The sequence below is a fragment of the Astatotilapia calliptera genome, chromosome 12 (genome assembly GCF_964374335.1).
Source record: "Astatotilapia calliptera chromosome 12, fAstCal68.1, whole genome shotgun sequence".
NCBI lineage: Eukaryota > Metazoa > Chordata > Actinopteri > Cichliformes > Cichlidae > Astatotilapia > Astatotilapia calliptera.
The window spans coordinates 12996894-13118789 of NC_137433.1; the positions used below are offsets into that span (position 1 = coordinate 12996894).

At 41.0% G+C, this 121896-nt stretch overlaps 3 protein-coding genes across 5 annotated transcripts; 2 read left to right on the forward strand and 1 right to left on the reverse strand.

Moving 5' to 3' along the window:
• Nucleotides 1-18624: 18624 nt before the first annotated feature.
• Nucleotides 18625-53094, forward strand: LOC113034160 (transmembrane protein 132D). Its single transcript, XM_026188526.2, has 9 exons — nt 18625-19164; nt 24010-24886; nt 32816-32953; nt 38906-39098; nt 40968-41111; nt 44233-44438; nt 44706-44970; nt 45143-45334; nt 45422-53094. Exons 1-9 carry the CDS (start codon nt 19092-19094, stop codon nt 46733-46735), a joined length of 3402 nt encoding a protein of 1133 aa, XP_026044311.1. The 5' UTR covers nt 18625-19091; the 3' UTR covers nt 46736-53094.
• Nucleotides 47942-90567, reverse strand: glt1d1 (glycosyltransferase 1 domain containing 1). 2 transcript variants are annotated; one of them, XM_026188531.2, is made up of 12 exons: nt 90353-90567; nt 89515-89666; nt 89264-89369; nt 86025-86076; nt 84954-84990; nt 84463-84519; nt 54071-54169; nt 53403-53452; nt 51249-51292; nt 50686-50806; nt 50088-50186; nt 47942-48366 (listed from the first exon to the last, which is right to left on the reverse strand). In XM_026188531.2, the coding sequence occupies exons 1-12, from the start codon at nt 90517-90519 to the stop codon at nt 48220-48222; spliced, it is 1131 nt and encodes a 376-aa protein (XP_026044316.1). In that variant the 5' UTR covers nt 90520-90567; the 3' UTR covers nt 47942-48219. The 2 variants fall into 2 exon arrangements, with proteins under 2 accessions (XP_026044316.1, XP_026044317.1); XM_026188532.2 differs by having other exon boundaries at nt 90087-90395.
• slc15a4 (solute carrier family 15 member 4) lies at nt 89768-121092 on the forward strand. 2 transcript variants are annotated; one of them, XM_026188529.2, is made up of 9 exons: nt 89768-89915; nt 91092-91723; nt 94565-94857; nt 95460-95598; nt 95818-95898; nt 100917-101097; nt 104049-104207; nt 108307-108465; nt 119288-121092. In XM_026188529.2, the coding sequence occupies exons 2-9, from the start codon at nt 91145-91147 to the stop codon at nt 119437-119439; spliced, it is 1743 nt and encodes a 580-aa protein (XP_026044314.2). In that variant the 5' UTR covers nt 89768-89915; nt 91092-91144; the 3' UTR covers nt 119440-121092. The 2 variants fall into 2 exon arrangements, with proteins under 2 accessions (XP_026044314.2, XP_026044312.2); XM_026188527.2 differs by lacking the exon at nt 89768-89915 and adding an exon at nt 90704-90900.
• Nucleotides 121093-121896: the final 804 nt, after the last annotated feature.

Genomic DNA, 121896 nt, shown 5'->3' on the forward strand with positions numbered 1-121896 from the left:
AGAATAATAATCGTGAAAAAAAGGGGAAGACATGTTAGATTATCAATCCACCTGTCCAAATGTATTATGCTATGATTTGGGATTAATGGTGGATGGATGTGAATGCAGCTGTTGTGCAGTTTCCTCTAGGGAGCAGAAACCAGTTCTTGTTTTTTTTGGCTGTGCTGCGACATGTTGCTGCTTTATGTATTTAGATCCAGAGCCCCAGGTTTCCCTCCTGGAAGCATGCGGGGCTCTTTCAGGTTACTAAACCTTTGGTTAAGTACCTTTGGCTCTAGCTTAGCAGTCACATGAGAGGTGCAGTTTTGATTTCAATTGCAGAACTTCTGTTTCTTTATTGGATCTTGTCTACTGCCCAGTGGAGAAGGGTAATACACAGGATATAGCTGAGGGAGAATGAGGCTGGCGTGTTCCAATACTGTGAGCACGCCCCTACCATCTTAGTTTCTGCTAATCCACCGATAATGGCCTTCATCGCCTCCAAAAAATACCGGAGAGTCAGTCACAAGGCAGGGTGATAGGGTGCACATGTGCATAAAACTGTTTTACAGGTCACCAGTGCCGCCTATCCTAAAAGGCTTTGCGAACACTGAGTTATCAGTTGATGTTTTAGTCTGCAGACCTTCCTCTGGACGCAGATGAAACAATCTTGAGGAAGCTGGAGTGGGAAGGGCCACACCAAAGCATCTCTCCTCTGCTTTTGTGTCAGGCGCGTCCTTGTGTGCGCGACTCTGGCTGTTGACCTAAGGAACTCAGTGATCTATGATGCGGCACTCAGCAGCTGGGGTCTAAAAGGTGGAAGGCTCTCTGTACCATTCGGTCAGCTCCTCACACACAGGCTGCAGTGTCAACACACGATACAAGAAGACAGAGAATGTCACACTTCACACATAGTTGAAAGGAGCAGTGCGTCTCATTATGCCACCTAGAGCTGCTTTTGTCAGCTGGGGTTTGATGTGTGGAGAGGAAGGGCTGAAGGAGTCACCATGGCCTGGTATGGGGCCCGCTGCTGCCACGTTTGAAGTCACTGTCAGGACAAGGTCTTTCATATTTACAGAAAAGAGGAAAACTCAAGGGATAGCTGTGATTGGCAAACTGTATTGTAAGAGATGTTAGAAATGGCTTGAGCTAATCACCGTTTGCACCCGGCTCATTCATCAAACCCCTTGCAGCCCCAGGAGTTTTAAAAACACTGCTTTGCAGGCACTTTTTTTTGGCTCCTCAAACATGAAACTTCCTTTAATCTATTCTTACTCAAAAAGCCATTCAAACATCTTACATAAATTATGCTCTTAGCATTAGAATCAAAGGCGAGCACCATCTCTCCTCATGCTGTCAGTGAACTTTTTGATGGACAGATATATTAAGACTTGTTCTATGGATAGCATATGTATTATAATTTTGAAGGCGACTGAGAAACTTGACCACATCAGTCAGTTTTGGTGAGAATGAGCTATTTGACGATAATCGCAGTTTTCCATCATATATTCCTTGTAAGAATAATACAGTGAAGACATTATGTGACAAAAATAGACAATATCTACTGCTCAGTGTGTTAAACTTACCTTTACCTTAACATAAGACTGTGTCTGTCTGATACAGTTGCAGTCTGTTAATTGTCTTCTACATGTGTATTTCCTCCTTGATGCTCAGGATTTTGTAACTACTAGGGGGAAATGGATGATAAACACATATATAACACTAAAGGAATATGAAACAAGACCATTGTTTTTTAAATTTATAACTACTTAAATTGTTTCTGTGTTTCTAAATCATCATGTAGCATTCCCACAAGAATAATGTTAATTAGTAAAACATCCATATAATCAGTTTCTTTCATTCCAACTTCACCACCATGGGCAGGACCAAAGAGCTGTCAAAGAACATCAAGATAAAGATTGTAGACCTGCACAATGCTAGAACAGGCTCCAAGACATCAACAAGAAGCTTGGTGAGAAGGTGACAACTGATCGTGCAATTGTAGAAGAAATATAAAAGGATAATCAACTGCTCTCAGTCAGGTGGTGGCCCCAATTTCTCCTTTCCCTTATAGGCCCGTCTTCATTTTACCAGTGAACATCTAAATGAGAATGTGAAGTGGTCAGATAAAACTAAATGTTTTGGTATCAACTTGACCCGTTTGTTTAGAGGAAGAGAAAAGCTTAGTTTGCCCTGAGATCACCAACCCAACAGTCAAACACAGGAGAGAAAACATTATGCTTTGGGGCTGTGTTTCTGCTAACGGTACAGGACAACTTGACTATATTAAGGGTCCAGTGGACGGGGCCATGTACTGTAAAATCTTGGATGAGAACCTTCTTCTCTCAGCCAGAACGCTGAAGAGATGTCGTGGATTGGTCTTACAGAACAACAATGATCCTAAACCTATCTGCAAGGCAACGAAAGAAAAGATAAAGAAGAAGCACATTAAGGTCATGGAGTGGCCTCTGGACCTTATTCCTATAGAAAATCTGTGGTGGGAGCTGAATCTTCGAGTCGCCCAGTGGAAGCCAAGAAACCTGAAGGATTTAGAGAGTTTCTGTAAAGAGGAATGGCCCAAAATCTCTGTTGAGATGCAAACCTGGTGAACAACTACAAGAAACATCTTCCTGCTGTACAACTACAGTACTAAGAAATAAGTCACGTTTGCTCGGGAATCAAATACTTATTTCACTCATTGAAACGGAAAACAGTTTTTAACTTTTATGAAATTTGTTTTTGGGTTTTTGTTGGTTGATACTCTGTCTCTCTCCATTAAAATTAAACTATCCCCCCCCTTTGAGAACAACAACTACAGTAGTGCTATCCTCTGATTCAACTCTTAGAAAGAAAATGGTTAAGTCTATTTTCAAAGATGTCATAACAGCTTCATACTGACACAGATGAAGTAAGCCAACCACTGGCTGAATCACATCTTAGCCGACTGTTGTTGTGATATAAGTAAAACTGAATCAGATTATGGTTACAGGTTACAATGTTACTAACCGAAAAGTCCACATAAATGCTATATCATTTAGGTGAATCTTGGTTTATTCCAGCTGTCTTATATTGACTATTGGACACTGGTAAAGTATAGTGGATTTGAATTAAGGTTAACAGCAGTAAACACTTGTTGCTGGAGTTTCCTTTGTAGTTTTGCACAATACTGACATTTTGTGAGGACACAGGGACATTGAAAGCTTTGATGACGAAGCTGGGGCTGTTACTGTCCCCTGCAAATTATATTTTTCTTATTATTTAGGCTTCATCTTGCACATAAATGTCAAGATTAATGGCCTAAATCTTCTTCCTCTTCCTTCCTTCCTTTATAGCCCAAGTTAATTCACTCTGTGAAGTTTGTGTGTTGTGTGTTTAACATTTAACAGGAAGAGCGCCCATATACAGTATTTAATACTCTTTGTACTTCACATAAAAAGTTTGATCTTCTCTTCTTCCTCTGCATTGCAAATGAGAGGAAAAAGACTTAGTGGTGCTGAATGGTAACCTCAAACTACCACAGAAGGTCATGGTCAGTGCCTCTCTTTGAAATATCACAAGGCTTCTTTCATAAACAAAACGTGTCTGGGTGTATATTGGAGCGGTTATTGAGCTAGTAAATAGACTCTGCTCTTATCTTTGTTCAAATAGTGCGGAAAGGGAAAGACAGTGAGCACACAAAAGGGAGAAATGAGAGTGGAAACAAAGCCAGGTACAAGATAATGACAAGGTCAAGTGTGCACTCAATGGCTTAGTTCAGTCAGAGAGAGATAAGGCCCAGCCCGCTGACAAGGTGTGTGCAGGAGAGAGGAAGGGGAGGTCAGGTAAAGGTCTGGGGATGTGTCTTACAGTCTAAAACTTCGCCTGAGCTTCTTTCAGTAGGATTGCCAGCTCTGCAGCACCACCTGCTGGAGAAATGGGCACACACAGCTGACAAGTGAAGGATTTTAGTGACTACAGTTCCAGCTAAGATGACTTACATTTACCTAAAGAAATGTATCAGTACCAGACACAGGTATATAATTCTTTATGTCAATAGAAAAGAAAAAAGGTGATCACTGCCTGTTATATATTATGATTTGTCTGATTCCAGTTTTGTATAATGATGACACTTAAAATTTTCCAACCAAAGACAATGTGGGCTTTGAAGGGCACGCAGCCAACACATCATCAGCTATTTTCCTGGAGCAGCTCCAACAATAACCAACAGTTGGACTGGAAGAATTCTTGTTTCGCTTTGATGTTTAAGTTTCCCCTGTTTCTGAGCGGTGCATCACAGACTGAGTGAAATTTAAAAAGGCACAGAGCTCCCCATCTGAAACTGAGCATGACATTAAGCATGATTTCAAATGACAACAAATAAAGTGTGAAAGGGCTACATGCTCGCAACTTCCTTTCACAGAGCATAAAGGATAGGATTAGTTGAAGGCTATCTCTGATGTGTCACTCATCTCCAGGAGAGAGGAGAACACAAGATAAAACATCTTTTGGTGGACGAGCAAAGCCAGAGAGGAGAAAGAGAGATGCTTCAGTAGATATATGATACAACTGATCCCGATGCTGACCCTAATCCTGATCTGGAATTCTGATCTCATGCCTGGATAAAGGGATAAAAAGCGGGCAGGTTGGGGGGAGTCACACAAAAAGAGAGACCTTGGACAGATACTCAGAGGTGGGCTGGGTCAGTGGGACATCAGGCAGCACTTTGACCATACTGCGCCTTGAAGTTGTGAGGGGCGTAGGGTCTGTTAAGTCTCATCCAACACACCCAGGCTTAGGGTGTGCACTGAGAGGAGGCACAAGAGAGAGGGATTGAAGTGAACTACAGGGAGCAGCCTGGCTATGCTGTTTTGACTGATAAAGAGGAGAGTCAGCGGCTCTTCGCTCTCCTTCGTTTGCCTGTGTTTGAGACTACAGAGTAGTCTGGTGGGGAAAAAAGGAAATGATTTTGTTTTATTGATTGCATATATGAAAGCCACATGTAAATGGAAATGTAAACAAACAAGGGTAGGCCATACGGTGCTTCTTACAGGGAAAAGATGGTGGAGTGCACTTTAAGAACATATCTATATAAGCTGGCTAAAATATGACTGAAGATCATGTTTTGACAATACACAAGTGAAAAGCTTTAAAGTGAGCCGAGAGGCACTCAATAAAGGTATTAAAAACAAGAAGGAATTTGTATGAATATGTAAGAAAACTTTTAAAGAGGCTAATAGCTAAAAGCTATTGCTGGTTATCAGCAATAGCTAGCTAAAACGGTTTAACGGCAATGCTAAACTCTTTGATAAAAGCAACGGGCAATGCTTAAAAAGAAGAGGTAAAGGTAATGGATAAATGCTGGAAATAGCTAGAAAAAGACATAAAAATGTAAAAAATTGTTACCTTAATGTTGGTGAAACTGCTAAGATAGTAGTTCATGGTGTTAGCTGCTAAAGGTTAATGGAAGGGTAGCGATTTTAAACAATAAAGGTGGTTTCCATATAGAAGTAGCCTATATGAATTAAGGCACATGTCGGTTTCTTGAAAGAGTTGGGCAACAACGATTTGATGGGAAATTAGACATTTAAAATACATAAGTCTTCAAGAGAAATGTTGGTTTATGTTTAATTATTGGTTAGGACTTTCTGACATACCAAATAACTCATTAAGATAATATTGGTTTAACTCATCTGTTTTACAGTAATAGAAAAACAATTTTAATTAAGCAGATGTTGCCATCTAGTGGCGACACCATTTCTGCAACTAATGCAGGTAATGTAAATACCAGAAATATTTGTCTATAAAAGTCCAGTTCCAAAAACGACCATGAAACAGTTTAATTCCAGGAAAAGCCAGTGTTAGGTTGGAGATGGAAGCTCACACAAATGCACACAAAATCCCTGCCTGAGCCTCTACTCTGTGTGTTTAGGATTAATCGGCCATAGCAGGGGCCCTGATGGAGGGGGAGCCAAGCGTAGAGAACATGGCTGGCCCTCTCTCTATCAATCAGAGAACTCTTCTTCTACCCAAACCAAATTGACCTGCCGATGCACTGGCCACGTCCGGGCTCTATGTGGAAATAAATCACACTGAATCAGAGGTAGGTACCTGTCAGCTCCACTGAATGTACCATTTCTCCCTGTGCTCTCCCTGGATGTAAAGATGTGTCTCTCTGTGTGGCTCGCTGCCTCACAAACAGCAGACTGAACAGCTGACTGAACCGCACACGCAGACAATTATGGAAAGAGCTCGTATTTTATGTACGAATGCTGTAGCTGAGTTTTTCTTGTTTGATCAGATGTACATTTATTTTGTGGCAAATAGATTTAATCCCCTGGCATGGTCATCCATCGATGCACTCACAGCTTTAATAATCTTACACTGTGGAACAGAAGAGGTTGAGGATAAGGGTGAAGGGAACGTTTATGATCAAACTGTAATCTCCTTTCCTTGAGAATAAATGTTCTGACATTTGTCAAGCTGGCAGCGGTGCACAGCTGTCGATATGCCCTTGCGTCAGTGCTGACACACCAATTCTGAGCAAACTTATTGAGCTTGACAAATATGCAAAGCGGGAGTCTAATTTTAATTAGAAATACCGATAACAGCACGGACCCGATGGTGTTACACGGCTCTCCTCATCCTTCAGCTGCCCCATTATCCCCCAGTTGTAAAGTCTCTTCCAGTGGCTCTTAGCTCCAGGAAATGTAGCATCATGAGCAATGGTGTGAGGGAGATAATATGAGGAAGGGCTGGCACTAAATCTTAGTTCCGCTCATCTCCTCATCCTCTGGTTCACCTAGGCAGCTGGCAGACAGATGACTCAGTGCGTGGTCCGGGCTGCATCTCTGTTCCCGGGTCATCCATTGCTCCCGGAGTGATAAGTGGCTCTGTCCTGGTGCTGCTCGTCTGGTGCATACACAGTCAATCACTGAGTGGAGCCACAGTACAACGGCCGCCCATGGAGGACAGCAGAGCAATAACAAAACTCAAGGTGACATCTGTATCACCTGAAGTGATGAAAGAAATTCCGACTCTAGGTCCAAAAGGATTGCTTCCACTTTTGGCACTGTAACTGAGCATGTGTAGTTTTCTTTGGTAGCTTGTTAAGTGACCTAAAGAGATTCAAATTGTGTGATTCTCAGAGAGTACACACTGTTCAGTTATGGAAAGTTGTTACCTTAAGGCAAAGTTAGGGGCTAATGATGACTTTTATCATATGCAGGCTCCTGCTGATGTCTGAAGCCTACAGCAGCAGTGAATGTGGTTTGTGGCGGTCATATTTACTGACAAATTAACAGGTGAAATATGATTTCAAATTCTTTTCACATTTGAGGTGTCTTAAGTTAATTGCAGCCATTCAAGTTTTATTTGTAGATAGCTCTAGTAGATGAAGATGAAGGCCTCTGTCTGGGCACAAGAAGGAGATTTTGTGCTTCATGACTGAAATTTTAACCCGAGGCGCCCTGAGGGTTTCCCAGAGCTGAACTGTTTTATCTGTGCAAAGCACACTTACTCTCGCCTCACAGTAACTACAAGACCTTAGAACATGACTTTTCTGAACAACTGCACATCCATTATTATTTTGATCTCCTGTTGTTTGATTTATTTAGATTTTTTTGCTATATTTCTAGTCAGCTTTAGACAGAACCAGGATATCTATTTCCCCAGTCTGAAGTCTTAAGTTAAGCTATGCTAACTCGGGGTAGCATCAGTCACTGCAAGAAAGTCAAAAAGACCATTTCTCATCTTATTTATCTTTTTCGTCAGTGAACATGGCCCCTTTCTATATGATCAGTATTTTTATTGAACTTTGTGTGGATTCTCTCTGGGATTCCCCTTGCTAGAGACATGTGCAGCTCCTTAACACTAGAAGATGCTTTGAGTAAAAAAAGCACATATCTGCCCAATCCTCAGTGACAGGCGCACACACACACACACACACATTCATAATAAGAGATAAAGGACTGCAGTCCAGCTTTATGTCCCTGCTGCAAGCCCACCCAGCACCAAGCAGCGAGTTGCAGCATCCAAGCACTAGATGGCAGCACAGCTGCACCGCTGCAGCTTTTCTGATTGAATATTTAGTCATTCACGCATTTCACCTGATCATTTGTATGACACAGCATGATTAAATATCCCAAAATGTCATATCTCCTCGTTCACTTCCTGTTGACATGTTGCCTGTTCTAGAACTTCTTATGTGCACACCATCGTCTCCAGGAAGAAGAAGAAAAAAAAATCTAATAACATGGCTGACTAACTGCTCAGACTGCATGTCATGCTGTTGTGAGTTAGCTTGAAAAGAAATATACATAAATTAAAGTTGAGCTCTGACATCCACTCGTTGGCCTTTTCCTAAACCACCCTCTGGAAATGAAAAAAGTTCTCCGACTTCTGGAAGAGAATATTCTTGCTAATCCTCTGGACCTGATCACGCTTTGCCAGGTAATGCCTAGAACCTGGCACTCTATCAGTGAAAGGAAATTGGGCTTAAGATGTGCAGCCCCCTCTGGTCTTTCAGAGTGTCTTTAAGAATGTTGAAGGGAAGACTTGTAAGTTCAATATTTACAGTCTGCTGTACTTGTACTGATTTTAGACAGCTATGCCCGTTTACGTCAGTGAATTAAATCTAAACCGAAACAAATACATGTGTACGTCTCAGATCTAATTAAGGGGTATTGTTCAGAAAAGGAAAGCAAACTGCATCTGTACTTTAATCACACATCATTTCTGAGGATTTTCTTGCTTCCAGTACTCCAAGAACCCAATGAGCGTGTCTGACCATATTGTGGTTGTAAAACATACTTTCCTACTCAGAGACTCCTGCCCATCATGATTCATTCCATCATGACTGACTGTGCTCCCCAGAGCATGAGAGAGAAGCTTATCATCTGTCTCCTCCTCATTTCATGCCCTGTAGCAGGCAGCCTTCACTATGGAACCAACCCAGGATGTAGCCATCACTGACACACCTTAATTGCTACACAGGAAACTTTCAGGAGAAGCAGTGAGCGCACATCTAATCATGATATTCAAAAAAGAAAAAAAAAGTTTGGGGTGTGATATTGCCACAAAAATGTAACCTTTCCACTGCTGCAGTTTCAGGATAAGGTGAGCCGGCTGCAACCCTAAAATGTGCTGGAAGCTGAGATAACCTATCCAATATCAGCAACTAATGAGGCAGAAAGAGGAGCTGGAGCAGACAGACACTATGATTCCACCTCCATACGTTTTCATGTGCAAGATAAGCTTTGTCAGAGGTCAGATACTGTGTGGTAGTTTGACCAATTTCCAGCACTATTTCTGCCAATGGCTGTCGATTTGATGGCAGCGTGGATTGCCAGCCGTGGTGAACGAGCAGCTGCAGTGCTTTTGGCCCACAGGGGAAATCTGTTTGGGCTGGCCGGAGTTGAACAGCTGAGTACTTTTACTCGTGGTGAGAAGATTGCTCTCATGTTTTATTGAATGTTGCCTCCGGCACTTCTCATCCTTGACAATCTGATTCTCTGAAGGTCCACCTCATGACCTTAATGTTCAACCAATGGGGTGTTGCAGTTCAGTCACGTTGACCCCTCCATCAACCTCATCAGCCTCATCGGTCCTTTGGGTGGCATTTATGGGCCACTCTCCAGCTGGATTAATATCTTTGCAGCACACCTGCGTTGTACTTAATTGTCCTTGCACCTATATAACCTGTCATGTTTGCCCTTTCGTTCACTCTTACCATTACAGGCATCACTTTATCATCAAGTCTTGCTTCTCTGTTACTGTTAAAGTGCACAGCCAACAATCTCCTCATACTGAGTATGTACATGTGCTTTTGGCAAACATTAAATTTAGGTCAAGGCCCTCTCATCCTGCCAGCATCAGATAGAAGAGTCTGTCTAGTCCCCTTGTCTGACCTCTACAGCTGTCACACGAACTGTATTGTAGTGACTATTTAATCCACTATAGCTGTCATGGAGCCAGTGATGCTGCCATAAAGAACAACCTTGTTCCTTTATAATCCATTATATTATTCTTGGAAGTTTTCCTTTACATCGGAAAACACTGAAAAGGTCCTTCCAGGCATTTCTGTATTATAAATGTGTCAGTGCTGTTTGTGTTTTTGGCACAACAGGCACAGAGGAACCAAGAAGAATGTGCAAGAGGAGAGGATAAAATACCAGACCACTTGAAAATTGGCTTAATTCAGCTTGCTATAAACATAAACAATGCAACGGCAGATGTTGCTGCCCCGGTAACAATGTGGTGGCTGCATTGAAGCACATGATTCAACTGGGAGATAATGGTGCTGACAAAATGCAATCTGGTTACAACCATAAATAAGTTTTATTATGTAAGTGGTAGAAGTTAAAATCAAACAAAGAAAAAGAAAACAATGTCCCACACGTGCTTTGCTTTACATTCCTCTCTGCAGAGTTGGCAAAGTAAGGTTAAGAAATGGACCAAACCACTTTGAGGCGTATGAGGGTGAGCTCATTTTTCTAAATATAAAAATCTATTGTTTTGCATCTACAAATGCACAAGAGCATTCAGCTTAATTTTAAATTATTTAACATTCTACAGTTAAATTTACAATGACGCACCAAGGACAACAACTCTGTTCCCCCCCCAGAAAAATCAATCAAACAAAAAATTGTATATTTAATGATGCTGGCATAAATGTCTGTGTTCAACATTAAAGTTTAACTTATTGAGTTTGTGTGCTAATATTTAGCAGCGACTCAGACATCAAAGTACTGCCACCTTTGAATTGCCCCTGTGAGACTGCTGGAGGAGAAATGACAGTAGGACAGTAGTTCAGTCTAAACAGCAACACATTCAAAAGCAAATATCAATTTCATTGTTTCACAAAATATCCAGGATTGTCCAAAGAAAACTTCCCATACAGTTAGTTTTGGAAACATGAACTGTACTAGAAAATGACCTGGCACAGTTTATGGAGCCATGCTGCAAAAAATGACAATAAATGATAGATGAATGAGACAAAAGAGTGGATGGTGATGTATCTTTTATGAGGTAGGCAGCTTAATTAAAGGCCCGATTATTGCATCAGTGATTCTTATTTACTCAACAACCTCCTTGCTTACTCCATTACTAAACAGGAAACAAATGATCCCATTACTAAAAGACAAATAGTTTCCAACTAATGAACTTTGTAGCTGTGTGATATTTGCTTAAAATGTGTCTTCTTTTGACTTTAACAGGGAAGCAAACCTTTAGAAGTCAAGACTTTATGGTTGCTTTATGTTGTTATCGCTAAGATATCTCTCTGACTGCTAAGATGGCCTCCAGCAAAGATATCAAAGTCCCCTCATTAGCGAAGGAGCAAAGCAAATATAACAAGGAAGAAATGTTTGCATCGCAGTGAGAAGCAGCCAAACATCTGGGTTCTGTGCTATTTTAGACAGCTGTGAGATGGCACAGGAAAGTGACATCAGTTTTTTTCCCTTTTTTCTTTTTGTCTCGGTTGAGTGATCCTCGTGATCCTCTGCTTTCACAGAACCACCGCCACGAGCTTGAAAACAAAATGAAAACTGAAAAAGACGGTTTGATCGTTCAGAGTGTTTGTGCTTGAATCATTTCCGATGATTGTGACGGGATTCCTCCCTTTGGATCACTTCAGGAGGTCAGGAAACAATATGGCAGTGTAGAAATGTGCCACAGACCTCATTCATACAGTTGAGTCATTTTTTTTCCTATCAGGGATGTGAGTCTGTTTCAGTCAAACAGCAAACAGTCCTTAGCCGCTTCATACATTTCTTTTTGTTTGTTTGTTATTAGCTGAAACCTGAAAACATTGATCCAATCGTCAAGCGTGACAGCCAATTTTTATGTAAAGCGCCTGCTGTCACTGTGTTAACACTGTTTGCATATGTGCACATTGTGTGTATGAGTGCTAAAGCATGCACTGGCTGTTTGGAATATTGCAGTGCCCTGTCCTGCCTGCCTGCCTTGGTGTGCTTGATTTCTCTGTTGTGGTGGGATTACTCTGGGGATTAGCAGGATACTGGCAGCACCCATCGATGGGGCAGAGATGACAGTTCCCATCATGTAGTCTTCCCGCTTCAACCCGTTGCTACTCCCCGGACTTAAAGCGGCACAAACAGCAGATTACATGAGTACGACAGCAGGGGAAGAAGTCACACATCACACAGCGGAGATTAGGCTGAACAAACCCGTCTTCGGCTGCTTGGAGGTATTCAACCCAAACATGGAGAGCTGTCTCTCATGGCCCAGTTTGGGCTAGATTAGGAAGCTGCAGACAGCATTTTCCCTGCAAAAGACTTTGAGAAAAAACCCAACCTGCACTGATGTGTACTGTTCAAATAAAGCAGTGGTCCAAATATAAAATTGCAAATCACAAATCTATTCAAGACCATTGACTATAGGCCATTCATATTTGTGTTGCTGTCATTAAAGCTGAATAATCATTTGCATAGCCATGTTTTTCCAGCTACCTCTGGGTGACACTGCAGAGCTAAACTGTGTGCCTCTAGGACCCTGGGGGTTGATGAACAATCAGGCTTCTGGGCATATTTGAGCACATCTGAGCTTGTGTTTGCTCAGGTCTCTGCGTTGTACCTCATAACTTTTACACATTTGTCATTAATGTTTGGAGAGACGCAGCTTGTGTGGGAGTGCAGCGGAAACTATACATGCATGTCACAGCAACAAAAGCCTCCAGTCATCTCCCGTCTGTTAAGGACATGCAGATGCCATTTTTGTTGTCATTTAACAGGACAAATCCTCCGGCAAATTAAGGATTTGCCTGTGGGTTTTTATAAAAAATAAAATGCATTGTCGAATATAATGGGAACATGTGCTTTAGTGGTTGTTAGTCACTGAAAGGTTTTGAAGGTTTGCTGTATGGGATGAAAAAGTGTGGCTTTACAGAACCCACTCTGTGTGGGAGTATCCCTAACTGTAGTCACGTGACGAGATGACGTGAGTGACACAGTTTTAAGAAGACTGAAGCATAGGTGGGTGTAGTTTGACTTGTCAGATTTTCATTCCTGCTCTTATTCAAATTACACTGACATTTTAGAGAACGGCTTGTTCCTGTGTTCAGTTATAGCCACAGCCACCTGCAAAAAGCCCAAGGTCTCTGCTGAACAGCCCCCAATCTGCTTCCTGCTGAGTAGGAAAATGATCTCTTTTCTGCATCTAAAAAAAAAGAAATAAATAATGAGTTATTAAAAATCAACATGTTGCCAGTTTTCTTTGGACTAATTAAACACCTCAGCAGATTGAATAACGAGCTCTGTCTGCAAAGGTGTTGATTTATCTGATGAGAAATGTGAGAAATGTCAACACTTGTTAACTCAAAATAACTGTCAATTAGTCAAAACTTATCAACACCGCAGAGCTTGCATGAAAGCCAACTTTGAAGCTAGTTGTGGCCAAGATAACTTCAGGATAAATATGGAGATCAGTCCCAGTCCCCAGCACGAGGGAACACTGGCACAGTGTTAGTACTCAGCTCTCTCAGAGTTATAACTTCTTCTCTGGATGAAATTTCTTTACAAAGGTGTTAAAGTCTCTCAATTGCAGAGAAGCTTTAACAAGTTTCTCACAAGGCCAATATTATGAAGTGTTTACAAATCCTTTATTGAAAGCAGCAAACCAATTTGTGGATGTTTTATAGAGCTGTCATCTGTAAAACATGTCTGAGTTCTCATTTTAACACTTGGCTTGTTTTTTTTTTGCTACTTTTGTGTTTCTGGAAGAAAATAACCTATACATATTGTTTGATAATGCACCTGTTGAATACAATATATTAATTTTTTTTTTAAATCATTATTCTTGATTTATTTTTGTTCACGTGTATGGAAGCTAAAACTGGGCCACAGTTGTTCACATTTGAAGCTTGTTAACAGATATGCAAGTGGTGTCAATAAATCCTCTTCACAGTGGCCTTTTTCACTCGAATTATGTCAACTGAGGTGTTACTAATCACATTAACTATGGCTTTACACCTTAAAGGACAGGATGTCATTAGGAACACCTGTGGTTGCCAAGTTTTTCCGCTGCATCACAATGACTGCATTTAAATCGGTCAATGTTAACCGTTATTCACTAACAAGGAAAATATTCACTCACCAGCCACTTTATTAGCTACAACCTTGCCAGTACCCAAGTGGACCTTTCAGAAGGTCCTTAATTTTGGCACAGATTCAACAAAGTGCAAAGAAACACTCCTCACAAATTTGGTCCATGCTGACATGACAGCATCACACAGCTGCTGCAGATTTGTCGCCTGCACATCCACGATGAAAATTCCTGTTCTGCTACATCCCAAAGGTGCTTCGTTGCACTGAGATGTGCTGAATGTAGTAAATGGTAAATGGACTGGTACGCATATACAGTAGTACCTTTCTGCTCAATTTGAGCAATCAAAGCTCTTTCTAGTACTCAATCACACACATAATCATTCAGTGGTTTTATCTATTACTCACACACTCGCACAAGACATCGAACCCCCCTCAACTCATGGTTCAATATCTTGCCCAATGATTTTTCAACACATGGACAGGAGGAGCCGGGGATCGATCCACCTTCCGATTGGTAGGCGACCAGCTCTACCACCTGAGCCACAGCCACCCTTTAATGGGCCTGTGGAAGCCATTTGAGAAATCATCACTGAACCCAAAATTGTCATGTTTAAGAAACCAGTTTGAGATGATTTGAGCTTCGTGACACGGCGCACTATCCTGCTGGAAGCAACCCTCAGCAGATGGATGCACTGAGGTCATAAAGGACAGACATGGTCAGCAACAATACTCAGGTAGGTGTGTTCTTTCAGCAATGGTCAGTTGATACTAAGGGGCCCCATGTGTGTCTCTAATATATATGCTCCACACCATTACACTATAACCAGCAGCCTGAACTCTTGATACAAGGCAGGATGGATTTGTGCTTTTGTGTTGTTTACACCAAAATGTGATCCTACCATCTGAATGCTGCTGAAGAAATTGAGACTTGTCAGACTAGGCGATGTTTTTCCAGCCTCTTGCTGTCCAGTTTTGGTGAGCCTTTGAATTGCAGCCTCAGTTTCCTGTTCTGAGCTGGTGCGAGTGGCATCTGGTGTGGTCTTCTGCTGCTGTAGGTTATCTCCTTCAAGGTTCAAGGTGTGCATTCAGAGATGCTCTTCTGCATACTTTTGTTGTAACAAGTGGTATTTGAGTAACTGTTGCTTTGCTATCAGCTTGAATAAAGTATTTTTTCCCAGAGAACTGATGCTCACTGTATATTTTTTTCCCTTTTTGGATCATTCTCTGTAAAACCTAGAGATGGTTGTGCAGGAAAATCCCAGTGGATCAGCAGTTTCTGAAATACTACAGATGGTAAAAGGCCTGTATATATATATATATATATATATATATATATATATATATATATATATATATATAGCACTTTACTCAGTCCCTAAGGACCCCAAAGCGCTTTACACTACATTCAGTCATTCACACACTGGCAAGCTACATTGTAGCCACAGCTGCCCTGGGGCACACTGACAGAGGAGAGGCTGCCGGACACTGGCGCCACCGGGCCCTCTGACCACCACCAGTAGGCAAACATGGGGTTAGTATCATGCCCAAGGATATTTGGCATGCAGCCAGGAGGCAGCCTGGGATCGAACCACCGACCTTCTGATTAGTGGCTGACCTGCTCTGCCACCTGAGCTACAGCCACCCCCCCAGATCTGACCCAAAAAACTATGCCACGTTTCAAAGTCGCTTTTTTCCCATTCTAATAATTAGTTTGAACTTCAACGGATTGTTTGGTCCATGCTTGCAAGCTTAAATGCATTAAGTTGCTGCCATGTAATTGCCTGATTAGATAGTTTCCTTAACAAACAATTAAATAGCTGCAATAATGAAGTGGCCAGTGGCGGTATGAATTACCGAAAATTGTGCAAAACCCCTTTAACCACAACCCCAGTAAAACTGTTAAAAAGCCAGTCATACATGAATATTTATTGAAAGATTATCAACTTCCACAAATATATTATTATCAAAAAAATGACAAAGTATAAGCTATTAACTCATTCACTGCCAGCCATTTTCAAATGGCTGGCAGTGAAACACAACAAGACTTGCACCACATTTTTGTCTCACTGCGCAATCCCTTACGTGCGCAAACCCTGCACCTCCTTGCAGGTCTACTTTTACTGCTGGTGGGCTTCAGTTCAACTTACGTTGACTGCCATTGGCGTCTATAGACGTCAATGGCAGTGAATGAGTTAATGCCCCCCACCCAATTCTTGTGTAGTAATACAGTCCAGCAGAAAGGTCTACAGTCCACAGACACAGAAAAGTTCCATGTGACTGCACATGTTCAACCTTTAATGTTTTGCAAAAAATGTTATTGTAAAGATATGTAAATTCTAGCGCACACTCTGTGTTCACAGTGAAAATGAGAATGGGAACATTAGAGCGTTATGTGTGGCTAAATGCACCTCGGCAGACGTTACCTCTATCTGTCAAGCAGAAGGATGATGTACATTGAAAACACATTCCCTTCCTTGTGGCACTCACATCTATCATAAGCTTATGGCCACTCTCCCCACTCTAGCATATTTCTTCCGCAACATCCATCTATGTCAATCTCATAACTTGCATATCCGGAGGCCTGTGATGTTTCTCTGTCCTGTAAGTGTTCATACCATATTCCTGACAGGTTTCACCATATGTTCTTTCTGCATCTTAAAGCACCCCTTGGAGGCTTCCTAAAATCGCTTGCGGAAGTCCACAAGGTCACAGTTTTTATTTATTTATTTATTGTTTCGCAGCTTAATGTCATGTGAAATGACGGGCGAGTGTGTGACACGCGTGTGTGTCAAGTGATTGGCCTTACGCGCAACATCAGGTGACAAAGATGCCTGTTTCCTTTATAACAGCAAGCGTCTGCTATTTTAATTAAAATTTGCCTGGGAAATTACTCAACCATTTAGCTGCCAGTACCTCGAATCAAAATATCTAATTTACATAGCAGGCAAAATTCTGTTTACTTGCAGCTATTAGGGCCTGTTCAACGTGATGAAGCATTTGCATGGATTTATGACAGTTATTCATTTTCATACAGTTTCCAGTCCTGCATTTGTGTGTGTTTGAAAGTGCACCGCCCTTGGGGGTGGCATACTTCTTCTCAGTCTTTCTCAATACAAAACATAGTGTAGCTGCTATGTCTCTGTGTGGGGAGCAGGTAAATGGGAAAGGATCTAAATTATCCTCTGGCAGCGCTACAGCGTACTGGAGCAACCCCAACATACAGATGCTGCTGCTGCTGTTGCTGCTTATCACAGTGCTGCAGTGCTAGGGAGGAGCTCAAATATGCTCGCAGCAGTAGCTCGTGGCAACTTCCTCCTGTCTCCAGATACCGTGAGCTTTGGTCACACACTCTGTGTGTTGATATGTTGGTTAATCCTCTTTATTAGTCAATAAAGCCCTATTACACTTAGAGCCTACAGACTTGTTTACCTAACTACAAGACACAAACAAGTAACTTTTTTTCTTAAAATAAGTCAGTGTGCTCCGAGTTCTACTGCAGCGGTATTAATGTATGTTCATGCTTTTGTTTCTGAAAGATGACTAACAGCTATTGTAATCTTGGTTTGTGCAAAAACAAGAGGCCTACACAACTGTTAATGTCACTCTGGTGCAGCATTTGCATTTAAAGTCACTGGATACATACATTCTGGTCTTCTGTTCATCAGGTCACCCTATGAATAAATGAAGTAAAATAAGTGGGAAACCTGCTCATTTCTGATGCAACTGGGCTGCAAGCTATAGCTAGTGCCTCACCTTTGATTACTTACAGAGAAGCTCATCTTTACCATAAGAGGGCACTAAAAATCCACCTGATGAGGTTGATGACTATTGGAATTTATTATGCTCTTGATGGACAATATTTTTTTTTAAAAAGCAGTGAAAGTTTCCAAGTTTCACACTGAGAATCAGAGAACTTTCTTCTCTACACTTTAAAAGAACAATAATAATGACATAAGTGTGATGATGTCAGGTCCTAATGAGCCGGCTACATCCTGGCAGAGTTTAAACTGATTGTAACCTGCACTCAACCAGCCGATGTCTGAAAAGGTTGCGATGCCTGCAGACACTGTATAGAAAATCATCCTTGATTTGGAGAGTAAAGAAGAAACAAGTTTGCTGATTTCAGTACGTTTGTAACACAAAGCAGACAATTGAGTGAAATTGCGCTGTGGATATATATATATTTTTAAATCGCGATTGAGGCCAAGGTTACTTTTCTACTTCAGCATTTATATTTTATAATAATTAACAATGAATATTTAATTTAAGAAAAAAACACAAATATAAATAATCACTTCCATCCAATTATTAAAGAAAAGAAAAAACCGAATTCAAATCAAATACTGGTCCACGTGAATTCCCATTTATCCCTTGTGTTTGTTATTTTCACTAATGAGATCTGGACAGTTAGCTTCCAAAACACAAACAGACTATAGTAGCTTTACTGAATGTTGAGCGTGGGTCATCATGGACTGAAGCAGATTAAGTGATCAGAAATCCGGCATCTATGATCATTTCTGACATTACAATCAAACGCAAGGCAGGGTTAATCCTACTCGCTGCGTACTGGACGTGGCTTCCTTAGCGAGTGAACAGTGACAGATGATGAGTTTAGTACCCTGAGGATTGCGCACAAGACAGTCAGTGATCTGCTTTCAACCGTTTAACACCGCAGAGTCCCAACCGCGACGGCAGACTGGGAGACCGGCTCAATCTGAGCAACTTGTCGAGATAATTCGTTTAGAACGGCATTAATGATCCAAACGTAGCTTTCTCAGTCACACGGTTTCACCTCAAGAGCCTCACGTCTTGTGATCGGACACTAAGAGTCCCGCAAGGATCGTTACGCACAACTTTTACGCACAGCCGGGACTTGAACAGACCTCGATGCGCTTTCCATCTTTCCAGCAATACGGATTACACTACCACTTATACTCGCACAGGTGTGATTATGGAAAGCGTCCGAACTGCAGGAATGGATGAAAGGACCCTCTTCTTAACCTACTGAAGCAAAACCCAACCGCACGGACGCAGGGAACTTGCCTGGAATAGCGTGCAGAGCCGGGTGCCAAAATGAGCACGCACTGGCAGAGCTGGAGGATCTTACAGATAGTCTTTGCAACAATTACAGCAGTCATTACACAAGGTAGGTGAAAACAAAGTGGTTAGTTTGCTTGTTTTTAAATTTAAAAAAAGAAGAAAGGTGAAAAATGAGTTCAAGATTAGCGCATGTCAAAGTGCAATGAATTAACATAAAGATTGGCTTTCACTTAAACAGCTGAAAACAAATTATTAGACTGAACTCTCCATCATGTGTACATATTACTGAATGGAGGTGGGCCTATTCTCAGCAATGCCGTTAAAGATTAACGCATCTTCTAAAAACATAAATAATACATAAATGTCCTCATTTGTGACTTACATCTTATTCCACTGTGTTACAGCGATCCAGTGAGGGTAACACGAGCACATGTGTCTTACTTGCAGGAGAGAGTGTCACAGCAGTGAGTAAAATAGCCTATTAAACATTTAGGATTAAATCAGTGAGGGGTAAAGAACTTGATGGGTTTATATTACAACGTGAGCAGTGCTTTAATGCTCAGTGCCTTTCTTGTCATGGTGGAAGTATTACTTTCTCTTTTGGCTTTCTGCTAAAAAAAAAAATTGGGGGACCCAATTTTCATGTACAGTGAGGCAAACAAGAAGCAGGCAATCTAGATTTCCAACTTGATAATGAAGAAGAAAAAGCACATCTCAAAGGCATTTGTGTAAAGCCTATAACTGCCTTAGATGACCATTTCCAGGGAATGAAGGCAGGCTGATTTGTGGGGATAAAACGATAAAAATTGAGAAATTGTGATAAAACAGATTTTTAAAGCCGCTTTAAGAGTCTCATTGGACATTGCAATCCCTACCAATCACTGCATAAGCTTAAGCCTCCCTAGATCTCTCTCTCTTGCTCTCTCTCTCTTCCCCCTCCCTCTTCTTCTTTATTTTCTCCCGTCTTTCCAACAGCAAGTCAGAGCATTACATGCCATATGATCACTAGTGCATTTATTGGAGTATTTTCGCACATCATAAAGCCCCTCATAATGCATTTAAAATGAGGGTATGATGCTTTAACTGGACTATGCAGGCTGGTAACTTTTCTACTTAAAAGTGTGTACAACCATGCTTGGTTTTGTAGCTTTGCGGTTATTAGATTACAGTTTCAATGTTTGCAATCCAATCTTTATTGTTAATTAGAAACTACCCATGAAAGGTTTTAAACATGATTTCTTTTCAATTCTAGTTTTGTTTAAACTGAATACACACTCTAACGCCCTAAAGGGTTATGGGCAGATGTAGGCAAACTTCGATCTTTGTAAATTTGCATTTCATTAGCACCCTGTTAGCACCCTGCTCCAGCAGACACCACATTGCAGTGCTTGTGCTCCTGCACGTCTTCCACCTCTTACTGGACCAAACTTTTGCCCTTTTTCCCACTTTCTATTTGTGCTTTGTTGATTAACTTCTTTGCTGAAAGGTACTTTAACTTTGCACAACTTTTTAAAAAATTCATGGATGTACTAACAGCTTTTCTTCCCTCTGTTGCACGCTGCTGTTTATCTCCCAAGTGGACTCCTAAGTGTCCCTGTCAGATCCTAATGAGAACCTATAATGTTCTATTAAACTTAGATGCATTGGAGAGGTTAGCCAGTCAGAGGATAAACAGTCACAGTGCTAACATTAGATTAAGAAAATGCAGGTGCATAATTAGTGCGGTTAGCATCTGATCCACTGCCAACACTTTCTATTTATAAACAGCACATTTCTGTATATGCAATATCTGATAAAAAAATGAAAAAAGGGGAAAGAAACCTTTCACGGCGGCGTGAAAGAGAAACTTTTGAGCCACAAATGAACACATCTTTCATTCTCTCAATTACTAATTCCAGCGCAGACATCCGTTTGTCTTCCATGATGCTACTGGGAATCGACTCACTTCTGCAAGCTGTTTTGCACATATGGTACAAGCCATTAGTGCGCATTAGAATTCACAATGGATGCTAGGGCTTTTTGCATTTTATTAGAATAATACAAAGATTGATTACAAGTGAAGAAATAGCGCTAAAAGACAAGCACACTGAAAATCAGTTAGCTGATGTGCAAATGAAAAACCTTTAATACAAAGCCACGAGACAAACTGCAGGGCAAAATGCAGCTCATTAGACACAAGTGTTTTTATTAAAGCTGGCGATGGGGAAACATTATTTTGAAATCAACATCTCTTCGATAAATGAAGTCTCGAAGCTGTTAAATAAGCAGACTGTTGTTTCTTACACGCACAACAGAGCAAACCAACTTCTTAGGTTAAAGTACTGCAAGAAGTGAACATGTCCATATTGATGCATAGCAGTAAAGCTCTTATTAGGTATCTTTGAACAAATGATTCAAATAAAAGAAAGAAAGAAAGAAAGAAAGAAAGAAAGAAAGAAAGAAAGAAAGAAAGAAAGAAAGAAAGAAAGAAAGAAAGAAAGCGGTATGACACACAGAAAGCTCCGTTTTTGTATCGTCTCATTTTCATTTCGGTAAGAAATCCTACCTGAAGTAAATTTTCTGCTAACATTCAGTGGTAGTGCTTGTAAATCTAATTTCATGCAGGGAGCATTTTCATTTGGACACAGAGAGGGATGAACAAAGATTTGATTATCAACAAAACGTTGGCACAAAAAATGAGCTTTTTTTTCTTCCCCCGCACACAGAAAGCACTTAACCTACATACTGTACACCACTAAGGTGGAAGCCACTGAATATGTTCCCTGCTGCAGTTTTTACAACAGTTTTTGGTGGCATGAACATCTGCATGGTAACACGTGCGCTCCCTGATTCAGCCAAGGAGGACGGGAAGCTCAGTGTCTTCAAAGTGAGTGATTTGAGAGGCTGGAACAGCTGGTGTGCCAGATTTGCTCTCGTGTTCAGGGCTGGACTCTCATCATCGGAGAAGTTTTGCTTGCACTGGCTACTTGATAAATATCTTAAATATTGGCAAAGCAGAAGGACGAACCTTCTAGCCAGTAAGCAAAACAGCTTCTGGAGTCTACTATCAAGAAAAAAAAGATGTGAAATAACAAGAAGTGTACATTAAACTCAAACATAAAGATGTGAGCTTGCATGTGGCGTACTTTACAGCGGCGATGAATGCTCCCGCCTGGAACACAGCGAGCCAGTTTATATTCACTCCAACTGGAGGTGCTGCCAGCTCTGGTATTAAATAGCACATCTGTCAGTGCCCACTGGAAGGCTAAGCCAGGATAGCCTAGATTCTAGGTCCAGATTCTGCCTCATGCAGTGTGTCACCCACTCAGTGAACATGACTGACACTATTGTCTGTGTGTGGAAGGGGAGGAAATAAACGCTGTTGTCGTCCTCTGAGGGCTGCTGGGCTGACATGATAGTGACATGTGCAGTACAGTCGCTGCCGTGCGAAGTGTCAGGCCAGCTCGACAGGCTCAATGAGGGAGGATGAAAAGCAGAAGCGGTCGTGATAGACGGACCCATCAAGAGCCGGCAGCCATGAGGGACACGCGGAACAAATTTGACACAGAAAAACGTCAAACCTTTTTCATTTGATAAATACTGATCAATAATTCAATGGCAGATAGCATTCAATGCGGCATTCACTCTCTCATGAATATACATAAGTCAGTAGTTGTAGATCTGATCTTTTTTTTAAGACACTGAGTTTGGGTTTGCTGCCATGTTCACAACAGCCTCATCCAGGTTGTTATAGTAAACATGAGTGTTTCTGTTTTTATGCGTTCATGATTCACCAAGTAGGGCAATTAGCCACCAGATCAAAAGTGCACACCCGGGTCAGCAGCTATAATCTTCATAATTCTGTCAAAATGGACACTTAATGAGGACACATGACGCATGAGTGACCTCTGCTGATTTCCAGCGCGGTAAACACTCACCATGAAATCAGATCAGGGGACATTTATGCTGTTCGATTGATTTGTCACAGCGATTGCAAAAAGGTCATTCTTTACACTTGGGATTAGTATTTACAGTACTCCTGTAACTCTCCTGTTATCACTGTACAAAACACACCGACACAGACCAGCTGGTGTACAAATGCGTACCTTAACCAGTAACCATGTTTTCAGGTGCATGCTGGTCTTTTACATCAAATCTACTTTCTTTCATTTGATATAATGATGCACAGCCCTGTTTGTCACTACTTATTCCCCCTGCCTAGAGACAATCTGAAAAGCCATTTTAATCCCAGTGTTTGATGGCTTATTTCCACTTTGTGCCAGATGTATCAGATTGTACCTTCTCATGCTATGGAGGGAAAACAGAGACACTTTTGAACATGACAACACGGCAGGCGACATTTTTTAAAGAGCATTTCGAAAAATTATTTCCATAGAAACCTATTTACTACCAGGATTAACTACCTGGAAACAATTACATACTGTGCAGAGAAAAAGGCTTTAGTCAACAAATCGATGTTGGATTGTTACAACTCGGCTAGTAACGGGCTGATCTGACTTTTGGGGAAAGGACCATCTTTTATTTGGTCTCATCCTGACTTCATGTTTTATTTCAGATTTTCTCTGTTAATGTATTTTAAGGCCACATCAAAGCAATCTGATGTGACACCAGGACACTGGGAATGTTGTCTTTTTTTCATAAAACAAATACAGTTCGTAACCTTTTACAATTCCAATAATTTGGTGACAAAGCCAAAGAGTTTAACATCTGCTCCACCTGTGCTATAGGACTTTTAAGATTAAGGCCAGAGGCCTTTTAGTCTAATATTTTAAAGTCCCACTCAGTTGATCAGTTGGCCTTGTATGACTTTGATATTCGTGTGGTTCGGGGACACTGCCTGTCTTCAAATGTGACAAAAAAGTGAAATCCTTCAGTTTTGAAGATTTATTCAGAAGTAGCATAAACGTTTTGTCCTGCAACAGTAGTGTAATTTTCAATTTTCCTCTTTCAGATTTGAGCAGTAAAGAACTGACCGACAACAAGAGCCCAGTGCCTTTCCCTGTCTTCTTGCCGGTCAGCTACGAAGTTAAGGATGCCGACTACCTCTTCCTAAAAGAGGTAGGGCAGGACTTCATGAGGAACTCCAGCATGCAGAGCCACATCCAGCCCTTTGTTATTTTACGAGCCAGCCGCCAGCCGGTGGTCAACGCCAGCTATCGCACCATGTCCGCAGAGAAACCCGTGCCTCTAGATATGGTCCAGTCTGTGAAGCTCTTCAATGCACCAGAGGTCTTTACCTTTAACTGGAAAATCCAGGCCTTTGTCCTGACGCCTCGGGTTTTCTCCTCCAAGCCCAAAGTCAGGGTGCTCTTCTATGTTGCAGGCAGGGATTGGAACAGAGGGGAAGGCGCACTGGATGAGCTACCATGTGTGACCGTGTATGCGTTCTGGCAAACCCAGGAGGTGAGGGGTTCCTGTGCCATAGGAGGTGAGAGGGGGACCTGCATGGCCGAGCTGGTTCCTACACCTGGCTGGTTTGCTCCAGGGTCAGAGGGCACCAGTAGAGAGAGGCAGGATCCATCTGCTGGGAACCCTGTGGAGCTGTACTACCAGGCTCAGCCAAAAGTCAGAGGGAAGTGCAATTCTGTGGATGGAAGTCGGTGGGGGGGTTCACAGCAGCAGGCAGAGTTTATTCCTGTCACTCCTATGCAGAGGATTGGAAGTGTGCGTCTTCTGCAGGTGCCTAAGGGGATGGCAACGCTTTCGCGCCTCAAGCTCGGCAATGCCATCGTCATACGGACATCCTCCAAACCTCTAAAGAAGACTGACATCGCCACCTTCTACATACTCATGGCCAGCTCTGCTCAGCTGACTAACTTCACTCTCAGGTAAAATGGAATTTTTTGCCTCCCTGAAATTTGCAGTGGTCAGCAATGTCACGGCTGACCACATGCTTGCAGTATTATAAGAGAAACTCTGTCCCCGATTTACATGGGCCTGTTATTTCAGCAAAGTTGAAATCATCTGGTCAGCAAAACCTCAGAATGGGGAACCGCTCACTAATAGTATTAGTCATCTTCCCTAATTCTTACCCAAATCCTTTGCCATCAAATATAAGCGAATATTGAACGAAATGAGATTTAGTATGGATTATGACATTTGCCTGGAAATATCATAGCTGTTAACCATCTTTCCTGGAAACGGGATGGATTATTTGAGCAGCAAAGCCTGAAGACATTAAGAGCAGTTTTAACAGCAGGAGTCATCAAGGTTAACACGGAGCAAATAATATGTGTGCCATATACCTCATTATTTCCTTTATTTAAAGGGTATGCTCAGGATCAGTGCACAGTGCTGTAGAGTGTATGCAGATCGCGGAGATTAGTAGCATGGCTTCATCTCACTTTGCAATGCAGAATGCTTTTGAATAGAGATGAGAGCACTTGTAGAACCATCTTAAAAAGACTGTAATTCCTCTGGAGACCTCTGACATACTTGGTAATGAAGGCTAAATTTATACAGACATGTTTCAAAAAACAGCCTTCCATATTTCCCAAGAACCAATGCCTCAACCAGCTGACTAATTATCCTTAGCCTAATATCACGGCTGTCTCTCAAGACGTCAGTCTGTTACTTCCCTTTTACAGGTGAAATGATGCAACGCGGCGAGATTGGCACCTCAAAACTGGATTTAAATTAAATGCTTCCAACCCGCACTCACCGTTTCATTGATGGCTTTCACGGTCATCTGCAGCCTTTTGTTATCATCATCCAGGCGAAGATCAAACAGAAGCACGCGGCGGCAAAGCTACATTTGTCGAGGTTGGCTGTCAGCGCAGACAAGCAGAGATTTACGTTGACCCGATTAGAGGCAGGTTTTACAAATTGTTATTCAAGACACTATCAGCTTTATTCCAAGTCAGTGAATTATTGTCTGACAGGAGGCGTCAAATGCATTTTCCATACAAGACTCACTTATTAATTGACTTTGTTTGAGAGTGTCGTAAATCTGTGGAAGGTGTCCTGACTTAAGAACCGGCCTTAAAGGCAGCACCGAAGTGCAGAAGTGCCGGTTCCTGGACAGTCTGCACTCACAGAATCAAATCAATACCTCAAACACTTTAGAAGTGACTTCCGCCTCGACTTGCTCATGCGTGCTTCACTGAAGGTGAGTGGGTGAGCAGACAGTCATGGATTATTAATTCCCCTTTTTTAATTCAATTGTGAATGCTGGAAAAGGACCATATTATCTGAGCTGACAGCTGTGCATGGGTGCACTTGTCCTCCTTGTCAGGAAGCAACATTTCTCTCAGGTACTCGGCTCTTTTGCAAAAGGAAACATGCAAACTTGAGTCTGAAGGTGGTTTATCAAATATTTCAGCTGTCGCTGGATTTCCAGAAGTATTATGAAATAGTTTCACATTTGTTTGTTGTTGTTGCTTTTTAAGATTAGACCATGTACTTAATTTCATTATTTGGTTTCCTGTTTGTTTTGGGTTTTTTTTAGCTTAGGCAACGGAGCCAAAAACCAATCCCTGCTTCCTCTTTTTATTGTGTCACTTTTAATCATTTCTGCTTTAATTCATTTACCCAATCATACACAAATGAACCAAAAGGAAAGCATTAATGCTGCCTCACTTCTTTCCTTTCTTCTCCTACTCTTCTGTTCTCTGGCAACATCGTTAGAAAGGAAAATGAAGTCCCTTCTGTACGTGTTGGTGACTACATCCATGTTTTTTTTAGACCATTAACTTAAAAATATTGACTGTATCTTTAAGTTCCATACTCAGTTCCACAGTGCAGCCCTCAGCCAGCTTATCAGCACATTAAGAAGCGCTGTGCATCCAGTCCTCAACAGCTGTCTGTGTGCTTTATCACTGTCTGAATGTTCCATTAAGCTTTACTTAATACTCTCTCATCAGCATGATAAACCTGTGTTTGATGGCTATAGCTCCAGTCAAGGGAAATACAAATTCGAGGTTGATTGAGAAAAGACAAGCCACACCTGTCCGTCCGTCATGGCAAAAACGAACCTGTCACTCTCAGTGAGGCTTTTGTAAAGGTCACAGATAAAGTGTTGTACTACCGTCATCGCGCTACCCACAGGAAGGGCAATTAGATTATCCTTTTTCCCAGTTGAGTGGAATGAAGTATGAGCAAGTATGAGTGTATTTTTCCGTTTTCGTCTCAACATCTATTTAAATTCAGTAATCAGACTCAGTAGTACCCCCAGCTCCCCCATTCTAATGGCTTTATTTAAAAGTAGCATTGAGGCAATAAATTAACAGTGAGTTTCTGTATCAACAGGACACCGCGTCAGTGAGCTTTTCAACCACGGGTCTAATCATTCAACTCGGTGACAAATAGGGCTTTTACATCCATTTTAGTGCTGCGGTGCCTGCCATCTGGCAGGAGTGTTGGCATGAACATCTCCCCAACTCCCTAAACTGCTCCATAAGTACGATAAGCACGTTGCCGATGGCTGGCCATCAGACTGGCTAAACGGTGGACATTTGCCTGCATAATTAACGATTGCATCTGTTTCCGATTGCACTGGGGTTCACTGTGGTGCTGTGGCCCCGCAGTGATGCACTCACAAAGCTAAAGATGGGAACACAAATTATATCAGCAAAGTAATTACAAACCCTATGTAGCATCTCGATAGCAGCCTTGATGATGGAATGCATCTGGGTGAGCTGGAGGATATCTTCTAGGTCTTTGATCAAACTCAGCCTCTGTGCTCTTTGCGTTGCATGTGCGCTGTTTTGATTGTTGCTCTGTTGGCCATGTGTCTGTGATCAATCAATATAAGTCTAAAGAACACTGCATTACAAACAGTAAATAAGGAAAAGGAGAGGGCTAATGAAGGCCGAGGGCAATCGAGGCTCGCTTTGAGTGTATTTGAAAGTGTAGATGTCTACTATTGGGGCCGGTTCTCTTGTGGGCATTGTCTTGTGCGTTAGTGTTTTTAAGTGCGTGCACGCGCCCCTTAAGTGGATGAAGAGTATCCAAAAGGTGAAACAACAGTGCCACTCATGCCTTGCCTGGTCAGAAGTGAGATGGATGGCAGGTGCAGCACCTGAGAGCTGCTTTTCTCACACAGTGTCAGCTTCGGTCTCCACAGCCATCCATCTTCTCTGCCTCAGTGCCTCTCCCTGCCCGCTGCCTCCTCAGGCCCTGCTAACTGAAGCTATGGACACTGGTTCATGTTCATGTTCAGAAGAAATACGCCTCCTCGAGTCACAAGGGATTCTTTTTTTTAATGCAAGGGAGCTGAGAGACAGAAAAAAAGGGGCTTTAGATAAGTCTTCTTGTTACTGTCACTTTTTATTAGTTAAACCCTGCTCCACTCAGCTCAATACACAGAGGTGTTTCATCGGCGCGCACGTTATTCAGAGGCCATTACTAGATTAACAGCCCTCCAAGGTGCTCTCATTAATACACCGAACATGCAATCCTGCTTACCTCACTCACGGTGGATTAAAGTTTTGGCCCACTGAAAGTAAACTTCACAATCTAAGTAAGCACTGTTGAAAGGAAAGATAAAAGAAAAGAAGTAAATATAATGTTCAACCAAAGCTGAGATATGCAGTGCGATACTGAAAATAGAAAAAGAAATCATACTGCAGATTTCCGTTCCATATTGCATGTGGTAGTTTGATGCAATGCGTGTAGATTGTGTTTCATGCTTTGAATTTTAATGCCCTTAAAAGAAGAATAACTGCTATAACTATAACAACCTTTTCTTATAAGGTACCCTATTTTTTGGACTATAAGGCGCACTTAAAATCATTTAATTTTATCAAAACTCGACAGTGCAGCTTATAATCCGGTGAGCCTTATGTATGAATTCTGGTTGTACTTGAGGACCTCGAACCGATTTTATGTGGTACACGGCGCTCAAAAATCTATCAAAAAATGTTTTAGTACGACTTTGGTAAGCTACGATGCCGCACCACTTGATGGATTGTCGGAGCATTACAGCTACGGCAATCAACACTGCGGTATCACTGAGAGTTAAAAACTGTCTAAATTCTTTCATCTTTAATAAAATGATCAGCGTTGCTGCTTTACCAGGTGTAACAATTAAGTTTAACATCCAGGCATCCATGAAAACGGAATTTATATAATTTAACGGGGTTAGAAGTTAGCAGGTAGTTAGCGCGCTAGTTTCCACTTAAACATGATATAGCATGTTCTGACTGAGAAATTTCTGAAAAATTAAAATGTACAGCTCTGCTATCACTTCAAACATAAACAAAGACAGAAAACTAAACAGCAGTGACTTTTGTAGGGTTACTGAAGTTGGGCTATCTGGTATATAATGATGTGCTATGTGATGGCTAGTAGCGACACAGCTATGTTAGCATAACATAAACAGTAAAGCTGGAGGATGAATGCTAATGTTTGTTTCGCTTAATCCGCCGTATAATCTGGTCCGCCTTATGGTCCGAAAAATACAATATATGTGTGTAAGTTAAACACTGAAATAAACTTTTCGGTGGGAGCATTGTTATTTTTTTTTACAAAGATTACATTTGATAAGAAATGTGAAGACAAAAAATAATTATCATTACCTTAGATGCACCTTCCTTCTTGTTATCTCCTTACCTTCATCCTAATCAGGGACTTGCAGGTTCCTCTTTGCTCCGCTCTCATCTGCCACCTGATATACCACCAGAGAAGCCATACACCGGCAACAGAATCTCACTCTTCCTTTTGCTTTATGTGATGAGAAGTGTTCAGAGCTAGAGCTGATTTAATTAGTTTCCAGTCTGTAAGTTGACTTACATTTCTGACTTGCGTTTGCCATAGCAACCTCTGTAGTAAAACTGGGAATGATGGCAATAATAGAAGCTTCAACTGAATGCTGAATTCAGCTACCCAGAATGCTACTGAAGGAATGAATATTATAACAGTGTATAACAGAATAAATATTAAAGTGATTAACCTGTTTCTAAAAAGGTGGCTTTCAGCTGTGTGCAATTGTCACAAGTTACACCACTAGATGATTTCACCCTTTAGCTCTCCGCTCCATGTAGGAACCTGTATTAATCAGACAAATGAGCTTCTGCACTGAGCAGCTGGAATGGAAATCAGCTGCTTCAGGGTCATGACGGCGCAAGATTAAACTGTTGAAAATGATACCGTTCAGTCCTTTTTAATTACGACCTTTAACCCGTACGCTCTGTGTCCATTTTATGTTTTTAACAGTGTCACTGTTGCTGCAACAGGAGCCAGATTTATTCATTCTGAAAAGGAATGAGGGCCATATTTCTGTCTCACATCCCAGCCATTAAGACAGCGAGTGATTACAGGGAAATGCGGCTCCACAGCAGAAACTTATGCGCTAAAATCAGTGGCCACTTGAGACCTTCTCTCCTGATTACATTTTGCATGTAATCTGGAGCAAAGGTCTCAAGCGGTTTTGCCAAAGATGTTTCTTTCCAGATTACATGTTTGCTGTGCAGATGTTGTTACAAAGGGTGGCTCAGATTTGTTGTACAAATGTAAAAAATATGCACACGAGTAACGCTTTTCAATTAAGAGATAATGCATGCTTAGGCTGCTCTCCTGTCACCGCGCATAACAAGGGAGTAACGTCCTCTCTTCTTTTGCCTGCTTTTGAAATACAACAGCAAAGCCAAAGAAAGAGAAGCGCTCAGATTGCTGTTGTTCCTATCAAAAATTACACCTCCTCTGAGACTCATAATGCGCTCAACAGTTGTGTTTATCTCAGAGATAAACCACACAGCTTTGCATGCAGATGAAAAACAAAGAATCACACGAGGATGTTTTTCCTGAACATTCGGATACTCTGTCTTGTTCGTGCATATTCAGCAAGTCTGGCATATTTACATGTGTGCCCCTCCTGGCCTCCACAATTCTTCCAGAAGAGTATCTCATTAACATTTGACCTACTGCAAGCTGCTTATGCTGGGAAAGCCCCACGGGGAAGGTCTGTTTGGCTGCATAATGCACACCGTTTACAAATTAGACACCAAGAAAACTAATACTCCATTAGTACATTTTGAATAATGAGAGCACGTGAATATAAATAGAAAGAACAATGTTTTCTTTGCACCTTTAATTGCACAGAGGTGATGGTAATTACAGGTTGAAATAAGGATAAATATATATATCACAGGTTTGTGTTTTTGTATGTTCTCTCTCTTACAATTTTCTTTACATTTTCTTTTAACTGTATGTACAGAGTCTAATAAATATTGCCTTTGATTGATGTTTTATGCAATATCAGGGTTGAGAGGTAACTTGTTCCAATTATGTGTTATAAATGTAATTAATATTTTTATAACTAGTAAGTTATATCAGGAGAAATCGTTTTCTTGAGACAAGAGAGAAAGAGTCCTACAAACAGCTTGAAGCAACAAACTAAACATACTCTCCAGCTGATGTAATTTCAACACTCGGCTTATATTTGTTATTCAAACTTTCTGAAGGTCTTGGCTGCTTTTTCACTCACTTTCACTACGATTTTCCCAACAGCCCTTGGTTTTGTGTGTGTATATGTGTGTGTGTGTTTAGCTAGCAGGCTGTCACAATACGCATAATTTGTCCGTCTTCTTTAGCTGAATCTATGAAAGAGAACATAGTTTACCAAACAAAAATTTTTGTACAAGTGGAGGACAAAAGAACAAGTAGTGGGCCTAAAAAAAACTATCTACAGCAGATAAACAGTATCTGAAAAGCCCAGTGACCAAAATGGGAACAAATCCAGCAAATACCTCACTGAACCCAATGATGAATCTGCATCATTGGAAATGGTTTCAGTGGAAAGATTGCCATTTTTTAAGGGAGGGAAATGGGAAGAAAATGCAGATGTAAAATTCTGCTTTAAATCATCATCAGTGTATATGGAGGACATCAGGAGAGAGGAGCAACGGTGAGTATCTACAGCCATCTGAAAAAGAGAGTGGAGGCTCTGTCATGGTTCGTGGCTGCATTTCAGCCAGTGGTGTTTGGGGGCTTGTCAGATTTTAATCCACCATGCAATACCATCTGGAAAGCAATGATTGGCAATGATACCAAACACATTGCCACTGTGGTAAAAGCATACCTAGATCGAAAAGCACTGGCCTCCCCAGACCTCAACAAGTCTGGGATCATCTAAACAGAGAAAAAAGGCAGCCAACATCCAAAGACAGGTGTTCTTAAAGATGTTAAATGTTCTTAAAGAAGGCTGGAGAACTATTCCTGAAGACTACTTCAAGAAAGTACAGAAACCTTACCTAAGAGAGTTCACGTTGGTCATTGACTTTCAAATTTGAATGAATCCTAAAATCTCTATTTTTGCCTGTATTTCCATTAATGTTTGTACATTAAATTACTGCACCAGTCAGAGTTGAGGCTTCTTCTTATTTGTCATAAGATTGTTGAGGCAGTGTGAGACAAAAACTAGATGTTGAAAAGTGTGAGAGCCTACAACCCTGCAAGTTACCAATACTGGTCTTTATTTTAAAATGGAATAAAGTTACCTCCTATATAATTAATGTAATTAATGCTCTATCTATTCGGTTAGTCCCCAGGCCTGAATATCAACTTTATGCAGCTTCCTTCTTATTACTGAAATGGATTTATCGTGAGAAACCAGACAAGATTAAAAGCATTAATTAAATTCACCTATAAATGAATTTTAAGGTGGAAGTTTAAATCTACTGTACATGAGGGAACTATATTTAACACATTTTTTTTCACAAGAAAATTCCAAAACTCATGAAAAAAAGAAAAAGCCAGAAATGTAATGTAATGTAAAAATTTATTGCATTCTTGACCTTTTCATTTTCGACTTTTCACAGAGCAACAGTAAGGAAAGGTGTGACCTTTCGAACAGTAACACCCAGTAACTCTTTACTGTGGGACATCACTCTGGATTTGAGTGTGGATGGAGCCATCGCTGTTATTTGTCAGAGAAAGGCTCCCATACCTGGGAAAAGGCAAGTCTGTTCTCTTCACATTACTTTATATGTCACTGTAGACTATTCATGTATGTCTGTTTTTTTGTTGCTGGGAAATCTATCACCGCTGATATATTTAGACCGCAGAGCTAAAAGGGGAATTTTAATGCATCGTGGGTTGCCGGTACCTCCAGCTGTTTAAAGCGGACGTGTGTCTGCATTGGAAAAGCAAATCACAAACAGTCTGTACTGTACATGTCTGCATGTATGTGGTTCATTGCATATTGTCCAGAGGGGATATACTTTAACCACTGGATGACTGCAGGTATTCTTGTAAAGAAAGTCCTTGTAGGGAGGTATGCTTTTTACCCCCCTTTAAGTCCCACTTTCTGTCTGCACTTTAATTATTTCAAGACATTCACTAACTGTGAACGGGAAGGTATTTCTAGCATGTAGTACCCTGCTTTATTTTAACCTAAAAAGTGCAAGCTACTGAGTGCATCCTAAGGCTTGATGCTAAAACTATTTGCAAGACATCTGCAGGTTGGTCTGATCAGTCGGCTCTTTGGGTTCCTAAGAAGTACTTAACTTGCTCCATAATCTCATTAAACAGGACTACAACCATTCCCTGACAACCAGCCTTTCTCAGATGTCCTTTAAAGTTCAGCCAAGTGCAGCTTCATTTCGCTTAACTGCAATGAGCTGAGTACAATTAAGAGTTAAGTCTGATAAGCGTGGCCCGTGCCTCCTGAGATTAAAAGACACCTGTTTTTTTTTCCGTCTTGTTTTTTAAAGGACAAGGCAACGCAGGGGAAAAATGTTATGCCATGGTCTGTCACTCAGGTTTGCTTATTACTGTACCTTTTTGCTACTGCCAACAGTGGAGTTGCCACAGGGATGTGTTAAAATCTACACTACCTATTTGTAATGTGTGGTTATCAGGTATTAATTGCATACTAAAGTGATTTTTTGGGTCCTTAAGTGACAGTTTGACTGCGCAGCCTCTGTTTCTGTCTCTGTTTTGTTTCCTATATTACGGTGTTATACTGAGGGCTGTGCCATGAAGTGAGTCAACTCTTCATCGAGGCAATCTCAGGAAACACTTTACAATTTTGGCTGTAACTTAATGAGTCCCAAATACTGTGAAAGACGGGTCATTTAAACTGCATCTCTAATTGTCCAGCATCACCATTCCTAGATGATCCCTTGGAGCTTGGTGGATGAGAAGCGATAGAGACTCTGATTTTTAGAAATCATGTAAAGCCTTTCAGTTTTCCTGACAAACACAAATATTCAATGCTTCGTTTTTCTCTGCTGGCAGCAAACAATTCCAGGCGATTTCATTGGCCTTCATTTGACGACCTAATCCTAAAGCAGACAACTAAAGCCTAGTAGACAACTCGATGACCTTTACAGAAGATTTGCAAAGTGTAGTAACCAGTTGGAATTGTTTTTTATTAATACTTGTTCTTTACTTAGTCCCCAGAGCGTTTACCCCACCAGGGTTGCAGCTGAAAGAATAAGGCTAAAACGGTCTTAAACACCACAAGCAACACATGAATTTGATGGAAAATGCAATCACGATGACAGTCAGATCCACCTGTGGCTTATCGATGGGGGCAAGGTTTGCCAGGTTTCCTTTGTGGTTATGGCTGCACCAATAGACACAAACGCTGGATGGAAAAAAAAATAGCGCAGTGGAACATTATTTTCTCGTGGCACTTCTGGGCTGCAGAAAAGTTAGCAAGAGTGCACTTGATATCCACGGGCTTGGAGTTTGCTCTAGTGTGATATATGCAGCTCTACACCGTCCATGTTTGTGATGGATCATCTGGTGCCAGCACTCACCATTTTCTGTACCATTTAACACTAATTCAGGCTAATTGCACAGCCCTCGGGTCTCTTCACACGCTAGTTTGTTTCAGAAAATTCCAGTAAAGTTTGTTGCTGACCTGCCTACATTTCCTCAACTAATACCTTTGACAGCACCACAGTCTGGGGGCCCATGGGAAATCTCAAAATTGTATCATAATTAAATAAAGCATTGACTTCGTTCGGAGACAATTATCATATTGAGATTTGTATTATTATTAAATTATATAGGCAAAAGCCCATTAGGGCTATGCTAGCAGCTTTCTGAATCAAAATGACAACATAGTAACAAAGACTATGTTGTTACTAAAAGCTAAAAAGCTTTTTATTCAGACTCAAAAGCAGAGGATGACTGGTTTTCTTGCAATTCTTTTGGAGCGCATAAAATACCTTTCATCCAATTACCGGAAACATTTCCGTTACAGGCAGCACAGGTGTTAACCTCTGGATGGCAAGGGTCATTCCAAGATGTTTAAAATGTAGTGACTCATAGGTTAACCTGAAACGGTCAGGGTGGGGCCCATGGGAAATCAGAAAATTCAATCAGAAATGAATAAAGCACTGAAAATAGGCTTAGAATACAGTGGGCATGATTTATAGGCCTTTGTGCATTACCATGTGCCCTAATACAAATGGCATTATACGAAGAATGGCACGGAAAGAGAATCTGGATGCTTTAGTTATTTATTTATTTCTATTGAATAAATGTTTTGCATGGTGGTGAAAGACGTATGCAGGTGCCTGCAGAACTCTTCCAGCTCAACATATACACTTTAGATTTAAAATGTCAACTGTAAGAGTTAGATTCTGCCTCTAGAGGAATTTTAAAGAGATGTTTGTGAAACAAGATTTTGATCTGTGTGTGAATATATATATATATATATATATATATATATATATATATATATATATATATATATATTTTTTTTTTTTTTTTTTTTTTTTTTTTAGACCCACTATAGAGTTTCATTCAAAAATGGTAAAGCTAAGCGTGCTTTTGTGGAAGATTGCTTTGTCAGATTTCATACAACATTAGACAGCTTGCCGTAATCTGAGAGACAACACTGAATTTATTGTCATTATAGGTTTGACCTCATTATGTTGTTTTCCCCATTTGCCGTGGATTGTGACATTGTTTATTACAACTTCTTTATGGGTTAAAATATTTATTTACCCAGTCTTTTTGCTAATCCTCTCTAAAATGTCATGAAACTAACGGAACCCCTGCTGGGAGCGTCTACTGTCACACCACTATGGGGACTTCTCTGACTTTTTGCTTAGCTGGCTTTAGCAAACACCAAAAGTATTTGCTGTATTTATACATTTAAGCTTTATTTATTTATTTTTATCCTCAGTTGCAAAGGGCTTGGTGTGGATCTTAATATTTAAGTACTGCTATTCTCAGGCAGACTGCCATCCGTAAACAAGATGCTGAAGCATCCATTCCCTGTAAGCTCCACAATAAATTACAGGGGGTGTTATTTATGTGTGTGTTATTTACATAACACACACATAAAAACATCCCCCATATATTGTTGGATATGTGTGTTAATACGGTGAATACCGACTTCATACCACATAGGCATGTTTATCTGAATTAAACATATCTTGTTTTGACAGTTGACCAGAATGCGATTATCTTATTCCTGGGTCTTTGAGCGATAGCCTAAAATGATTAAATTACACTCAATCTCTGTCTAGCTCCTAATGATGGCAGCTATGACTGAGAGAACCAAACAGAGACAGCTTTTTGTGTGCCTTGTTGCTGCGCTTGGAACTTAATGAAGGAATAATAAAAAACTACTTTCAGTTTCTCCTGTTGTTACTCCAGAGCAACAAAAGGCGGCTGGTGTGCAGCCTTTTTAGAGGTCATTTTCATGCTGTGCCTCCACACGAGTCAGACACAGATTTATAACATGGACACACAGATGCAGTGAGACTGATAACGCCCATGTGCTTATGCTTATTGCGTTTTTGTCCAGCAATACATCTTTTCTGCAGCTCCATACAATGCCCGCAAATAAACCCAGGGTACTAACTACAACACGACCATGGCAGAAAATTGAATCCGTGGCTAGGAAGCTCTCTTGCAGCTGTCATCACTGAGAGGCTATTATAAGTTACACAGGCTCATACTTTGTTTTGTATTCAGGATGCCGCTGTCCTCAGACCACCTTTTATTCTACACCCATTTAACGCGACCAGCAACCCGAGGGGAGTGTCAGCAAAGAGAAATTCAGCTCTGTTCTTTTCTAGTTTAGCTTGTGAAGAAGCCTAGAGATGCAAAGCCCACTCCACGGCTAAAAAAAAGGACTGTGTCTTGTCACAAACACTAGGATCACATCGCACTCTGAAAATTTTTTTTCTACACTTCTATCCATGGGGCCAAATTCGTAACATGTCACTATGAATTTTAAGATGAATATCTCCAAAACTCCAGGCTCAGTCTCAACTGCTTTTACTTCTTCCTCGTACTGAAAAAAGCAAACTCACTTTGAATTGAAATTTCCTTAAAAAAAAATCAACGAATTAATTAATTAAAATAATAGTAATAATAATAATGATGTTAGGTTTTTACTTGATAGTTTAAATTAAAGACTAAATTCATACGACAGGAGTCGCCTCAAGGCATTTTGTGATGTAAATTAGAGAGCCTACAAAAATACAACAATAATACACAGGCTTCAGTTACTATACAGTGCAATAGCTGGAGACTGTGATTCTGCTGTTGTGCCTTGTGAATGAGGAGACAGCTGAAACTAGCATCTATAACTTTATAAATCATGAAGGAACAGAAAAACGCAAAAATCACTGAAAAGACTGAGATTGAAGTTTTTATGCAGGCATTCAGGAAATGGATGAAGAACTAAATATGTGAGTCTGTTAGTATGATAACATGCTGATTTTTGTCTGAAGCCTTGCTGTGCTTTGGCCTTTTGGAGCGGAAAGCGTTGCTGTAGACTCACTGTAGGGCCAAGTTCCCTAAATTGGTTGAAAAAGCATGTAAGCACAATTGCCAAATAGTGCTCATATGTCTGTGTGGGGTTTTTTTTCCTAGTGAAAAAGAGCACAATTTTCTTTATTGTTGTTATTGTTGGCGCTATATAAATAAGAGTGAATTGAATTAAACACAGTTTATTTAAAAATCAAGTGAAAAAAATAGGACATGCTCATTTTCTGTGTTAAATATCAGCACAATTAGTGCTAGCAATTAGCAGTAGCAATTAGCAATTAGCAGTAAATTGCATGTCGCAAACGTTAGTAAATCTATCAGAGCGCTTGATTTAAAAATTTTCTATTCTGAGAAAGGAAAGGGGTCAGTTGCAAAATTCTCTTAGTTGCCACATACACATAATATTATCACTGCACTGTCTTTGCAAACACTGACACTACTGTTTTATGCCAAAACCCACTTTGCACTGAGGCAGCGCTTTAGTAAATCTGACCCATAGCATGTAATAGACAAACTACAGAACATATTTACGTCCCATTTCTCACTGCCTTCCCTTTTCTGTTCTCTTTCCCCTCATCTCCAGTCCAGGTCAAGGGTGCCCCTTCAAACCCTTTATTGACCGGCCCTTCAAATTTACCTGTAAAATGGGCCCGCTGGTGGGCCCATGGTCAATAAAGGGTTAAGCTTGGGTCTGCCTGAGGTTACTTCCTGTTGAAAGGGAGCTTTTCCTTCCCACCATTGCCTTGGCCCCAGTTTTCAGAGTTTTCTTTCTAACAGGGTCTTTATTTTACAGTATAAAGCACCTTGAGGCACTTGTGTTTGTTTTTTTGTGTTACATACATAAAACTGAATTGAACTGAAAGTGCAGAGTGTGCCTACACATCTTTTTGTTTCTCGGTAATCCTGGTTTTGGATCAGTAAACTTTTGTGCTGTGTTTAATCACTTAACCTCAGATACACAGGTCTCTTTAGAAACATTAAAAGCTACATTATTGCTTGAACCGAAGAGCACTCGAGGCAACATGAAGCTGCGCTAACAAGAGTCTGATTATCTTCGTTTTAACACAAGATGTGTTGTACTGAAATTATAAAGCAGGTGTGATTTCACGTGTATATAATGCATGTTTCATCTGTCAAATTAACACAGCTCTTTGCTTACCACTCAGGCTTGAAAGCAGTTTGTTGGAGGTACTTCAAATTGATTTTGAAGTTGAAGAATTGAGCAGCCCTCTCGACAGCCAGGTAATCATATGGAAGCTGGAGCTACCATCCACATCCAAAAACGGAGTCAAGACCGAAGGAGCCATGAGGATCTATACCACTCAGAGAGACTTTGTCGGCCTAGCTCCTCTCATAATGGTGAGTTAGCTGTCATCTCTCCTGTCACACCTAATCAGAGTAAAACACCAGGATTGATGTTGCCAACAGCAGAGTTTCCAATAATGCTAAGATTGCATTCTTTGAGCGTCGGTGCATGAAAATATCATAAAATGCACTTTGCTCTGATCTGTTCCTGTCTGGTTTGCATACACAGAAGGCTGGATATGCTTTGGACTGTTTAGTAAATGGCTTCTATTTTGAGCAGACTGTGACCTTGTGTTGTTGACTGTCAACTAGCTGATGTCTCCTCTGTGTTGTTCTGCTCTGTTCTAGCGTGCATTATGTGGTCATTCTCTCCTGCTAACAGCTGCTTCATGTGCTTCTATTTTGGTGCCGCAGGCCTCTTTTATTGTGCTACCTCTATTATTAACCCGTGATATAATCTCCTCTACTCAATGAGAAACATTATAGCACATTTAATTGCCGTGCTGAATCTGAGTTATCTGTCACCGGGGCCAGCTCCTAACTAAAACAGTGTTTTGAGAGATAACTTTCACATTTGTTCGACTACATATAATTGAAATATGTAATTTATACAAATAAAAGATAATTGCTATACTTTTAATGAAGGCTTTAGTAAGATTATGCAGGCTATATGCTTCATTTCCATCTTAAAGGTGCTGAAGTGCTCAAAGCTATGTGGAAAAGCTACAGTATCCCGATTTGTAAATTTGACATGGCTCATCTCGCTGGTGGATTAGAAGCTGACCTCAGGCCAAACAGGAGGAGATTTGATGGTTGGCTCAAGGGGACATTAGCGCTGACTGATCACTCTTGGCCTTGCTCCATGAACTTCAGCTAGTGCTGCTGCTCACTACTTCTATAGGAGGGGGGAGGAAAGAAAAAAGCTTCACTGATACTACCTTCACATCAGAGTTTTCAGTTGCACGTTTATTTATTTCTGCCTAATTTAAAGCGGTTTTACTCTCGAGGGGACAAGTTTCCATCTGCTTCATTTTCATACTTGGAGTGGCCAAATGTCTCTTTATATTTGATTTGTTCATTCACAGAACTGCACGGCACTTCAGCTTATAATATTCGATTAATTCAGCTTCATTTAAAGCAGTCTGTTTTCTGTTGTTTTTTTCTTTTTTTTCATAGAGAACGACACTTACCCATCTGCTTCATTTTCATGCTTTGATTATCCAAGGATTCCTACAAATAACTATCAATTTATTTTAACAAGGCACCTCACATTTATAGTGTTACGCAAATAGCCTTCATTTGTGGAATAAAGTGCTTTAGAGCTCACCTCTTAGTCACCTAACAGGTACTCAAAGACCAAGGGAAGCTATTGATCAAACAAGGCCCTAACCCAACCAATCTATGCCAAAAGACAATGAGACAAAAGGAGCCAGGAATCGAACCACCAACTCGTCCAGAAGCGGATGAGCGCTCTTATTTCCGTGACATTTATAATTAACAATGCACCGTGCATCGCAGGCAGGCTCTGTGTGTGATAAAGACTATTTTTAGTCCATGTTTCTGGGTATTTTCCCATGTGTGAAGTGATACAGCATCCCTTTGAGGGACATGCCTGTGCAGTAAAAAATCCAAGATTAGCTCTTACTTCTATGTGGTGACCGGGCCATCACCCAGCCTTAACTCTACTCCCCCACTTGTTTCCCAAAGGCGGATTGGCCTTCTTACCTCGCCACTGCTGCTGAGTCGCTGAGTCACGCTTCATCGCCCGTGTCTCCTGTCTACCTCCTCTAACTGCATCCCATGCCACTCTTATTAAAAAAATAAATAAATTAAAAATCTTTGTCACTGTGACAGTAGCACTACCACGTAAACTCTAAAACTGAACTGGAATATGAAACTCATTTCTCTTTGCTCTCTCTGCAGGACACGGAGATTCTGAACACCGCTGTGCTGACGGGAAAGAAGGTGGTGATGCCTGTGAGGACGGTAGCTGTGGAGGAAGATGGAGTAGTCACGGATGTGTCTGATTACACAGACTGTAGCTCCACTGATGAAGACGTTCTCAAGGTAGGATTTGCACGTCCCCCTTATGACTTACTTTACAATGAACAAATTCCCCGTCCCTTTGGTTTTAAACGTTCCAAGAACAATGATAGAACAAAGGATGTGAACTTCAGTGGTATGTCCATCAACAACAATAAAGTGCTTCATATTTGGACCTTGCTTCCCTGTCCTAATGTTGAGAGGCATAAGAAAGTTGAGTAGTTTCTTTGTAATACTCATGGACAAGGTTAGTTTTATGTGTCAAGGGAAGGACAGCTGAACACAAAGACGTTGCTCCAAAGTCACTTTTACTCTCTCCCTCTTTTCCACATGGTAAAACAAACTATTAGTGAGACTTTGACAACATTTCCCATCAATCTCCCCGACAATGAACAGCTACTGTGCTAAATTGCTCACAACATGACCTCTCAATCTACCACTGTGCTTCCATCCCGCGACTTGTCCCTTTTATCCTGTATAAGTGAGCACGACTGACTGCAGAAATTGTTTATGGATGAAATTGAAAGTCAGGTGCCTAGCCTTCGAGGTCAAAGGCTCTTGATATATTTACCCAAGATTAAAAAAGAAATAGCCATGCAGTGGGCTCCAGTTCTCTGGCGCAATTGAATTTTGTAAGTTTATCCAACGGAAGCTGTCCCAGCTAATAAATAAATGCACTTGCAGTATGACGAGGTCACGGGCAGTAAGTGTACCTGTATCAAGCACAGATTTGTGCGGGTTATAGAAAAACAGAATTATGTGGAACAGTCAAGAGGACGACTGTGGACTAAAATATTCTTTTTCAACCTTGACTATAGCCATGTTGTATGTTTGCTGACCAGATAGCAGATTCAGTCACAAATATTCCCTTTAATCTTCTTAGTCTAACAGCTTGACTCAGATATATTTTCTCCTCTATTTTGCCTGAAGATCAAATCTGCTAGTGATAGATGGGGAAGGATTTATCTGGAATTTATAGCTCACGTGACCTGGAAAAAAAACCCCAAACAAAAAAAACAACTCCCTCTTTGGTGGAAGCGATTCCCAAATGTGTAGAAATGATACAGAGAAAAATATGGAAATAAGGTATGAAGGATTTACATCTGAGCATTTAACATTTTAACATTTTGATTTGGTCAGTTAAGTATCAGAGGGGGTTGTGAATCAGTTTCAGCTGCTTTGGTGCTATGCTGGTGCATTGGATTCTGGGCTCCTCCTGGTGTACAACATTATCCGGCCTCATGTGGTGACGTATGCGGGCAGTTCCTGGAGGACAAAGGAATAGATACTACTAACAAGCCCCCATGCTCGCTTGACCTAAATCCAACAGAACTCCTCTGGGACTTTATGTTTCTGTCCATCCAACACCACCAGATTGCACCTCAGACTGTCCACAACCTCAGTGACATCCTGGTCTAGATCTGGGAGGAGATTCCACAGGGCACCGTCTGCCATGTCAGGAACACGATGTTGTCAAGCATGCATACATGTATGTGGGGGCCACAGAAACTACTGAGTACCATTTTGAGCTGTTGCAATGAAAATTCAGCAAAATGGACTAGACTTCCGCATTATTTTTTCACTTTGAGTTTCAGGGTGTCTTTGAATCCAGCTCTTTGTAGGCTGATCATTTTGATTTGCATTTCGTTCCTAACACATTACCCAGTCTGTATCAGTATAGATATCCAGCATGATTTTTGTCCCATTGAGATCTGATGTGTTTTCAAAGTTTTCCTTTATTTTTGAGCACGTGTTATTAACCAGAACTTTTTATTAGGTGATACAGCAGTTTAACCAAAAAATTTACATGATATTACATGATATTTACTTGATATTTTAATTGTGCACATTCAGTAAAACTCTCTATGTGCATGTGCAGAGTTGTGTCACTGAAGCGCGCATTTCAGCATTTTTAATTTCTGCCTGTCTGTAATACTGTACCCAGTGATGAAAGCCAAATCCCATTTTAACATAAATATCTTTGCGATACCGAAAATGGTGAGGGATATTCTTGGACAAAGAATGAGATTATGACTGGAATGAGTTGGCGGATGGCACATTCAAAATGGCATTCCCTTTTAACTTATTCTTTGGAATATTATTTGAACACAGCAGACGGTGGAGGTCCTGGAAAGTGCTCCTCTAACACAGTAGAAAATTAGCAAATTGCCTGAAATCATGGCTGACCAGCTGACTTCCCACACACTGAATTAAATACATGAAGATTCAACACAAGTGCACTGAAAATAAATGAGCCCTTGTCTGTTGTTCTGTTTTTGCATGGAAATTTTTTCCCTGACATCTATTTGAAAGGTTTTGTGCCACTTCTTAGAAATACACTGTTAGGTATAAAAGCAGAAACTACATCCGAGTTAGCAGCAGGGCTGACATGATGAGTGATGGGGTTATTCTAAAGATGTTCCATATCCACGAGTTCCGAGATGCAATGATGACACAGGATACTCTAAAAAAAAAAAACAACTAAAAATTGCACGACCCGGTGACAGCACATCTCGTACGTCTTGGGTCCACACCGCTTCGAGATGTAACTTATATATGTAGTCATCCTTTAGCCATCTGTCAATGTCAGTGTATTTCCTTTTATTCCCCTGGGTGTTTTCAGTCACTAGAGTTCAGTGATTTGTTAATTATTGTATTGGCCAAAGACGACCAAGTGAAACCTCCTGACGTGACGCAAAATGATGCTGAAGCAGCTGCCCAAACTTGCAAAGGTCACCTTTGAAATTCTGTTGTAATGAATGCACTTGGTTGTGAAGGACTGATGCTCAGCGTGGACTACATGATATTTCGATTAACATAAAACTGCAATGCTGCCTCTTCCCAACGCCTCACACCGGTGATCATCACAGTAGTTTATTAAAGCCAGCTGACATTACTGCGGTGACACATCCAGTGCAAAACTGCTTCACGGCTATTTGTTGTTGCAGGAATGGCCGATGTGTTAAAATGGTGACTTTCATGAGAATACTTGATTATTTTTTGTCATTGGTAGGAAGAATATCGCTTTCATTAGCAAGTTTAATCCCGAGTTTGATGTAGATTGTTTACATAATCATCTTAGACAAAAAACGATAAGATGCTCACGTGCCGGCGGACTGTTTCCATGTTATCGTTACCTCTCCAGGTGTCCGACAGGTGTGACTATGTTTTCGTAAATGGAAAAGAGGTTAAGGGGAAGATAAAGATGACGGTAAACTTCACCTACAGCTACCTGAGTGCTCAGCTCGAACTGAATGTGTGGATGCCCCGGCTTCCTCTCCAGATTGAGGTGTCAGACACAGAGCTGAGCCAGATCAAAAGCTGGAGGGTACCCATCCTCACCTCAAAAAGGTAGGAAACCACTAACAACACAAAATCCCTTTGCTTAATTTCTACAGTAGGTGTGATTTCCAGGGGCATTTTTTTTATTCATACAAATTTAAATCATATCTCTCCGAGGATTTAGAGGTTAGATTCCATTATGTAATGCACTGCAATAATTCAGTGTGATCCAATCAAATAAAGAGACAGACAGGGCTGAGTGATTGATATAGAGGTGAAAGCATGTACTGTTTGATAGGCCTGACCTGCCCGTATGTTTTTGTGCTCATGTCCCAGAACTGGCTGGAACAGTGATGAAGACGATCGGAAGGGGAAGGGCTGTATGCTGCAGTTTCAGCATGCCCTTGTGAGGGTGCTAACCCATTTCATGGCAGAGCAAGAAGACCCCCGGGATCCAAAGGCCTATTTCCTGGGGTCTGATTGGCAGGTGGATGTCACAAGGTTGGTTCGATACTTCATGAAGGTGGAGGACACTCGAGTGGCAAGGCTACAGGCAGGAAGAGTGCTGTCGGGGAAAGACTTTGGGACCACTGCCATCCAGGTAATAAACTGGAATACTCTTTGGATTAGTCTTGTGAGCCAGCTCTAACTTGCTGCCTTTTCACAGAGTAACTCTTTTTCTGAATTGAACCGTTTCTGTCTGAGGCAAAGAGTTAAAAATGAGATCAAATCTGAAGCAGCCTAAAAAAGGTGACTTTACCTGATGTTGACAGGTGTTTTCTCCACTATCTGATGCCATCTTGGCTAAAACAACTATCAGAGTTGTGGATGACAAAGTGACCATCACAGAGCTGGGGGTTCAGCTGGTTACAGGGCTCTCCATGACATTACAGCTCAGTGCAGGAAGCAACAGGGCCATACTGGCTACCACAACCACACAGGAGGTGCTACAGAGTCCCAAACAGGTAACATCCTTTATCATTTTTTAAATGTAAAGATTTTAGATTCAAAGATCAAAGTACAATCTTTTTACAATTTCTTTGTTCTCTTAGGAAGCTTTGGTCAGTGCCTGGATACAATTCAGTGATGGCAATCAGACACCTCTTGACATTTATGATCAATCCTTTTTCCGTGTGACGGTGACCTCTCTAGATCAGGGAGTGGTGTCGGTGCAGGGCACGCCACCAGCTGTGGCGGCAGAAGGAGAGGGCGAGGGAGTCTTGGTCAGAGTAGAGATGTCCATCTGTGAGGCCTGTCAGAAGTCCAAACGCAAAAGTACTTTTGCAGTAGGCAACGGCACCCTCAAGGTCAAATTTCAAGCGAACACTAAGCGATCAGATGGAATATTCGACAGCAGTACTGTTAGCAACAAGGAAACTGACTATGGGAACGATGGGGAAGAAGTGGAGCGTCAGAGGAAGCAGAGAAAGCCATCCCAGGATGCTTCACCACGCATGCCAAACTTAGACAGAGAAGAAAGCGCCATACAGAAGATCACGACCACTATTAAATCTACAGAAAGAACCCTGATAACCAGCGGTAGCCTCGGAGGAGTGGGTAAGACCAGTAATTCAGGAAGTCCTGGTAGTCCTACTACTGTGGCTAATGTCAGCCTAATGAGCAGCCCTGGTGAGAACAGCAAAGGATACGGGTCAGACAACATGATAGTGGAGGATATGAGCAGCGTTAGCTTCACCAGCACGGTGAAAGTTCCCAGGAATCTGGTAAACTCCAACAACTTCCCCACCAAGGTGGAGACCCCTGGGCAGGGGACGACAGAAATAGAAGTTGGTGGTGAAGAAGTTTTGGCAAACAGGCCTCTAACAGACTTAGAGATTGGCATGTATGCTTTGTTGGGTGTCTTTTGCCTGGCCATCCTGGTTTTTCTGGTAAACTGTGTCTCATATGTTGTTAAGTTCAGGCACAAGAAACCGCCCTCTCACGGCCAGGAACCCACAGGCCACAGGCACGACTGGGTATGGCTGGGCACAGATGCTGAGCTGGTGATGAGCGTGCCGGGCAGCCCGGTCCAGCAAGACTCCCAAACTACAACCACTGTGATAGACATTGGGCCTGATAAGACTGGCTCTCTTTCCAGGAGGCCCAGTTGTCTGGCCTCCGTCACAGATTCTCCCCTCAGTTGCGTAGGCTCCCTCAGAGGCAAACCGATGCCCACAGAGTCCCTCCACTCGCCCACCAGCAAGAGAAAGAGAGTCCAGTTCACAACCTTCTCCACACTAGAGCGCCAGCATTCACCACATCTCCCACCCAGAGAGAACGGCCATGGCATCCATTGGGTTGGAAAGGAGGACAGCTGTGGGGAGGAACCTCAAGTGCCCATCACAGAGCCTGGGGACCAGTTATAATAGAGAACCTGATCAGACCTCACATGTACAGCAGATGTGGCTTTGATCACCTCAATGCCTTTGTCAACTCTGAAAACTCTCGAGAATTTATGATTTTGGAATTGCCCTCCTCTACATTTCATTACCTATCAAGGCCTTTTACATGTACTGTATATTATTGTTAATATTGGAGAGTTAGATGTGTGTGATCGTGTTTGAGACGGCCAATTCAGACGGACTCCCTTTTCACACAAAGCCACCAAATATTAAAGCTGCATGTGGATATCTACTTCTAAATTGTTGCACTCACACGCTGATGCATACAGTACAAAGACACCCAGAGAAAGTGTCTCCAAATTGAAAATATATCCTATATCAGCATAATCTGACACTGATTTCAGTAGACATATGGCTTTGATTAAAATAATAAGAACCAAAAGGAGTGTTTTCTATTATGCAGCATAAAAGATGTATTTGTAATTTTAAGTTGGGTTAATTTTCAGTTGCTTTTTTAACATTAAAACAGACTGATCTTCAATATTGCCTATTAATTGATTTTCTATGTTAAGCACCAGCCACTTGAGTTGGTCATCTACTGCAGTTTTTTCTTTGCTTAATTCAGAGATTAAGATTATCTCCATCTGCAGTACTTTACATTCGAAACGTAGCTCTGTTTCGGGACCCCTCACAGATTTCTACGTGGATATGTGGACAGCATGAAGTGGGGAGAGCAGCATCGAGACCCAACACAGAAAAAACACATCAGGAAGAAGAAAGACACACAGGAGCTGGGGTGAAGGTCATTTGCAAAGCGACTTGAAGGTGTGCAGCAAGCAGCTTAAACAGTGCTTCCTATATGGGATTTGTCAATTGGCTGTATAGAAGACCATCAACTGAGCAGACAGCTGAAGTAGGCTAGCGCTGGGACTCACTGCCATGCTGGGATCGTGGCCGAGCTCGTCTTTGTGGCCTGCCTGAACTAATGCAGTCCTTGATTTGATAGGTTTTTGTTACGGTGCTTACGCTGGTGCAGTACGATATCATAATCAACCTTTGTAACAGCAAACAAAAGGACTTTTGTGCCATTCTATCCTTTAAACAAAGTTATACTGGTTCATTCTCTTTGTGTAACACAGTTATTTTAGCATAAAAAACAGAAAGGGGTAGCATAACCTGGAAAAATCTTGGACTTCATTTGGAAAAGTCTGATAAAGAGAAACGTGATAATTTTTTAGATCGATAACCATTTAATATGCAGAATGAATAATCACAGTATCCATGCCTTTATCATAATTAAACCATAAATAAGAGTCCATCATAAATGTCATATGTCTTTGGTTTAAAGCACTCTTCGTCATAATTTTCAGTCAGGTAGTAGAGATAAAACCGCATTGTTATGCAAACGAGCATAATTATACCTGTGCAACAAAGAGAGACTAGTGTCGCGCTCTTCTTCTCTCCTGCTGAAGCCCCTGAGAAAGTTTACAGATTGCAGTTTAATGTGCTCAGTGCAAAGTGTCCACCAGTCGCTGGTAAGTTTCTCTCTCCTGTTTCACGCCGTGACGCTCTTCCACGTAGAGTTTTCCATTCCTCACCACTCTCTCTCTCAGCTCGTGATCTGACAACAGCCTCTGAGATTGATGCACAAATTCCTGGCAAGGATAAAGGCAAAATTAGTCTCATTCATTGCCAAATGCCACTTGAAGCTTGCCAGTGAAGGTGCCTGGAGATATTTTTTAAAGCATAAACGATAATCCAAAGCACAAGAACAGAACTCAGATAGAAGCCTGTGCACTGATTAGCAAATACTTCAAAAGTGTCTTTACATAGCCAAAGGATGGAGATATTTGTGGCTCCATATCTAAATATGGATGCCCAACAGACCCCCTTTTTCTATCCTAATAGCTGCCACCTCTCATTTGCTTATGTAAAAAGAGAAAAACAAACAAAGTGATACAGTTAGAAAAAAAAGATACTGTAGAACCAGTCGTGTTGGGAACATGGCGAAGAAAAGACAAGGATAAAAGAGCAACAGTATAAAAAAAGGGAGTAATAACACCATCACGTATTCATAGAAATGAGGTCCATCAACTCAGCATTCAGAATCCTAGTTTGCTCATCTGCTGGCCCAGCAGCCTGTCAGAAGCCTCCAACAAAATGAAGTCAAAGTGCCTTGAAGTGTTCTTGCAACATGACAGCCAACATTCACTGCTGCACTGAGCCAATGGGCACACAAAGTTTTAGCCACTGCCAGTCAGCAGGCCATTTTGCTTTACTTCACTTCAAGTGATGTGATTATGTCTGGAGAGGCTCTTGGTGGGAAACAGCTCTTCTGTATGGACATATGAGGGCTATAAATCCTCACAGCAAAAGGATTAAAGCTCAACTTATGAGAGGCGCGCTTATATTCACTTCACTCTTGGTGCAAATTACAGAGCCCGACAGGACAGGCCATTTTTCCTCTTTAAAGCTCGTGAGTGCTTTTGTGTTTACTTTGCTCGACACATTTCTTAATACCCACACTCCTCATGTAATTCCATCTTGAAGAACAAGAAATACTGTCAGTGGAAAGAATAAGGAAAGACTTTAGCGTGCGTGAAAAGTCCTGCACGGGAGCTACTGCAAAGGCGGCTCAAAGACTAGCACTCTCTGCCCGTCGGTCCTGGCCGAGGTCCTTGTTTATCCGGTCCAAGTTGCTGCAACCATCTGTGTGAGCTTCCTACCAGCAGCTCAGTGGAGCACACGTGCAGGGAGGAATTATCCCCACCATTACAACAACATCACGCTACAGCATGATCTTGACAATACAACGCTTAAGCCCTGCCAATTGGCCTTATCCTTTGTTATCTCCCATTGCATTAAACCTCATTGAATATCAGACTGAGCAGTTCTCATGGGGGATTACTTACTTTCCACCTTGCTGCTAATTGTTGCATCACTATGCGGTAGTATAGTATCTTTGTTCTCTCCCTAAAGGGTGCACTTCTTTTGATTCTAATCCAAGCACCTGAGGAAACATAAAATAAAATATAACACAAGGAGGGGCCTTTTGTTATATTTTACCTGCTCAGATTGGACTCGTGATAAAACCACTACAAAGTTTACAAAATGATGTCAAAAGTTTCTGATTAAAACTGTGAGACTTGTTATTTTATCCAGTTATGCAAGGAGAGGACATCAAACCCTCCAGTTGTTCTCAGTCAGTGTGTCGGTACTACTTAATGCGGTTGTGTACTTTTCTGGTCAGCTGAGGTAAAAGGAGTCCCTGTAGCCCTGGCAACAGTTTATCCTCTCTGTAGTCCATAAACACAGTCATTATGTGTATGGACTACAGCGCTTAGCTTAACTACAGAGCTGGTCAGCCAATATATACCTGAGGAGAAGAATACAGAAGGCCGGTGACCTCATGCTGCACCACAGCTGCGTTTCCTGGAATGTTTCTAGCCAGCACAGGTACCCCGAGATCAATGGCCTGGTGAAGACAGAAAGCATAAGTCAAAGGCAAAAGTTTCTTGTTTATCCTGTCATTGTTAAGAAGCAGTCACTCGAGCATTTCGGATGGTGTACAGCGCCGCCATTCTGTGCTTCGGTTCACTTAAAGAATTAACAATCTGTGCAAGCTAATACCTTGTTAAGTGAAACATGCTAACAAACTAATAACACTTTAAGCCTACTGTGGATTGTCTTAATTGCCTGTGTTTAAAAAAGATTAAGAGGATTTGCTCACTCAAGAATGGGAAGATTGGAGTCAAGCAATTAATTTGGGTAATTGTCCCAGAAGTGTCCAGATAGCATTGTAGCTGAACAACAAACAGTGCAGAAGATTCACGTGGTTTAGATTAAAAAGCAAAAGCTCCTCTGTAAGATGCCTTGATAGATCAAACTACCATTACCAAACTGTTATTCTTGTCAATGTTGGAACATCGTGCTGCCCTGCCGTCCAATTACCCACCATCCTCAAAGATGTTTACCTCCAAGATGGCTGCTGACATGCCCTCTGAAACAGAGCTGTTGACCACAGCGAAGCACCTTTTCATGGCAGCATGAAGCTCCTGTTGGCACCTCTCCTGGGCCAAGAACACCCCTGCTGTTCTGTAAAAGCAGTGGCAAAACTCAGTTCTGTGTGACTCAGGGCTCACAGAGGCGTGAATGATGCTGAACAGCAGTGACAAGCTCAGGCAAGGAAACACAGCTGCACTGTTTGTGACATGAACGGAGCATCCAGGTAAAGTCTTAAGCAGAGAGGGCAGCTTCCTGCCGCAAAAATCTCTGTTGTGGTGAAGCCCTGTGGCGAAAAACTGAAAGATCGGCGGAGACTTGAGTGTGGGAGGACAGATAATAAAAAGAGGACCTTGGCGCTCAGCTCTATTTTGCATTCTGTTCACATTATGTTACGATACATGTGAGCTGCGTTTGTTTTTCAATGCACCGCATGAAAGAAGCACAAAGGCAGGCAAGTCTGAAAAGATGGAACATCACAGCAATTAAACAGACAAAACTGACGGTTTGAACACAAAGAAAGCTGAAGGCCTACCTTTTAACAACCGTTTCTACTTCAGCAGAAAGAACGGGATCAATCTGAAAAACAAGAGGCAAAACAAAAATGACCGAAACATGTGCAACAAAATTTCTGTTTTTCTTTTTTATTAAGGATACCTGCAATATCCTAATTACTGGGATATAAAATATCAAATGACACAATTAAGAACTTCTAACAGGAGAAAATCATTCTCAGGAAAATCCTGCATTTTCAGAGATTGGGGTCAGGGTGGGCAATCTGATTAATTGCAATGTGGGATTTATGTGCATTAGCCTGTCCACAGAAAAGTCAAAGCATAGCAATGTGGGTCAAAGATGCTACTAAGCAAGCTGCTACATTTTTCTCATTTTATTTTATAGCTCACAAAATGGCTTCATGAAATTATTTTTTAAGATGTATTAAAAAAGAAATGCAGTTTTGCATCCTGGAGCGATCTGGGATTCTGCAGGAATTATAAAATAGCAGGGGTCGGATCAAGATGATGAAGATACTGGCAAAAATACACGGTTTAAGCCCAACCGGCGCTGTCTTATAGTGAGCCCAAAAACAAACAAACAACAAAGCTACGTCATATGGCGAAAGCTTCAGTGTTCCTGTTCATTCTAATAAATCTGTCATACCTTTACTGATGTTTGAGAGAGATATAATTAGATTTCATTTTTGCTCTCAGCAAATAAATAAGGTGAAAGCCTGCTATCGTTACGGGAGATAACGTTCCCTTTTTGGAATTGTCCAGATTTATTTTACTCTGTAATTTACAGCCCATTTACAGAGAAGTCAGATGTGTCATCGCTGACAAACTGACCTGAATTTTCCTCTTAATCACAGATGCTGCAAAGCCACAGCGCTTATTACTTGAATGAAGTAGTGATACTGATTTCTGTGATGTCAAGACAGCCTGAGCGAGGGATGTCTCATTCCACCTCCTCTTCGCATTTTTTAGATCTTTTTCCTTCACTTCGTTTAATCTGTTCAACACTGTTCCACAAAAAATATATAATCCTTAAATTAACACAGCTGAAATCTGGCTGTCACACGAAAACATTTTTAGTATAAAATTAATAATTTCCATTTCTTGAACAAACATGCCTGTGATTCAGACGTGTCACGATGAATCACATGTTTCTGCTTCGACTGAACCGTTTCATCAAACAGCAGCAGCAGCAAAGCCTCGTGAAAAAAGCAAGAAGCGGCAGTAAGACGGTGCATACAAGCCCGTGGCCATGCCTAATTGAGTTGGTTCTGTGCAAAGCTAAAGCAGAACGTACCTTTTGCCTGAGACCACTGTTTGAAAGAAAGAACAGATGCTAAAGTACTGTACATTGATGCCGTATCAAAGTCGGGTGGGGGGGAGAAGAGAAGATGAAGACATGCAAACAGAAAACAATGGGTGAGAGAAAAACAAAGAACCGAGGCTGCTGCTGTTCTCTGGGATATGACAAGAATTTTAACATAAAACTGCAACCTGATATTTTTTTTAAAAGAAAAAAAATGTAACATAAATGAATAAAAAAACTAATTTGATTGTGTGACTGACTAGTTGATTGATGCACGAGGTTATTCACGACAGGGTTTGAGAGTTCAATTGCTATTTTCCACTTATTTATTTGCACTGTTTGACATGAAGACACACAGCTTGTACCTGAGCACTTAATGTTTTCAGGGAGACACACAGCACAGAAACATGATAACATGTGACAGGGTGGCAAAACCTGTAACTTGTGCTCCCCGTACACGTGCAGATACATATTATGAGGATTAAAATGAGTTTGCTCCACTCCCACACAGGTCATTAGTAAAAGCCAAGTAATGTCAAGCAGGTAATGCCAACCCCCCCCCCCCCCCCCCCCCCCCAAAAAAAGAAACAAAACAACTCAACCACCACTATAGCTGACCCCTTCCCCAGTATTCAGAAGACATTTCCTTCCAGCACTGTCCGTTAATTCCAGCATAACAACTAAAGCCTGTATGTCTGCTCTATCCAATTAGAGGCTGCCTCAATTCCCGGGGGATGTTTCTAGGTAATTTCAGCAGTACACAGAGTGACAGTACGGAGGCACATGGCAGAAAAGGGAAAAAACAAAAACAAAAGCATACACACAAAGAAACAAACAAAACAAAACTGGTGCATAAGGACTGTTTACTTACCTTGGGTCCAATAATGACTAACACATTCAGCAGATTTTCACAATGCCACTCTGAAAAACATTAAATATAACTGGTGATGTAAAAAACAATACTGCAGTTTGTTTTTGTGTGTGTTTTTTTAAATGAGCAAGTTGTCAAAAGAAGTGAGGCTGTTCTTGCACAGATTCCCACAAGCTTGTTTAATGCACGACACTCGTGGACAGTATGTGTTAATTCCAAGAACGTGCATGTGAAACTTGAACCGTGTAGCTCTCCTCAACATTAATATACAATGTTGACGCCCTCTAGTGATGTCTCATCACAATAACTGTGTGCTGTGAAAGTCACAGTATATATGGGGGGTTGAAAAAGAAACCACTCGTGTTAATTAGAGGCAAAATATTAGGTACCTAATAAGACATACAGGATATCCACCAAAGAAAGAAAAACCATAAAAACCATGAAGGCAAGACCTGACAAAATTAGAACGAGCTGCCCCGCTGCACTGTACAAACACTTTTTCATGCAGCTTACATAATCATATTTACTGGTATGTATTTCTAGTTTCAATAACGGGTTGGGTCTGAGTGCTGATCTCGTCGCCACTTCATGTTATACACATGCATTTCATAGCAAGCACAATGAAATGAATTCAACAATATAACATAATGAATAAAATCACAGCATACTTGAAAAAACCTCCACCAAATAGAGGGGGTCTTTGACTCTTCTGAGGCCACAGACCAATAGGAAGACACGCAGCTCATCCACATGCTCAGTCCTCACACCTGGAGAGAAGCCAGACAAATAGAAAGACAGCGCCACAATATCAAAACACTGCATAATGAACATCCCAAGTACATCAGCAGATAATGAAAGCAATACATCAACCAAGGTCACGAAGAAAATAAGACAGCGGTGACTAATGTGCTCACACAATTCTCTGATCAGGAGGGAAATAGTCTGCTGAAAACACTGGAAGGTCGCACCCTAATCAGTGTGTAATGCAGCATCATAACTACACACTTTGAATATTTGGGTGACAATTTGCTCACTGATCAGCTCTAATTAAATAAAAAAATTAGCCGGGCCAATATCGAGCTGACATCAAACATCTGAAGAATTAGGCTTTAACTGCAATGCTGTGGAATCTGCTCCTCTCAAATATCATCCGGCTATCACATTCAATCCAGAGATTATCAAAAACTGGCAGGCACACAAACGTGCACAATGCCAGCAGCTACTCTCGTGCACCTGACCTGGCAAAGACAGCAGCTAAAAGTCCTGACCCTATTACACAACCCCATCATAAAGGCAACACACGACCTAGCCTGTAAGTCTCAGACCTCACATTAGTCAACAAACCTTTCACTTCAAAAGTACAACTACACTGTACTCACCTTCGAGTCGAGGCGAACCAAAATTACTGTCACAACTGCGTGGTATGTAATGGATGACAGTGGAAATAACAGAAGAATATACTATATTGTTACACAGCTACTCTTAGTCTGGGGCATTCACATATACAACTAAATTCATTTTTTGTTTTCATATAGCACCAAATCATAATAGCAATCACCGCAAGGCACAAGATATAGATCCTATAATAATACAGATAAAACCCCATCAATCAGGTGACCCCCTATGAGAAGGAGACAATGGGGAGGAAAAACTCCCTTTTAACAGGAAGAAACATCTGGCCGAACCAGAGAAACAGGGAGGGGCACCCATCTGCTGCGGGAAAGGTCAGAGATTCATACTAACCCATGATTAATGGTTGTTAATAGTGATGTATAAACACATAGATAGTAAAAGAGGTCCCCAGCAGCCTAGACCTATTGCAGCACATTTAACACTGGCAGTCCCAGGCTTCTACCTTTCTACCTTTAAAACCCGCCACCAGCCAAATGGCTGGTAGGCTTTTAGCTAAGCTTTAGCTTCAGGCAAGTGGAAGCTAAATTGGCTAGTCATTCATATGTAAATTGGGTTGTTACCTGGGAATTCTGGAGGGAGGGGAGTGGGGGTGTGTGGATGAGGGGGTGGGGGAGCTGCTAAAAGCGGTGAGCTTCCTTTTGTTTCATCTTGATGCATTCTCAATCATCCAGGGAAACAAATCTCCAAAAGTCACCAACTTGGAGTGTTTCAGTTTGCCATCTTAGGGAGAAATCAACACACATGGGTGTATGTCCTTTGTTGCTGAGATTTATTGATAAAAACAGTACAAAAAATCAACCATTTGTACACATTTTTACAAATAATTATAAAAAGTGAGTGAGTACATTTCAACATTTTCAGCAATCACTCACAATCCTGGCACTGCCATGGTATCTGTAGTCTGCATTTACCACATGTGTATCTGTTGCAGTGAACACATCGCACAGTGGCATGATTGTTCTTGCAATTGTGTTTGACCTGACACATGGCTCTTTTTCCAGGGCTCGGTGTGGAGGGTTGTGTCAAAGGCAACTGTTCTTTTCTTGCCTTCTTCGCAGCTACATGAGAGTGAGCTAACTCCCTTGCAAGCTCCACCAGGAAGTCCACCCGTCTTTCCTTCGTCCCGGAGCATGCTTGATACAGCACATGTGCATTCAGTGCTGCCATGTCAATCATGTTATAAAACACGGCAACTGGCCAGCGCCGTGTTCCTCTGCGGACAGTGTACTCCCGAACCATCTGGTCCATCTGGACCATCTGGGTTTTGTGCCTCGCCCCGCGCTGAAACACAAAAACGTGCTCCCCAGGATGGAAGCTGGCTCCAGCAGGTTTGTGAGGACCTCAGAGCTCAGCTTCAGGGCCTGCAGGGGGATGTCTGATCACAGCTACAGCTGCAGTTATTATATGATATAGCTGTTTACAACTAACATTTAAACTCTCCATTCCTTCAACCTCTGCTGCCACGCTGACGGCGTATGCGGCCAAACGGAAGAAGACAGTCTATATTCTTAGCAGCATGCACGGCGTGGTTCAGACTGATAACACTACCAAAAGGAAGCCAAACACTGTCACCCTTTACAACAAAACAAAGTGTGGCGTGGATGTGATGGACCAGATGGTTCGGGAGTACACTGTCCGCAGAGGAACACGGCGCTGGCCAGTTGCCGTGTTTTATAACATGATTGACATGGCAGCACTGAATGCACATGTGCTGTATCAAGCATGCTCCGGGACGAAGGAAAGACGGGTGGACTTCCTGGTGGAGCTTGCAAGGGAGTTAGCTCACTCTCATGTAGCTGCGAAGAAGGCAAGAAAAGAACAGTTGCCTTTGACACAACCCTCCACACCGAGCCCTGGAAAAAGAGCCATGTGTCAGGTCAAACACAATTGCAAGAACAATCATGCCACTGTGCGATGTGTTCACTGCAACAGATACACATGTGGTAAATGCAGACTACAGATACCATGGCAGTGCCAGGATTGTGAGTGATTGCTGAAAATGTTGAAATGTACTCACTCACTTTTTATAATTATTTGTAAAAATGTGTACAAATGGTTGATTTTTTGTACTGTTTTTATCAATAAATCTCAGCAACAAAGGACATACACCCATGTGTGTTGATTTCTCCCTAAGATGGCAAACTGAAACACTCCAAGTTGGTGACTTTTGGAGATTTGTTTCCCTGGATGATTGAGAATGCATCAAGATGAAACAAAAGGAAGCTCACCGCTTTTAGCAGCTCCCCCACCCCCTCATCCACACACCCCCACTCCCCTCCCTCCAGAATTCCCAGGTAACAACCCAATTTACATATGAATGACTAGCCAATTTAGCTTCCACTTGCCTGAAGCTAAAGCTTAGCTAAAAGCCTACCAGCCATTTGGCTGCTCTCCGGGTTTTAAAGGTAGAAAAGCCAAATGGCTGGGCTCTGGGCCTTCCTAGTGTTAAGGGACGGTTCAGGGTCACCTGATCCAGCCTTAACTATAAGCTTTATAGAAAAGGAACGTAGTATACAACATCAGTAATCAATAGCACTTAAATAACATTACTGAAAATGTTACAACAAAGCAGTACAAGCACAGTACAACAAAAGTGAGTACTAATTGAGAGACACACAAGCCTGTAATGACTGATCTGTGATTTCCTGTTATTCCTGTTAACTGCATGAAGTCTGTCATGCATGGGGAACTGAAAAATGTGACTGTGAGATGGCACAAAGGTGTGAAATGACACACTAAGACTGGTGACTAATGATCGTCCTAATATGCCGTCATGCACTGAGCAGTGCTTGTGCAGTTATCTACTTGCATAGCGACAGACTTGGCACTGGGGTTATTTATTAATGTAGACCAGACCATATTGGAAAGATGCCATTTATACATGACAACACAAATGCCAAGAGTTACACCAAAATCCTGGCGAGTATTTCTATCGTTCATCTGTTTGAACAGGACTGTAGAGAAACAGATCCCCTCGAAAAAAAAATTAAAAAAGCTGAACACACACAAAAAACTCAAATAAGTTTGAGAATTGAGTATTTGTCATAAAAATCAAAGTTAGAAATACAAAATGCTGAAAATGTTTGCCCTTGTGCAAAATTAAAGTAATACAGCTAGATTTTGCAATGATTTAAGCGATAGCACTAGGATGTACCTACTTCTTTTTTTTGGTGTCCCGTTTGGATCTTTAGCCATCAGAATTGTTGTCTTAAGGCCAAGAAAGATGCCAAGCGGATTTATTTTACCAAGTGGATCATCATGGCCTTGCCATATTGGTCCATTTGATTGACCTTTATTAAAATTATGAATTTATTTTATTTTCAGTTGCTACAAACGGGACAGACATGACTGGGGGATAGGACAGGGAGAAAGAATGAAAGAAAGAGAGGGAGAGAAAGAAAACCAAAGGGGAGAAGAGACGGTGAGAAGGGGGGAAGAAAGAAAAAAACAAACAAACAAAACACCTGGGTCACCTGTATGGAGAAAAAAAACAGAAGAGAAAGCAAACAACAAAGAGCAACATAATAAAAAAAACAGCACCATCACAATAAACTAGCTAGCAGTAGATATCAGTAGATACTAAATAATAAACGATATTGTGCAGCACGCAAGATAGACAGCGCACAATGTGCTTTGAGGCAGCAGCCAAGAAAGCTGTAGTCCGCGTCTGTGAATACCCGTGTGTACACCTGTGTGTATACCTGTGTGGATCAGCATGCTTGCATTCCAAAGGTTTCTCCATGTAATGATCTGCTAGGGAGTGTGGGGGAGCCACAGCCCCGTCCTCCAGGGTATGAAGCAGGTATGGAGGAGATCAAAACTCCAGACATCCAGAGGCCCCCAGAACACAAGAGACCAAGGAAGACCAACAGAGGGGCAGCCGCACCACTGTCCCAGTAAGAGCTGAGGAGAGTCCCAGATGAGGGCTCACTCAGCAGCCGTGGAGCAGAAGCCAGGGGGAGTTGCAGTGACGCGCCCGTGAGCTCCGCCGGCCGCCAGCTGTGCCTGAGTGACCGAGCCCCAGGCCGAGAGGCCGGGGGTACCCCACCTCCGAAGTGGCCCGAGCGAGCCCCAGGCTCCAGGCCCCGATAAGCGGCCGCCAAGGAGTGAGCCGGTGTGTACCCGGACGCCCATCCCCAGACACAAAGAACCACCAACGCACCGACACCTGAGGGAGTCCGCCACTGGCAGGGGAAGTGGTGGTGGGTGGAGATAGGCCTCCAAACCTTGGAGGGCCTGAGATGTACCTACTTCTACTGTATATATAGTCAAACCCAGGAAGTAGTGGTAACAGTTGGAACAAAGCTGTTCCAAAATTAAACCTGAACTAACATTATGGACTTTTCCTCAGTGTTTCCATCAGTGCTAGGTACTTCTTGGATGTCCTTGCTAGACTTTGTATTGTGTTCAAGGATTGTTTCCTGTTTTAGTCTGTTTATTGACTAGAATAAAACAAAATGAACAACATTCTTGACAGAACAAAATGGAGCTCAAGGACGACTCAAACTCGTGAGTTTACACTTTCAAATCATTTTTTAGCTTACTGAGGTAACTGACGTCACACTCTGTTGTCTCGATGCATGCTCAATCATGCAGGTTACTAAATCCCAGAAAGTTGATTCTGTTCATCTGCACGTAACGCTTTCAGTACATTTCATCACTCACACAAATGACTTCTTCAGTGACTTCAGCTAACTGCAGTTTCCCCAACTATAAGACAGGCAGGGAGGTCCGTCCTCCTCTGAACTGAGGAGAGGGCTTACCGATATATCTTTCACCATGTCACAATGCTGTGATTGTTGCTTTTCCTAACTCTATGTTAATGGTACTGATCAATTGTCACGATAACGCCAAGTAAATGATTATAAAAAAGCCCATTGTTAGTCTGTGGAGCTAGTTTCAGTCACTATGCACTGTTTATAAGTTTGGGGAAACCTGCAGTCAGCTGAGACTGTAGATGTCACTTGGATGAGTGAGTGAGTGATGAACCCACTGAAAACAAAACATCCAGATGAACAGAATCAGATTTCTGGCATCCATATCCAATTCTAGTCTGTGAGGAGAAGTGTCCGTCACAGCCACATACTAAGCAGATTACTGTTTAAAATACAACAAAGCTCCCTTTGTAAGCAACGATCTGACTGCAGAAACATCCATCCATCTATGGCTCCGTGTATGCACTGCGACCATAGCTGGACTGGCCATTGAGCATACCGGGCAATCGCCCGGTGGGCCGCTGGCGATTTTTTGTTTTTAATGGGCCGATCGATTTTTTTTTTTTTGGAAGGGTATAAATAATGAAAGGTGTTGGATTGGCCAATTGGTCATGATCGACTCTGGGCTGGACCAATTATAGCCGAGGAGGTCGGATGCACCCTCCCCCTTGTTTAGCAATCTCATAGACGAACTAAAGAAAATGGAGAACAAAAAAAGGAAAGGAGGTGCAGAAAAAATTAGGGCCAAAAAGAAACAAGCCCTTCAGGCAGACGCTGCCAAATGTGTAAAAATAACTGAATTGTTTGGCGGTAGCTATGGCATAGCTTCCACAGATTTAGCATCATCAGCAAGTGGTGGAGGCCAGCAGGTGGATAAGGGAAAGGGGAGGCAAGAGGAGGAGAGACCCGAGGCGGCCGCCGGTCATAGTGGCAGAGGAACTGAACTTCAGGTAAGAAGTTATGACCTGCTGTCTGGTCGTGTCCAAATTCATGGGCTACATTCTCCCGAGGACCCGGCCTTCGCGGTCTACGTGGGCCGGGTCCTCAGAAGATCGGGTAGGCCGGAAGTAAACGGCCGTGAAATTGGACGGTCTAGCCTTCTGATTAGCGTCACCGCTGTCTCGGTGGAGTTTAATAAACTCAGCCGTCTGCTCCTTGCTGTCTAAAATATAACAGGACACTGGAGTAAACTCTCGGCCATCTCACACTTCTGTTTAATCAGTTTTCTGTTTGACGTTTAGTCAGCTGTGTAAAAACCAAGGAGGAACCCACCCGGGGGATTAATAAAGTTTTATTTTATCTAATCTAATAACTTTAATCTCAGCCAAACCGATTTACTCACGAACAAACAAAACACTGAAAAAAGCCCAACAATAACATTTTTAGGTTGTCTAAGTGACTTATATATTACGTTTGTCACGGCCGGGCGGGTTACACACAGTAATTCGGCGTGCCCGTGTGGCGTGTTGGCTAGACCCAAGCGCGGCGAAGGCTAGCGGTGGGTTTGGAGCAGGCACGCAGTTATTCTAGTAACGATCAGTGCACGAAGCGTGGCTTCGGAACGGTCGTTACCGACAGAGAGTGAGCGGAGCCGGGAAGAGAAAAAGGATTGAAGGGATAATCACTCACGGTTGCTGAATCAGGCGGAGACTGACGTCGGCAGAGTTTCGGAGCTCCTGACACGAAGAGAATGATGTCTGGCGTCTCTCTTTTAACCCCGGCCCCGTGATCAGCTGATCACAGCTGATCACCGGCTGACAACGTTTAACCCGAGCAGCGAAAGTCCGCGGTGATCTGAAAATGATGTGCCGGGAGTTGTGCCATTCTCGGCCGCATCAGTAACCCTCGAGCTCCCGGCTAGCTATCGAGCTGGTGGGTAGCAGACGTCTCCGAAAACGTCGAAGCACTTTAGCAAAGATGCGATATCTTGATAAACCGAGCAGATATTTGATGTTTACACAGCTACTTTCTCGCCTGAAAATATGTTAAAAGTTTATTTTGTGACCCAGAAAGATTAATAAGAGTAATTTTAAAACTTAGTAGCGGCCGCCATTAGCCGGAAACTGGAGCTTGGCTGGGCCGCGCTATGAATTCTGGGATATGGTGGGCCACGAAGGACACACCCGACCCATCCTTCAAATTCGGAAAAAGGAGGACGCATTTGTCGGCTGCATTCGGAGGGGTCTACGAATTTGGACAGCCTTCGGCGCGTCGCTGTGACGTAATCGGTCTACAAATGCGGCCTCAGGAGAATGCAGCCCATGAATTTGGACACGACATCTATCTGTGTCAGATATAAACCAAGTTTAGTTGTAGTTTGTTTTCGTTGTGCTGACTTTTTACAGTCGCTTAGAATAACTGGTACTGCGTACTAGCTAGCATGATGGAGTTTATATACTGCTGGGCGGGTGCTATGAAGTTACTGATAGTAAATTTTATTTTATGCTTAAGGTTAGTTTCTCAAACTCTTCAAAATCTTAACAAATTGTGCCAATCCTTACATGTTGCACCAGGCTGATTTATCATCAAAAGTGGAGAAGTCTGTGACAGAGGAGACAGAAGAGCAGCAGAGAGAGATGGAGCAAGAGAGAGAAATAAAAGAGCAGGAGAGAGCGATGGAGATGGAGAGATGACTTTATGTCATCCATGAGGGATGCATTTGACATATGTTTCACATATTATAGCCCAACAAGTTACTTATAGCAATTTAAATACGAGCAATCAGTTTTTGGCAAATACCGGAAATCAGTTTTTGGCAGACAATCACCTTTTGGGGCGATCGTGGCTCAAGAGTTGGGAGTTCGCCTTGTAATCGGAAGGTTGCCGGTTCGAGCCCCGGCTTGGACAGTCTCGGTCGTTGTGTCCTTGGGCAAGACACTTCACCCGTTGCCTACTGGTGGTGGTCAGAGGGCCCGGTGGCGCCAGTGTCCGGCAGCCTCGCCTCTGTCAGTGCGCCCCAGGGTGGCTGTGGCTACAATGTAGCTTGCCATCACGTGTGTGTGACTGGGTGGATGACAGGTTGTGTAAAGCGCTTTGGGGTCCTTAGGGACTAGAAAAGCGCTATACAAATACAGGCCATTTACTTTTGGCACAACACCGGCTATTGCAGTTAATAATACAACAGCTTCTTGCCATTTTTTGTGTTTCTTTTTATCGCTGTGTAACTGAGTTCAATTGAAAGCCTGCATGCACTAGTACCTCTTGCCACAAGTTCCCAGAATCCTTTGCGGTTTTACCCCTGAATGACGTCACATTTTTGGTGGGCCGGTCTCTAGTCAAAATGCCCGGGCCAATTTTTTGTCCCAGTCCAGCCATGACTGCGACTAGCTTCAACCAAGGAGATGACCCTTCGAGGGGTATTTGTTCATCACGCATTTGATCTTAAAAAAAAAAAAAGTGTTGGACAATGTCAAATTTTTAACTGACTGTTGCAACAAATTTAATGTTAAGCATTCGTAAAAAATTACAGTTTATCCTGAGAGGAATGCTAACATCTGTGTCAACCTTGTTGACGTTTGTGGCTTTGAATACATTCTCTACTTTAGAGGATAGAGGGGGAGTCAGAAGTCTGCCAAAATCATTAGGATGAGTAAGAGAACCCTGAATGTCTGCATTTTTTACCAATCCATCAAATAGACGTTGGCATATTTTCCAGCAGAAAGTGCAAATTTTGACCTGCTGGTTACACAGAAAGAATTCATAGATTATTAAAGTAGGTTTGATGCTCTGGGGACCATGACTATATACAAACAGCTGCGGGGAAATCTATCCAAAAGCTGAATGGACTGCCAAATGCAGAGCAGAAAGTCTCGTGAAAAGAAGATTTAGACTTTATCGACATTGATTTTTGAGCCTTTATGTCAGAGAAGACTGTGGTTTTATGCAAATTTAAAGCAAAGCTGGTACAATAGCAATACTTTAGGGGTTGAATTTGAAAGAATAAATAAAATTACATTACTTTCTGCCATCAGTGGTAAATAATGGTATAGTTGGCCACAGAAAATTGACAGAAAAATCATTTTTAATCCTTTAATCCTTATTGAAACAACCCAAAATGCAAAATCACTGCTGCTGCGAAAACCATTTTGGCAATGGTGTTACCAATTCAAGCCAAATCTTTAAAAATTTTTTTTACAAACTCTGCCCAAGTTTAAAGAAACAAAACAAAAAAAGTGAAAGAAATCAAACCACAGAGCACCAAGCCTGTGGTTGCAGTACAGTGACACTCGAGTGAAATCCCCTGCTGCCAGATAAGTCCAGATCAGAAGGCTGAAGCAGCTCTTTAATGCTATTAAAGAGCATCTTAAAATGACAGCCTGGAGACTGGGCACTGACCCCGATCCTAGGAGAAAAAAAAAAAGCTTTTACATCTGTGGGATGTATCAAACTTCCTTCCATTGATTCACATGATCTGAAAACGTGCCAGCTAAGCTAAACATCCGTTCAGTTTCTCCAAACAAGCTGCAGGAAAATACTACAGGAGCTCGAATCATGTCTTAGCACAGACCTGTCAAAATGAAAAAAACCCAGTGAGGAAAAAATATATATTTTTGGGAATCCAAGACAAAATTCATTTTCCCTCTGAGAATAAAACTAAACAAATTGTACAAATCATATGACGTGCCAGAAGCAATATTCTTTCTCTGTCTGTGTAGTTCTGTGAGATCTATGCAAATCATAGTTTTTGTTTGTTTGCCTTTGATTTCAGAAGGGTAACAACCCCTGTAATGCTTTAATCAGCATGTGTGCATGCGTATGTCTCAGCATTGCTGGAAGAGAATATACAGTATCTATCTGAACAGCTCTGCTTTCATCTGTTGAGCGGCATGGTATGTTTTTTTTTGGACTAGACAAAAAAATGACATAACCGAAAAACTCAAGTATGAAAAAAAAAACTTTTAATTTGAAAAATTCCAATAATTAGCACTTCCACTGTACATATTATGCTTTGAGGTATCTGAAAGGTTTTTGACCAAACTACATATGAAATGTGACGAGTGTGTGATAAGCAATTTCGCACACCACATGAGAACTGCACACATGAGCTGTGAAATGACCTGCATTTTGATCAGTTAAAATTAATTATACTTGACGTCTTATAACATGCTAGAGTCAATCCAACCATGGAGCAACTGACCTGGCTTAAGACTGGGACTATAAATGTGGGAACATTGCTACAAATCTATAAATAACCTGAACTCTCAAACAGCATTTGCAGCAATTCTAAAAATCACTTTTTTTGTTTTAATAATTATTATTCTGTACAAATGTGTTTAAAACGAAGGAGCAAAAGGTATGTCATGAACCATTTGTGTCCATCTCTGTTCTTTCAATACCAAAACATCGGTCTGAAAACTAGTTATGAGAGTACAGACAAAAAACACAAAAACTGTAAAAATCAAACAACATCAAAAAAATCAATTAAGGCTTCCCACCTGACCTCTTTACAGAATCACCTGGTTTTTTTTACCAGCTTGGCAGATTAGGAAAATGCAGGCAAAATGATCTTTGTTCATATGCTGTAACTTGTTTTGATCAACCCCCAATCCCACCTTTCCCCTCGGAAGTTTACACAAAATGCACTTTAAAAAAAAAGTTTTATCCGGTAATTCTTAAACCAATAAACATGATATAATTATACTGAAGCTCAGTGTTGATTATTTTAATACAGCAAGCCACATTATACTCTCTCATTATAAAATACTAACCAAAGGCTCTGACAGTACATTTAGCTCATTAAGATATTGTTTTCTTAATCTAGTGCCAATACTTTAATAGTTAATTTGATAATTAAAGAGGCCACATCCTTTGTGTGGTTATGAGAAGGCATCCGTATACACTTTGAAAAACCTGAATGACTCAGGCCATTACTGTATCACTCAAACTGTGACACTGTGTGACAGCTTAGTTATCTGAAGTGCCCAATGACATCTGCTGTCACATCCTGATCGATACAGTCTAAATATGGCAGATCATTTATTATAAGTAATGAGGTCACTGCCGTTGTGGCACGTGTTTGAATGCGAGCGACTCTATCGCTCCTGGATTAGAGTCTTTACCCGTGAGCCTCGTTAATCTGACCTGTCAAAGACTTGTCTTCATAGTGGTAAAGACTTTACTGTCAAATTGTACTTGTAAACATTTCAATCTATAATAGATGTAAAGATAAGATAGATAAGATCCCTTTATTGTTACCCACAGGAGAAAGTCGTCCAGGCAGCTGCTTGATCAAAAAACAACAAACATCGCAATAAAACCTTAAATGGGCAAATTTTAGGAAAGGCAGACCTTAAAGTAAATATACAAACAGATGACTAATTAATAACGCCTCATCAAAGCCTCTCTACTTTTCTTTGTGTCCAAGATGAGCTGTTCATTTATCCGCTAACAGACAGAGGGGCAAATAAATGTTTATGTTGCTTCTGCATACACACGGGAATTCTGTAAATCTACTGCCAGAGATTCATGCATGCAAACAGTGTTCAAAAATGTCTTGGTGAACGGTCACTGTTTCTGTTCCCATGATGAAAAATCTGTCAAAAATGTTTAGTACAACTTTGGTAAACTACGACGCCGCACAGCTTGATGGATTGTCGGAGGATTACGGCTACCGTAGTCAGGAGCCTTGCGGAGTAATCTGGTTCCAAAACTTCGTCTGCTTCAGGTCCCAAAGTCAAATGAACACTGTGGCATCACTGAGAGTTGAAAAACTGTCTAAATTCTTTGGTCTTTAATAAATTGATCAGCGTTGCTGCTTTACCAGGTGTAACAATTAAGTTTAACATCCAGGGATACATGAAAACAGAATTTATTAAATTTAACAAAGTTAGAAGTTAGCAGGAAGTTAGCTCGCTAGTTTCCACCTAAACATGATATAGCATGTTCTGACTGAGAGATTTGTGAACAAATTCAAACGTACTGCTCTGCTATCACTTCAAACATAAATGAAGACAGAAAACTAAACAGCAGTGATGTTTGTAGGGTTACTGAAGTTGGACTAGCTGGTATATAATGATGTGCTATGTGATCGCTAGCGACACAGCTATGTTAGCATAACATAAACACAGTGAAGCTGGAGGATGAACGCTAATGGTACGGAAGTGGAAGCAAGAAGAATGAGTTGAGTAAAGTTTGACTTACAGTGGGGCAAAAAAGTATTTAGTCAGCCACCGATTGTGCAAGTTCCCCCACCTAAAATGATGACAGAGGTCAGTAATTTGCACCAGAGGTACACTTCAACTGTGAGAGACAGAATGTGAAAAAAAAAATCCATGAATCCACATGGTAGGATTTGTAAAGAATTTATTCGTAAATCAGGGTGGAAAATAAGTATTTGGTCAATAACAAAAATACAACTCAATACTTTGTAACATAACCTTTGTTGGCAATAACAGAGGTCAAACGTTTACTATAGGTCTTTACCAGGTTTGCACACACAGTAGCTGGTATTTTGGCCCATTCCTCCATGCAGATCTTCTCGAGAGCAGTGATGTTTTGGGGCTGTCGCCGAGCAACACGGACTTTCAACTCCCGCCACAGATTTTCTATGGGGTTGAGGTCTGGAGACTGGCTAGGCCACTCCAGGACTTTCAAATGCTTCTTACGGAGCCACTCCTTTGTTGCCCGGGCGGTGTGTTTTGGATCATTGTCATGTTGGAAGACCCAGCCTCGTTTCATCTTCAAAGTTCTCACTGATGGAAGGAGGTTTTGGCTCAAAATCTCACGATACATGGCCCCATTCATTCTGTCCTTAACACGGATCAGTCGTCCTGTCCCCTTGGCAGAAAAACAGCCCCATAGCATGATGTTTCCACCCCCATGCTTCACAGTAGGTATGGTGTTCTTGGGATGCAACTCAGTATTCTTCTTCCTCCAAACACAACGAGTTGAGTTTATACCAAAAAGTTCTACTTTGGTTTCATCTGACCACATGACATTCTCCCAATCCTCTGCTGTATCATCCATGTGCTCTCTGGCAAACTTCAGACGGGCCTGGACATGCACTGGCTTCAGCAGCGGAACACGTCTGGCACTGCGGGATTTGATTCCCTGCCGTTGTAGTGTGTTACTGATGGTGACCTTTGTTACTTTGGTCCCAGCTCTCTGCAGGTCATTCACCAGGTCCCCCCGTGTGGTTCTGGGATCTTTGCTCACCGTTCTCATGATCATTTTGACCCCACGGGATGAGATCTTGCGTGGAGCCCCAGATCGAGAGAGATTATCAGTGGTCTTGTATGTCTTCCATTTTCTGATGATTGCTCCCACAGTTGATTTTTTCACACCAAGCTGCTTGCCTATTGTAGATTCACTCTTCCCAGTCTGGTGCAGGTCTACAATACTTTTCCTGGTGTCCTTCGAAAGCTCTTTGGTCTTGGCCATGGCGGAGTTTGGAGTGTGACTGTTTGAGGCTGTGGACAGGTGTCTTTTATACAGATGATGAGTTCAAACAGGTGCCATTCATACAGGTAACGAGTGGGGGACAGAAAAGCTTCTTACAGAAGACGTTACAGGTCTGTGAGAGCCAGAGATTTTCCTTGTTTGAGGTGACCAAATACTTATTTTCCACCCTAATTTACGAATAAATTCTTTACAAATCCTACCATGTGGATTCATGGATTTTTTTTTTCACATTCTGTCTCTCACAGTTGAAGTGTACCTCTGGTGCAAATTACTGACCTCTGTCATCATTTTAAGTGGGGGAACTTGCACAATCGGTGGCTGACTAAATACTTTTTTGCCCCACTGTATCTGACTATTTTATTTTGCTTAATGCGCCTTATGTATGAAAACAGACCCGTTCATCAACAGTGAAATGGTCCAAAAAATACGGTAATATTACTGCAGACGCCAAACACTCAAGGGAGCTCTGATTTATTTTTCAAAAGTTCAATTCTTTATTGACTATTTTAAATACTTTACCAACCATGTCTGTAGATTAGCTCACTTATCTTGTTCACATTTTGGTCCAGCTATTTTATTTAAATCTACTTTATTATGCTTACTTGGATACATAATTTTGGAGTTTATTTCATTTCATGTTTGATAAACGACAGACTTAAAACAGACTGCCTCATCTTGATAATATACTCAGACCCCTGCCAACTCCAATCTTTTTTCCCCTCTAATTTTTGAAAATATTGAGCTCACGTACAGAGACACTATCTGTTCCGCATGCTGTTTTGTTCAAGCAAAAAAATAATAATAAAAAGAAATAAGCAAAAATGTAAATGTTGATGAATTTTCACACAAACATTTTCCACATGTCTGTGTTAAGTGAGTGACCCCATATCAACGTGGACCCTGCAGGGACCTGTCTAATGTCTGGGAAAAGTGGGACACTCAAAGGATGACCTCCAACTGATCTGGGCTCTACAGTAAATTCTTCAGGGGTGTAGCTAGATTAGGTAAAAACAACAGTGACACCTCAAACTTTTATAACATACTGGTTATGCTGGGAGTGAGCACAGTCATTTGTATACAAACAAAAAGGTGAACTAACGACTCCTTGGCCGGGCTCTGTACCTCTTACTATGATGCCAGAAATAGTAAGAGGCCTCTCTGAAGGACTCATAGCAATTAATGAAAAAAAAAAAAAATACACTCTATATAAAAACTCTCATTGCTCTATATAACTGTAAATAAACCACTGTTAGTGCTGAAATTTAAAAAATAAAAAAAATAAAAATCCTTATTTTTAAACTATCTTAAACATCACAGAGTAGATTAGAGAGTTCAGCGAAAAGCGACTGATGGCGAGTGTCTCACAAATCTGCTGTTATGCGAGTTTGATGAATAATCAAGACTTAATCCATCGGTGTCAAACTCTGGTACGTGGGCCAAATTTGGCCCGCAGCCTAATTACATTTGGCCCGCTAAGCCATACCAAATTACTATTAGAGCTGGCCTACTGGTATTATACAGCTAATATATATATTGTTTAGTATTAAGCTTTGCTTGTTTCATATTCAGTTTTTCAGCAAAACGTGTCCATAAGAAAAGATTCATTCTTATATCTGGAGGAATAAATATATTTCAATAAATATTAACGTTAGCCCGCGATTTTGTTCCAGTTTTGAATTTTGGCCCACTGTGTATTTGAGTTTGACACCCCTGACTTAATCTGTTGATTTGTGTTGCTCAACCTTAACTTTATGTTACTTAATACATATATATTTCCCAACATGAAATTCTCTACATTATTTTTTGGTTCTTGAACATGACTTTTTAAAACTATTTGTGGCAGTGGACAAATTCATGTTGCCCCTCACGCCAGAGTCATGCAGGTCACAGATTTTCATAAATCACTTGTATCATTTTTAAATCAACCATTTATTAAAAAATGTGTTGCTTGGTTAGGTCGAGGCACTACAAACTCCTGGGTTAGGTGTGGAGAAGGACAATGGGTGGAGTTAAAATACAACAGCTGACATGTCCTAAAAACCCCCAAAAAACTTCTGTTACCATGGTGACCAGTTCATGCTTTCTCTACACAAAATACATGCTATGTTTTATGAAAGTAGCAGGAAAATATATTATAAAATATAAACAACTATTTGTGTGGACGGAAACTGATTTTGGTATTTTTTCATGACTCATGACCAGAGATGGGTAATCCGATTACTTTTTTCAAATAACGAGTAAAGTAAGGGATTACTATTGCCCATTGCGTGCGCTACCACGTAATGGGAAACTCACATTGAAACTCGCGGATTCTTCCACTGACCGCTGCGGCACACCTGCACCAGGGTAAACCTCCACCTACCCTACTCCTGCTATACAGGTGAAAATAGAGCAAAAGGACCGCTAGTCTTTGACTTTATTTATTTTCTGCTGTGTTTTACTTGCATCTATTTGAAAGAGTGAGTGTAAACTAGAGATGGACCGATCCGATATTACGTATCGGTATCGGTCCGATACTGACCTAAATTACTGGATCGGATATCGGAGAAAAATAAAAAATGTAATCCGATCCATTAAATATCACGAAAGCACCTCACAAAACTTGCAACACGCCGTAACTCACCTCAGAACGTTAGCAGTCGGAGCAGTATGCATCACGTGATAGAGCGGCTGTGGCATGCGGGACCTGTCGGTGGTCTGGATAGCATGTGGAGCTTCGCTAGCAACCTGGCATTTCATCTCCGACAAAGTTATCCCGAGAGAAGTAAAGCAAGTGTGTAAGTCCATCTCTGAATGTTTGTAAAGCATTCCTGCGTTAAGCTTAACAAGCGACTGCCTCTTCTTGATGCTACTTCAATCATGAAACTGCTTAATGATCAGCTGATCGGCTTTTCTGTCGGGAGTCCGTCTCTCTGGTTTGTTTTTGGCCCACTTTGCACCAGAAAGAGGAAACCAGCGGCTGAACAACAGCAGCACGTTTAAGCTTGATCAGCTGTTGTTAGAATGTATTTAATATTAGTTTCTACTCGAGGATCTTTTTCTATGTAGCTGACGTAACTGTGCAGGGGCGGATCTAGCAAAGTTTAGCCAGGGGGGCCGATAGGGCATGAACAGGGAAAAGGGGGCACAAAGACATACTTTTCTTTCTTATTCTCATTTAAAATGTCGAGCTTTTAATAAATAATTATCTGACACCCAAAGTTTTAATTTGATGTAAAATGAATAGAAGTCAATTACTGTATATAGTGACTATTAAGTCTAATATATATACCCTAGTAAGCTATAGTACTTTTTACTTTGGGAAGGTACCATCTATGCTGTCTGCAATTTTGTTGAAGAAAGCTGTTGAATCTATTTAATATTTCTTGAAAAATAATTGATTTCTGTGCATTTTTTTCACACTTCATCATATTAAGGTTGATTACGTCGATTAAGCATCATGAGGTGGAGTGTGAGGGGTGGTTCCCTATTTTTTATTTATTTATTTTTGTTGTTGCTGGGAGTTGGAACCCTATTAGTTAGGTTGCTTAATATTTACGCTAAGTACTCTTTAAAATACCAGAATAGTGAGGATGGTGTAGGTTTAAGTTTATTAGATTGATCAGTATTGCTGAACTATGAAATATTTTTTTTGTATACAGGTATAACAGAATAGCTTTAGTGTAGTTGTTGTTTTAAACTTGAGTATGAACTTGCAGACTTGCAAAATGCAGCAAGATATTTTAAAAAAACAGTTTTGTTGATTAAAAAACATTATATCGGATTCATATCGGTATCGGCAGATATCCAAATTTATGATATCGGTATCGGTATCGGACATAAAAAAGTGGTATCGTGCCATCTCTAGTGTAAACACACAAAAAAAATTTATTTTATGTGCTGGAATGTGCAGAAAATAGGTTTAAATATTAAACAAATTTCTTCCAGTCAGAGAATGTTGCATATAATTAAATTTTTGCTTGATGCATAAAGTTAAAAGATTAAAACTAATAAAACAAGTTTTAAAAAGAGAGACTTTTCCATTTGATTACATTTTGTATGATGGATTATGTAGAAAAAGTAGAATTGGGCTGAAAGATCTATCGCTTTATCACCTATTCAGGTTGTAAATTGTGTTTTTTAAAAAGTAACTAAATAACTAAGTAATTAATTACTTTTGAAAATAAGTAATCAGTAAAGTAACTGGATTACTTTTTTGGGGAAGTAATCAGTAATCAGTAATTAGTTACTGATTAGTTTTTTCAAGTAACTTGACCAACGCTGCTCATGACATGAAACTGGGCTGATCACTCAAAGATTTTGTTCCTCATTTTATTGCTGTTTAAGGGTTTATGGCTTTAAGTCACCTGAGCAATGAGATCACGTACATTATGTGCCAACAGGCACTCAGAGTGGCCATTTTACTACGCATCTGTGCATTTTTTGTAGCAATGCCTAAATGTTACACTGATGCTGCAGTGTGCCAGGTTACACATTCACACATGAAACGGATGCATTCATATGCCATCAGAGTAACAAAGAGGAGAGAAAGGAGGTAAAAACATCACTATGACTATATTAACTACTGTTAATTATTGTTTATCCTCTGATCCGCTTCCTGTGGAACCTGTTTAATAATTGTGCACTTTGAGAGCCCTGTATCTGCAAAACAGCAAACTCCCTGCTTGTTTCCCATCATCCTTTAGTTACTGAAAATATCACTCTACAGTGCTGGACTTCATTTATCCCTTAACCCCATCTCGCCAGGCACACAGCATGGGCCCAAAACAACCTACATAGACATGTACACACACACACACACACACACACACACACACACACACACACACACACACACACACACACACACAAAGTGACTTTCATCGAGAGAAAGACTCTGAAATTCAGTGCTCAAGCCTGTTTCTTTGGAGGCTATGACATCCAAAGGGTAAAACAGAGGCACATACAGACTAGTCGTCTATCTTCAATCAGACAGGAGGGATGCTTTGGCTCTTTTATGTCCACTAGTTGAAGGTTTTTTTTCTACACTGCAGTACGTGGCCACAAAGAATACGGCCATGCCCAAACTTCCATTCGTGTTGAGCTTGCCTATATATAAATTACTGTAGATTTCACAATTTAATAAGAATTAATTCATGTCAGACAAGATGGAGGGAATGAATAAGTAAATCAATATGCAGCAGGATCTGGCAGGAGTGAATGAACACATGGGATGGTGCCCTCTGCAGTGCTGGGAGTGTATGTGAGGACAACGGTAGGATGAAAACTGGCAGGAGAGAAAACAGGTTGCTGCAGGAGTTACTTCTGTCAGACTTCTGTTTAAGGATAAAAAAAATCATTTCCTTTTAAAAATCATTGTTCAAAAGCAGGATATGGAAAATCTAGTCTTTTAGACAGCAGAAAAGCCGAGCACACCCAGTGATAACTACAAAAACAACGCCTAATGACTCCTTAAGCAATGTTAGCCTCACAAAGGCACATTTCTAATAGAGCAAAGACTACAGGGTCAGTTTGTCTGAATGAGATTCTCCGCCTTGCTATGATGTTCTAGTCCTGATCAAACACAAGTTAAAACCCAGTGTGCGTGATTTATTTTATCAAAGCAATCATGAGACTAAGACAATTGTCAAAAAAAAAATTATAATTTTAAAAAATGATTCTTAATCATTTGAAATGTAGCCGTCCCACATCCACCGCAGACAAACAAACAAAAAGTAATGAATAAATAAAATACTAACACATCCCCATGAGGAAATAACAAGGAGGAAGAAACCGCTAAATTGTTTACATATCTAAAAACAACTATGAGTCAGATTACAGTGCTTTCATCGCTTCTGAAAAGGCACACTCGAGCCGACTCTCATTTCAAGTATAATAAATGGAAAAACGACTGTGGAAAATGTGTATTACTTGGTATGGATGGGAAACGTGGTGATAAATGGCCCTGGGCTTGAATGCTATTAATCAACTGTTCCTCTCTGTACTCAATGGGGTTCTCCCTGAGCACTAATGTACTTGGGATGGACATCATGTTACAATGTGCAATTTAAAGTCTGGATGAGGCTCTGAGTAACAGTACATAGTTATTGAGCAATTGAAATGGGAGTTGGAAGGCTGGTGGAGAGAAAGAGAAAGGAAAATATTCAATGACAGACTCTGGCTTCTGAGAAACCACCAGTAGTACTTTTATGCATTCCTATTTCAGGTCTGGGTGCATGTATGTCATTTTGGTCCTATCGTGGTCTGTGCAGTTGCTCAACTGGAGTGAGAAAAAATAATGCAGGCTATCGCTTGTATACAATGTTGCAAATGCTTGCAAAATATTACATGCTTATGTATAGATGGTGAAAACAACACCACTAAAGCTGGTTTATGAAGCAGGCATATTAACACTTTTGTGAATACGTATCCAATATAAAAACACCAACAAAAAAATAATAAATAATACAATAGAAAGTTAAGCACAGCAGAAAAACACAGTACTGTGGAAAAGTCGCAAGTTCCCTTTCAGTTGATTCACTCAGTACAACACATAGGTATGGGATATCGCGCCCTTGCGTGTCCTGGCTGAAGAAACCTTTATTCACGCCTTTAAGGCAGATGACGTGTGATGACATGCGCACGGCCCCGCCTGCACATATAGCCGCTGTCATCACAGTCATCCCTCAGTTCTTACGCTCTTCACCTCGCTGAGAACACCTCTGGTGAGTTGGGCTAGCTAGCTGCTGCTAGTTAGCTCCGTTGTCTGCCGACTTGAACTTAGCTTAACTGCCCTTGTTGGTTTTAGCCTCCACCGCGCAGTTGGTGTGTAGGTTGCCCGCGGAGCGCTAATGTCAAGTTTTTCCTGTGCAGCGTTTTGCTTTGCGTTTTGGAATGGATTCCAAACCGAAGCGAGCAAAGCAGAAATCTTCTGTTCGCCCCGTCCTCAGGGATGCGGTTTCTCTTTGCATGAGAGCGACCAGCACGATGCCTGCCCTGTCTGCCTGGGGATCGTCAACGCGAGCCCGAAGCCTGTGCGTTTTGCCGCCAGCTCCGGCGCTCGACCATGGAAAGACGGGTGACGTTTGTGGAAAAAGTGCTGGGACGCTTGGCTGTCGCACGGCATGACCCTCTCCTTTCCGAGTCTGGAGCCCCGGCTTCATCCGGTCGATGTCCCCCGCAATTAGCTGGGCTGACCACATGGAATATGTTGACGGGTTAGCTGATGACGAGCCGGAACCATGCAGGAGCGCTGACTGGCTTCAGCCTGGTTGAAGCCCGCCAGCGATCCCCAGGAAGACGATGACGTGCTGGACAGCCTGGAAATCCATGGTTTGTCGGAGGATGAGCAGGAGAGCTCATTGTCGGCCCAATGTGCCACCGCTGCTGCGCCCGTCGGCCACGATGACACCTCTCTTTTCTCCCTGTTTCGCCGTGCTGCTGAGAAGCTGGCCCTCTCCTCCGACAGAAGCCGTCGCGATTCGCGGGTTTTTTCCTCCCACCGGAGCCCGCAATGGCCAAAAACTGCCTTCCTACGTTCCCAGACTTTCTCTGCGAGCTAACAGCATCATGGGACAAACCTCTGTCTACCCCCGTCACTGTGCCCGGCTATGGACAGTACATGGAATTGGACGGCGCCGAGGGGGCTGGCTTAGCTAACCCACTCCCTATGGAGCCATCTCTGGCTGCTTATCTGGCCCCGTCCCATAACCATGTTGTCGGCGGCCCCGCAACTCTGCCGTCCAAGCACTGCAGATTCTCTGATTCGCAGCTGGAGAAGATTTATCGGGCTCAGGCTGGCACTGCTCGTGCCATGAGCTCCGTCACCATGCTCCAGACGTACCAGGCAATGTGCCTGGCGGAGCTCGGATCGCTGGTGCCTGATGACAGCCCGCTGGCACCTCTCCGTGGGTGCTGCGAACCGTTGCCATGGGTTACCAGTTGCAGTTCTGGGTCAAACCGCCTCGTTTCCAAAGAGTCGTAAACACGACTGTCAACACCGAGGCGGCCATGATACTGAGAGAGAAAATAAAGGCGCTATTCCAGAAAAGAGCAATATGAGTGGTCCCCGCTTCGGAGACAGACAAAGGTTGGTACAGCCGTTATTTTGTTGTGCCGAAAAAAGAGGGAGGGCTTCATCACATCCTCGACCTGCGAGTCTTGAACACGTATCTACGAACATACAGGTTCAAGATGTTAACACTCAGACAGCTCTTGAATGCAGTCAGCCCGGGAGATTGGTTTGCAACAATCGATCTAACAGATGCTTATTTTCATGTGGCTATACACCTGAAACACAGGCAGTTTCTGAGGTTTGCATTCGAGGGCGTAGCCTACGAATACCTAGTGCTGCCGTTCGGGCTGTTGCTCGCTCCTCGCACCTTTACAAAATGTGCCGAGGCAGCGCTAGCGCCCCTCAGAGAGAGAGGCATCCGCATCTTAGCCTACACTGCCTCGCTCAGTTTCAGCTGGGATGCAGACTGCGTTTCCAGATGATATTAAGCTTGTTGGGCATGATTTCATCTATGATCACCATAGTGCCACTTGGACTGTTAAAAATGAGAGCGTTTCAACGCTGGACTCTCTCTCACTGTTTGTGTGCATCCCGTCACCTCCGGAGGAGGCTGCCGGTAACTGCGTCTTGCATGCTAGCTCACCGTCCTTGGAGGGAGCCCAGGCTGCTGCATCAGGGCTCTCGGATTGGGAGGGTGTTGTTTCGCAAGGTGGTGTCCACAGATGCTTCCCTAAGAAGGTGGGGAGCGCTTTGCGAGGGTGCATCAGTGAGAGGGATCTGGTTCGCAGCCCAGCGCCAGCTGCATATCAACCACTTAGAGCTGTTAGCAGTGTTCTTAGCTCTAAAACATTTCCGTCCAGTCCTGGAGGGCCAGCATGTCTTAGTCAGGACGGACAATTCAACAGTGGTGTCTTACATAAAGGGGCAGGGAGGAACACGTTTTCTCCCCCTGTTGAAGTTGTCTCGCTTTCTGCTGTTATGGTGCAGTGTTCATTTTCTGTCTCTAAGAGCCACCCATGTTCTGGGCCACCTGAACCTGGGGCCGGACCTTCTCTCCAGGGGGGTCCTCTGGTGAGAGAATGGAGGTTACACCCTTTAATAGTGGCTCAGATTTGGGATCTATTTGCCAAGGCACAAATAGATCTTTTTGCTTCCAGGGTAAATACTCACTGCCCCCTGTTCTTCTCCATAATCGACCACAATGCACCCTTGGGCTTGAATGCGCTAGCGCACCAATGGCCAGACGTGCTCCTGTATGCATTTCCCCCAGAGTAAATGATATCTCCAGTTGTAGAGAGAGTGCGTCGGCATTCCCTCTCTCTGATTCTAGTGGCCCCTTGGTGGCCCACAAGGTCGTGGTATGCAGAGATAATCAGCCTGCTAGCAGCGAGTCCTTGGCAGCTTCCTCTCCGCAGGGATCTCCTCTCTCAGGCGTGAGGAGAAGTGTTTCATCCGCGCCCAGATCTGTGGTGCCTTCATGCTTACCTGCTGAGAGGTTAAACTTGATTTCTAAGGGTTTGCCACCTAGTGTGATAGCGACAATTCAGAGTGCTAGGGCCTCATCTACTAGAGGCTTGTACGCTTACAAATGGTGAGCCTTCAAGCAATGGTGCCAGGACCGCCACACTCTCCCAGGGATCAATAAAGTATTCTGATTCTGATTCAGTGCTCTACTGTGGATGGTTTTGACATTACTGCAGGAGCTGCTGGATAAGGGCCTTTCATTTTTGACAATTAAGGTTTATTTAGCAGCTATATCTGCTTGTCATATTGGCTTTGACGGGGTGACACTAGGTGCACATCCCCTCGCCATACGTTTTCTGAAAGGAGTTCGCCGGCTGAGGCCCGTGCTTAAGTCCAGTGTCCCTGCTTAGGACTTGTCTTTGGTGCTGGAGGCCCTTTGTAGCCCCCCGTTTGAACCCATTGAGTCTGTGGATATGAAATTTCTTTCATATAAGACTGCATTACTTCTCGCTTTGGCTTCGGCAAAGCGAGTGGGTGAAATTCATGCGCTGTCTGTGCATCCCTCCTGCACACAGTTCTCTCCTGATGGCCACAAGGTTGTATTGCGTCCAAATGCTGCCTATTTTCCCAAGATCATGACTGCATCTTGTAGCTCAATGGAGTTTGAGTTGCTGAGCTTTTGCTCCCCTCCTTTTGCATCTGAGCAGCAGAGGAGGATGCATTCTCTTTGTCCAGTGCGTGTGCTACGCACCTACATTGAGCGCACTCAGAATGTGCGTTTATGTGACCAGCTGTTTGTCTGCTTCGCTAATCCAAATAGAGGTAGAGCTCTGTCCATACAGAGGCTGTCCCACTGGATCATAGAAGCTATCTCACTGGCATACGGCACCAGAGGTCTTGCTTTGCCCCACCGGGTGAGAGCTCATTCCACCAGGGGGATGGCAACCTCATGGGCTCTTTTTAAAGGGGTGCCTGTAGCTAGGGCTGCTCAATTAATCAAATTTTAATCACGATTACGATCTGGGCTTTCAACGATCATTAAAAATGAATGTGCCGATTATTAGCACCTCCCTCATGCAAATCGAGCGCACCTCTCTGCATTTCGAACACGCGTCACAACAATTAAGAGGACCCGAGGGAAGCTCGGAAAGCTAAGCAGAAGTTATTTGGAGAGGAGCGTGACTGCCGTTGGTTGAAAAGAGAGGTAAAAAAAAATTTAAGTGGTGTGGAAACCTTATGGGTTCGCGGAGTCAGACGTGGATCAAGTAGACATAGTGTGTAAACTTTGCTACAGTGTCGTACCTGCACCACGGAGCAACACTGCAAAGTTCACTAAACATAGATGTTTACATTTTTCATTTATTTTTTACATTGCAAACATTTGCACTGTTATCAGTATTTGCACACTATTTTATATTATTTTTTAAAGTCATTATTCAATACATTGTTATTGTTAACCCTTTAAAGCCGGTCAGAGCGGCACGCTCCGTTTTGTGTAACTATTTTTAAATCCCTGTAGAACCGGAACCATGTAAGCTAGCGCAATAATTTTTGCATATAAAACTTACATCTTATGCCATCAGCTTGTCCTCGGTCACGGTTTCCTTCCACATAAAGCTTTGCAAAAATTGCATAAAAAGCGCTTGCAGGAACAAAAACATAATATTCCAGAAACACGCTTTGCCGATCCGATCAGCTGTTCGTAACACTTCCCACATTGAAACAGACGTCAGCGCGAACTATCGCATGTCCGCCATTTCCTGCCCGAAACAGGAAATGACATCATTTTCGCGAAAAATGTAGTTTTTTACTTGTAGGCCTTATAAGCCTATACTGGTGTTTTTATAAGTCATGTTTGACTTCTTTGAATAGTTTCTGGGATGCTTAGAACTCGAATTGCACAGCTGGAAATAGTTTATTTTGATGCACATGCTGTTTTCTTTGCAAATTTACATCATAGGATTGTTTCTTTGTTTTTCCTGCAGTATATAAAAATTGCTGTATCTCCAAAATAAAACTATGAAGACACTCAAAATAAATTTCCTGTTGTTGTAAACTATTTTTTGCAACTTTTTTGTATTTAAAGTTTTGAGGGATAAACCTCTTAAATTTCTCCAAGTGGAAATATATGTAAAAAAAACAAAAACGATTGTCTATTTTTTTGCAATTTATTGCACTTTTTTGCAATTAATGTAGTTACTATGGACTTAATGCATACATATTATTAAAATATGGGCTATAACAGTTGTATTGATGTATAGCAACTTGAAATGCTCCCACAACTGGCACTACAACATGTAAAAAAATTATATAAGCTCTGGCGGACTTGCCCATATGGAAAAGTTATATATAAATCTTATAAAGTTTGTATCTGTCTTGTGTGAAACTTGTATGAAAAGCATATAAGAGTGAAAACAGATATAAGATCCCTTGAAAAATTATATAATGAAACTTGTATGTTTTGGATACTTACTAAAACAATGTATGAAAGTAATGAGAAAGTGGCCACTTTCATGAGTAATCACATATAAGTTTTTACTATTTCTTTTCCATATGGGTGGTTCTATAGTAGGTCTTAAAGGGTTAAATAAATATCGTCAAATAATCGAGATCTCAATTTCAGTGAAAATAATCATGATTATAATTTTTGCCATAATCGAGCAGCCCTACCTGTAGCTGATATTTGTGCGGCAGCTAGTTGGGCATCACCGCACACTTTTGTGCTGTTTTATCGGTTGGACGTTACAGCCCCTTCAGTGGCTCATGCTGTCCTTTCTGCTGGGTCTACCACTCACTAAGGACGTGGTGGTCCGATTCCGGTTCGGTGGCTGCTCTGCAGGGCGTGTATATACACTCAACAAAAATATAAACGCAACACCTTTGTTACTGCTCCCATTCCCCATGGGATGGACGTAGAGACCTAAAATTCATTCCAGATACACAATATAACCATCCCTCCCAAACAGTGGTCACAAATCAGTCCAAATGTGTGGTAGTGGGCACATCTGCCATATTGAGATAATCCATCCCACCTCACAGGTGTGCCACATCAGGATGCTGATCTGACATCATGAGTAGTGCACAGGTGTACCTCAGACTGCCCACAACAAAAGGCCACCCTGGAATGTGCAGTTTTTTGCGCTATTGGGGGTCTGGGGACCCAGAACCGGTCAGTATCTGGTGTGACCACCATTTGCCTCATGCAGTGCAACACATCGTCGCATGGAGTCTATCAGATTGTCAATTGTGGCCTGTGGAATGTTGGTCCACTCCACTTCAATGGCTGTGCGAGGTTGTTGGATATTCGTGGGAACTGGTACACGCTGTCGTATACGCCGGTCAAGCACATCCCGAACATGCTCAATGGGTGACATGTCCGGTGAGTATGCTGGCCATGCAAGAACTGGGACATTCTCAGCTGCCATCTGCCCTGAACAATGTGAACCATGATTCATCCGTGAAGCGCACACCTCTCCAACGTGCCAGACGTCATCGAATGTGAGCATTTGCCCACACAAGTCTGTTACGGCGACGAGCTGGAGTCAGGTCAAGACGGGCATGCAGTTGAGCGTCCCTGAGACGGTTTCTGACAGTTTGTGCAGAAATTGTTTGGTTGTGCAAACCAATTGTTCCAGCAGCTGTCTGGGTGGCTGGTCTCAGACGATCTTGGAGGTGAACCTGCTGGATGTGGAGGTCCTGGGCTGGTGTGGTTACACGAGGTCTGCGGTTGTGAGGCCGGTTGGATGTGCTGCCATATTCTCTGAAACGCCTGTGGAGACGGCTTATGGTTGAGAAATGAACATTCAATGCATGGGCGACAGATCTGGTTGACATTCCTGCTGTCAGCATGCCAATTGCACGCTCCCTCATTGCTTGTGGCATCTGTGGCATTTTGCTGTGAGACAAAACTGCACATTCCAGGGTGGCCTTTTGTTGTGGGCAGTCTGAGGTACACCTGTGCACTACTCATGATGTCAGATCAGCATCCTGATGTGGCACACCTGTGAGGTGGGATGGATTATCTCAATATGGCAGATGTGCCCACTACCACACATTTGGACTGATTTGTGACCACTGTTTGGGAGGGATGGTTATATTGTGTATCTGGAATGAATTTTAGGTCTCTACGTCCATCCCATGGGGAATGGGAGCAGTAACAAAGGTGTTGCGTTTATATTTTTGTTGAGTGTATGTCACATACTCAGTGTTGGGAAGGTTACTTTTAAAATGTATTCCATTACAGAATACAGAATACATGCCCCAAAATGTATTCAGTAACGTATTCCGTTACGTTACTCAATGACAGTAACGTATTCTGAATACTTTGGATTACTTAATATATTATCATGCTTTTTACAACAACGTGAATGTACTATTGCTGTGTGATTTATTACTATTACTGAAGGTCCGCGACTCCGAACTGTAGTAAAGGGACCTCTGACTAATACGGCGGGGTCCGTGTCGGCTTGTAGCCGAAAACTAGCTTTACTTTGTTGTGTGGGTCAACTTTTCTTGCGAGAGACAGAGAGAGGCGTTGAAAGGCTGCTCCAACAGAACTTATTGTTTTCGGAGGAAAATACGAACACAGCGTACAGTCGAGTCTTAATAGCTTACTTACAACTGGGCTCGTCAGGCACTCTTCTTGGCTGAAGTGGTTATTATTATATTTACATGCTTCCAGCTCCCGTTTCTGCTCCATGACAGCTCATACTTTTCCTTTTTCTCCCTCCTCGTGCTCACAGACCCATAACGTGTATGGCAGTCCATTCTCCCTGCAACACGGACTACACTGCCCATGATGCTCCATTCTTTAGAGCTATGCTTGTAGCATTCCGCCTGTTAGCTTAGCACAACAACAACAACAGGCGCTCTCTCACCCAGGAAACACACAGTCGCAGAGAGAGAGAGCGTCGCCCTGTAACCATGGCAACCGTAACGCTGCCGCCTGGAACAACAGAATGTAGCTGTCAAACAAAACCCAAACAGTCCTGACCCGCGACAAAATGAAACAGGAAAGTACCGCAGTGTAATCCATTTATTTCAACAAAGTAACTGTATTCTGAATACCACCTTTTTAAACGGTAACTGTAACGGAATACAGTTACTCATATTTTGTATTTTAAATACGTAACGGCGGTACATGTATTCCGTTACTCCCCAACACTGCCCATACTTATGTGTTGTACCGAGTGAATCGACTGAAAGGGAACGAATAGTTATGTCTATAACTTCTGTTCACTGAAGGAGAGGAACGAGGTACAACACAAGGTGGCCCCACTGAGCAGTTTGGCTCGGTGAAGAGCGGCTATCGAACTGAGGGATGACTGTGATGACAGCGGCTATATGTGCAGGCGGGGCCGTGCGCGTGTCATCATACGTAATCTGCCTTAAAGCCGTGAATAAAGGTTTCTTCAGCCACGACACGCGAGGGCGTGATATCCCATACTTATGTGTTGTACCTTGTTCCTCTCCTTCAGGGAACAGAAGTTATAGACATAACTATTCGTTATCCCTCAGTCCTTTATATTTTGCTTCCAAGAAGCCAGATTTGTAATTTTTTAAAGTGCTTTTCAGCAATAGCTCTCCAGGCTTTCTGAAGTTGTTGTTAAGTTGTTAAGCCACATAACCCCAACTTATGAATCACTCAAGCATAAAAAAGGTCCCCAACTCAAGGGATAAAACAGTGTTGTTTCGGCACATAACAGATAACTTAGCTTAGACAAATTTGAAATTGAATCTTTAACCTTTCTGTTTACAGCAAACTGACGCAAAAACATATAATTTGCTAACTTATCTTTAGTTGAATCTACATGTCAAAGATAACACAGTTTGACAGGCATAAAATACTATTTTTGCACCAACAATGTGATTTGCAAAGTGCTGTTAGCTGACAACTCGGCATATCTCAGTATGGTTTGCAGTGTGTCCTTAAACAATTTGAGGAAACTGGACAAGTGGAACACAAAAGAACAAGTGGCAGAACTAAAAAACAATCTTCAGCAGATGTTTAGCTTTCAAAAAGACATTTTTAAAAAATCCAGTAAAGACCAGAGGTATGACCTGAGAGAGGTCATACCTACCAGAGATGCATCTGGTAATTTACTGTTCATTGAAGCCTCATCAGAAATGGTGTCAGTTGAAGGCTGGCTGACAAGAAGCCATTTATAAGGAATGGAAACAAGGAGAAAATTACACAAGAACGCAACTGAAAATCAATGGCAAAGGGTCTATTGGAATGATAAACCCAAATATGACATTTTTGATTAATTATTGTCAATACATTTAGAGGAGGTAGGAGAGAGGCAGCGTACAACAGTGCATGTCTACAGCCATCTGTAAAACACAGTGGAGGCTCTGTCATGGTTTGCGGCTGCATTTCACCCAGAGGTGTTGGGGATCTCCTTAAAATCGATGGAATTATAAACACAGATTTTGATCAGTCATGCCACACGACACCATCTGGAAAGCACTGCCAATGCATTAAAAGCATACCTGGATAAGGAAAACTCACTGGATTAAGCTCCCCAGAGCTTCGACCCCAACATTATTGAAGCAGCTTGGGATCATATTTGTAACAAACAAAAGAAAAAGCAGAAACATCAAAAGAAAAGCTTTGAATGTCCTTCAAGAAGCCAAAGGATACTTAAAGAATTTCCAAGATAGCTTGAGAGAGTTCAGACTTGAAGAATTAAGGTAGTGACACCAAACGTTGACTTTCAAGCTTATAAGAATTGTATGAACTCTGCTTGCTTTATACTTTACTGTATATTATAATATTTCCATATATGCACACGTTTCAATAAATTGCTACACCTACTTCACATTTCCCTAAAGAAATGAGGGGTAGCTCAAGACTTCTGCACACTACTGTGAACATAATTTCAATATTTTCTTTAAGGCCTTCCATTACAAGAAATAATAATATTTTTTATCACTTTGGATAAATAACTGATTTTCCACCATCATCAAACAAAATATATATAAAAAAGACCGTCTAAAAAGAAATCTTCCACTGTCAATTACACATTTTGCAAAGTGTACCTGGAATGATGACAACCTGAAGCACTAATAGTACCTGAGCTCCTCAGGAATTCAGTCCAGCAGAATTTCTCAGTAACGTCTGTCTGGATGCCTGTAATATAAACACAGAGACAGCCATAGTGAACTTCATAAAAAATAGTGCAAAGTGCTCCAAATTATCAGTGATCCAAAATACAATTTTTGTGTTCTGTGTAAAAAGCACTTCAGCATGATCACTCTCTGGGGACAAGCCTGAAAATTAAGCTTTCACTGGTTTGGGCTCAGCCATGCAGCTGGCCCGGGGGCTCTTGTCTAATCTATGAAGGGACACTATTTGCCAAACAAGGATACCGGTGGTAAACAACATGGAAGAGAGATTTGGGCTGTCCTACATGGTACGGTGGCCAATGGCAAGAGCAAACACAACTCTGTACTGCAGACAGTATGATAATGGAGGGAAAATGTCAAAGCTGATTAGTGCAACACTTCAATGGTGAGTCAAGGATGCACAGCATCAGGCGAGGATGTCCATCCTGCAGAACTTACCTTGAGGCTGGACGTAGATTTTGCTGCTTTGGGACACCTTCAGAGGAAAAAAATAAAAAAGAAGTGGTTAAAACAGCTAACAGAACGCAATCAGCAATTATTGGCAGCGTTTGTTTATAGAAATTACATTTGATTATCACCAACTGTGCTTCTCTCTTTTTTTTTATGTCCGACAATAGGGACAGCCATTTAAAGCTCTTTGTGTTCTAAGCATATTTAAACAGAGTACTAACTTTAAAAAGAGACTCAGGAAAGCAGTCGCTAAGATAATGCGGGTGCCGCAAAATAAATCAGAGGGGACGGGAAAGAAATTGACTGGATGTTATCACACCAGATCCATCCGCTATGTGTGTTTTCTGTCGCAATAAAAAGCTTGGCGATGCCTCTCAGTGCCTGTCCTGTCTACCAGCTGTCAGCACTAAATGGCAGAGATAAAGCACTCCACTTGCCTCAATCTGCAGCCTATGGCTGGAATCTAATCTGAAAATAAAACACTGTAATATTGTTTTAATGCCAGACTATTACGGGACAGGGCAGGATATTGTGTTTGTATAGTCAGAGCCCTTCTGCTGTATTTATTGACGCTGTCATTCTCCTGCCGTCTGCAGATGTGCTGTAAAAATGTAAACAAAAACTTTCTCTCTTATTATAAGCTGCAATTAAGCAGACAGAGTAAGAATCTGGGGGAATTGAAATACATGAACTGCGGCCAAACATAGGGCATGTGTGAAAAAAGTGATATCTGCATGTGTAACCATCATGCGTCAAAGTTTAAACTGCATGTCAAATGGCTGGACAGCCCCACCTGAAAGCCCATCCCTCCTCCCACTGGGGGAGGGGGCATTTTTTGTAACAACTATCAATCCAGAATTTACAACTTCTGGTTAGATGTGCAGAGATGAGGGAAAATAGTAATTCTTCTTTTCTCCCTTTTGTCACTAAATTTCATGTGTTCAACCCAATGCAACACTATCAGCGGTCCTCAGAGAGATAGCCTAAAATGTGCTCGACTCAACTGAACCACGAATTACTTCAGTCAGTGTATCAAAAAACATAAGTGCATAATCATACCAAAAATAACTCTGCCTCTTCTTTCAGTTTGTCAGTAAATGCAACAGCAAACCTGATTGGGAACAAAGAAACACTTCATTATCACTGCTGTGCGAGGCATTTCAGCAAAACAAGAATTTTCACTATAGGCAGTAAATTATAGCCTTTTACAAGTCATAATGATTTTGACAACAATAAAAGGGGGGAAAAAGCTGTGCTAACAACACTAAAACACAGAAATCTGCAGGCAGAGCAGTATGAGAGCAGAAAAACTGCTTGTAGCTCGAAGCGAAAGGATTTCAGTACAAAAAGAGAAAGAATACAAGCTGGAAAATGAAGGGAATGTAGAGCAAAGAAACAAAAACGAAACAAAAAAACTGAAAGAAGATACTAATTTTCATTTGTAAGTGTGCATTATTAAATGGGCAAACAAGCCCTGGGCAGTGATGGGACTTTATGATCAAGGTTGGGATGAGATGGCACTAATAGTGGGAGGCGGGTGGATTGAGATGTTTAAAGCTTTGGAAAACAGGCTCTCGCACATTCCTCTAGAACAGGGATGGGCAACTCCAGGCCTCGAGGGCCGGTGTCCTGCAGGTTTTAGATATCACTCTGGGTCAGCACACCTGAATCCAATGATTAGTTCATTACCGGGCCTCTGGAGAACTGCAAGACATGTTGAGGAGGTTTAGCCATTTGAATCAACTGTGTTGGATCAAGGACACATCTAAAATCTGCAGGACACCGGCCCTCGAGGCCTGGAGTTGCCCACCCCTGCTCCAGAGGTCTTTTTCTAGATTTACTGCCATCTACTTTAATCAGCTAGAAAACTGAGACACTTCAGTGTGATGTCGGCTTGGATTAGAGCATAAAATTTAGATTAGCCAGATTAGCCATTAGCCTGCTAAACTAGTGGTTAGCTTGAATTCTTTCAGTCTTATTCTTTCCATAGATTGTTTATTAAAGATGGACGTAGTCTCAGTAGTTTGCGAGGTCGTGCTTTGAAGCCATTTTGGTATTTTGAACCTGGACATGATGAGGGAGGCGTGGACCTGACTGATAAACTAAAGGACGCTGCACAACGATTCAGGAGGAACCTCTCAGCCATAAGGTAGCTATGTCAGCAGAGCACACGCTGCTTTATCCTCTTGTTTGACTTTAATTGGGAAAAATTTGCAAAATCAACATCATGTAGTTTCCAGTAAGATTTTAAATTAGCAACTGAGTCTATAATCAGCAAACTGTTTACCTTTTAATTATTTTTACTTTTAATTGTATTTATTAAATTGTTTTACATTGATTTATTTAAAAAAACAAAAACAAAACCCAAATAAAAAGATTTGGATCAAGAGGTTCGAGGGTCTATGCTAATGATGTGCAATGCCACTGATTTTCTTTTCGATACCAAATAAAATTCCGGTACTAAATAAGGATAATAAACTTAATGTGTTTGGAAAATCAAAACAAAAAGTAGTGTATTTCCAATTATACCTTTATAATGAATACAAGACATCAGACTACTTGTTCTTATTGTTTAATTATGAAGAACAAACAAAAAAAAAACCCCTGAAAACTCAACACCTACAGTTTACAATATTCAATTAACAATCAAAAATTAATATGAATGATTAACAATAATAATAATAATAATAAAGCTGAGGAACATTTTATTAATACATGTTATTATCTATCTTACATATGAAATATTTTAAGTTGAATTTGTTATTTTTTAAAGCCTACAATGTCTGTTTTACTGCAAGTAGGCTGTATATTTAATGACACCTACCCAATATAATCATTTTAAAAGCTCTACAATTCTAATAAATGGGATTTCATAGTTTTAAGGATGCGGAGAATTCCCACCACTTATACATCAACGCAAAGCCTAAGCCTAGATGTAAGTCACTTTCCAAAATTTAGCAAAGTGCTACACGCAGGTGACGATTTAGGCGATCCCAATAATATCATTACTTTCATTTTGTTCTTGTGAATCATAATCTACAAATTCACTCCAAATTGCAAAAAAAAAAAGAATGAAAATCAATTCCAGAATATAAATATCTGTTATTGGTGGAATCAATGTTTAAGTATCGATCTACACACCGCTAATCCATGCAAACAGCTGTCTCGTCCCCTCCTGATCATTAGAAAGAATTCTGACTTGAAGCTATGTCCATCCTTTAAATACAGTCTATGATTCTTCATGCCCCAGAGGCCAGAAGATCTTGTACAGAGCCAGAGTTTTTGTGTTGTTTTTTTTTTTTTACCCCCAGTGAAAACCTGGAATTTATGTATTGAAGGAAAAAAATATTTTAAGCTTATATTCAGACAGCAGTGTTACTTGTGATTTGTTGTTATATCCAAGACTGAATAAAATACATAAAAATCACATGATTAGTGGATTAGAAGCTTTCTCATTTCATGTGAATAATTTTAATAAAAGATATGAAAGTGGTGACATTTACTTCCTGCTCGCACTTCAGGTTGGAGACATCTGAATCAAACCTTTATAAAAAGGAAGTTGGCAAAAATATGATATGACACATTACTAACATACTAGATATTAAATATGGATAAAGTCATGATTAATGATAACTGTCAAATTTGATATAATCAGCAGGTCCTTCTCATGGGAGACATGTTACAGGGTATTTCCTGTAATGAGCAGTCCTCTTGAAATGACACTCCAAAAATATAATGCATACATGATTAACGGCATGTGTAGGAATGAATATTGATGAGATTTTATTGATTGCAATGCACTTTTAAAAATCTTCTCAGTGACGTAACGCACTGTAGAAACAGAGCAGAAAGAAAGGCCTGCATCCGACTTGGTTGTGGAAAAGCTTCCCTGCATTGAGTTTGACCTCAGTGCTTTGCAATGCACAAATGTAATAAACGCAAGAACTGATAAGCTTCTGCTAAATTGGACAATTTGAATTTCTTAGCTAGAACTGATTTTCCATTCCCACCTCTAATGCATCTGTGCTCCTTGTCCTATCGTAAGACGCTAACAAATGTGCTGTAGATGCAGCCTCCTAGTCTAATTAACAAAGCCAACAGATGATGCTGATATCACATTATTTATAATGTAGACTCTTTTGCAAATTGTGACTTTTCCGTTATTTTAAATGAAACTTTTCCAAAATCATTTTATAAATGGTATGGAATATGTATGATATGAAGGACTAAAGTTCATGTACTAAGTTTGGAGCCATCCGGAAGTTTTAAAATAGGAATTTGTAACAGTACAACATCACCTGGCTTTCAGTAGCACCTGTTCCATAACCACACGCTTCTGCTCCACTTTCACATCTTCATTTATGTCTGTGCCGCCAAAGATTACGCCAAAGGGTATTTCAATATCTATTGTAAAGAACAGACATAAAACAAAAAGGCAATGTGGGACTGAAAGCTGTACATTTGAAGACCCATTATGTGACAGCAAAAAAGAAAACGGATTTAAAGTATACAGCTGATAAGTAGATGATATAACAGCAAGTCAGTTTACCCATGAGAAGTCTGCCCGCTTTGAAAAGATGAATAGCCAGTGCAGCTTCAAACTTGGGATGTTCAGAGACCAGATTTACCACATCAGCAGGAGACTGAAACTCTCGTGCGTCTCTGAGCTCGCAAGTGTGTCCTGCTGACTCAATGTAGGACCTAAAACATAAAATTAACATTTGCTTATGGAAGGCAGGAAGGAAGACTGAGCGGTTGAGCACATTCATAATGGTTAAAGCCAGGAAACGTCTTCCGCTATTTTAGCTATTTTAACATGAAACTGTAGACGGACAAGTGTTACCAATCACATTAAATTAAGCTCAGTTCCTGTTAAGAACAGAAGCCAAGGTCACCGGCAACACCCGTGTTTACTGCTACTCATCTTAAGGTGTCTCATTACACGATAAGGTTTGTATTTGGAGCCAACTTGTTACACTTATTTCACAGTGAAGTGATTTTACCAACAACACTTGCCCTGATGAAGTTAAATACTCCGTTATTGCGTCATAGTGTCACGCGCTAATTAATGAATCATACCAGCTATAAGAACCAGCTACACTTAGCAACTATGTTTGTTACCTTATTCTCTCAGCTGTAGTATGGTTCCCAGTTTTGGGGTTGAGACAGGCAAGGAAAAGTAATTTCATATCTCCTATGAAAGCAGGGCTGACGTGCTAATTAGCTACTTAACGCGAAATATTCGCGAAAAGCTGACGGCACCGATCGGGACATCTGCGTTTCAATGAGCTCGCTTAGCCGAGCTCCAATTACATTTCCTTGTCCGTAACTTAACACGTAGCAGCACCTAAGGGCAAGGCTGGTTCATGTTAGGGTTGCAAACAGACCGTTTAATGTAGTGCACCATGCTTGTAATGTTTACAAGTCCGTCTTCTATACGGCCCCCTGGAAACATGACTGTAAGCGGCGAAGTGCTGCCAGCCAATTTCACTTCATTTTCTTCTTCCTTTTTTTTGTTATGCCCATCCCCAAACCCCAAACCCTGTTGGTTCATGTTATATAATAACAGAATCAGCCGTAGCCAAAAAAAAAAGATTAAATTGCACTGCAGTGCCACTTCCTTCTCCCCTTGCTTAGCTCTGCGTAAGCGGAACAAATCCCTATATCACATGGATGGTGTTGCGCGCCTCGATTTGCAGTACCCGTCGCGTAAGTTTCATTTTCAGATCGTCTCCACAGCAACGCAAGAGTGACAGCTTTTGACTGAGCTATGTGTCACGCGACAGAACTGTGACATTGTTTTTCTGTTGACACCCAGTTCTCTTTTCATAAAGTTCAGCTTTTAGACAGTACAAACGAAACATTTGAGCGGTTAGTATGATCTAGATTGATGGAGACAACCGAAGACCTCTGGGACGTGTTTCTGTCATTAAAGGTAAGGTAATGAGAAACTTTAACAAGCTGATGTGGTGTTTGAGCTAGCTTACTTCAGGTTTGTACTAAGCTAAAAACCTATATGACAAGAAAATGGGCTCTTTGACAATTTAGATGTTGTGAATCCGGTACAGTTTTTTGTGTTTGTGCTGCGGTGTCACCGTTTGGTTTATATTTGTGTTTTATCTTCAGGTTTGAACTCTTAAAAATAAGGAAGAAACTCCATTCCACTAAGTTGGGCGAGAATGGCTAACAACAGGGACGCCAATGAGAGCACCCCTCTTTTGGACTCAGACACTGAGAGCAGACCTTCACCACCGTCAGTCTTCGAGGGAAGAAGACTGGCATGTGCGGCCATCCTGCTGGCCGAGTCACTAGAGAGGATTGCTTTCTATGGCATAACGTCAAACCTGGTTCTTTTTCTGAATGGTAGTCCTTTTTATTGGGAGGGCACTCAGGCGAGCCAGGCACCACTCATGTTCATGGGAGTAACTTACCTGATTTCACCATTTGGAGGCTGGTTGGCCGATGCATACCTCGGAAAATTCTTGACCATTGCTGCAAGTTTGGTTCTGTACATTTTTGGCATGCTGTTTTTCCCTTTTATTTCAAACGAGGGCACCAGGATACACCTGTGCGGGGAAGAAATGGCATTTCCTGTGCAGCCTGCTGAGTGTCTGAACACAAACGTTACCACTCCAAAAAACGTTACCTGCCCCATTCGTGCCCCATATTGTGGCCCAGCAGTCTATGGTGGACTTTTCTTAATTGCCTTAGGTGTGGGTACTGTGAAGTCTAACATCACTCCATTTGGGGCAGATCAGGTAGAGTATAAACAGCACTACTACGAGTTATTACAGTTTGTATTAATTAGTTAATACCTGGAATTTCCTGTTACCAGAAGGCTATAACCTGAACCATTAGCTTTCTGGAATTGGCTTGTATAAAATATGTAGTGGGGACATCAATGAAGTCAGACATGTGATGGGACTTTAGCTGCGCCATGACATTTCTCTGAGACATGCTCTTGATTATCATGGCTACTCATGGCTGTCACCATTAAAAACTAAACATTTTGAAGCATCTTGTAGAATAGACAACACATCTCTCTGGAACACATGCACAAACGGAGACATTTATAAACACTTCTTCAATTGTTCTTAGTTGGTAATAAGAAGTGAAACACACATCTGTCAGTTTAGTATCAAAATTATCTAGAGGGCCCTCCACAACATGCAATCATGGAAGTGGGAAAGTTCATCAATGGGGTCATTGTTTCTCAGAGTTATCTAATCAGGAAAGGATAAAATGTTTCAAGGGGAGCTGGCAGACTGAATATGATTAGTGCAATGTTATGTTCAAATACACAACACACAAAAGACACTGCTTTTTTTTTTTTTTGGTAAAAGTCCACTAACCTTAAAGCAAACGCAATGCACCATGAGGTTACTTTTTCCTGCGTACTGAAACTGAAAGTTTTACCTCATACAGACAAAATTTTCCCATTAGTGATCCTCCAACTGAAAGTCCTTGGTGCGTGGGAGATTTGAATATTTAAGAAAAACAGAAGAGTCCCTGTTAAAATTGGCCTCATTCCTAATAACGACACCCTCTCACAGCGTAAAAAAATTATCATACTGATTGTTGTGATTTCCCCTTTTAAATACAGTGCATTTGCATGAAAAAAAAGGTTTGTGACCTCTTTGGAATTACCAAACCTGGACTTGCAGTTTTGTCAGTCATGATACTTGGTCTGATCTTCAGTGACAATTGTAAAGAAACACAATCTGACTGAACATATAGCACAAAAAGTTGGATTTATATTATTTTATTGTTTGTAGCAACTCGTTGTTGAACCTCCTTTAGCAGCTACAGCTTTCACATGGGGGCTGTTTCCGGTAGCTGCTCATAAGACGATTTAATGTTTGTTTGCTAGTTCACCCAACCTTTCCTTTAAAACACAGACAGCTGCTCTTTAATTCAGTGATAACAAGCTATCCAAACAATGATGTTGGTTCAACCAGACTTTAAAGTTGGGATGATGGTGTTGTCCACCTTTTGATAAATCTCTTCATGCATCACTGATCTAGAAATGTCATTAAAAATTTGTAGATCTTCTAAGCTTTCCAACTAATGGCCGGGTCTGGTTGTTTTGCTAGTAGTGTGTTTTCCCTTGAACCCTGTTATCCAGTTGTGGAAATATCTACAGGTGTTACCACTCGGAGACAGATTTATTTTAATTGTAAATATTTCATTAGTTTTATTTTGTGTTGAGAGTTTATTCATATTTAGTTGAATTTTCATTATGTAGGGGTATTTGTCAGGGAAATATTCAAGAAATTTAGAAGAAGTATCACTATAAAAACACAATTTCTGTGTCATGTATTCACACTACACCAAAACATTCTAATGTGTGTTGCTCTGACAAAGACTAAAACATAGTTCCTCTTGTAGTTTCCTACTTTTTGCGTTAAGTTTAGTTTTTATTTCAGGTAACTTAAATGTTTTTGTAACTATAGTCTTGCTTCAGGTCTTTAGAAAAAAGCTTTTATAGCCTTTTGTAGCTTCATATATCTCTAAATGCTTTTACAATCGAGAGGGAGGTGTTCATCGTTTATGTTAACAATCAAAAGTCAGACTTTTATGCCTTTTTTATATGGGGGGCACCCCAACAACCACCCAGCATCATTTTCTTAATTGGATACCACTGAGGTTCACACAGAGTTGCGAGTTTAGTTAAGTTGTGTTTACTATAATTGTGACCTATATGAAGCCTGGACAACATTTTATGATTAATCATTGCAGAAATCCCAGTAATTTCAGACAACTGACAAGAATTTATTTTTCCAGCTATGCCATGAGGGAATTACTTTCATAACTGACTCTGCACAAATGCACTGATGAACCCCAGAAAAATTTATGCTGAATATATTGACCTTATGTTCAGCATGTTTTAGCTGTACCAGCATCTTTTGTGCTTGTATATAAGCGACATATCCATCAGGAATTGAGAAAATCTTTTCACTCAAAAGAATAACTGTATGTGGGATGGATCGGATGATAATATTATGTGTTGGCATAGACAGCTATTGAAGCGTTACTAAGCCAATATTATAACCTTTAATTGTAACCTTTTAAAGAATGCTAAAAACGACAATAAGCAGATAAAGAATAAAGAAAACGTTGCTTCTATTGTTCTGCTCATTTCACTCAGCTGAGATGATAAAATGATAAAGTTATTATAAAGTTTGCACAGTATTGCTATGTATATTTTACCATAAATGTGGCAAACGTGTTGACTCATGCAAATTGGTATTCAGCTTGTGATCACTGTTTCTCTTTGTTAGTGACAGTTCACGGTTGTGTTTTGATCATTTTAGGTTTTTACAAACTGTACTTTGTACTATATGTTATAGCTTTGAGTCATGCAGCCATAGTTTAAATCAATTTAAACCCTGTTTCTTGGCTTTGAAACCTAATCTTTTATATCAGACGACTTGTGACTTCACTTATTTTTTTATAACAATCAGATGCTGGTAGTTAACTTACAAACTCATGACAAACCACTGTTGCAAAGTTCAGAGTACACTTACTCTTCTTACACGCTCTTTTTGTTTGGATTAAAGAAAAGAAAAAACGTCACCCTGTGCTTTGTGTGCTCGCAGGTCAAAGACAGAGGACCAGAGGCCACTCGCAGATTTTTCAACTGGTTCTACTGGTCTATTAACTTGGGTGCCATTCTGTCACTGGGAGGTGTGGCCTACATCCAGCAAAACGTTAGCTTTGAGGTTGGCTACATCCTTCCTACTGTGTGCCTTGGGATCTCTTTCCTGGTCTTTCTCCTGGGGCGTATGGTTTTCATCAACAAGCCCGCAGATGGAAGTGCCTTTACTGACATGTTCAAGATCCTGGCTTTTGCCTGCTGTTCACAGAAACCAGTGGAGCCAAACCTGCTCCGGTAAGAGTGACATTTCATACAGTAATTAAATACATATACAAACAAAGCACACCCAGATCAGTCTCAGTGGGACAGCTTCCTAAAGTAGTGTAGTGACGTTAGTTGGATGGTGACTGTGAACCAGTGGAATAAAATGGCTCTATTTTATTGGTAGAGCTTTATGTTAAAACCTCCTTTGATCCACCTGTATAATTCTTTTTTTTCCCCCATTGGTTCAGGCATTCATCTTCGTTCCATGTGGTTAAGTTATTCTGAAGTGCGGATACTTGACTTTGAACCAAAGTAGCACTATTAGCTCATAAACTTGACATTGAATATTTTAAGTTGGGCAGTCCTGCTGCCTTTCAAGAATTTCTTATTAAGACATTTTCTCCAGAGATGGGGATTATAGGCTTTAGAAAAAAAGTTTCTTTCATATCTCTAGAAGTGCTGTTGTTAAAGGCCGAGAGATTCACATAAAAGGCTGGTTAATTTCCCACTTAAAGAGCACAGACCAATTCTAGTTTATTCTGGATTTATTTTTGCTTTATGCCATTAATTACACTGTATTTTTAAACTATTTCAATCAGGTTTATGTTTATTAAATTTTTCCTGTGAAACAGCAAACCGGCACTACTGGACAGTGCCAAAGTGACTTACGGAGGGAAATTTCCTGAAGAGAAAGTAGAGGAAGTCAAAGCACTGGTGAAGGTCCTTCCGGTTTTCTTTGCTCTTATTCCGTACTGGACTGTATACTTTCAGGTAAGATCAGCCGATATAAAGTTAGATCCAAACATTAACACAGTATTGCGCATGATGAGAAATGCAAAGTGAGAACACAAGAGATAATGTGCACACATTATCAGGTAAAACATTGTTTGTGTCAAAACTGGAGAAGAATGGTGTGCACCAGACACCCTGGTGATCACAAAGTGGAGAACGACTTCACGCTGAGACTTTAATCTCCTTTTCGCATTACAGATGCAGACAACGTACATCCTGCAGAGCCTCCATCTGAAGATTCCTGATACAACCCCAAACAGCACTTCTGACTTCTCTAAGGTAAACTGAAGTGGAGACACTCTCCTGCACCTCTTTCCTGTTTAATTAACAATTTTAGTGCCAGTGTGCTCTGACTTGATTTGTGCTGTGGCACTCTTAACTGTTCTCTAATTCTCTGTAGTTAAACATAACAGCGTGGAGCTCTAGCCTGCTTTCTCACAAGTGGTTTTGATCTATATTTTTTACTGCTGAAACTAAAGGAGTCAGTAGGCCACTGACACACAACAGCTGGAGGCAGCAGCAAAGGCTGATAATGCAACGGGGATTAAGTGAGAACTTCATAGACTAATACCTCACAGATTAGCAACTGGCTGGCATTGTATCTCACCACAGCAGCGCCTCCACCTGTTTCTGTTTGGCAAATTTTGCTGGTATACCTGTCTCTCACTTTGCCTGATTCTATTTTCAGTTTGGCAAATTTAAGTTTTCGTTTTATAGTGGCACTAGAAAATAGAGAAAATTGGGTAGCAGGGAAGGACCAGTGGAGTGACATTCAGTAAATGGTCCAGCAAGGAATGGAGGAACCAGTGCTCAGGCATTTGTGCCTATGTGATACACGCCCAATACTTGTCTATCAGGACAACTGTAGTAGATTAGATGTTGAGCGCTGCGGTGCTTTGATGACTGAAAATCAAAAGGTTCAAAAGCAATGAAATTAACTTGAGTAGTAACAGCAGCTTATGTAGTGCAGTAAGTCTGTTCATATTTCTGAACAGGCATGCTTGAGGTGATTGTGAAGTGTACCGACTTCACAGAATTGTGAAGTGAAACACTTGTCGGTAAACCTCGCAGTCTGAGTTAGTGCTCTTGAAAAGCCACAAAAATACTCGACTTGGAACATCGTGAAACTATGTTACATGGCTTTGTTTACTTGTGTAACATGTTTACAACTGTGTTTAAGAACTACATTTCTACAAAGTTTTCCTAAGTGCACCGTTTATCTGGTAGGAAAAAATGGAACTAGGCCCTTCCTGCTACCGGCCTCGACATTTGTCATTATCAAAAGGGAAGTGAGAATAGATGTCTCGTCTCACCTGACACATTTCAGTGGCCAACCTGAACAAAAACTGTCTCTTTGGAGAAATGGCACCCATACTACTATAACTACTACTCTGAGGTTACAATTTATGAATTTAGAGTAATTTTTTGACTAGTTGCTTTATTTTTGGGTTTGATTGGCAATTTGAAAACAAAACTACGTGAATTTGAAAATCACATTTTAAAATTAAAACTGTTTTAATGGTAACCCACAATAAATTCAATACTTCATGCCCTGTTACTCGTTCAGAGGATAAACAATGTATTATTCGTCTGCAGAGATTACATATTTCTATAAGCTTTTTTTTTCTAATCTGTTACAATAGATTATAAGGGTTAGAGCAGTGAAGCTGCAGGAAACTTCATTACATGGTTTAGAAATCCCCCCAACGTCTCACACCAACTTGGACATAGTAATCAAGTATATGTTTCTGCAGTTATCTCAGAAATGCTTTGCAGTGATCTAAAATTATTTGTTCCATTGTTCTTCTGTCTTTAAATTTGTTTTTTTAATTTCTTAAAAACTTGTTTTTAAAATCTCTCAATATCTCAGTATTAAGTTAGGCGTATGTACAAACTCTGATCTTAAGGTGTAAAGAAAATTCTGTGATATTTGCAAACGATCGTAATGCTTAGATGCTGAAATTTGAGTCACACATTAACATGTGTCCCTTGAGCTTATGCGCACAGGATCATTGTTGCAAGTCTGAAAACTTGAATCTCAAAATTGGATTCATGTGAAAGCCAGTTGAAGCCCGAAATGTGATAATGATCAGCCATGCATGATGTTTTACAGCAAATAGATTTTTATTTTATTTATTTATTTTGTCAATTCACAGTCCAAATGTAAACAAAAACACTGGGTTACTACTGCTACTGGGTTACTACTACTACTACTAATGTTTGAAAATGCAGAACTGCGTAGAGTACACAAAAGAGGCTGCAGACATTTGCTGGAAGCGTGTGGTGGCTTCTCCCAAACTGAATGGCCATTGCAATTCACACAGTTGTGCGCTCTCAGAAACAGCCACGTTGTATATCTACAGGGAGTGCAGAATTATTAGGCAAATGAGTATTTTGTCCACATCATCCTCTTCATGCATGTTGTCTTACTCCAAGCTGTATAGGCTCGAAAGCCAACTACCAATTAAGCATATTAGGTGATGTGTATCTCTGTAATGAGAAGGGGTGTGGTCTAATGACATCAACACCCTATATCAGGTGTGCATAATTATTAGGCAACGTCCTTTCCTTTGGCAAAATGGGTCAGAAGAAGGACTTGACAGGCTCAGAAAAGTCAAAAATAGTGAGATATCTTGCAAAGGGATGCAGCAGTCTCGAAATTGCAAAGCTTCTGAAGCGTGATCATCGAACAATCAAGCGTTTCATTCAAAATAGTCAACAGGGTCTCAAGAAGCGTGTGGAAAAACCAAGGCACAAAATAACTGCCCATGAACTGAGAAAAGTCAAGCGTGCAGCTGCCAAGATGCCACTTGCCACCAGTTTGGCCATATTTCAGAGCTGCAACATCACTGGAGTGCCCAAAAGCACAAGGTGTGCAATACTCAGAGACATGGCCAAGGTAAGAAAGGCTGAAAGACGACCACCACTGAACAAGACACACAAGCTGAAACGTCAAGACTGTGCCAAGAAATATCTCGAGACTGATTTTTCTAAGGTTTTATGGACTGATGAAATGAGAGTGAGTCTTGATGGGCCAGATGGATGGGCCCGTGGCTGGATTGGTAAAGGGCAGAGAGCTCCAGTCCGACTCAGACGCCAGCAAGGTGGAGGTGGAGTACTGGTTTGGGCTGGTATCATCAAAGATGAGCTTGTGGGGCCTTTTCGGCTTGAGGATGGAGTCAAGCTCAACTCCCAGTCCTACTGCCAGTTTCTGGAAGACACCTTCTTCAAGCAGTGGTACAGGAAGAAGTCTGCATCCTTCAAGAAAAACATGATTTTCATGCAGGACAATGCTCCATCACACGCGTCCAAGTACTCCACAGCGTGGCTGGCAAGAAAGGGTATAAAAGAAGAAAAACTAATGACATGGCCTCCTTGTTCACCTGATCTGAACCCCATTGAGAACCTGTGGTCCATCATCAAATGTGAGATTTACAAGGAGGGAAAACAGTACACCTCTCTGAACAGTGTCTGGGAGGCTGTGGTTGCTGCTGCACGCAATGTTGATGGTGAACAGATCAAAACACTGACAGAATCCATGGATGGCAGGCTTTTGAGTGTCCTTGCAAAGAAAGGTGGCTATATTGGTCGCTGATTTGTTTTTGTTTTGTTTTTGAATGTCAGAAATGTATATTTGTGAATGTGGAGATGTTATGTTGGTTTCACTGGTAAAAATAAATAATTGAAATGGGTATATATTTGTTTTTTGTTAAGTTGCCTAATAATTATGCACAGTAATAGTCACCTGCACACACAGATATCCCCCTAAAATAGCTAAAACTAAAAAGAAACTAAAAACTACTTCCAAAAACATTCAGCTTTGATATTAATGAGTTTTTGGGTTCATTGAGAACATGGTTGTTGTTCAATAATAAAATTATTCCTCAAAAATACAACTTCCCTAATAATTCTGCACTCCCTGTACTGTGCCTCATGACAGCATGTGATAAAAGAATCCTATACTATCATTTATGAAAGATTAAAGGCTCTTCCTCTCCTTAAATGTAACAGTACTTGTAGCTGAAAAACAGAGCATTCTTATTGAAATTATAATTGCATGTAATGTGTTCCCAAACACCTAATAGTGTAATTTTACTGCTTTCGTGACTCCCACATTAACCCCAAGCCAACTTTTACCTTTTAACAGACAAAAATGAATACATATTTCAAATGTAATATTATTGCATATATTAAAAGCATGCTTCAATAAATCTTGTTTCATGCTGATCTAAAGGGTGGTCTAGGGAAATAATGGCTAAAATGCTCACAACCTGCCATGTGCAACCATATTTTTATGGGATACTTTTTGATCCCTAAATGGTGGCACTATCCAATTTTCTCAAGATAAAGAGCAGCAGAAAATATAAATCTTGCAATAAGTCTTCATCATTTCCCAAATTGCTAAATCAGTATACAGTGTGTATGTGTGGTTTTGTTTTGGGGAAGTGGGGAAGAAAACAAAACAAAAAAAAACACACGGAGATTTGTGAGATTTGGGCCTGCTGAGACACCTCAGTCATTCATGCCAGCCTTGCCTTGGCAAAGAAGAAGTCTCATTTAGCACTTCCTATCATTTTGAATATGATAATGTACAAACAAGAGAGAAAAACACTCTCTAAGGAGCTGCGTACAGATTGCCAGCGGTCGCTCTAAGAAATGGAAATTCAATTTGAGAATAAATGATCCTATCAGAAGTGTTAAACCAGAGACACATCAGGAGCTCAGATGGCACTTGGAATTTGAATTGCACAAAACAAAACAAGCAAAAAAAAACTCTGCTCCAGCAGTCTGCACTGTTACACTGCTCAGTCAGTGAGATATTGCCTCAACTTGTAAATACTTTGTATGCTTATAGTGGAATTTCTGTTTGATTGATATGTCATCCAGTCTGTTTACACAGTGCAATTATTCCTTCCAAAGATTACGCTTTATCGTGATAATTCAGAATCAGTTTTGTCAATTTTGTCTCACATTTAAGCTTTAATAGATTGGAATGTAAAAAAGAGAACTTATGAATCCTATTAATACTAGTGCTGCTGCTGCTACGGCTGTGAATAATAAGCTGAATATTTATTCGGTATTGACTGCCTGCTTGCATTACTATACATGCTATTTATGTTTTGTTTTTTAAATTGCTTCATGTTTTGCTTTTGACCACCTGGGGGTGCCAGAGCAGTATCAAGTCTGAAGGATGCACAGACTCCAGTGAATGCAAACATTTGGCGAACTGTGTAGTTTTCATACTTTTTTGCCTTTTGTTCTCTTTCATCCCATGTTTCTCCCCCTGGATTCCCCAGATGACGTTCCGCTTCCCGCCTGCTTGGCTCACCATGTTTGACGCAGTGCTCATTATCATGCTGATTCCCCTGAAGGACAAAGTGGTGGACCCAATCCTGAAACGGCGCGGCCTGCTGCCCTCCTCCCTGAAAAGGATCGCAGTAGGGATGTTCTTTGTCATGTGCTCGGCCGTGGCAGCGGGTGAGTGCACCCGCAGCCGAGTTCTCTGTACATGTCACTTAAATAGTACAAACACAACAAAGTAAAAAGGCAAAGTTGGGTGTTATTTTCTGTGGCAGATGGAACATACAATCAGCAGTTCCAGTGCCACATCTACTTCATCTATATTTTCATTACTTTTGGTAACATGGCTTTAATACAAAGCCGCTTCACTGACATGACTTGAATATGGTCACTGAACTTTTTTTTTAAAAAATTTTCTTGCTATTCTGGGGTTGCTTTATGTGGGACTCGAAAGATGGTTTGTCACAGATTTATAGTCTATTCCAGAATCCCATGACTTTCCATCTGGCAAAGGAAAAGCAGCAGATATTGTCCCCCCTCACTCAGTAGCTTATAGAGAGCGCTGTGGCATCTAACTTTTTAGTCCTGTGTGACTGCACCAGCCGTGCTCAGTCGTGTTCTTTTCCAGTCTGTAGATTGTTTTCGAAAGCTTCAGCCAGGCCTGTCAGTGCATCCAGGCTAAAATGTTTCGAGCATGAAGGCAGGAAGAAAAGCCAATCAGTCTACATTGTATTCCACAAACGCTCCACTTTTTCTTACACAGAAATGCAAATGTGCAAAATGAACATATTTTACTATTAGTGATCCTTAGATATTGACTAGTGTGGTTTTATAGATGGGGAATAATGCACTTAATGAAAATAAACAGCAGTTGTTGGGGATAATTGTGAGGGAATCTCTGTAGAACTGGCCGTTCTTTCATCTCATTTCATTTCATTTTTGAGTTTGTAGTCAAATGTCTTAACAACAGTTTCCACGACAAGCATGCTTTGTATCCTTATATAGCACAAGCAAGCCGATTCTACAGTTTTCAACAAATCACAACCGAAGTGTCATAACATTAGCTCACGATTATTTTATGGTATGTTTTACGTCTGTTTTTACAAACTGGTCTTATCTCCACGTATGATAAACTTGTTTATTCTTGCTCCTTTATGGTCATCTGATAGCAGAATGTGTAAAAAACACAACAAACCCCCCAAACCCAGCAACTTAATAAATTAAAGCTCACCTCATCAAAACAGTGAGTGTAAAAAGAAGACTGTAGAGTCCTCAAATGTTCTAGTGTTGATTGGCAGAGTAAGACCATCAAACAAATCTTTTTCAATCAACCTGATGCGGTAGAATGATTATTAACCAAATCCGTAGTGTTTATTTTTCAGTTTAAATATCAGAGGATGTGAGGTTTCTGACAAGTAAAGGTCCTTCTAATATTTTCATTTTCATGTTCCAAAGCTGGTTAGCTGTTTGCTTTTCCATTCGACTCACTGAAATAAAGTGCAGCACTTGCATTTAAATTCAGGCAAAATAAACTCAGAATATTGCAGAAGGCTGTTTTGAGTTCTGGGAGTGGAGAGAATGTGTTTATGGTGTGGGAATTGGACAGATGAGTACACAACTCGTGTGCGACAAATTTCTGACCTGGATTCCAGGAGACAAATTGGAGGACTCTGTCAAAGTTTTACAGTAATATGCTTTGTAAAGTGAATTACTGAGATGCAGTATAATGATATTGCATCTGCAGCTTATTTGAATAATTATTCAGACAGCAGTAATTTGCAGAGCCTGTGCACCGTTTATCCCCAGAACTGACTCGATTCACATTTGTTCAGTTACGCACACTGACTCCTGGGAGCTGCCTTACACTGTTATTACATTTCAAGCTGCATTCTAAGTTGACTTTACTCGGTGCTTATCTGTAGCGGTCCAAAAGCTAAAATCATGAAGTTCAAAGACTGACAGATGGATAGCTGTGAATGTCCAAGTGTGGCACCTTTTATCCACAGACTAGATAGTTGTCACACATGACACTGCCGGCATGCCACACCGCTGCTCCTCAGCGGTAGCATCTCTTTCATCTTGTTGTGTATTTGTCTGGATTGGTGCAGCAGTATTTTACACAGTGAAGCTGTATGTGCTGACACACGTGGTACAAGGACAGGTGGACTACCCATGCAGTGAAAAGGGACTACTGAAGGCATGCTGCTAAGTAGACAGTGGACTGTTTCTGATCATTTATGTACAACGCTCCCAGACTTTGGCCACATGCTGACCAGCTCTCAAAAACTATGCTGACATCGTCTTTTCTGTTGTTTTTTTGTTTGTTTGTTTTTTAGCATGCTGTCTCACTTTTCTCACTTTATGTCTGATCTCATTTGGTTAAAGCTCAATGGCTATTGCACCCAAAGCATTTCTCTCTCTCACTCTTTCTCGCCCTCTTTCTCCTTTTTTTGTTTTTTTTTTTTTCCAGAAAAGCTGGAGCAGAGTTTCCAGGGATCACGCTGGGTTGTCTGTTGTGTGATATTTAGTTAGGGTGGGTGTGGGGGAGCAGAGATGTGTGCGTTTATAGAGTGCGACTTGCTCGGGGCAGCTCAGTGGCCGTGCTGTTCGAGATGGACAGCTGGTATTATAGGATATCCGGATTACAAGGCTACAACTCCTCTCAAATATAGCATTAAGTGCAGTTATGATAGGAGGCTGTCTCTGGGAGTTATCTGGAAATAGCCGCTGGTTACATGATAATAGCTATCGAATAAAGCAGCGGCAGTTGATGACAACTGCCTGGTTCTTATTATTGAATCATCTGCACCGTCCCATTACCAGCTGCCAGAATATAGAAGCGTGCAGATGTGATCTTAATGAAGTGTAGGCTAGCCTTAAAATTAGCTAAATCCTTAATGGACTGTTCAGTGTTGAAAACTCTAAGTCTGGCAGCTTCTTGCTGTATGTTGGTGTCACGAACTTTAAAGTATCCTTTCCAAAATATATAAGCCTTTTCAAATTACCCATGCTAAATATAGCATGGGTAATTGGTGTGTGTGTGTAATAAATTTTAGGTCTTGTTTTTTTTTGCTTTCCCCTTAGTTAATTGTTCTTCCTTGCACTGTTTTCTGGGTCCACCCCATCAGGTATTTTGGAGACAAAGCGCCTGGAGATCGTCAAATCCAATGGTACCATTGACCAGATGCTTGGGAGCGTCATCTACCACGCGGCAGATTTGGCCATATGGTGGCAGATCCCTCAGTACGTGCTGATTGGAATCAGCGAAATATTTGCCAGCATTGCAGGTACAGCCAGTTGACATCCTCTGTGAAGTTTTCAAATAAATGCTAAACACTTTCATTTAATAGTGCGATCAGGTAAACATGATGACTCAGACAAATGGTAAAATGTCACATCCTTCTCCAGAGTAAGAGACTTGTACTTTGAGTTGATCAGCTTTTCCCTTTGAACATTCAGAATAGATTGGGGGCTAAAGCCCATTGTGCCTATTCCTGTAAGCACAATGCAGTGAAGACTAATGTGTAAATCCTTTTTGAACAATTTGTTTGATTTATTGCCATCCGGCACCAGCTTAATGTGTTTGTGGGTTGCAGTCCATACTCCAGAGTAAATAGCCCACAACATCAATTGATAATTGATTATCCCGATTTTATCACACTACTGCAAGACATTGTTAAGTAACGGAGCATTTTCCAAATAAGGAAAATGCTCCGTTACAGTAACTGCTTTTTAACAAACAGGGAGGAAAAAGCAAAGCTTTCATTTTACGTCCAGTGCTCTTGAAACAGATAGAGGAGATGGCGAGATGCATAAAGGTACAGATAGGTTATATATAGGTTATATTTATAATTGCAGTGCAAGGTGGAGCGTGATATAAAGCTTTCACCTTTAATGTTTAATAGTGTGGTAAGCTGACATTTTTAGATATGCGCCATCATATGCAATGACTCTTACATTGGGCCTTTTTCCTTCTACAAACAAGGGACGGCTCAGAGATAATACTAACAAATTGCACTGACACATATTCACTTAGTTAGCTTTCACAGCTGACACGCTGTTAATAAGGACGTGTTACACCATAGCAAATGAAAGTTTAATTATCAGTCCAGCAGTTTGATAGATCTGACATTTACATCTGCGTACATACACCAAAGAAGCAGAAAACGGCTCTTAAACATCCTATTAAGATTTCTTCTTATCAAATTGCACTTTTAAAAGGATTGTACTGCAGATTTACATTCATTTACATTTAAGATGACATAGTATAACAGGTTATTTGCACCTCTAATTTGTAATATTTTAAATAGGCTCATAATTTTTCATCCATCTCTATCATTTGTCCAGTAAGAAGCAGCAAATACGTTAAACTAATACTGGTAAGGCTTTGTAATTACATTCCTCTTTGTCAGCGTAGAAAATGTTACAATGGCTGAGATTGTTTGTGAACATTATTTAGTCGAGACAAGACGATTCTAAGAAGGCAATTCAACCGTATTTTTTTCTCCCCACAAAATTTTTTTGCTTCAAATTTCAAGTGTTTCATTTATTTATTTATTTATTTATTTTTCTCAGAGAAATACATTTCCTGTCATTTTTGCAAAAGCAATGAAAAAGAAAAGAATTGCATTGGATCAAGGCGGGTCAGAGTAGCTCTTAGTTCAAACAACAGCTACAGTCCTGTTTGTGATCATTTTCCAGGTATCGGCTCAAAACTGCTCGGTAAGAAACTCGCGAGAAATGAGAGTCATTTCATTTCTTGCGAGCCCTGGTGTGAAGAGTAAATGCCTTTTCATTAACAGCTTTGGGGAGAGCATATTGCCCCAGTAATACAATAATGTGGGGATTTGCTTTAATGCTGTTTGTGTTTGTAAGAAATGCACTAAATGTGAAATTCTTTATGAAGTTGTTTTGCGTTGAACGGAGTAGCAGCTGTGGGCCATTTTTATCCTTTAGCATGCAGACATACAAAATAGGGCAATATACCTCGCATTCTGCTTATCTATCTAATTGGAATCTGTATTTTTTTGCTTACTTTCTCTTGCAGTCATTGCCTTAGTGATTCAACTTTGTTAATCCCTCTAGGCATGATTGAGTCATTCTCCCACTACTATGAAATGTCCTACAACATATTGTGTGGTCTCGGTGTAGTACATTCTTTATTTCTTACTTAAGAGTGAAAATGAGACCATTAATATTTAGGACTTGAAGGAATATCTGGTCAGCCCAGTTCCCTCAGAAAACATTTGTCATCTTTAAAAATCTTTGGAAACTGAAATCTGTTTAATGAGCTTGGGTATTATACAACCCTTGAGCAGAAATGCATAAGGCTTCTATAAAACACTGGAACTTGCGTAAAGAGAGTCCCTATGAAAGTCAAATCCGGGATTTGACAAAGCTATAGGGATCCTTAAAATAAACTTGCTCTCCCCTCTCTCTCTCCATCCCACAGGGCTTAGTTCAAGACAAAATGTCTGACAGAATTGTGGCATGTGTCTGGTAAAGAGGAATATTTCCCCTTAGTCATCTTCTGTTTGAATAAATCTGTGTAAAACCTCTGGTGCTATCAAACTTTCTGACTGCAGTCCCCAGTCTTGTACGGCAATGGGTAATGCTTTCCACATATGCCACTCAAGTTCGTCTGCTTTAAGGTGGCAAGAAAATGCAAAACCCTCTCGTAAAAGAAAAGAAAATAGTGCCCGCAGTATTTTTAAACATGTTTTTTTTCTTATGAAAAAAGTAGAAGGCTTATGTTACTTTCTAAACCATAAAAAAACCTCTGACCTTGGGAATAGAAAACAATATATACATCAGATATGTACATATGTATTCCCCTTCTGAGTGTTTTTGTGTTCCTTATTAAAATTAAACTTGTCATTCAACACTCCCTGAAAGCAGGTGAGGCATTTAGGTTATATAGGTTATTTTCATGCATACCCAGTGATAATATTTGCCACATCTATCTGTGCCTTTTTATTCTAAAAGGATCCCTCTTTCTTTCTTTCTTTCTTTCTTTCTTTCTTTCTTTCTTTCTTTCTTTCTTTCTTTCTTTCTTTCTTTCTTTCTTTCTTTCTTTCTTTCTTTCTTTCTTTCTTTCTTTCTTTCTTTCTTTCTTTCTTTCTTTCTTTCTTTCTTTCTTTCTCAGAACTATCGCAGGTATCTGTCAAGAAACTGTTCATCACGTAGCTATAGCTACGTGATGAACAGCTGTAGCTATAGGGGCTCCTATGTTTGAGGTGCCATGAAATTATCAATGTCAGCTTGCAGCAAGACAGAATGTTTTAGGCAGAGGACACACAGATTTCTCCCCATACTCCTCTCTCTTTCTCGAAAGTTTCTTGCTCTTTTTTCCCCCCCCTCCAGTCTGTTTTTTTTCCATCACACAGTAAATACTGAATAATTTGTCTTCCACAAATTATTTAGTACTTACAAACACCACAGTCCAGTGCCACAATAGGAAATGAGCTGCCAAGGAATTATTTTGCAATTAACAAGTGAACAGTCAACAAAACCCACCCAAAAAACAAAAACAAAATTATTTTACACAGATGGATAAATACGCGAAGAGTTGGGATTGAAATGTTACTCCGCCCATAAAATGTACACCAGCATGCCTGATGTTTTTAGTTGTCTGTCCACTAGAAGTAACAAAAATCACTACTCTTCCTACAGTATTGATCTTTGATTAAACCTAAACGCATTGATCACCTAGTGGGTACTGGTTACTTTTATGGGCAATAACATGTAAATTGTAATAGATCATGAGTCAGATAAGCTGTTATATCAGTGGCGTTACCACAGTTTACAATCCAGAAAACCGTGTGTCTAAAACCAAGAGGCTGTCTCTGGGTTTTGCACAAACTGTGTAATATTCTGGGGTCTCTGAGGAAGGACATTCAATTGAAATGATCTGAAATCTGGGGGACTATCTTTTAAAAAGAACAGTTTTTTGTTAGACATACCAACACAATATTGTTTTCTCTACCAATCCTGCTTGCCATATTTGCTTCCGTGCAAGTTTTCCCATTTCCCCAAATGTAATTTAAAGTGGTCCAGAGATGCATCGGAAGATGACATTGAAAGTGAAGAAGCATTAATCTTAGTCAGGAAAGACTTAGATTTCCACATATTATTATTTATCACACCGCTCGTATCCAAGTAAATTATGTTACCTTGTTGCTCCAGTATCTCAGACTTGGATTTATTCAGAACGTGTTTAGGTTAAATCCTGTGTCTAAGTAGCACTGAATTCCAAGTTACATTACATCATCAGTGGCAGCTTTTGTCATATTTCATTACATGTTGTACCATATAAACTATAAAGCTGCGTTACATTAACATTTAATCATATATATTTCTACGTATGTGTTTTCATCTTTATTGCAGGCCTGGAGTTTGCCTATTCTGCAGCCCCCAAGTCCATGCAGAGTGCCATCATGGGGCTTTTCTTTTTCTTTTCTGGGATTGGATCCTTTGTGGGCTCCGGATTGCTGGCTATTGTCTCCCTCAAGTCAATTGGCTGGATGTCATCCCATAGAGACTTCGGTAAGAGATATTTTAGCTCATGATAATTCCAATTTGGCAGGTACGTCGCACGTACCGTGATCAAGAGGTAGAAAACTCGACTGAAGCAGATAGCACGTGTGTGCGTGCACCTGTATGTTTGTGGAAGTGTAAGCGCACACATATGTCTGTGCGTGTTTTTGTATTATTGAAAAATGTGGTCCTGGAACCATTTGGTGTAGGTGAAGCTACCACAAAGGCGAAGACTTCAAGCACTTGTGCTTAAACTTGAAATAAAAGCTGGTTTTCTTTTCAACCTGTTCTCATCACTTCATCATTATCAAAACACACAGTAGTGACGTGATTCTCAGCGCTATCTGTAAGTCACCTGTCACCTCTTTTGCCAAGCATCCTGTTAGGTACCCAGTGCTAGACCACATACTATTGTATTCCCACATCGACTTTAGGTATAAAACCACAAGAGAGGCATCGATTCAGACTGCCTGAAATTAATCTTCCAGGAACATAGCTTAAGAATGTTCAAAAGCTTGAGCTAATTTAAAATCCACTTAAAGACTTTGTAAATTATACACAGAAAGGAGGGGGACAACACCCTGCACAGGTCTCTTGTTTTAAGAGTGTTTCACATTATAAATAGACATGTCAGACTAACGACAAAAGGTTTGTGTAAATCTGTCCGAGTGCTAGAATGAATAGCGTGGTGGTGGCAGCAGATGGATGGACTCCCAGTGAGTAGAGGCTCCCCACCCAGATGCACTTTTCCCTGAGCATTCAGTAAATAAGCCAACACTGTAAATTGTTTATCCACAAACACCTAATAGCTCATTAATACAGTGTACCGACAGGTAGGGTGGTACTTCTGATGATGTTAGCACTAGAAAATGCTTTGCATGCCTCATATATCCAGCTCAGCCGTGCATAACTTGAGGGGAAGGTAAGCTAAAGTTGTTCTGCCCGTAAGACTCCCTTTGCTTTCCAAAAAAAGAAGGTGAACTGCAGAAATGGAACAAAACACCCTCCTGGCCACTGATTAAAGACATACGGCACAAAGCTTAGGCATTACGTACAGTCAGGGTTTATGCTGTTTGTTATTGTGGCTGTTTTTCACATTTTGTTGGATGCTAGCTTTTTTCCACATCTCCTGGCTCTCTATGTGGAAAAGATTCAGCTTATTTCCATGGCTGCAGGCAACATGGCGTGCGGTAAACAGCGTCTTGGGTGAGCTGTGCCGAGCTGTACTGACCTGCACAGGCCTGAAGACAGACAGCAGCATTAATCACAGGCTGGGGGTCTGATTACATAGGCCTGTTCCTCTTAAGTAAAGCTGTCCCTCGAGCATTACATGGAGATGGCGCTGCTAGTTTGGCATCACACTGGTAGATGCTCAGCCCTCCTGTCATGCTGTAGCTCTATCATCCCCCTTCTCTGCACAAGCCTCTGTTAGTCAGTGTAGGTAAAATGTCACAGAGAGAATTCAGCTTTCTCCTTGTTTTGCAGATTCAAACTTTCGGTTTGGTAAAGAAGTCAGGGACGATCATGGCTGATTTGTGTTTTCATATTTTTAAAAGACAAGATCAAAGAAGGTACCAAAACCTTAGATGACCATTAATTAGACACTTAAAGGTTTAACTAAGAAGGTACAGTGGCTGTAATATAACTGCACACGGCAGTAGCATAACAAAGTATTCAACCTCATATTTACTTCTTTTTTCCCCCTAAACTAAACTGTGTCACGTATTTTTTTTTGAAAACTAAAGGTTAAACCTGCGTAAACACAGCTTCTTATGTGAGAAAGCATGCCAGAAAAATAGTGTATCCAGTATGAATGTGTGGACACATTTGCATTGTGACAAAAGGTTCGCAAACTTGCACCTAAATCTCATTGTGCACCCCTGTTACCATCAGCAGACTGAAACAGAAAGACTGTGGTACTCAGAATATTACTTGTAACTGTGGTTAAAGGATATATCTATTTGCAACTCCTTAATTCTCACATTGAAATAGGTTTGAAACATATTATAGAAGAACTTGTGAAATCCAATTATTGCTTTTGGTTGTGATGCGCCATCACAATATTTCTGCAAGCACAAGAGCATCATTTTTGCCCAGTGTTTTGGTTAGTGGAGTCAAAAATAGACACGTGTTGAGGTGACAGAGACTTGTCATTCCTTGCATCTGTTGAGACTTGCTCTTGGGAAGTTTTAAGAGGTTTGGCTATTCCTGCTGTTCGCTCTTGTTCCAGTAATCTTTGTTGCTGTGGGTCGTTGAGCTGTGGAGTTTGAGAGCCTCCTAAATAGCTTTGTAACCCTTTCCAGATGATTGTCTTTTATGTCCCTTCTTTATCTCATCAGGGACTTCTTATGATTTGGCAGTGTGCTACAAAGTAAATGTGTGTAAGCTGTGATCCCGAAAATGTTTTGTTTAAGCGGTAATTGCACTGAACATGGATGGTGGTCATCAGGCCAGAGTGTGTTTAGCCCAGCTACTAGCGTTACCAGAGGTGCCCGTGGCTCAGATGTTAGAAGGGGTTGACTACCACTCACCGATCGGAATATTCTCACGCAAGATATTGACCCCCAACTTGCACCTGATGCCTGAGTGTGAATGATGGAACAGTGCACCTCGCCATAGCACTGTATGAATAAATGTTTAAGGGTAAATAAGATTTGTAGTGGGAAGGGGACAACTTGAGTAGAAAGGCACTATATATAAACCAGTCCATTTACTGGTCAGTTATTGTTTAAAAGTCTTAGAAACTAAGGGAGCAAATAAGCCTCTTTTTCATCACTAAAATACAATTAGCAAGTAAAATGTGTTTACAAAGGACTTTCTGACAACACTGTAAGCGTTTGGTTTTAAAATTTTAAATTATATTTGTTTTTTGAATAGTAGTGTAGTTCCCTTTTTATTTCCAGTAATTTTCTGCATCACAGAGATAGTTATAGCACTCGTCCAAGATTTAAATGGCTTAAATGATATGCAAGTCATTCTATTGCTCATCTTAAGAAGGAATCTGCAGTCTCGTGCATGCTCCAACCCTGGGATGGGCAACATTTTTCCTCACGGAGCCTGCCTCATTTGGACAGAGTCAGCAAAGAGCCAGTCATTGAAAATTTTCTATTATCTTTTTAATTTTCTGCCCAGTTATGACCTATTTTGCTGAGTGAGCTTCTCTTCACTTGTGCAGCTCAAACGTCAATGCCACTGCAGATGAGTCTTTAGTTTTTAGATGTTCTTCTTTGTTTGTTTTCTGTGTGTGATAATCCTTAAAACCTGCTCTTGTTCTTGGGGTGAATGACCCTGTGTGTGTGCAACTGAAGGACACGGCAGTGGTCCGCAGAGTGCTTTATGCAACATTTTAGCTCTCAAACTTGAAACCTTTCAAGCTCGTGTTGAAATTATTGATCCCTTAAATCTCACAACAAATTGTATTCCACCGTAGTTACATCTGGTTGAGTAGTCATCCATCACATTCTCTCATTGGTATTTTTATAGGTCTGGTATAAAAACACTGCAGCTACTTTTATTCTCAGGCTAAGTCAGTCAAGCATCAGCCTTTACGCTCTATGCAATATTATCCTTTACACAAGAGAAGGCTTTTGTCTTTAGATAATGGCGCTTGCATTTAATTCCCCTTCCCTTTTGTGTAGGTTTTATTCACTGTTAGTGAATGGTTTTTGTGAATTTCTGTAGTCACGTGACAGGAAATGGCCTTTTCTTTTACCAGCATTCAAGTCCTGGCTGATGTTATGTCAGATGTCTGGCACATGTTCCGATATTCACAGCGAGCTGACGTTCGCACATCCTGTTGGGCCGGGCTTCGTGAAATGTCAGGGTGTTAATAGAAGCCTCTAGTGTCAGATCTGTAGAATTTAACATAAACTCTGTCTGAAAGGACTGTGCAGGTCTGTATACACGCCAGAAGTAATAGGGGGCGCATACATATGGTTAGCCTGTTGTAGCAATTTAAAAACCTCAGGATCAATCATGAAGTCTTCCAAGCTGGCAGAGAGCTGCAGAAAATAATATTTATTGCTGAAGCAAACATGCATCGATTCTTTCCCCCGATTTCATTCTCAGGCTGAAGATGGCATTGAAGTCACTGGAGCATTAAAATGTTGGGTTATAATACCGAAGGTCTGGATCAATTGATCCATTTTCAAACATTAAATTGATATTGACCCATTTCATTTCGACTCACATGGTCTCCTCAAGCCCACTTGCAGGTAAATTATCCCACAAGTTTACAACGCTCCAGTATTGGATGGGTGACCCCTCCTGTTTGCGGCATTCAGTCTAATCACAACCTTGAAATTTACTAACTCAGAGCTGCCAAACAGATCCTCTAAACATGGCAACATTTTAGTAACAAGTGTATCAGCAGTACTACCGTATTTCCCGGACTACAAAGCGCACCTAAATATTAGCCGCACAAGCTAAAATCAGGGGAAAATCCTGTTTTGTACATACATTAGCCGCACCTGACCAAAAGCCGCAGGTGTTTCAATGTTGACTTATCATATGTAAGAGAATATGCACAAAGGGAATTGTCAGGAAAGAGATGGCTGTTTGGAGACATCACTTTTATTAATATTTTGAAAAACAAGTTATGGGTACATATTTGCACATGTAGTACATAACAGTAGCCTACAGCACACCAGAAAAATAGATTCGGACTACCTTTTAGGCTCAGGTGCAGTGACACAGCTTTAACAAGAAGAAAAGTCAGTCATTCACCACCATCTTTCTCTTCTTCCTGCGCACTAAAACCACCAAAGTCCTCTTCTCCAGTGTCGGATACAAACAGGCTCAGGATGGCTTCGTCATCCACTCTTCTTCTCTCCTTCGTTGTCACTTTCAAAACCAAAGAAATCCTCATTGTCAGTGTCAGAGTCGAACACCCTCAGAAGGGCCGTGGCGGTGTCCTCCTCTCCATCATGCAGCAGTCCAGCCCTTCAAAATCCGTTGGTGATCGTGGATGTTTTCACACTTTTCCACGCTGTCAGAATCCACCGGTGGAGTTGGGCATAACTTGCTTTTTGGGCATAACTTGCAAGTTTATCGCCGCTCATCATCCACCCCTCCCGCTGAATGCGTAGCGCTACTTTGAAGTTTGTTTTTCGCGCTACTTCGTACGGCACTACGTTGCCTGGCGGACGGACATGTGACTAACATACCACTCTTGAACCCCGATCCTTCCGCCAGGCAACGTAGTGCCGTACAACAGCGGAACACACAAAACAAATCGTCTTACGATATGACAAAAATCACGGACAATCCATAGAAAAGCCGCACCTGACTAAAAGCCGCAGGGTTCAAAGCTTGTGCAAAAAGTAGCGGCTTATAGCCCGACATTTACGGTACTCTTTTTCTCCCCTCACTACCTCGCTTTGAATTTAATTTTCATACATCTGTCAAATGTTTATCAGCTTTATTAATGCGTGCTTTTTCTAAGTATGTCCTTGTTTGGTCTTGTGCTGCTGTAATTAGTTTTTTATATTTTTCAAAAGTGCTTTGCAGCCAAGTGGGCCCTGGAGAGGGGTGGAGCTTGAATGTAATTTAAGATTTAGCTAAACGATGGGATTTTTATGAAGTGGGGTTGTTGCTCCTGCCTGTTCTGTTGCATTGTGTGGTGCAGGTTAGGGTTTAAGGGTTTTTTTTCCTCCCTCTATTAAGAAACTGATGGTTCCCGTTAGACGCCTCTAGAGTCTTTAGTGTTGCTGGCTGTTGGACTTTGCTGATTGTTGCTTGTAGCTTAAAAGATTGGCAAAAAAAAAGCTGAAGGGTCAAAGCATTTGCCAGTAAGTAATTGGATGTTTTTATGCCTATAATTACCATAAGACTTTTGAAACTCAGGCTATAAATACTACATAACACATTTTTTGTTTGCTACTAGGAACTTTATACCAGTTTATCTATTTATTACACTGATATTATATGAGATCTGTGTCTAAGCATATTTCTGGCAGCTCAAATAAAACAAGACCAGCTCAAAAGTGTTTGAGGCACTTGCTTTTGCACTTGTACTGCACATCCAAGAAACAACAGTGGTGACACGTGATGCTTAGATTAAATTTTCCTTGATACCAATTTTCCGTCACTTTTTATATCTTGATAAAATCTTTCCCTGTTTTCATCGCTGACATCTCCCAGATTTTGTGGTGAAAAAAGTTGAGATGAGAATGTGAAAAGTGCATCTTCAGTGACATTTTTTTTAGCTGGTGGACTTTCAGCATGTTTCCACAACCTCAGCATAATTTTCTGCTCTTTGATTTCCAAGAAAACTCTGGATAACCTGTGTGAATGATTCCCAATGTGCTGCTTCAGTTAGCGTCAGTGTCCTTTGGAAGTTATTGTCAATTATAAGTTCAGGGATTTCAGGACCAACAAAAACACCTTCCTTAATTTTGGCTTCACTTTTCGGGAGATCAGAGTTTGTTCTTAAATGCTGAAATGCATCGCTGTTTCTGTCCGTTCATCTTATTTGTCCAACATTTGGAATACTATAACTTAAAAAACGTGATGTTTGAGATCAAAGCATTTTTCAGATTTGGAGTCAGCAAGTGAAATTTGTTGAAGTAAACATGAAAAAATCCCAGTAGCAAAGTGCTTGTTGGCCAGTGAGTGCTTTTATATTGAAAACTTAGCAGATTTTAAAGCATACTGCATTTCCAGTAATAATCCAAGGGCTTTAATTTTAAAAGCCAACACACACCTGTGCCCTCGTGCTTTGGTTCAGTCACACTAGGGTAAAAATAGGATAGCAATCTCCTTGGACGAAGTTGTGCTTGATTTTTTGATTAGTGTTAAAAATGTGCTCAGAGGAGTGAGACAAAAGATGAAAAATTATGATTGACCTTTAGTGGGCAAGTAGATGGCAATCCTCTTAGATGCCTACAGATAAAAATACTGTATTGGGTATAAAGAAGATATCATTTAAAAGAAAACTGAGTTCACCTCAATTTGGTGATAAATTGATGGTTAAAGCACATTTTAAGAATTTTGCAGCTTCTTCCAAGCTGTCATTCAGTTGGCACATTCTAGCCCTCCCATCCATTTCAATGGGAGAACTTTTGGGCATATTTTTTCTCCCAACAATTGATTAAATACTTTGAAAACCGTAAACATATGTTCGAAAACAATAGGTTGCATCAAAACCTTGCACTGTTTTCAGTACTGCTCCAAAAAATTGGATGTTACTTTTTTTACCAGCAGCAGTTTTCATTCTGGTAGATTTGCAAAACTAGAACAAAGTTTGTGATCCAGTCATCTGTTAGAATATTATTAAAGCTACTTTAAGGTTTTGGTTTTTTGATTTTTTTTTTTTACTTTAAATTGAAGGAAACTTTAGTAAAATCTTGGTTTGTTGCAGGCCGAGCACCCGGGAGCAAACTCAGAGGTTGTTGAATATGTTTCTGTAGACCTTGCACTTATTTTTCTATGGTCTATATCCTACATTAAATGGGTCATATTTTAGTAAACACTCTTGTTATTACTATTGAGCATGTATATGTGTTCCCATACATCATTTGTATGCTATATTACTTTATGCAATACTGCTTTGTGAATTAAGACTACCGCAGCAGACTCTTCTTTGTTTACCATCTGTGAATTATCGATTGAAAATCTAAGTACCTTCACCGCGCTAACCCCTCTCCTTTCATGCCCTGCTGTCAAACACATTGTTTTTTCATCTTCATGAATTATTTAAACACTGTCTTGGTTTTTGATCTATTTCTCACAATTTACACCCTTGACCAGATTAAGATGACATCACAAAATAAGCTAAAACTTCAGCCCGGGTCAAAGTCATCAGCTGCGTCTTTGTTCCTTGATCAAAGGTTTCAAGCTATAGAAACAGCCCAGTGCACAGGGCATTGACGAGGAGTCGCTCCTGAGGGATGTATCCTATCGTAGCAGCGCTGCTTTGTTCGCCTTAATGTCTAATTATCCACAAGAACGTGCGTACAGCACAGCGAGTGGGAATATGGCCATCTGTATTTGCACAATGTGCACGGTGTTATCTGATGAGCTCTGCCACAAATTCTGCTCTTTGATTAGAAGGAACTTGAAGCTGTGGATCGCACCTCTGCAGTGAGTTGTGGCTTTTCTGTAAAAACCTTTTTATGTAAAACTGGCATTGTTTTGTAAGTCACAGCTGTTCATTTGTTCATTATTATTTATAAATTATGGCGGGTCAGATGGACAGATTTATGTATGCATTTGTTAAGTCATCTTGCCCTCCAGTTTTCTCAAAGCACCCATATGTTTGACTGCCTGTCCTCCATAATCCCTTCTTTGATTTATTTCTATTTTTTTTTATATTTTTAGTGAGCAGTAAGGACCGACGGCAGTTGATCTAAGACTTGAGGCCAGGCTGAAATCAATGAACATCCTTAAAGGAAGAGGGCTAATTTTCAATAATTTCTAGAAAAGTTAAGTTACACAGACATTTAACTGGCTGTGTAAGCACGACAGCATTTTAGTTGGTGCAGAACATTCAGCAGTCACTCAGTTGCCTGGAACGCACTGTGCGATCCACCCTTAAAACCTCACCTGATTTAAATTTGGCAGCTCACTCGCCGAGTGTCTCTGGACTGCCTTCAGTGTAGCTGTTCTTTGGAGATCACTGTAAGTTCTGTTCTGTCGTCTTGCACTTGTGCTTTGGTAATGTGCGCTGGATCTCCTCCAGTGCAACCTTCAACTTGAATTTCAGTTTGTGGAGTGGAGTCACAGGGAGTCTGTGAATCTAGCAAGTAGAATGGGTAAACAAAGCATTGTGAGCTGTCTTACATTGGCATGCACCACAGTTAGGTTTCTTTCCGCTTAATATCTTCCCTCAGATGCCACAGTACGCCAACCTCAACGTGGCGGCTGAATTCATGGGGCAACGATATGAGTGATAGAGAAAAGGAAAAGGCTCTGACTGTGACAGCCGTGGAAATTGTTAACTCTTCAAGTGAAAACTCTGCTTTGGTGTCTGGGTCACAGTCTTAAACCCAGCTCTCATATGATTTTCAATACAGAGGTCTGGTCCGTTTGACACACGTTGATATTTGAGGTCCGTGGTAATATCCCAGAGCACACATGCAAGTGGTTATGGCCAAAGTTCCTAACATTTATGATAGCTAAGGTAGAGAAGGAGAATGACATCTTCAATAATTGATTAAAAAGTCAAATATTTTTGTGGTATTAAAATTAGATTTACCTGATTTTGTTTAATATGTCTGTGTTTAATATTCTAATGAACCTCATGTGATTAAAGGTCCTTGTTATATTTCTTCTTATTTTCAGTCATCATCCTAATATTGTACAAAAAAGACAGTTTAAAGCAACATACTGTGAACTACACATTCTGTATTCTCTGTGTATGTTTGTGTTGTGTTTTGTGTTTAGACTAAAGACTCAACCTCACTGTGTGTTAGAACTGCTGACTTTAAACGTAATCTCAGTGATTCAGTAAGTGAGTGCATGCCTGCAGCACACTGTTCATGTTTCTTAATTGCTCAGTAAAATCATTAGAAAAGTAAAAGAATGAAATAAATGAAAAATCTTAGACCATATGCTGTATACCATATACTACCTTAACCTAGGGGCCTGTTAACTTTAAACTGACAGGCATAATTAGACTCCACGTGAGTACACAGAACTTGACTTAATTCAGACGCTTATCTAATTAAAATCAAGCCTGCTTCTCCGTCAGATTACTCTGGGCTTCACATTTCCACATTTATAGATAATAATAATAATAATAATAATAGCCTAAAAATCCCTCCGTGTCCAGCAGAGTAGTTCACAGCATCGTCTCATGCTGTTGGCTGAAAGTCAATTGATCTGTCTCGCACGGTCATTTGTACAAAAAGCTGCTTTAATGCCAATCCAATTGTCACCATACTTGACCAGCGAAACCAACTGTATCGGCTTTGCCCTTCATGTAAACCCCTAGCATGACCAAAACAGGATTTGTTTTAAGCTGTCCTCTCGAGCTTTGTCGCTGAATGAGAATGGCCACTTCAGCCAACAGTGTAGCAAATGCTAAGACAGTCAAAGTTGGCCGATGTCGGGCTGGATTTGCCAAATCCATTAGGAATAAATGTGCAGGGAATGTCGGCAAATACCATCACTGCTTCCTCTTTGTCTTCTGCAACCCTCTGCTTTGTCTTTTTGTCTTCTCTTCCTGGCTCCAAAATAGAAAAGAAAGTCCCACAGATCACAGTGGAAGCATCAGTTTATTTTTTCCACCTTTCTTTTTTTTCTCTTTTCTTTAATCACATCCCAGTCCCACCAGGAACAAAAATCGCTTTAATGCCGATGAAAGACTCCTGGGCTGGAATCATAGCTGAGGGCTTGCATTGCTCTGTTGCTTCAATACCGCTTTCCTTTATCAGCGCTGAAGTGTGGGGTCAATTGTCTTCACTTTCACAAGATTTCACAATGGTGAAATGAGAAGTAACAAGCCCTCAGCCCCCCCACTCACTCGCTCCATCCTAATTCCTGACAGAATCGTGTTTCCTTAACATGCTCACTTCAAGCACCCCTTTTATGTCTGCTGAACACACAGCAACCTGACACAGTTGCAAGCTCGTGGCCATTTACCTTTGCCTTTGGTATTCTTTTAACGTGGAGAAGTACTTTGTGACAAAGAACCCTCCTGCTGTCACCCTCCGAATATGTTGCAATGCTTTTGTTCTCCAGATTTCCATATTTGTCTTCTTTTTTTTTTTTCCTTCATGCAGCTCCCAACTTTTTAAGAGTTACATGAATGCCAGTTTCATCGTGCACATTCTCAGCTAAACTCTCACATATTCTATTAATAACATGTCCTTATTTTGTTCTCTTGCAGGTAATATCAATGACTGCTCTCTGCATTACTACTTCTTCCTCTTGGCGGGGATCCAGGGCGTCACATTGCTGGTGTTCCTTATTATCTCGGTCAAGTACGACAAGCAGAAAGCCAGAGCAGGGCTTCAGCAGCAGAGACGCGCTTCCTCTTGACCCAACACGGCTGCACATTCATAAACTTGCAGCCCACTAAGGTCACCCCCTCGTCAGATCACTCAGTGCTCTAAGAACCCCTTATTAATTATAATACAGCAGTTTGAGCGAAGAAGTTGTAACTGTCATAACTACACCCTTTTTTATGTAAGATTTAGTTTTAAAGTGCTTTGGATATCCAGTAATTTCCAGATTTCCTGGTAATGGGTTTGAAATCACTGGGTGACTGCAGCAATACCACTTTCAGTACAGAGATTAACTATTCATACTGTACTTGCTTACTTCTGTGCGCGTGTCTGCCCCTGTTGCCTTTCTTTGATCATTTGCACTTAGGAAACGGTGCCATAAAATGTGATCCCTTTGAATATTTTCAAAGTTGTTTTACAGATATTTGTGTTTGTGTTATCTAACAGAGACAGTTCATTTCACTTATTCTGGTACGACACATCAGTATTTAAATCATTTAGGTCCTTAAGCTTAATCTCGGGTATTCGTGCATTAAATGTTCTCGAGAATCAGCACCATTTCATTCCCATTCACGCAGTATCTTGGAAGAGATCGCACCAAAAGGGGAATTGGTTTCGATGGTAATTTTGAAACAGTCCCTTAAATTATTGCTGTTCAAGATGCCGATTGTTGGAGAAGATTTCAAACAAACACATTTTTTGTTTGATCAGTCACTGTAAAGCCACTTTAATCTACCCTGTAAATGCTCAGATAGCACTCTACATGACTCATACATACATACATACATAAATACATACATGCCTCCTCATGTCAGAAATACTCCACAACTCCTGTGACGCTTCGGTTTTACATTTCTGGTCAAGCTGCAAAATCGAATATCTTCAATGTTAGATTAACAGAACCCAACAAAAAAATCTCTGTATTTAGACTTGTGGCATTAATGCTCGGATCACAGTGAAATGGATGCATAACAGTTAAAAAATGTAACGCATTCACAGTGATGCCATCTCAGTACTGAGAAATTCATAACATTTGTGACATTATTTACATTATTTCGAATCATTTGCTGTCAGAAACGTTTACGGCTTTGCAGCTTTACCAGAAATTCTGTTTTGTTTTGTTATATTTATAAGACTGTGATTCATTTGTTTTACTTTTATACTATTAAGTGTGTGTGTGTGCACCATCGTCTGTGCGTTTTCAATCCTCAGAATTAAGCCGAACACATGAAGGAAGAAAACTCAGGGCTCTCTAGGAATCGTGTCATGTGACATAAAGCTCCTGGAAATGTAAACCTGCCTTCGGGAGCTCAGAACAGTCGTCGTCATTTATGATCCGAACTAAATGAAGTTACGTTTGTGTTGTTGTATATTTAAAAGAAGAAAAAAAAGCTAGATTCTATCTCACTGACAGTATGAAACACCTCTTCAAGTGATTATTTTTTTCTGTTTGCGTTTATTTGATCAGATAATTATGTGTTCTTGTTCTATTGCTTACTGTATGTGTAATTATGTTGTCATCTCAGTCACATCAAAAAAAAGTCCTGTTACATTTCAGTATGGTACAGAACTGTGATAATGTTTTGTAGTGTTATGTGTTCCCATTAATAAAGTGTATTATTTTGTGACTTTTCTTTGTCATTTTCAGCCAGTGCCTAAATAAAGAAGAACTTTTGAAGCTAACAAAGTTGTCTGTCACATCACTGTACTGGTTAGTTTCCACTCATGCAATCACAGCTTTGTTGCACAACTTCCAGATCTGTAAGTTTATTACACGAGACACAAATGTTTTATTGATAAGACAGGAAGGACATGTTCCAATCCTGTGTTTTAAATTCAGGCAGCATGGCGACACCGTTGTTGACATGTGAATCACGGATCGTGCTTTTAACAGCCTGCTTTCATGATTAGGGTCATGGTTTGTTGGTCCTAAGGCAAACTCAAAGTGGAATGCCTGAATTATTTATATTACAACAAACACGCCCTGTAGCTTGCTGTAGGGGGAAAAGGTTGCTAACACAGAGGTGTAAAGCCTCATTTTGCATTCCTGTTGGGGGTGGAAGCACCATATTTCTTCTTAGTTTCATCATTGAAATCAGCGTCATCACAGATCAGTTTTTAATGGTAAGGCCTGCCAGCCGTGAGGCTCGGGGAGGGCCGTTTCCTGTTTAATTTGGTCAGAGCGCCCATGAAGCAGTGACTGAGCAGACAGCTTGATGTTTCAAAACCAACACAATGCCTTGAGGTCATAATTCTAGCGTGGTGGCTTGTTTCACATGTACAGAGGAATTTCTGACACATCATAGCGGTTGTGGAAGCAGAACTGGGGAAAAAAACACATAGATGTAGTTTTGACGCTGGCCTCCTCGTATTTTAAGATGATGGTGCGAGTAAACAAAAGTTCCTCTGAGAACCTTCTGAATGCTCTTTATCTTTCATTGAATTCATAGCCTCCAGCATTTATACAATTCCTAAGTCAGTAGTTCTTCCT

Bases quoted from the DNA above. Each gene is read 5' to 3' on its own strand.
- slc15a4 (XM_026188529.2), top strand. From the start codon at position 91,145: ATGGCTAACAACAGGGACGCCAATGAGAGCACCCCTCTTTTGGACTCA. The intron at 91,724-94,564 runs GTAGAGTATAAA...GTGTGCTCGCAG, and splicing joins CTCCATTTGGGGCAGATCAG to GTCAAAGACAGAGGACCAGA. The intron at 95,599-95,817 runs GTAAGATCAGCC...TTCGCATTACAG, and splicing joins ACTGGACTGTATACTTTCAG to ATGCAGACAACGTACATCCT.
- glt1d1 (XM_026188531.2), bottom strand. From the start codon at position 90,519: ATGAACCAACAGGGTTTGGGGTTTGGGGATGGGCATAACAAAAAAAAG. The intron at 84,991-86,024 runs GTATGATTATGC...TTTCCTCTGAAG, and splicing joins AAGAGGCAGAGTTATTTTTG to GTGTCCCAAAGCAGCAAAAT. The intron at 50,807-51,248 runs GTAGGCCTTCAG...CTGCTTTTACAG, and splicing joins GTAGAAACGGTTGTTAAAAG to AACAGCAGGGGTGTTCTTGG.
- LOC113034160 (XM_026188526.2), top strand. From the start codon at position 19,092: ATGAGCACGCACTGGCAGAGCTGGAGGATCTTACAGATAGTCTTTGCA. The intron at 19,165-24,009 runs GTAGGTGAAAAC...TTCCTCTTTCAG, and splicing joins TACAGCAGTCATTACACAAG to ATTTGAGCAGTAAAGAACTG. The intron at 44,439-44,705 runs GTAGGAAACCAC...CTCATGTCCCAG, and splicing joins CCCATCCTCACCTCAAAAAG to AACTGGCTGGAACAGTGATG.